The following is a 144179-nucleotide window of genomic DNA, read 5'->3' as shown; positions in this document are numbered from 1 at the left end:
TCATTTTCCTTATGTTCCTGCTTTCCCATGTTGGTTATCTGACTCCCATGTTACCCTACAGTGACTCCACCAAATTCTGCTGTGAGATTTCTGCAGTACAGGAGAGAACTAGGGAAATCTAAAAAAGCACTAGTGGCACATTCATTCCTATTATGTGAGATATTCAGGACAGGGATAAGAGGTGTTGGCCTTTTTGAGCCTCTGTTGTATTCAAATAACACCCAGACTCCAGGAGAAACTCCTGTTTGGGCCTCTGAGGAGTTCTGTAGCAGGGCAAGAAGCAAAGGTGGCACTGTGAGGACAGAAGTGCAGAGGATGTGGGGAAATCCCAGCCTTACATGTGCTTATTGGGACTGGATTTGCATTGAATTAGATGCAAACGTGTGCAAAGAAAGAACAGCCACAAGCTCGCATGGGATAAATTTAGTATTTTCCCTTTACTGACGCTGCTGCTTATATATTAGATTCAGACTGCTTTAAAATACTGTTTCTGACATTAGATTAGCTCTGGTGTTATCCAGCATTTCAGATTTATTCCTGACACTGGCCTTATTTATTTTACCACTTGGCCTGCGGCCATTTCTCACTAGGCCTTGCCTTTAGGTTTCAGCATGAATGAAATCTCGCTGCCTTGTTAGTGCTGTCTGTCAGTGCTCAGCTTCCCAGGAAGCTGCTCGGAGCAGGAGCAGCCTGTTAGCCAGTTCTGTAAGCAATGGCCTGTACTGCTGGCCCCGCTCACTGTCAGCCCCACAGCTCTGCTGGGTCCTACAGCCAGCAGTAGGGTTCTTTGCATCCATAGGTCTAAAGTTCCTCCTACTCCCAGTGAGATGCTCTGTAAAGACCTCAAAGCTTGGAGTAACCTACAGCCCTTGTCTTCCAATTGTCTCATGTGTTGTTGTGATAGCCCCTTATTAGGGAGCTGGAGTGGCCAGCCCAGCCACAGGGCAGGTGACTGGCTCGCTGTTGGCTTCCAAGTCACCTTCAGCACAGTGATGCGCTGCCTCCTGTGTTGGATCTTTAGGGGATTCTGGTATTGACAAACCATTTCAGGCTGAATACTCCTCAGAGGTCTGAAGAACAGAATGTGGAAGGGGAACTGTTATTTGAAATTTCTGAACTTCCCTCCTTTCTGTGAGCTTCTGTGGGTTTCATTTTATGTTGTGTTTTTTTTTCTTTACGCAGATTATCTCTTGTCTTGGGTCGGATTTGATTTTAATTGATGTCAGGATGAGGACTGATGTTAAGAAGTTGCCTAAAGTGCTATTGCAAAAACCTTGGTATCTGTAGGTGCATCTGGATGTCTCAGCTTGCATCTTTTGGTAATCTATTTGAGTATCAGTTAGAAATAATTTGTTATTGGATATAACTAGCTTTAAGACATGTTGCCCATAAGCATGGCCTACCTGTGTGACAGGAAGCAAAAGCATTGGATTTTTGACTTTTCCTGTCCTAAGACCCTCAACACAGCCTGCTCACATTGGAGTGCTGCTTCTCACACAAGCTGCTATGGACCCGTTTGCTGGCTGTTGTGTTATACGCAACTCAGTGAGTGAGGAGAGGTAGGGGTCACCTCTGGCCCTTCAGCAGGGAGAAACACAAACTTCCTTGCTCTGAGAACGTAGGTCTTGGATGGGGCAGAGGGGGGCACATTGCCAGAGGATGCAGCCAGCAGGAAGGGATCATGCTTTTCACCTTTCCCTTTGGCATGGAGTGCAGTTGGACTCTCTTGGGCTGGAGGCTGCAGAGTTGGGGCACAATTGCTTCTTGTTCACCTCCACAAATGTAAGGCTAAAGGTTGTAGGTGAAAGGCGTGTTTGAAGACATGCTGGGCCACAGGGCAAACAGCGGGCAACTGTTGATCTTGTGGAGGCAGAAGGGAGCAGAGCCTGGGAAGGCATATTCAGAGGAGTCAATATGGCAGGGTCAGGAGATGGCCCCTCCCAACACTACTTGCCTGTTCCCATTCAAATGGAGGTAGGTGCAGGGCAATAGGGCTGCTGCTCCAGATGGTGAGGACTACTGCTCCAGATGGCGGGAGCAGCATGTGCATTATCTGCTCCCGCAACACAGGCAGGAGCTGGGGGAGAGAGGAGCTGCTGGCCGAGGAGCAGAGAGAGCTGGTGAGCAGGGACTAGGAGATAGGCAGAGAGGATAGGAGAGGCCACCTCATTTAGTACCAGGCTGGATCCTGTTGGATGTAGGGAGCTCTTCTCCTGGTGTCATTGTCACAACGCACGTTTCTTTGATTTTCTTGGCTGGACCAACATGGGCATGTGCTACCCTGGTAGGTACGGGCCAGTGGATAAAAAAAACACGTTCTGTTCTCTCTTGGTTCTTGGGATCAGTTTATCTGATGTACAGTGACCAACATTTCTGATTTATGTCAATAGATCCTCTTTTCACAGGGGAATTGGGGGAGGATCATTTGAGGGGGACTTTTAGTGAGGTTTCCACTTGGAAACCAAACACTGATAAATGCCAGCTCTGGAAGAACACCCTTCTAAATGAGACTACTCCCAGTTATGTTGTCAAACAAGGAACATAGGAACATTCCTAAAGAAATGAATCCTTCAAAATCATTTCTGAGCATCTTTATGATACTAGCTTAGTGATTGTACTGCTGGCAGCAGAGAATTCCTGTTAATCAATTAAAATGTGCTTTTTTTTTTTTTCCACTGCACTTAATTATTTGAGGGAGGAAAAAATCTGATACAGCATCTTGGCTCAGAGAAAGATGCTAAAAGACAGTTGGGAGAGAAAATTGGGGAAGGAAAGTAGATTTTCCTCAAAGGATCTACTCAGAAATATGAAGCAGATTGCCAGAAAAATGCACTGAAAGGAATAATGTCTCTGTCCCATCATATTTCAACTATAAGACCGCAAGGAAATGAAATTCACACTCCAACGTGACAGTCTGATCCAGCCATAGGAGGAAGCTAAGCTAGGGAATGCGCGCTGTACTCATGAAAACACTAAGGAAAGTCAGCAGTGTAAGTGGTCAAGAGAAATGAGACATTCTTTGAGCCAAGTTGGCTTTATTCCTGGTCTTCATAAACCCACATAAAAGCTCTCTGGAGTTTAAAGTGACGATCATGTTAGTTCTATTGTGCTCTTAAGAACAAAATCTTTTCAAAGGTGTTCTGCTATCTTTTGTTTTCCAAAAGATAAATGTCACATCTTTCTGGAATGAATCCTTTCTTCGTTTATTCTCTACAACTGTGAAAATGTCCAAGGGTCCCAGCCTGCAAGCACTCCTCACGGACAAATTAATTACCCAGGCTTCTCCCAGAGATGTTATGCAGAGGGTTAAGTGGTCAGGAAGCTGAGCCTTTGGCCCAGAGAACCCATTCTGTCTTGGAAAGGTGCTAATAATGCAATTTAAAGTCAATAACAGAACCAATACCACAGACAGCACAGTTAAGCAGGGGGTGGACCTGTGAGATAGAAAAGCCCCACAATTTCTTCATCTCTACCCTAGCAGCTTAATACACAAAAGAGGCTGATAAATCTGGCAGCCTGTCCACATATTTTCCACTTATTGAAATGAAATGTGTGTGACTGTTTCTACAAGCTGCTTTGGGAGTACTACCTATTAAGTTTCAATGTAAGATACTTCCCTGAGATTTTCCACTCCTCAAAAAACTGTTTTCTATGCCAGCAGCTCCCACAGGAGGATCTGAGACTGCAGCTACCCCTGGTATTTGGAAAGCTTGAGAAACAGACATCCACATGCATGCTGCAGTGCAGAGGTGCGAGACAAAGGGGTGAGTGACCACATGCAGGCTGCTCACAGCACCGTGTTTTCCACATGGTCCTATCCCACTGGACAAGTGCTTTCACAGGAGGCTGAACCTGGCCTAGGGGAGTGGCTTTTGTTCTTCCTGGCCAGGAGTGCCCAAAAGCTGTGTATAGGAAAAGCAGAGGTGCAAATTGTATTAGTTCTCAGAGAAGGAGACTGCTGTGCGAAGTTGGTGGAAAACCTGCTCCCTGTGATCTTGCTCTATAAACCATGCTGCAGAGTATTCTTTGATTAAGATGGCTCAACTCCCTGAGCACTCCTGCCAGCTGGTGGCCTGCGTTCTGTGTCTACATTCCTTCTTGTTAAACAGAGTGGGAATAGAGTGAAAGGTGGTAAGAAAGAGTGTCAGAAGCTGCCAGGTAGGATAGGTTGAATGTGAAATGGGGCTTGCAGGGTGTGCTGAGAATGTTCTTTGAAAGTAGGGGGTAAAACTCTTCAATGTAAAGTCAGCAACATCAGCCAAGCTGTTGCAGATCCAGAGTTTGGAAGCTGTTAGGTTCTTTTAGCTAATGTAGACTGAACACAAGTGAAGGTAGTGCCCTCCTTGTATTACGCAACCAGCAGTATACATCAGCTTCTGAAGATGCAGAAACAAAGGCTTCAAGTCACAAATGCTGCTAAGGTTCTGTTATAGACCTCTGTTTTGGCTTTTGTTGCTGATGGTGTTTTATTTATTAAAGAGAGAGCCTGCTTTTTCCTTGAAGGTCTCCCCAGTAGTCTTCCATGGGCAGTGGGGGATGAAAAGTGGAATAGCGGACTGTTAGCTGGTCAAAACAGAGATCAAGTCCACAACGAATGACATCTGTGTTGGTTAGATTGCCTTTGAGCTCTGCGTCTTATTCTTCCACTGTCCTGTTTTTTTAATGTGTTCCCAGCACCCTCAGTTCCATTTCATGCCTATCTCTGAGAGACTTAGCATTGCTTTCACCGTGCTTTGGTGGGCCCTGTACCTCACGCATGGGAACGCAGCCTCAGTAAGTCCTGACCAGAATTCCCTGAAATGCAATTTGTGAAGATGACATTTCTCCATGGAGAACATTTAGTATAATGCTGCGGTTTCCAGTTTTCTCCCCTCTTGTAATTTTGTATCCACTATTAACTCAGAGTATCATTCTGGGCAGGTGTGTGGTTTTTGTCTGTCCATTCTGTTCAGTGGGAAATACAATACTTTTGCCTTCTTACTAAATCCTGTGTCATGAAGATAAAAGAAAGTTTGAGAAATACTTGTAAGCCCTGGCAAAAAACACAAATCATTATATGTGCCAGAAATGGAAAACAATGAAATAACCATCTGGAAATAATAGTAATAGTTTCACAGCAACATAAAAGCATAACTTATAGTATTCATAGCTTGGCTGAATCTGCTTATATTTTCCCTCTGTAAAAATACCAAGTTTTGAAACATGTGTAAAGAAGTTAGGCTGCAACTGGACAGATTGTGCTACCCCTGAAAATTTTGCCATCAAACTCATCTTGAAAAGCTGATGGATAACTCACTCATGAGGTGACATTACCTCTGTTTCTGTCTGCCAACGATGGAGAGAAGGTATCTGTGAGGGATGGTATATCAGCTTCTGAACTGTGTTGTACTCTATCTAGAATTCCTGTAGTGCAGGTCTGCGCTGTCTTTGACCTTGAGACTCCTGAGACAGCACGTTTTCATGCTACTTCTGGCAGGAGCTGATATGTTCAGACGCAGCTTTAGCCCTGGTGGCCCTTTACATCTGCCTCTGGTGGGGCTTTGGGATGAGCAGGCTATGAGGAGGACTTTCCTGGCTCACATACAAGCCTTGGATGTAGCCCTGTGACCCAAGGTGAGGATAGATTTTTCTGGGGAGAAGGCCCAAACTGTGGTGGCTGTGAGAGCACTACAGTGTGAACCCTGGTGTAGGATATGTGCTATTTCATTGTGCAGGCTGCCTTTGTACTCAATACGAACTTACAGAACCGTAACAGTAAATAAATACTATGAGCAGATCTACTCGCTGTATCACCTTCAATTACTTTTTTACATAAAACTTTTCTATATGCATATTTCTTCAGCGAGAACGCTTTCCTATCTTCCATGCCAATGGGCAGCACCATTTCTGGTCCCGCAGTGTGAACACTTGGCAGAATTCTTTGCAGCTGGGGTTCTCTTAGGTTGAGTCCTTTGAGTCTTAAAGTCATCCCTTTGAGATTGAGTGGGACAGATGAACGCCTTCCGTGTGGGAAATCTCTTCAAACTAAAACAGAAGAGAAAGGCATAATAGATTCTTTGGACATTGGCAGAACTACTTGATGACATATACCTCTAGCCTGTCATTCAAAAGATTTGAGCCTACTTTCTTGCCTCAACTTTTGTGTCTTTGTATTTTAAGAGGAAGAGATGCCCTTCCAGGTCTCCCACTAGCCAAAGGACAGTATACCCAACAGCATGACTCTTGTGACTCCCTGTCACAGGTATGAAAAAGAGGAAACCTTTACTAATGGGAATTTAATTTATATGTGACCTGGAAAGGAGCCATGATAGACATGTTATCATTATTAGGAACAAGAATAAATATAATAGAATGAAATAACAGCACTTGGAGTTTAAACAGAGATATCAGCTCCACCCAGGCATTCCTGAAAAAAATATGTAATATGCAACATATGCAATAATACTGAGTAATTCAGGGAGGAATTCCTTTTTTTTTTTTTTGTCCCCAGCCTTGAAGCCTTTGAGAAGTATGCTATCCTTTCCACTGAGGACAAAAATTCCTTTCTTTAGACAGGAAGGAGAATTTGCATCAGCCTTGAGAGTTCAAGTATGTGAGTACACAGCTCCTGCTACATTTGAGTTGACTGTTTCCTGTTTGCAGATCGTGACCCTCTTGTCCTTTGTACATTGCTAAATGGAGCAGGGTGGAGTGAGTGTCTAGCTGGGACCCAGTGCACTGACAATGGCTCACTTTTGTGGGGAGTCACGAGGAAAAGTTGAGTCACTGACCTCATTTTTATAACAGAGCAGACTAAATAGGAGGGAAGACTGTTTCCTTAAGGCTGATACTTACAAGTATGTGAATGCACTCTGAAATGAATGATAATCAGTTAATCTACCTAGAGTTTGTTTCAGGACACTTTTTAATGTTATCTGAGTTAGTGTTATTTGAGTTGGGCTGGTTGAAAGATTTGTACTGCACAGCTTGTCAGCATGTTGTTGGGAATCCATTTAAGTTTTTGTCATTTATTCTTACTGATTCACTGTTACACTACACTGCCACCATCCAAAAGCCAGAGGATGCCAACCAAAGAGACTTCCTTGGTTTTCTGACCTCCACTGAGGTCCTGAATTTCTTTGCTGTGTTCTTCCAGACAGGTCCTTAGGTGTTAGGTCTTTTTTCAGACCTCAGGTGAGCTAGCTGATCACAAATACAATGCTCATTTTGGGCACCTTGATTGCACATTGACACTGCACTGTGAAGTCTTAAATTCATGCTGTATGCTCTCAATGAAGATTTTCAACTCTGGGTTGACTTTGGGATCTGGTAATATGACTGACAGTCGTGATTGTCTTATGTGAAATGGTTTAAGTCTTACTTTCCAGGTGAAAGGTCTCTTTCTCTATTTCTCATTATAATCAGGTTTTGCTTCTTTTGGTGGGGGAGTATACAAATGCCTCACCAGCACGGTGAGAGGCTGTGTACAACCTGCTGCCACACTAAGAATGGAAAAGAGCACTAGGCAGTTTGTGGAGACTGAATGGAAATCTTTCCTGCTTTGAGAAATCTGAAAAGATCACCTTGTATACACACTTAAAATAGTTTTGAAAGAACTTTATAAATACTGAAACTATGCAGTCTTAGTGTGTTAAGAAAAAACTAAGTAACTGTATCACTTACACACTGCATGAAATGAAACTGCTTTACAAAGCAGTTTGTTCCTGACAGCGTGGGAGAAGAATTGCTGTTGTCTTGCAGTAACTATTGACATTATATTTGTCACGTCTTTATTTGTGGTGGCTGCTCCGTGGATGAACTCAAAAGATCTCTCTGCAGTGCTGCCAATCAATAATTTTCATCAACATTCATCTAATTTTCAGAGTAGAGAACAATAACCTTGCACCAAGGGATAAGAACAAGTCAATGTCTAAAACAGCTTGGCATATTTTGATATTATCCCTTATTGCTGTTCTGAGATTCTTCTTGTGCTGGCTTGGAGCTAGCTCCAGGGTTTGTACAACCATCTGCAGCAGCAGGGAGAGGTACTTGAGACTGGCACAGGTTTTCCTGCCTCCAGGAAAGCTTGTAGAGCTGAGTCTGGCCTACAGCTGCAACATTCTTTGCTCTGGCAATAATCCGGGTGCTGTTTGGAAGTATTGCACACAGCTTTGGAGAGCTGTTTATGTGGAGAGAGTCAAATGAGGCTCTGTAGTATATTCCACATCAGCTAGCAGCTGATTCCATGCATCTCAGCAGCCATGGTCAATTTGTGGTCTGACTTGTCTGAATGGCAAAGAGGAAGTGGGTGGTGCTTCTGCGTGCTCAGTTTCTCATTGCTGGCAGCCTGTTAGCCAACAAACTGTTGGATTCCAGCTTGACAGCTGAGAGGAAAATAGGACAATTATTTAGGCAAAGCAAGAAAACAAAACATAAATATGCAGTTTAGCCTTCGTGGCTACGGTAGTATGGGGCTCTCTTCCAGTTCAGACGTAATCAGATCAGAAGCAATCTGAGAGTTAAATTTAATAGTCAACTTGCTGGATTACATCAGCTGACAGAAGTGTTACAGGGACAGTGCACAAAACAGGCAAGCAGGGGTCCTACAAGTGGGTTTGAGTTACTTGATAAGTGCTCAGTGAGACTCTGTTTTTTTTTTTTGGTTTTCTGAATCTTCTTCCTAAACTGCCTTACTGCGTTGGCTGTATGCTTCTTATTTTGGGTGTGTTCTTGGTAACTGAAAATGAAAGGCCAGAACCTTGACATTTAAGTGAAGGCAGATGCCACTTGGTGCCTTTGAAATTTTCTTGAAGTAGGATAATGTTTCTGCATGGAGTTATTCAGTGTTATTTGGAGAAAGGGAGGAAAACACTTTCAAATAACACAAACAGCACTGAGTACAATAACACCTTTGAATTAGGAGCCAGACTCTTAAGTTCATTTCTCCTCACTCTTTCCTTTCAGGCTTGTTCAGACAGCCACAGGATTGCCCCTATAACTTTGTAGTTGTGTTGTTTTTTTGTTTGTTTGTTTTGCTTAGAAGATAGTTAAATCAGTGAACACCAGAGTCACACAGAAGTATTTGCAATTCAAATACAATGGGGTGGATATTCATATCAAGTGCTTACACATTTGTCTCTCTTGAGAACTAACATCATGCGGCCTATTTGAATCATCCCAAACAATCAAACTGCCTTAATCAGTAATAACTGCATAATTTTCTTCTGTGGTTCTTAATTAAAGGATAAATGTTGGAAAGAAGATCTCACAAAGGCTGTGGGGAGAAGTGCTGCAGAGGAAGGACAGTGCAATGCTGATGCAGCATCTGCTTTGGATGTAGAGTGTGGCCTCCTTGGTGCTGCTGTGCAAAGGCAGGACTGTGCCTCCAAATGTTTTATTCACTGTCACACGATAAATCCTGTTTTTTTTTAATTGCATTAAGCAATAAGTCATAAATTCGTAAGTTATCATGCTGTGAATTATGAATTAACTTCAGTTATCACTTGGATGGGATTTGTCCTGGATGGCTAAGGCAGGATGTGTATGTACAGCTCTGCTCTGTGATTTTGGAGGGAGTCTTTATTTTGAAACAAAGTGCTGGTAGGGTATGCGAGAGGTGCCAAAAGAAACATACAACTCAGATAAAAAGAAAAATAATGATGCCAAAAGCAATTGGGCTGCAGCCTTCCAACCCCAGTGGCCTGAGAGGGGCTGGGAGGAACAGGCTGTTATTGGGCTCTGCAGGAGGACAACATGCTGTGTTGCTTCCAGTAGGTCTGTCTCATCCTTCTGCCAGCTGTACTACAGCCCTGAACCCTGCTCCTGTGAACCTCATCTGTGCCTCCAGGAGAGTGATGGAGGCTGATTGCAGACACAGGTAACTGCAGGAGTTACAGTCAGTGACTACAGGAAAACAGCAAAGAGCTTTTTTTTATGTGTTTCATGGATCATATCCTGTGTGTCTGCCAACTGTGAAGTTTCCCAAGCCCCTGATGTTTTCTTCCACTTCAGTATTTGTGTTGCAGAAAGGATGAAGAGGGAGCAGTTTGGTTCTTTATGAATCCCTTAATATTTCCAGTAAGAGATTCACTGAAGAAACTTGTGCCCTGAGCTACTGGAATTGTCTGTTACCTGCTGCCCTGCCATCTCTTTGTTGGCAGTACAAACACACACACTACCCCTGCAGGGGCCGCTCTCACTCCTGGAGTTCATTGAAGCCCAAGGGCTGTTCCATCCATCTGCTCTGAGCAGCTCTCCAGAGTGGTTTCAGCTCTGCCACTACATGAATAGAAGAGTCCAAGTACAGGTGGGAGACGGGCTTCCTTTTCCACCATACGTTGTATCCTGTTCACTGAATATCTTGTTTGGACCAGCAAGGACCTGGGAGAGACTGTGGTCTGTCCCCCCAGCCACATGTGCCAGCTGGCAGTCTCACTCCACCTGCAGATGGCCCTGCCAGCCTTGTGCTCCTTGCTCCCTGTTAACAAATGAATTGGAGAAATACAGTCTGCTTGTGGCCAACCTGACCTCAAAGGGTTGTGTGTGTCTGTCAGATGATCCCTTCATTTGCCTGGCGCTAGTGAGTATGTAGCAGTGAATGGATAAATATGCTCTCTCTAGGAAAAATTTGGTTTCTTAATAGAGATGCAAGGGAAGTCATCTATCCTTCTTAATGTTTAAAGTAAAAATTGCCAGATTGTTAGCTGTGATTTATTGTTTTTGCTTGGGTCCTACAAATGGAGTAGATTCAGAAGGTTAAGCCCAGATGAGCTCATGCTGTTCAGCTGGATGATATTAGGAGTTAATCCCTTTGCATGGTTCCATGTTCTGTAATACCTCTCAAGCCTGATGATTGCAGCTGCCTTTTAAAAGCTTTTTTTAAAGATAATCTGCTGGAAATGTGAAGCTGGTAGAAATAAAGAGTAGTCTCTTCTTTGCATAAAGAAGATGCAGAATTTGATTTCACACTTAAATTTTCCTTTGAACTAGCTAGCTAAGCAAATTCAAGATTGATTGCAGCCTTCCAGTGATGACTTGTAAACTCAAATCTGTTTTAGAGATGTAATTGGTAATGTTTCCCACAACTGCTGTATGTAATTAAAAATCTCCTTCACAGTTTTAATAACTTGCTTGTTTCATGGTTACTAAGTAACTTTTTTTTGTTCCATGTACTTTTTCTTTGCTTTATGTTGCTGGCTTAAGATTGCTGGTTTCTAAGAGTCTTTGGACTGCCTTGTGTTTTGACTGTAGCTTATCATCGGCAGGGTAATTTTATAGTCTCCTGGTTATGAGATTATCAAATATGTATAGCAAATCTACCCTATAGCCTGTAACTCCAAGTGTGTACCTGGCTGAGCTAGAGGTACCAGCAGGGGTTATTTATTTGATTCCCATGCTGACAGAATGTTTTAGGGATTTGCTGCTTACATGTAAAATCCTCATAGTGGGTTTCTGAGCCATCTACCAAACAGCTGATCCACTCATCCAGGTTAACCTTTATGCTTCCATCTGTGTTACAGGACTCAGAGTATGGAAAGCAGATTGCAAATAGCAGATGAGCTCTCTTTGAAGAACTGTGGGAACACTGCACTGCCCCAAGTGTTTGCAACACGCTTCTGAGCTACGTTAAAGTTAGCTTGCTTTTGAAAGAAAACCAGTGTATTGATAATTCTGGCCTGCTTTAATTCTTTGGAGTTTCTTCCTGCAGCTTCTGTGTAAAAAGGAAAAAAAAAGTCCATATGGTTGTATGGAAACATTATGTGAATGAGTCCTAGTAACTTCAAAGTCAGAAAGCAGAGCAAAGGGCTAAGTATAGATAAGGGTGCCTGTCCTTTTAAGGTCTGAGATAATGCAGAACTGCAGAACCCAGTCTGTTAGAGCCAAGGAGAGCAAGGAAGAAGCTCTTTCTTTTTCATGCATTTGTTTAGTGCATCACTGTTACTCCAAGCTCCTGGTGGGCACATGCTCTGTGCGAATAGATGAACTCTGCAGGCATACTGCAGGGTGTTGTTTTTAAGATCCGTGTGATCTGTAAGTCAGTCAAGTAATTCTGAGGGCCTGGATTTTGATTTAGGAATGCTTAGGCTTGTCAGTGCCAGGAATGAAGCAGAAAGTAATAGAAAGGGTATTTGGAAGTGAACGAAGTGATGAAGGAGAAACAGATGGAAGAGGAAAAAGCATGATATTGTGCCATTCATACTTTTCAACTGGTATTTTTTTCATATGTTTCTTGATTCCTTTTCAACTCCTTTCCCTGCTCTCCATTTCTGCTTCGCGCCTGCTTAGGTTCAAACATGTAATGATAGAAAAAATTGGTCCTGTTTTTTTTTATCTGCAGAAATGTGTAGAAGAGATAAAAGTTTAAGGGACCTCAGTGCTCAGCTGGATTTTGACTAAAACAGCTGTGACTAAAATAGATGACCAGTATGTAGATTTGGATGAAAGTATCAAACTGTCTTTGTGGTGTCAGAAAAGTTGATCTTAAAGTTCTTTAATTTAACTCAGTGAGACCAAAAAGGTCATCTGTACGAGGCATGCAATTTTGCTGTCTTACTAATAGATTGCAGTAGTTTTCAAGGCTTAATCTTTCAGCTTCTCCTTTCTGGCATAGACAAAAAAGCCTCCTGGTTGAGACTTAACTAAGGCCTGAAAAATATTTAGTTCTCCAATGTCCCTCTGACCTTTGGCAGATCTGATCTTGGTGCATCTGTTCACCAGAAGCGCTCCTATGTATCTTCCAGAAATGGGAGAGGCAAGTCAGTTGTGCTTATGGCATCTGAGCACTTGGCAAGGTGAGGAGCATGCAGATACCTGCAGAGTCTGGAAAGCTTCTGAGGCAGTAATTTGGAGATACCCCTCTTATTTAGTATGTGCTAGCTAATGGTTTGTGAGAGGTTTTTACATGAGTGTGCCTAAAGTCTGTTTAATTTTCAAATAAAGCAATAATAAGAGCTATTGGCCTAAAGTAGGCTGTATCAAATATTTGCCAGTGCAGTTATCCATGCTAGTACTCGCCAGGTGTTGGTTGTTTTTTTTTTTTGGAGACTCTTTATGCATCACCACCCTATCAAGCCACTCACTGGCTTGTTCTTCATATACCATAACATAGCTTGCATTACTGTGAAAATCAGCACAGAGTGATAAAAAGCTAATCTGCAGAATTTAAGCCGTTGTACATGCTGACAGGAGGATGGGTAACTGGAATCTGGTTTACCAGCACTGTGTACCTAACTGGGTGGCTGTGTGAAAGCCTCTTGAAGGTAGGAAATGTGTAGCTAAAGAGTTCCTGAAGTTGTTTTCAGTTAAACTTGGAGCTCCTGGAGATTCTGCTGCCTGCTGAGTGCTCAGTGCACCAGCTCTTTGTTTCAGACTTCCATCATAGAGAGAGCTGAGGAGTTCTCCAGAGATCTGAACTTTGAGAAGTACCTTCTCATCCCTGGGCACTAGATAATGCACATAGCAATGAAACATAAGAGGTGCAAGAACAGAGAGGCACATATTGAAAACGAAGCAAGGCCTTCTGTCTGCCCCATTTAAAGGAAAGATGTGTTGTTATTTAAGTGGAGGTGATTTTCACTTAAAGATTTGTGGGGAAAAAATCTTCAGCATGTTGTGCCAGGGGAAAACACAGGTAATGAAGTTCTCTTCGCTCTCGCTGGCTGCATACATGGTTATGATCTGAGATCTGGATTCTCCACTGCAACATCCCTAGGAAGGAATAAACCCAAAGTTTTTTTTACAATACTTGAAGTTTGGATATATTCTGTGTATTTTTAAAAATGAGTAAAGTAATGGAGAGGCTGATTTGCACGAGGCTTCCTTCAACCATCAGGCATTTTGGATGCAGTAGTATTCATTCTGTAAGAATCCTTCTACAAATTTGGGTGAAAGATGGCTTCTTCAAAAGAAACCGTGTTCCTCTAATTTGCTGAACTTCAAGTACACCAGCCAAACATGGATATGTGCATACTTGGCTTGTGATCATGAAAACAAATCTGCTGGCAACATCACCCTTAAGAGTGTATTAGAGCAGTAAGATAGAGATTAAAGCAATGTTCTGGTTTACACACAGGTTAAAAAACAAAGTGATGAAAAATTTTAGTTGAGTTTCAGCACAAAACCGAGTTAATTATGACATACTTCAAGTTTGTGTGCTACGGTCCAATTACACGATAGACAAAGAACAGTGTTATTGATGTTAAATGAGGTGGAGATAGTCAGGAATTCCCAGGACTTCTCAAATTTCAGTGCTTTCTAGTGGCAGATTAATATAGAATTGATAAATACTATATTATCCTAAGAAGAGGAATCAATCTAAGCAATCTAAGAGTGCTTAAGAGTTAACTACTGACTCTACTATTGCTGCCTCAGGAAAAGGTGTGGATGTCACTGTGTTGCCTAGCAAAACTTGTGTGACAGGCCAGAAAATGTAAGGCAACCAGAACACACAGCTTTGGGCACATGGAAGAGAAGGCACCCTTACCTAATGCTGTCACCAGGCCTCAACAACCTGGGCAATGCATGAAAAGCTAGGACTGAGTGAGTTGAAAATGCACTTGCATTGAGTGTGCTATTGAAGCATGGTTTTGTTTTTTTTTTAAGAAGGTGAACAATGGTTAAGAATATATATATATTTTTTCTACCCCTTTCCTGTTTTTACTCCATTATAATCTGACTTCTTGACTGAATACCCTGGAGTATAGCACAGATGTGACCTGGAGCTGGCAATTGTCCTAGGAAGTGGCCATGTTGCTGTGAAGAAGAGATCAAGTGGCCCAGAGCAGGATGAGTGCGGCCTCTCTTTGTGAGCCTCTGCTGCATCTTGTGCAAGGTCTGGTACAGACATGACAGAAGGAAGGCCAAAATCCTGATGAAGGATCACATGAGACCTGGGAAGATAACACACCTAGCTGCCTGCGGTGAGCAGGAAGCTTTCCATAGTCTGGGGATGAAGAGTAAAAGAATAAATCTGTTTGACAAGCCTGCACCTGGCCGCTTGTCAGGGCCCTCCCTTGTGCCAGCCCAGCTCTGGGCACGCTGCTGGCTGGCAGAGTGGCTCATGGGGGCCGGCTGGTCCTGGCAAGGCGTCTCCTTTCCCAAGCGTTGCCTCAGAGCCCAGGTAGGTCACTGGCTGCTCTAGACATCAGTGACTGCCATAGTCCTGACTTTATTGTAAAATGCCTGTCCTGTGACCTGTTTACATAAGGGTTCAGAATATCAAACACAGAACAAAAGCCGCATCATTTTAGGGGATTTAAGCTAATTGTGAGGGTACAATTTAGCCCTACCATGTAGGCTTTAATTGCAGTGTGCCATCTGGCAGCAACGTGCTTCCCTGGTGTGGTTATGAGGAAGTATTAAAGCTGGTCACTTCAGTGCTCAACCTTCCTGCAGTGCTTGCTCTTCCCCTTGCTCCTGGGTCTGTACTGATAGGCAGCTTTCTTGGTGAAGTGTTTTGGCTTTCCTTCTACAGAAGATGTGCAGAAGAAAGAATAATGTGTAATAACATCTGCATAGGCAGAGCTGTTTGATATCATTACACAATGTCTGCTTTCTGCAGGGTGTTCAAATTGTGTGCCCCATGTAGCCTGGGGACAACCTGTGAACACTTGTCTTTTTTTTTTTTTTTAATACCAGGGTCCCATGGCTTTGCTGTCTTCAGAGCTTTTCCTCAAAATAGGAAAGAAAATGCACAAGGACAGTGCTCTTCACCTTACCCTTTGTGCTGGTTCTGGTACTGGCAGGAGAGCAGGACCGAGCCTGGTGCCAGAGCATGAGCTGGGCAGTGGTGAGGCTGAGCCCAGCCAGCTCTCCTGGCAGCCTGCAGGGAGAGAGCAGGCTGAGATTAGACTGAGTAACTAGCTGCAAGTAGGCTTTCTTCTGGGCTTAAGGAGGAGCAGAGAAACAAGCGCTGAGCAGAGCACAGGCTGAGAATGATTGTTCAGGTTACCTTAATCATGGTTTTGTGATGCATTGAATCCTGCTGGACTGGGGATACCTATTGGGTCTGCTCAGCTACGTGGGGGGGAGGGGGGAGGGAGGGTGACTGTTCCTGTCATGCCGTGGCCAGGCCAGGAGCAGATGTTGCTGTCAGCCAGTGCCAGGCAGGTGTCCTGGCACTGCCCATCAGCAGGCAAAAATGTGCCTCTGCCTGCAGGGCACAGAGCAGGTCAGGGTGAGAGGGTTGTGCATGGCCTCCTCCCTCTATCAGCAGCAGAAGGAAGGAGCAGGCAAGTACCCAAGGCCCTTGCTATTCTTTCCAGGTGACTAAACGCTTTCATTTTTAACAAAAACTGATGCTATGGCTATGAAAACAAGTAAGAGCTGATGATACAGCTGAGAGAGCTTATGTCACTTCCTGCATTGAGAAAACCTGCTTAGACTTGAAAGATGCACTGCGTTGCACTGTATTGATTTTTCTGCTTGGCGATGTGCTTGTTAGCTTTCTCCCCTGTGACAAATTGGGTCATCCTCGCTGAAGGTCGCTGATGGTTTTCAGCATTTTTCTCATCTCCGGCAGCTGTTGCCTTCCGTGTCTGTGCTGGCTTAGGCCACCGGAGGGTGCTCCATGCAAGGTTATCAGCGAGCAGCTTCGCTGCCAGCGCCTTTGCCAGGCTGAACTCTGAGCTGGGGATGCGGAGCTGCTCTACTGGTACCTGAGAGGCCTGCAACAAAGGGCAATTAGAAAGGCTTATATCCTCAAATTGCCCTTCTGTGTAAATGCTCCTTGTTTTATACGGTTGAGACTTGCCAATCTCGTAAATGATTACAAGTTTTTATTTGGTGTTCAGTTAGCAATATGTTGCTTCACGTCCTTGATGGCATCTTTGGTAGAAATGAACAAATGCTAATAATTAGAATTGTATTAGAAGCTAAGCCATAAAAGCCCTCATGAAGTGATTTCATTTAGAACAAATTCTTTCTTAATAAAGAAAGTAGATCTAAAGCTAGTGCTTAAAAGCATCGATGTGAAGGGTTTATCCTCAAGATTAGCCTGAAATTACCACCTATCCCTTCTATCCTGGCCGCTCTGCTTTCCCTGATGTCCCTGCCCATGTAGCCTGCCCCTCCCTGGCAGAGGCCTTCCTTGAATTAGGAGAGCTGCTGGGCCACCCCACTCCATGTCTTTCCAGGCGGGCTGTTTGCCTCAGTTCCCACAGAGATCGTGCTCCTGTTTCCTAGCTTATCACTGTTGTTATTGCTGCAAGCCCTTGACGAGGCACAGGTTAGTAACTGCTTCAACAGAGCTGCACAGGTCACTATCTGGGAGGAGACACAAATGAAATCCTGGGGTTTTATAGATATATTTCAAATATAAATCCACATCCCTCCTCTGCTCTTTCTCCTAAAACCTGGACTTTGCTTTTGTTGTGCTGTTTCTCATTTGTCTTCCTGTGATGTCTGCTAGGAGTCCTTCTCTAATGGTCAGAGATCCTACTGGGAAGAGATGTGGGAGTTTTGTTCCTTCTCTGCAGCTTGGCTGCAGGAAATCTTGTCTGCAAAGCCCCAGGTAACTGCATGTGTATGTGCAAACTTCAGCATCCTTCTCAGTCCCCTCTTATTATTCCCTTTCTTCAAAGGAAAGTCTTGGCCAGCTCCACTGGCACCGTGAAGGTGCCATATTAGAACAGCTTGTAGGTTTCCTTTCTGACTGCTGGAGGTGTCAGCACTACCATCGGTGAGGGTGATGTTCTGTTGTGACTTAGGGAGATAGCCACAGTGGAGATCATCTACAGCTCTGTATGTGTGCTCACGCCCAAAAGGGATTTATACTTTACAAAGTGACCTTGAGTGACAGTTGTATGGGCCACGGCCCTTCCTAATATCCATCCATACTGAACCTCTTGCTCAGACTGTGACTCTTTTGTGCCTGTATATGCAGTATACTCCCCTGTCCTTAGCAAACAACCTTCCTGCATCTTTGTGGCATGCTGAGGTGAGGACTGTCTTGTTTTTGTCTGTTCTGAGTTTCCCACCTTTCATTTTTCCCTTATAGCACATGATGTTATTGATCTTTCTTCTGCTTTCACAGCCTGATGCCTCTGACCCTTCCACAGTGAGATGGCAAACCTCGATGTTGACTGTTCCACTGCACCAGTCTTGACCATCCCATTGGCAGCAAAGTGATGTTTTATTCCAGTACAACAGATTTCTTAAATATCTATGAGGTTTTTATAACAAATTTAGCAAAAATTCTACTAAAGATGTCCACGTGAATTTTCATCTAAGTTTCTTCCAAACTCCATACTGTCAGAACCATATATGGCGAAGTTAAATAGTTAGGTTTTGCTGCTGGTGTGGTAAGATTACTGCCTATTGCAGTAATACTGCATTGTTGGGTTTGTACTCCTGCGCTCTTATCTTCTGTAACTTAGGTCTTGTTTTGTACTAGGCTTTAGCCACTGGTAGAGGGATAGACTATGATTTGGGTTATGCTCTATGATTTGGGTTATGCTATACCAAAGTGAAAGTCAGAAAAACCATGGGTAACAGACAAAAAGAACCCTACTACCATTTATAAAATGAGTATCTAAGCAGGAATAGAAAAGTTAAATATCAACAGAAGAGCTAAATATAAACTCTATAGCTATAAGTCTGTCTTGTTTGCAGTTTATAATTTTCCTGGGGATATTACATCAAGGTATGAATGGAGGAGATTACCTACACCACCCTGTATTGCTGCCTGGGACAGAGCAGCCCCATGTTTAAACAGTGGCTTAACAGTGTGAAAAGTAGAGATGGAATGCTTGCTTGGGAAACAGTGCTGTTTTGATTTTGACTCAGAAACCAGATGCTTAGCTTGTGAATAAGCCCACTTGCAGAACTGAGGCTTTGGAATATCTGTACAGCTGGATACCCATAATAGTATTTCTCCATTAGACTGTTCTGTATCTTCTCAAGGATTTGTTCTATTTTCTTGAAAAATTCTTGAGTTTCCTTCTTTTATATGTGCCTATCTCAGAAGCTGCTCTGGAGCTCTGTGCAACTCAAATCCTTAAGTAAAGAGCTAATTAAGGGCTTCAGTCATTTTTTTCCCCTCACAGTCTTCAGTTACTTGTGCAAAGTGTTCACCACTGTTCTTGAGGGCCCTGCATGCTGAGCAGGTCAAGTAGATTCTTCTAATTCCCAAGCTTTCAAAGCTGTACACAGCATTAAAGCCACACAATTCTCTCTAAAATGAGTAATGTGTATCTGACTCCAGTTCTGTGCAGTGCTCTGAAAGTGTGATTGTATTTTTTCTTTAATAGCACAACGATTTTTGCCTTTGATTCTTTGGAGTAGATGCAGACTGAACTAGAAGCTGAGCTAGTAGTAAGTGCTGATGGCTGCTTGTTTAGGATTAATGAGATTAGTGAAAATGACCTCTTTCCATGCGCACCAAACATGCTTGCGTGTTTGCACGTTCATGGAACAGCAATGTGAAGCTGTGCATACAGATTTGTCATGAATTTGAACAGCTGTGCCACTTCATGTGATGTGCAGCACGATATGGCTACATACAAAATAAAGATTCATTGTAAAGCACGCAGGGCTGTGCTGTATGCCTGGTATTTTGGAGTGTGTGAGCTGGGGCTCGCAGAACAAAAAGTGTTCCTGTATCAGGAGTACAGCATGAGCAGAGAGTAATGGTATCCATCTGGGGCCGTCACCCCACACAGCCATGTAATGCACACTGGCCACTCTGATCTTGTTTTGCAGTTATGGCTGGACCCTATCCCTGCCCTGCTGTCTGAGGAGCGGAGCTGAAAAATGAGGCAGTTTTGTGCTGCTCCCAGGAGGGTTGGTCAGGATGGTGGCAGTAGTTAATGTGTTTGGCCTCGCTTATGATTTTGAATCCTGAGCTACTGTGAAAAATAAAATCACATGGAGCTGTTTTGCCTGGAAAGGTCCATAATGCATCTCCTCTATGCACTGCACAACACTTCTCAGTATCTTCAGGGACATTGCACTGGTGATCGCAGCCTAGAAAGCCAACCACACTTTGGGCTGCATCAAAAGAAGCATGGCCAGCAAGTCAAGAGAGGTGATCTTGCCCCTCTACTCTGTGCTGGTGAGACCTCAGTTAGTTACAGCACTATATCCAGATGTGGAGTCCTCAGTACTGGACAGACACAGAGCTGTTGGAGCACGTCCAGAGAGGGGCCACAAACATGATCCAAGGGTTGGAATGCCTCCACTATGAGGACAGGTTGAGACCTGAGTGCAGTCTTTCAGTGTCTAAAGGGGAGGTTTATGAAAGAAGGGAACAAACTCTTTAGCAGGGTCTGTTATGGCAGGACAAGGGAAATGGTTTCAAACTAAAGGAAGGGAGATTTAGATGATGTAAGGAAGAAGTTTTTTGACAAAAAGTGTGGTGAGGTGCTGGCACAAGTTGCCCAGAGATGTGGTGGAAATCCTGTCTGTGGAGACAAACAGGGTCAGGCTCTGAGCTGTAGATGTTGCCATTGAGTGCAGGGGAGTTGGACTAGATGAATTTTAGAGGTCCCTTCCAACTCAACAAATTCTATCATTAGGGATTGTAACTGTATTGTATAAGGGATGCCTGCAAAGGTGTTGGGCTCTGCCCTGGGCCCCAGCAGTCACTGACCAACTGCAGTTTGCACAAGCTTAGTGTCTGTGAGTCTTCCTTCTGACAAAGGAAACTGGACCCCAGAGTTTCCCAATGATCTTCCTTAGTGTAATTCCTTCTTGATTTGAAGTCTAGCAACTGGTGTAAATGTTGACAACCTCTATTCAAATTTAAATGACATCAGTCCTTTGTAATTTCCTAGTAATGAGCAGAAAGGGCTTGCATGAGATATACCCTCCCCCTTTACAAACTAAGTTGTGCATTAGGGAGAAAAAGGAAGCCTTTTGGCCAGGGTAAGTGAAGTGTGGTATTTAATGCAAAATGTGTGTTAAAAGCAACAATCATCAAGTGGCAGTTACATCTCCTTCTGTTTGTAGGGCTGAAATAGGCAATTAAGTGCTCATTCATGAGTTTGTTTTGGTTGCATGTCTTCCATGTATCTCTGAGTGGTGTCACCGTTCATGTTTCTGCCTGTGATACTGCTTCAGTGCTTTGTTCCTACTATCTTTTCAGTTAACGTTGCCAGTCTCATCCTCAGTCCATAGTTCAGCTGCTCACAGCTTCAGGGGCTATCAAGGTTCTCCTCAAAGCTCGTTATGTCTCCACTGCAGACCTGACTCCAGCTGTGAGAAACTGGGATCTGGTTCTGCAGCTCGGCTTGTAAACTGTGTGCTGTATACAGATCCTTAGCCTTAAAAACAGTGTCCCAAACACTAATTAGGACCGTAGCTCATTTCTACTCTTACTGAGCTCTGGGGTGCTCGAAGCAGGTGCTGCCTCCTGCATGGTGCCTGGTTTCTGAGGAAGAGCCTGCCTCCATGGAACCCAATCTGTGAGCACGATCCCATTTGGCTGGCAGCTGGCCAGCTGCTGAGGCCTCTCAATTACTCTCATTTCCCATCTGGACTGGATTTGAACCAGTGACATAAGGGTAAAAAGCTTGCTATCCCATTTCAAATCCCCTGAAATTTCTGCTTCACCAGCTGCCCTTATTGGTAAAAGCTTTCTGCTTAACGACCACCTCTCATGTCCTATCTGGATGTCTTATGGCTCTGGCCTTACAGTTTGTGCAGTTTTACCAGTTACATTTCCAGACAATCGGTAATGTTTCTAAAAATGCCTGACTGCCCTGAGCATCCAGGCAGGGATTAGGCTTGAGGCATCCTTTGGTCTAATTGGATAATTGCCCAATCCTGTGAAGGCAGCTAAGAATGGACCCACCCCATTTTTCATATTGCTTGCCTGCATTTGGGTAACACAATTAGTGTGATGCACTAAGTAGTATTGATGCTAATTGCAAGGCTGCCTCTGGAAATTTTTGTAACTTCCATTTTTTGCTATGATTTTTCAATTTGAAAAACACAGTTGCATTTTAGAGCAACAGATGAATCATCATTTTTCAGCAATGAAAAGAGGATGTCTGAAGTATCCCTGGGACTTCCCTATTAAAAATAACTCTCCTGCCTCAAATCGCATTGCATAGCATGATGCATACTCTGAAATATCATTAATTCAGTAGATAGTGGGGAAAAATGTCCCCTCCTCACTATAATTCTTTATCTCAGAAGGGATGTTTTCTATTATTAGGGAAGCTGTGCTCCTGCACAGAGAGCACCACTCTTTCTCTCAGCAGTTCTTCAACCTGTGGTCCACAGTTCCCTGCCTAGGGATCTCACTGCTTGAAAATATCTATCAAGTACTGTGTTTAGCAAGAGTTACTGGGTTTCTGACCTGCAGAGTGATGTTTTTATGTAGTTATTTCAATGTACTCTGTCTTTGTAGGCTGCTAGCAACATAAATTGATTTTTGTGCGTGGCTTGGTAGAACAGTGCTCTCCTGTTTCAGTACAAGCAAGGATGCAGGGAGATCTAAGTACAGTGGAGCCTGCTATGTGGAGTTTAGGGTGAGCTACACTGCTGTGGAGCTGTTATGTTGGTGCTGAGGGACACTGGCACTGCTGTCCTGCTAAAGGCAGAGGTTTTAGGGGTGCAGAACTAGGGCAGACCCCTGCGGTTTGCTTCATAGTGTGTGTGTTGGACTTGGATGTACTCTTAAAAAAAAAAAAACAAAAACACAACAAATTGTAAATATGGGAAAGTCTTGGCTGCAATAGCATCATATTGAAAAATTTTTGTGGCTTAGTCTTAAGTTAATTGTTTAATTTCAGTATTTTGGACAGTGTCTGCACTGGGATAACTGTGCAGCTCAGACTCCCTTAGTCCAAGCTGGGGCAGACCACAGGGATGTGTACAGGACAAAGTTATAGCAGGTCTCCTGGAGATTTAACATGTGCACTTCCATTAGGAAACAATTGCCTTCTGCTGAAGAAACAGTATAGGACTTTTACAGGAGTTAAAGCCCATAGGCCTGTGCTTAGCTGAAAGAGAAGTGAGAAGCTTCTATTTATGCCATGCAGCTGTTGAAATGAGCACATTGCTGACTGGAGGCATCAGCACAGCTGCCTTGAGTAGCTTATTGAATCTGAAGCTTTGCTGTTTACTGCTGCCCTTTATTCCTTCTCAAAATATGAACAAAAAATTCTTGTTAGTTATTATAGAATAGATACCACTTTCCATTCTTTCTCTGGGAAAAAGACTGCTTGCTTCTGAAAAGCAATGCAGGAAGACAAATGAAGTTGACTGGTTCCAGTTTTCCCAAGCCTGGACAAAGCAGTCACCACAATTGCAGGGAGAAATCAGCCCTGTTCTCAGCCTGCAGGGCAGGGGGTCAGTGCTTGGGCACAGTATCATTCTGTGCAGTAGGACACCCTATGCCGCTTTGTATGAGTATTTCTTCCTCCAGAGCAGTGGAAGAAGCAGTCTGGGTGTGAGGATGCCCTGAACGGGTTCCCATTTGTCCTGGCTGTGCACAACCTGGATTGGCACCAGGTTTCTAGAAAGCACGAAGGTCTCATGTGACAGACTATTCCCTGCTGCCTTCTCCTGGTGGAGCCTGGAGAGCTGGGATCTGGCATGCTGTTTCCCTGCAGCCTTTGCACATCTGTAAGGTGCTGTTTTCCTGCTTAGTGCCTCATAAGCACGTAAGAAAAAGGGAACAAAAGAGATTTCAATTCTATGCGAAACATAATAGAATATCTAAATCTCATGCTGCCCAGGCAATGTATACATAACCATAGGCTGTCACGCGCATTTCACTGTTGCTTAAGAATGATTAAGTAGAGCAAATCAGCTAAGATTTGTTAACGGATTTTGTTATAGATTTCAGTACAATATGAATGTAAATCAACATAAATGGCTGCCAAGGAACTAGAAACAGTGCAGCTCCTGTGTCAGCTTGTGAGGAAAGTTATCCTTCACTTGAGTTTTAGATATGAGGCTGGAAACGTCATAAAATTTAAACTGAATAATATATAATGAATAATTTCAATTGCAGTAACTATCTAAAATTGAAGAAGTTTAAATGTCTTTCCAGAGTACTCCCATTCTTTTAAGAAAACAAGAGCAATTCTCTAATGAAAGCCATTACTGAGAATCGAAATTAATTACTCATTTGCATAAAAAGGCTGACAATGAAATTAGTACAGTAAAAAATTTGTCTTTTTTTTTCCAAAACTAAATTGAAGATGGAGGAAACTTCAAAGGCAATATTCCAATGAGAATCTTCTGCTGACTTCAGTGGGTATGGATAAGGGCTTATCATTATTAAAGAACTGTTAAGAAATGCCTTAAAAAAATAAAGGATGATTAGTAAAGGAATAAAAGCACGGGGGTTAGTAGGTGGGATGGGTTGGCAGTTGGAATATATGATCTTAGAGGTCTTTTCCAACCTTAGTGATTCCATGACTCTATGAAAGCAGTATGTAAATCTCAATAGGTACTAATGGGAGAATAAGCTCTAGATGTTTCTCTGTGTGTGTGAGGGCTGCACTGTTACCTTGATAAGCTTCCCAGCAGTGTACGACTGGAGTTTAGAGAGTTACAGTGAGCCCTATAAGGAGCTTGCTGACTTCTGGCACAAGAAAGTGCTGAAACTGTGATCACCCAGGATGAAAAGCGGATCTACTGGAGGTCTGTGGGCCAGCCAGGATTAGCAAGCAGGCAGAACTCCTGCAAGTTAGTTCTTAATAATGTCAGGGTTGTGTCAGATTAAGCAGGGGCCCGGGCAATGCTAAGCTGCTGGAGACCACCTTGGCCTGACCCTGGGCTTCCCTGGCTCTCGTGGGGCAGAACTGAGCAGTGAGCCTCTTGAGCCCGTGGTGTATGGTGTCTGTGAGTTGGATCCCAGAGTCTGCCCTGATGTCACTACTATGTTCTGCCTCCTAGGATATGCAGTTTTTAGGACCACTCTGGCACTGTAATGTCATCCATGTGCCTTCTGCAGATGAAGCCCATGACAGTATCATGTTATTGATGCAATTTTTCTTTTGTTGTCACTTGAGGCAAAAATCGTTAGTGCTGAGGTGCTTGCAACTGGCATAGGATGGAAATGACTCATTCAGATATCTTTAAAACCTGGTATGTCTCATCAGTATCACAGAAAACACAGCAGAAAACTTCAGCAGCTCTGCAGTATTCTTCCTGTGAAGAAGTCCATAAAAACCCCTATACAGGCTTCTGCCATTTGAGATCCAGATGGCCATTTAATACTGTGGGGAAAAAAAAACTACCTGGAAGTAATGGGAAGGATTCTGGATGTAGTGGGAAGTCTTAATCTCATCTCCAGGCCCTGCTATGAATCAGCTTTTATATGAACTAAGCACGGAGCAGAGCAGGGTTGTGTAGATACGCATACCAACAGGAGTCTGTGGTATGGAGACCTTTTAAAATAAAACTTTTTTACTCACATAACTAAAAATGGCTCTGCTGCTTGTTCTGAACAGAAGGGGTGATGTGTGTGTGTGTGTGTGTGTGTGTGTGCAGCTCAGCTGGCTGGGCTCCAAAGGGTGGCTGTACCTCTGAGTGCTGATGGATGGGGCCAGGGAGACTTTAGATCCTGCAGGATGCAGACTTTAAAGAAACGACTGCTACAATCACCATCCTAATTTTTCTTCTTGCTGCCATAACTAGAATGAGCTGAACAATAACTTATTAGTGAAAGCTGAATTAGCTTCTGGAATTATCAAGCTATTTATACGCAACAGGCAAAAGTCAGAGTGAAAAGGAGAGGCAGGTTTATCAACCTGCTCAGGCAGGAGTAGAGATGTGTGCATTCCTGCCTGCAGCCAGCTTGGCTGTCAGAGGCTGAAGGAGAAAACAGGTTTATTTAATTTTTCAGTCCTGTAATGTCTCTTGTTAAACATAAGGAAAATTCTGCAGAGCTTACCAGTTAAACTTTTGTATCACTTGTGCTGAAAGCATCTTGTTTATTGCCACAGAATTTGCAGGATGCCCTCACAAGTGAGGGAATTTTCCGCTTTGAGATGCATTTCAGTCTCAGGAGAATATTAAAATGCAGTTTATACAACTACCTATGGTGCTTGGAGCCCAGGAAGACTCCTCGTAGATCCGTTGGGTTCTGTGTCCCTCATTCTGCCCTGTCATCCTGCAGTGCATGCTGTTGCAGTTCTGCTGACAAATCAATTCTCTGGCCATCAGCTGACTCCCATGGGCCTGATACCCAGCTCTTCCGTGTATGGAGTTTTCCCCTCTCAGGAAAAAGCAAGTTGTTTTCTACTAGGGAAAAGTCATAATGGTGGCAGGCAATGCACAAGCAGTACTGCAGATCTGGGTGGGACCTTGCATGTGGGATTTATCTTTCCACTATCACAGAGGTCTATGCTGTTGTTTTATCAGGGTGAATAAAGCTGCATTGCCTATGCTGACGCCTTGTAACTCCACTGCCCGTAGACTAATGTGTGCTACGGGTATGCTAAGTAGCAGTGCAGATGTTTCCAGCTCCACTCTGAGAGAGAAACACTCTTTATTCTGCTGTATATCTGTATTGTGCGTATGGACTGGTGGGGGTGGTAGGATTTAAATGAGCCTAGATATGCCCAGGAATTTTCATTGTGCCTTATAAATTCAATCACAGGAACTGACATTAAGAACACTCTAAAAGCACTCTTCATTGTAATTTCCTGGACAACTCTCTCTATTTCTTTGTTCTGCCCTCATATGACACAAGCTTTAGTGCTGCTTTTGCCTTCTGATGTCATGTGGATGAAGGTGTTACAGCCTGGATCACGGCTTCCTACCTCCCTTGCACTCCTCCCTAATAACTCCCAAGGAGCATGCCAAACAGAGAAAGTGCAGTATTCAGCCCTTCACTTGGAAATGGAGGTTGCAAATCCACTTGCTTTACTCCAAATCCATATGAGGGTAAGAGCAGATCCTGCCGTTGGTAATCCCTTGGTGATCTATTTGTGCAAATTTTCCGTTGTTTCTCATCTTTTCACCTACAATTCCCTGCCTCTCAGTGAGACAGCACTTCAGAACTCAACTTTTCTGCAGTGAAAGGCTTTGTCATCGGGGGTTTGCTAACATGGGAGCTTTTGGATAGGACCATAGAACTGTTTGAGTTGGAAGGGTCCTTTAAAGTTCATCTAGTCCGGTTCCCCTGCATTGAACAGGGACATCTACAGCTTGCGCAGGGTGCTTAGAGTCCCATCCAGCCTGACCTTGAATGTCCAAGGACAGGACTTCCACCATCTCTCTGGGCGATGTGTACTAGCACCTCACCACCCCTACTGTAAAAAACTTCTTCCTTATACCCAATCTAAATCTCCTCTCCTGTAGTTTGAAATAATTTCCCCTTGTCCTATCACAACACACCCTGCTAAAGAGTCTATCCCCTTCTTTTTTAATCCTCCTTTTTAGATATGGAAAGGCCGTTCTCAGGCCTCCCCAGAGCCTTCTGTTCTCTGGACTGCAAAGCCCCAGCTCTCTTAGCCTGTCCTTGTAGGAACATCATGTGGACATACCTTGAAAGCTTTGGCAGCTTAAAATAGTATACAAGAAAATCCCTACCTCAATACAGAATTGTAATCAGCCTCTTCAGTCACTGGAGCTACAGTATCTATGTTGCATCAAATTTACTCCACGGCATTGCAGTCAAGCATCCTGTTGACTGAGAAGTGCTTAGAGATTTTAAGCTCAAAGTTAGTAAGGGAATGCAAATAATTAAATTAAATTGGTACATCTCCAGGTCTGTGAAGACAAAGTAGAAATATAACGTAAGTGCATTACTGTTGATAAGCAAGACAAAGTAATAAGTGTAATAAATATCATAACAAACTACAAAAATTAAGTTAAAATACCTCAGCGTTTATCAAACTAAAATCTAGAAGAGAAACTTCACATTGCTGTAAGCACTTATTCTAATTTTAAAAATGAAATACTTTATGTATTTTGCACTAAGGAAAAATTAAAAGTAAGGAGAAAATAGGAGAAAAACTTGAAATCCTAGAAAAATAGTTTGCTTAATTACCTTCCATTTCTTTTTATGCGTTTCTGAAGTTATTCTTTGTATCCCAGCAAGCTTCATACCATCTGTATTTCTACAAAAGAAATACAGTTCATCTGTAGCTGAACTTTCATATCAGTTGGGTTTTTTTAAGTGAAACTGACCTATTTTTCTCTTCTAATTATTGTACTACTGCAGTGAACTCAATCATTGCAGATTTGTCAAGAAAGCTATTTCCTCCACTCAGGTCTTTCATTAGGTAGATCAAGTCCTGTAAATGCACACCTATTAAACACAGTTTCCTGGCAGGAACAGTTACAGTTGATTATTGCTAACTGGCCTCCTGCAGCAGAGGATGGCCATGCAATGCAACACCAGTGGGCTTTGCCTTTGGTAAAGCAGAAAGTGGAGGTCATAAGCTGAAGGTCACGAGGCAGCGGCCACTACTATCCAGGAGCTCCATGTTCAGCTGCTGTGTGCCTGATCCCACTTCCACAGACCCAGCTGTTTCCAGAAGTGCTTCAAATAGCAATTTTTAAGGGTTAGTGAGATATGCTAAGAGACCTCCAGAATTCCTTGTGAAGCTATCATCTGTGCTTTGGTTGCTTACTGAAGGCTGTTTACACTGTCTCTGCATAAAATCTCCATTCTTATGTTTCCTGCATGAAATAATGAAATAGATGCGTTAACGGACTTTCTCATGTAATCCTTTCTTTGATCAATGAAAATCTTAGTAGCAGAGCATGGTATTCCAGACTGCTTACCAGTGAGTGATATGGGGCCACAAGGCTGTGGTTGGGCCATTTTGTCTACTTCTTTGGTACTGCAGGCAACCATGGCATGTCATCCTTCTCCTAAACCAACACAGCTCTGCAGATACAAAGTACACACCCTTGATTTGCTGATCAAGGTGGCTGTTGTCTCCTGCTTTGTACTAGTTCCAAACTAAGCAACTTCTACACAGAATCTAAGTGGCTATTCTTCTAAAGAAAGGTTTATACAGATCTCTTAGAAAACAACGTGTTTTTTTGGTTGTTAATACTGAGTGAACTGGCTGTCTAGTTACGTGACTAATCTAATGCTGAGACTCAAGAACCATTCAGCTTCTGATAAGCAGTTTTCCCCAGATAGACCTACCAAAGATGGCTCTGAAATGCCATGTTGTGACCATCCAGCACTAAGGGCCACCTGACTCCAAAGTGAATTAGCTGCTGCAGTAATTTGTATTCTTAGAAGCTACAACTTCAAGCTGTTTCATTTTGGGATTTAGGCATCCATTCCCAGTGCTGGAAACTGCATCCAGCTCTCAGAGCTGCACAAGTAGCAGTGCTTGGCTCAGCCTGGAGTCCTTCCATAAGCTGAATGTAAAAGCAGTTTTTCCCCCTGCATTAATGAAAAGCTGGAGAGAAAAAAGAACAGCAATTAGTAGCAGTAGCAAGCTAATTGATAGAACTGTTAAAAACCACTTTGATAATCCTGTAACAAATATCAGAAGCTGACTGTGACAATGACAACTTTGGACTATGCACTCATCTGGAAAAGCGGCTCTAGCATTGACTAAATGGCCAATCTATTTTAACATGATGTTGCATTTCTCATCCATTTTCAGCAATGATTATATTACAGAGGCCTGTACTGTATGGTTTTTGACTCTGCAGTTTTAAAAATCTGCTTGAGGTACCCATTAAGGCAATTACAACTTTACTTTTTGCTCTGGTAAATTGCTCTGGGGCCTCACGGGAAGCTTTACTGGAGTTCTGTTCTCCCTGCTGCACAGCCAGAGCCAGCAGGGCTCCTCCGAGCCTCAGAAACACCCCAGGGCAGCCAGAGGTGAGGGATGGGGGATTTGTGTGAGCGTGATGAGAGAGGGGCTGTGCCTGGGCAGAACGGGCTGCACACTGTCACCGATGAGATGCTTTGTTACAGCTGCAGCCATTCGGTTTAAGGGACCCAGCAGCCATCTCCCTTCCTGCAGAACACAGATCTAAGTTCATACCTATGGCAGCTCACCTCTCAGCAGGCCTTAGGTGAGAACTTGGTATAGGTTCTGTCATTACAGGTCCCAATTGTTCTGCATCACCTCTCATTCTGACAAAGTCCCAGGGGCTCATTGCTGCGGCTGAACTTTATTGGCAGATTTCTGGCAGAGGAGGCAGCCAGAAACAGCCTTTCGTTCTTCGTGCTTCAGAAGCAAATATCTGAATCTGGAAATGAAATTGGAGTTTCTTGCCAGAATGTAGCAATAAAAATTTGATGGAAAGATGTCTCATATATTAAGCCAAATTTTACTAAGCCTTCCCTTTGGGAAAGGATAGAGATATCTAGGGTGAATCATGCTGGATATGAAAAGCTAGGAACATCTCCTTTCAATTCTAAGCTACATGAGAAGAAAGCTCAAATGTGTTTTAGCCAAAAGGCTGTTACAAGTTAATCCTCCCTGTCAGCCACTGGGATAATTGCAGGCCAACTTGCAGGCATTAGAGATCAGATCTTTATGCCAGCATAACCGTGCTGTACTGGGATGAACAAGAGTCCTCCCACAGAGGTCCCACGGGGCTGATCAGAGCAGATTTTCTCTGCCACTGGTGAAATGCACAGCTAAGCAACTTCTGTAAAGCTCTGCTGCTCCCTTGTACTTCATCCAAACACCTGGAATCTGTCATCAGTTAATGGGTAGGAGCTAATAATTACCAGCCCTAATTTTCCCAATCTGTGAATCCTTTCCCTTGCTTAGGCAAGTAAATGCAGGGGCAGTGGCTTGGATGGGATAAACACGGTGGTGGTGCCCATGTTCCCTAAAATCTCTGTGTCCCTCCATGTTCCCTAAAACCCCATCATTTCTGGCTGCTGATAATCCTCTAGTTCGGAGTAGTGGGGACAAGCAGACCTTCTCTGCAAAAAGATTCTGACCTCCCAGGTGAATTCAGCCTTTTGCAGTTCAGTTTGAGTATTAAATAAAATTGCTTCTAGAAATGTATCAATTCTGTTAGTTGCTGTAGCTTTTTCCGCACAACTTACTGAGGTAACAGTCAGCAGAGGCATGTAACCAGGAGGAAAAGCATGAAAAGAATAGTCTGAGGCAGTGAAGAATTTTGAATGAGCATAATTACAGGGGGAGAAAGGATAAAAAATTCTATTCTTTTCCGAACTGTAGACGTGTGAAACCTGATATGCTGTTGGTAATCTCACTGCTGTTGTCCTTTCTCCCACAAAACATTCCTGTGCATGGCAGAATGTACGAGAATCAGTCATTAAATCCCCTTCGAATAAGCAGTGGTTTCTATATTGTTTCTGAGGGCAGCGTGTGGTGCATGGGCTGTCCCCAGCCCTCCAGTCCAGAAGGCATCTTTGAGAGAATGAATCAAGCTATGCACTCCAGGACATCAGAGCTGAGAGGGTTCACCATGCAGCTTTGTAGTAGCTGCCAGGATCCCATCTGGTACCTGTTGGGGTGATGATCAAATGCCTCCGATCTAAACCAGGTGTCAAATACTGCACAATTCAATCCATAATGCATGAACTCCTACACGAGGTTAAAAGGTGTGTTTAGACAGAATGCATCTGCATGGTGACCTTTATCTCTGTCCTTCACAAGAGAATATCAGTTCTCAGCTGATGCACTGTGCCCTTGTTTTTGTGTTTAGTGTTTGTCTCCGCAGGGTATCAGGCATTCTCACGGGAATGACCTTACAAACTCTTCAGTGATACAACTATGCAGAAAATCACAGCACAACTCACAGTAGCTGCTCAGTTTACATTGCAGTGCGTGGAGAAGGGCTGCAGTAATGTGCTCCTGGTTCCCACCTTGTGTGCCATAGTGACTTGTTTTGAGTGTGAGCGGTGAAATGGCAGAGTTTATGCACAGCGGTGCAGATGGAACTGATTCATTAGAGTTCAGTAGGTTATCATTACTGTAGAAATAGATAATGACGGATCTTCTAATTAGGAAAAATACTCAGTGGTTAGGGTGAATTAAAGGCTAGAGCTGATTTGACCCCAATCAGTACAAATGAGGATATAGTGCTTCATCATGCAGACAGCGCTGATAGCATCAGGGTCCAAAAGCCATCTGCTCTTTCCAGCCTTTAAAATAAATGTGCTTAAGGGTATTTCTAGGACTGTTCTGATTCAGACTATGATTTTTTATGCAAATGGGCCGATTTGGGTTTCTTGAGTGCAATCACTTTAACTCTGATTTAAGTCTCTGTGTTCCATGGATTCCATGTCTAATTAGACTTCACAAGTTAGTAAAACAGTATCATACTTAAATTTGTTAAAAATGGAACACTTCTAATTTTTGCTTTTTTGTTGTTTAGAAACCTATCAGAAATACAAATAAGTAAAAGTACAACCCATACTCTGTTCAACAGGCTACAATGTCCAAAATGTGAATTGAACAATATTTGCTTATTCTATGCAGAAGAAACCTCTCACTGATACAACATTTTAGTGGCTTTGTGTCCAAAAATAGGAAAATAACCTTGGAATAAGTTCCCCATATTAAGGCAGCTTTCTTTAGCTGATAAACACTGGCAAGAAAGTCTTATGAAAATAAATGTTTTAAAAATCAATAATGCATAAGAATGCATAATGTATCCATCTGCAAAGTACTTTGTAAACACATTTTGGAAAGACGGATAATTATCTTTTCTTGTTTTTCATACGTAGTTCTACACTGTGCAACAATTTACTCCTAAAAGGATTAGCTGAAACTGAGTTTGGTCTTCCACTACTTAGTTTAGCTCTTTAAAATGTTGGACTGTTGGTGTTAACCTCTTTTCGGTGGAGAGCAGTTTCTCTTCCACTTTTATTTCATTTCCTTGCACTCTACCCTGCTTAGGCAGCTGCACAGAAACTCTTAAGAACCTAAAAACATTTGCTAAATTTGGATCTGGAACCCTTCAAGTGAGAAAAAAATTACAGAATCACAGAATTGTAGGTTCACATGTAGAATTGAACCACTTCTGTTTACTACAGCTGTACCCAAGGTCAAAATGCCAAGACAAGGGATGTTTTGATTACAGTTTGAAAAAGAAGAAAATAATTAATACAATTTGTTTGGTAATTGTTTAAATTCCATTGGCTTTACAATTACATGGGGGATTAAAAATTTGATGGGCAAGTGGTAGGTTTCCCCTTGTTTTTTTTTACGTTGCATCTCCTCTGTCTGCTACTAAAATGTTTTAATGAAATAAAAGTCACTATGTGCCATAGGCTGTATCTGCAATCTAATCGGTTTGTATATCCAAAAGATGCTTCAGTGCTACGTGCTTCCATTACAGGCAACCAGCACGGTAGAGCTTGGCCTAAGGCTCCTTCCCAAAAGGGATGTTCCTGCCTCTTCCAGGACTGCTAGGGATGGGCTGAGTGCTTCTGCAAAACAAATGTGGTGTCTGAAGTCAGTTATCCAGGGAATGTAGAATGATTTTGAAACTCTGGTTTTATGGCTACTCAATTGCATGCAGCAATTTCATGGCGGAACTAGGTTGCAAAATTGTGGACCCCAACTTTGCAGCCTTAACTTCAACTCGCCATGGAAGAGTGGGCCATTAATTTTCATTTGAAAAGAATTTTTGTCCAGAGTTAGCAGAAAAAAGTGCAACTTATCAGCAGGATTCTGCATGCTGCCTGAGTGCATCTTGTTAATAGTGTTATGTTGATATGTCTCTTATCTGGGATTGTAATTACCCTAACACATGCCTAGCATTATCAAATGAGCAAAACAGTGCTTTTAATTCCAGTTTTTCTGCCTTTCAGCTGAACAAAGAGACTTTCAGCCCTGCCTTACCAGCTCAGATCAGGCCCTTGGCAGGAGCCTGCTGGCCTCTTCTGCTCCTCTCTTAGGATCATTGGGCTTGTGCATAAATGGAGGGCAATCTGAAGCACTGTTCCACTGGACCTCCTTACAGGCTGTTGTGGGAGCAAAGAAGAGTTCACACAGGGCCTTTCATCACGGTTTCTTTTCAACCATAAATTCCTACTTGGTGTTCCACTTTTGGATTTGAACACATTGGGAACTGCATTTTTGGCAATTCAACACGTTGTGTTCATGCACAGTCCTGAACTTCCGTGTACCCAAGTTGGGAGGGCAGGAACAAGGCAGAGAGAAAATTTCTTTGTAATTAGAAAATAAGAGTGATTTAACAGTTTGTTGGATAGCTAGAGCAGCAGAAGAGCTCAGTCTAGGACGTTTTCCAGTCAGATTAAGGGTTTCCATTGTGGTAGAGAATATTGCAAATAGAACTGAATTCCAGAAACTCTGTGGAAGAAGTGTTCACTTAGAGGAAATAGCTGTTAAATTACAACGAATTAAACAGGTCTTCAACAGCAGATGTCACTGAAGCCCTAACATATAAGAGGATTTCAGAAGGCTGAGGAACTAGAATAGGCAAGCCGTGGTGTTACTTCAGCTGTAAACATAGTGAGTATGCATATTACTTTCTTTACTCTGAGAATCTCATTTCTAGGAGATAACTAGTAATAGAACAAGAGGGAATGGCCTAAAGTTGTGCCAGGTTGGGGATTAGGATTAATTTCTTCTCAGAAAGAGTGGTCAGGCATTGGAACAGGTTGCCCAGGAGGTGGCAGAGTCATCGTCCCTGGAGGTGTTTAAGGATAGGGTAGATGTGGCACTTAGGGACATAGTTTAGTGGACAACGTTGCTGGTAGGTGAACAGTTGGACTACGTGATCTTTTCCAATCTTAATGATTCTGTGATTCAATGATTCTAAGATGCGACAAATTGATATTCCTAATCGCACGCATTGTTATTTTTACTGTCATATTTGGCTTGAGCTTCACTAAATTCTGCTTATGGTGTGATTTTTCCTTAAGATTGACCTTCTTATTATTAGCTCAACTTTATCAGCAGCAATAGGAGGTGTTAGGATAAAGATGACTCATATTAGTGTTCCATCTCCAGCTTCTAATTAGACTTGTCAGTCCCATGCAATGCTCAGAAAAGAATCTGCTGCTGTAGCATTTTGATGCATTCGGTTAGCTACTAGTAGCAGTGTTTTTCTGATGAGTTCCTCATGGTGGGTGGTGATGCCTCCTGATCTCAGAGACCAAGCGTGAATGAGAGATGTGGTTCATTTAGGGGCCTTGGGGCTTGTTTGGGGCCCTTGTTTGTCTGACTGAGCTGCGAGTGTGTCTGGGACACCTCTTCACCTCTGGATCCTGACAGGGTCAGCCAGTGGCTGTGATTTTATCAGCTATAGCAAGCTCACATTCCTGTGCTTTGCTGCCTTGAATTTGTGTCCCTGGGCCTGGCTGCCCCACTGACCTCATTCGCTCGCGACTCGGATCTCTCTGCCCTGAGACAGGGCAGAGGGAAAAGGTATTGGCAGGGAACCCAGAAAAGGAGTGTTCAGGATAAAGATATTAGAGATTAGTCTCCATGCTGTGTTAGAGAGATATTAAGCCTCTAAGTTGTCCCACTTTCCAAATCTTTTTTAATAACGCCTCTTAAAATGGAAGCAAGCTTAGTACTTGTATCTGAATCAGCCCTTCTTGGTACAGTTCGAGACAACAAAACAGTGCAAAAGCAGTCTCAGATTGATTTGTCTGTGCCAGATTTTAACCTTTCCTTCTTCTCAGCTTTTTCTTCACCCTAAATTAACATAATGCAAATGCAATTCAATTTTCTAATGAGAAATTGACCCCATCTTTCTACTGTAAAATGAAGTGAGAGGACAGTCACAATCAATTAGCTCAGCATGGCTAAGCCAGAAACATCCATATGGATGTAACTGTAAAATATCTATGCCTGGTTATGTATTTCATGATGGGGTGTCAGACACAGGGTAGGCTTATCCACACCGAAACTTGTATGGTGGAAGATTAGCAGAATGAATCTATGAGCTTTCATTCACACCTTGTTGAGATTATTTTCTTAAGAGAATTCAGATGATGGTACAAATGTTATATGTTTTATTGCTGAAGTGTGTAATGTGAAAAAAACTCATCTTTTTTTCCATCGTTTTCATATTTGTATTAAGCTGCTGAAAAGAAATCAGTAAAGTTTCCCAAGCTCTTCTATATAGCTTGCTAATCCAAAATGTCTGAAAGCAATATTATTCATAACAGTAGTTCATGGAGGATGTATAAAAATATCCAGGAGCAATGTCAGACAGATACCTTGCACTGAACTCCTAACACTAAAGTGTAAGAGTCGTAGACTGTCCCATGCAATTCAAGTCTGACTCAAGAAGTACATCCTGCATGCAGGTGGTGTGACGAGAAACCTGGGAGCCTTCACTCCCCTCCTGCCCTGTGATTGTGTTGGACGTGACTCAAAACTCCCACATGCAGTGGGGTGTTCACCATTACGCCTTTCCAGGCAATGTGCACAGGGCTGAGCTATGCTTGGCTAACATGAGATGACAATGATTGCTGTGCTGATGATGCTCAGGCTCAATCCCTAAAACCTTTTAAAATCGTTGAAAGAGTTGCTAATGATCCTGCTTTATAACTAACATTTACAAAACGGCACTCTTTATGATTCATTTTAGAAATTGTAGAGTTGCTCTCCTTTGAGAGAGAAAATCTCACTGCATTGACCTACTAAGATTTTCTGGCACGCACACGGGCTGTATTTCATACCTTTGGCTTTGGTTAAGTGTTTCCAAATAATGACAACTGCAGCTACGATTGCCTGCTGCTTGTAAACAGCCACAGGTCCAGGAGACTTCTAATTCTGAGCCATGCTCTCCAGGGCCCACTGAGAATGCTCCTAGACAGAGTGCACACAAACAAACAAAAGATGTTTAGGATTATACTGTAATATTAAGTCACAGGTCCTATAGGATCTGGAAGATTCTGACCATCTCAATTTGCTTGTTTGCTTCAACTCTAAACTGCCCTAACAGAATGAAGTACTCTCGGGCACAAAAATAAATGGCATGGTATATGATGTTGGAAAACTATTTACATGTATCTTCGGAGTAAAATACAACTTATAAAAGGAGTCAATAAAGTGAGAATGTGACAATAAAATTACTAAGCAGAATGAAGACACACCACAAGCTATGCTGTAGTCATTGTATAGGACAGGAATAAAAATCTCTGATGCTATTTGGATACGGTACATTATGATGTAACTAGAAAATGGAGAGCAATGTGTATACCCAAAGAAAGGAGCGTGCAATCATATGTTTGGATTTTCCCAGATAACAAGTACACAGCCATTTCACCACAGAATTTCTCAAAACTGGTTTCATATGTAGTGTGTATTAACCACTGATAACCGTGGCAGTTATTGAGGAAGGAGCATGTGAATATTCTCTTACCTTGCTGCTGTTACTCAGCATCTCTCTCAGGAAAAAGGCAATTTCAAGAAATTGCTGATGCTTTTAAAATAGAACAAAGTACCAAATAAAACATATCAAGATATATATTGATTACTGGCAGTGCATTTCAGAACTGATCTGGATGTTGTTTTGTCCAGCTGTGACTGTGCTATAAAGAAGGATTGTACCAAATTGCTATCTGGCCAAGAGCAGAAATTGCAGCAGCCAGGACAGCCAACAGTGTCCTCTGTGTTTGTATGAGACTCGCCACAGTTCCCAGCTCTGCAGAATACTGCTCCAAAGCAAGACTGCTTTGCCTGTCTTAAATTTAATCCATTGGAAGAAATCTTTTATATTATTTCACTGTCCTTTACTGACTCTCAGCTCTTACCAGTAGGTCTTGGTGCCAATATCTTAATTTTTCATTTTATGCCGGTTGCTTTAACAATGTGCTCTTTGGCAGTCAGCCATGTCTACAGCACTCTACTATTAAAATGCCCGCTCTCTACTGCAGCTGTCCATTTGCTTTATGGTCTGATCAGCCAGTAGAGTGTAATTTAAGAGAACAGGAATAAGTCATAGTTGAGGGCACAAAGAATAAGCTGATTTGCTGTGTGTAGGTCTGTCCTTTGGAGATTCTGAACCTAACTTGTCATACTACCTGTTTATTTTTTAATTAGTGCATAATGTGAAGACGAGGAATGACTTGCTATGCTGCACACAGTGGATAAATAAAATCAGTGCTGCCCTTATGGAAATACTCTCGGTACCAAGAGCACTCAGGAGTGATGCAGCTTTCAAAGCGAATGCAGCACTTATCGCTTTTCTTACTTAAATGTTAGTACAGGTCTACAAGGCAGGATAATTTGAATTAGTAATGGCAGTAACTTTACAATTTGAATAGAGGAAGAAGGAGACTCTCACATTCCAGAATTTATCTTCAGATGTTAATGAGCCAAACCAAACTGTAAACTGTACTTTCAAGTGAGACACATTTTACAAGCTGTCCTATATGCCTGTAAAGTGCATGTTAAGAGAGACAATGAGGAGAGTGGCTTACTGCAGCAATGAAAACAAAACCATATACTGATATAAGCCAAGGACTGGGTTGATATCCTGTCTGGTAAACAAGGGAAGAATGGAACCAGAAATTAATGGATCCTAATTGATGTGTCAGGAATTAGAACCAACTAGCAGACGGGATGGTGGGGGATGATTGCTCCAGATCTTTTCTGAAGCCATTAAAAAGTGTGGGAAGTGGCAGTGGAGAAAAGCGAGGAGGATGGAAAGAATTTTTCTGTCATGTTTGCCATCCTTAGTATCCCTGGGATTTAGAAAAGTCCACCTGCTTCCTCCCCACACCCTTCTCAAAAGTACATAATTGCTAGGCTCGATCAACAGTACACATCAAGTAGAAAAGCCAGAGACAATCTCATCCAGGCCAGCAAACAAAAGCTGGAAAGAACCCTTTTTCCTCCTCTGTTTTTTTTTTCCTCCTCTCATTTTTTACTTAAAAAAATATTGGCATTAGCAAGACATGGCTTGCTCAGTCTCAATATCCCCATAAGCTGTTGGCCTGTAAAGCAGTTAAAAGCAGTGACTCAGATGGCTTAGTGATGGTGTAAATTTGCCAAGTCTCAGAGCAGCCAATGTGAATGAGTGCCTGAATTTATCCCTCCTAGAGCAAGCTGGCAAGGTATATGAATTAATACATATGATATATATTTATATATAGAAATAGATGTAAAAAAAAAGCAAGAAAGGAGAATGAATGATAAAAATAAGCAAAACTACCCCCAAAAGGGATCTAGGTTATCTTCTTAAAGTTTAGTACAAACAAGAATGCATCAGACCTGAGATAATTTTTTCTTTTCTGCAATAAGAATTATCTTTGTAGACAGAAGACCCTCAGTATATTCACATTCTCACTCTTCCCCGAGTTTATTTGTAAGCTGTCAAATACACAATTTACTACGGTAATACAAATATAGCCTCCTGCTGCTGACTGCATTTTGATATGGAAATGTATTCTGACTCGTAAGTATTATTTTACAGAACTCAGTCCTTGCAGAGCAAATATAAAAACCACTCTTACTAATCTGTTTCTGCTCTTTCTGTTTACAGTGCACATTGATGAACTTTTGGTGTTCACTCACTGTTGGCAGTGACAAAAGACCATCTAATACAGCGCTTGAAACATATTACTAGCTTTTGACTGAGTAATTTTTAAAAGAAATTACACGCTCCAAAAAATGATAATGGATAATAGGATCTTTATCTCGAAGGAGTAGTAGAGGGAATATAGTGAGATTCAATTCGCAGCCACCAACCAGGTCACATCTCAGTGAAGAAGATGTATTATTTCTGACAGCCATTATGGGCTGATGGCTGTGAAAAGAGCAACAGAGTAAATTTCATGGTCCTAGTCTAGACCTCAGTGGTCAAACTTCCAGTGAAAGTAGTGTTCTCCATGGGTATTAATATTCCATCTTGCAACCATGTGGTCTTCATTCTATAAAGCCAGATGTCAGTAGTTGTGGTAAAATGACCATGGACTAATTACACATGGATCTTGAACTGACTTTTATTTTAAAGATTTCTTAGAGAAGATGTGTTGGCAGGGCAATATGTTCCTTGCAGTTTGTTTTTTTTTCAAAACTGTGCATAAAGAAAGGATTTTTCTTTCAAACTTCTTAATGTGATACCTTTATCACCACAGAATTCTAAATTTATAAGAGACCCAAATCATCTGCCACTGAGTTATTAGTCATGGAAAAATCTGAAAGAGTCTATCCTCGCATTTGTGTTGTGCTGTTTTTTTTTTTCTTTTATTGTTAGAGTTCATGTTTGCCATCAGCTCTGCACAACTAGTAAGTTCTGGTGCATGTAAACTATTCTTAACATGATTTTGTGAAACTGGGGAAGAAAGCAAGCAGCAGAGTGATTTTTTATGATCTTTAGAGCAGTGAGAGATTAACTACTTTTTTTTTTCAATAAGGACCAATTCTGTGCCACAAATGAAAGCAAATTATTAATTATTTATATATTTAAAAGGTAACACACTATCCCTGAAGCTAAGTGCTTTGTGAATGAAATGGAGAAATGTAGCAAATGATCTTTCTGCAGGATACTGTGCAAGGATGCAAGCCTTCATAGAATCATATAATCATAGAATGGGTTAGGTTGGAATGGACTTCAAAACTTATTCAGTTTCAACCTCCTGCCATGGGCAGGGTGTCCACCCACCAGTTCAAGCTGCCCAGGCCCCCCTCCCCAACCTGGCCTCGAACACCTCCAGGGATGGGGCACTCACAGCAACCTGTGCCTCTGCCTCACCATCCTCTGGTTAAAGAAGCCTTCTTTGATGAAACACCCTGTTTGCAGCTACAAGGACTGCTCTAACAGCAATGTCTTCTATTTTATCATGTTGGCCTGCAGTGCCAGAGGAGGCTGTTGGTGGTATGACAATAGAGGTTGAACCTTCTCACCAACATTCCATTCCATGTTGCTGCCATGTGACAGATGGCAGCAGAGGGGCAGTCTGACAAAATGGTGTCTGACATGGAAGTGTGTATGAAGCAAAGGGCTGGAAATGAATTCCTCCTGTGAAAAAAATGACGCTCATAGATATTTGCTATACATCTGTGTGGATGTGAGCTCAGAGAGGCAGTGGGTGGTGTGTTTCAGCAGTGGTGACAGCAACAGTGCTTCACCTTCACTGGTGCAGATTTTTCTGAGAGCACCATGCTCTCATCGCTTGTTCATTGCTGGATAAAAAGCAAAGCTAATTAAAAAGAGGAACATATTTGCAAAGGAAAACACAGTATTTTAAGTGCCAGAGCACACGTAATGCTACGTTAGAGCTATGTAAGTTATATTGTGGATTATTCCTAGAAAATCAGCTAATTGTATTATAAACACACAGGGCTAAGTAAGTGTGCATCTGTGTTGGAATATTTCTCCCTTCTGTCCTAAAGCAGAAAAAAAAAATCATATAAAACATGTAGGAAAATACCTGTACTATTAAGACCAAAAAACCCAGATCCCACAAGACCAGCTCTATGACTAAAGCTGCATATAAAGATGCATATCCATGGAACACTTAAATAATATTGCTACAGGTATGTAGACATCAGATCAGCCCAGGTGAAGCTCCGATGGTGTCAGTGGCATCTGCTCTGTGGCTTTTCTTTGCACAACCGTGGCACGGTTCAGCAGCTCTTAAGAATTCATTACAAAACCAACATGACATCTAAAGAATGCACTCTGGTTCTGTTACCAATCACATTGGATAAAGGATATGAATTCCCACAAAATATTTTTCAGGGTGAAGTGAGTTAATTTCTAAATGGTGTTGAGTATATTGCACTGTCTTGCAGGAGCAACCATACAAAAAAATTCAAAAGATGATTCAAAAAAACCATACCAGTTGCATCATGTGCCAGTCCCTCATCTTGCTCATCCAGCCAAGAAAGCAATACTACTGACTTTGTTAGCCCTTATTTCTTTAATCTGAACTAACAGTAGGTAAAAGAAACAACAGACATTAAATGCTTGTAAAGGTATTTCGCTTTTGCAAAGCAATAAGGCACTGATAAGAGAAAAATGACCTAACTTGTGATTAATTTTCTATACGTGTATTACTATTAAATGCGTAGTATGTCTTGGCAATACACATTGTTGGGGCGCAGGCAAAACGATAATGTCTTCCTCTATGCCTTTAATCAAAATACTAATTTTAGAATATGTTTCTGGGCTACGTTCATTTAAGCAATAATCCTGCAGATTCTCTGTGCTTAAGCCAAAAGCTTCTGAGGATGGCAAGTGTCTGTCTATCCATCTTGAACTTGCAGAAGATACGTGCACAGAATGTGTTCATTTAAACTGAATTCCAAATAAAAAATTCCCCAAGCTGATACTGAATCTACAAGGTGCACCTGGGTGCTGGGAGTATCACAGGACTGCAAATCCTAGCCTCAGCTTTTTCTAGAAAACCAGTAACCTTGGACACTAATGTATTAAAATTGCCAGGTAAATTCTGCTTTTAAAATGACAGTAGATTTCCATGACTCGTGAAATGGCACAGTAAGCTGTAACCAACACCTTCCTGTTCAGTGACTAACAAACTAGGAGGTTCTCATGCAACCATAAGCACTGATGTAGAAAACAGATTTAAGGGTTATTATGCTTCTATCTGATACATACATTTTAATTCATTCGCTGAATATGCAAACTATATGTTTAACCAAGTGCTTATAATTGGCCCCAGGTGTAAGATTCTAAAGATCATTATCATGTCTCCCTACTGATACTCTTGTGTATCCACCTAGAAAGAGGATACCCCATATTAACATAAAGAATTAAAGGCAATATGAAGAGTGCATGCTAGGGACATCCACCACTTCAGGGGAAAATGCTGGGCCTGTTTCTTTTACTCCTCACTTCAATATTTCATAAGATCAGATATTCTCTTACCAGCAGGATTCCCTTTTTCCTTCTCATTTGAAAAACCTTCATCTCGTATTTTAAATATGTATATTTGTTTCTCTTCTTTCTAGCGTCTGATTCCCCTCTATTTTATCCCACCTTTGCACCACTCCAGGTCATCTACAACCAGATAAATAGTGCTTAATATTCTTATCTGCAGCTCTTTCTGTGCTCTTTGTACTTCCCACAAAATCAAAAGACTCCCAGGACACCTGGACTATAACAGAAGTACAGCCCCAGGGAGAAAATGACGTTCATTTCTCCTAGCTAGTGTCTGCACTACTACTCATGATTTAGATGCATCAGCAGCACATGCTGCTGTTTTCTTAGCATCAAGTTCAGCCTTCTAAACACAAACTACCACACTGCTTCTGCCAGGATGAAAGGCGCAGTTATTTATTTAGGTGATTAGAACAGTAAAGAGTTCTATTCTAAATAAAATAAGCATTAAACAATCTTTTTCCATCTACTCACTGTCTTGCTAAGTATTTTGGAATCAGCAAGACAATTTCAGCTGTTGAATTTTCACCTTAATAAGGGTTGTTATCTTTGAAGATTTTCTTAAGAGTTAATAATGAGGTATCTCTTTTAAAATGAAGTGAATTAAAATGAAAATGCCTCCAAATCCTTTTTCCCTCTGGGTACCTAAGTATGTCTTGAACTAATTATTGTCAGAAATTTTATCTCTGAAATGATAACTTCTTTATCTTAAGTGCTTTCTGAGGAACATGAAGAAAATAATGTTTCATGCAGTAGTTTGTACCTCTGTATGTAACTGATGCAGCAGCTGAATCTGGAGTCGTAGGAGGGATTAAATGCTATGAACATAGAGCAGAGTGCCTATCACTGCCTGCGATGGAAGAACAAAGTCCAGGTGATACTGTTCTTACTTTAGTAAGTGAACAATACATCGAGGACAGTAGTCACCTTTCACCACTCTCCTTCTTTTCACATAAAAACTAAATCCCCCTCAGCACCTCTCCTTATGTTACTGATTTAACTGTGTGCAATATTTGGCCTCACTTTTTTCAATACATACAGCTACATTGCCAGAGTATCATTTTGTTCTTGAAAATGCATTGCATTGTATTTTATAAATGTAACATAAAAACAAAATCAGAAATCTAAAAAATGCTTATAATACACAGTTTGAAGTGATATTGAAAAATGGATGAAAGCCAGGCACTCCTTAAAAGCTTATCCACCTCCCTCTGCATTCAATGTAGGTTTACTATTTTATCAGTGCTTATCTGCTATTACTTTCACTATGTGCATCTCTGTGGCTTGAGTTAGTTCTGCAGTTGACCTGCATTCTCAGTAGAGGTTTCCTTTAGCTTGTCTGTGTTGTCCTCTTTTCTGCATCTCTGAGAATTACACGCACCTCAGTCATGCCTGTTCTTAACCACCAGCATCTAGGTGAATATCTCCCTTTATTTCTTATTTTACTCACAGTTACTATTACATCTTTCTTACATTCAGAGTATTGGATTTTGTGTTCTTCCTCGATGCCATTTTGGTAGGGTATCGTCCTGGGTGTTGGTTGAGTCATATACACACAGATTTGAGGTGAGGATCTGCTGATTCCAGATCTTTGCCACCGGCTTTCCAGTTTGACCCTGGCACCTCGTGTACCCCACTTTATGTGAAATGAATTAGAAATAGCCTTACCTCTGCTAAACTGTATTCCAGGGATGCACTCATGCTTGCAGAACTCTAGGAGTTCCCTGATTTCAAATGATTTAGAGGAGAAAGTATTTTTCATAGCTATTTTTATAGTAAGGCAGGAAGGGCAGCAGTTTTATTCACTATTTTGCACAAAACTTTTGGTCTGTAAGAGTTTTCTAATCGATTTTTCACAATGTGGACCAAAGACATATTTTTAGTCATTAAAATGCCAGTCATGCTGTTTAGAATTTGTCCTTGAGCCTTGTGACAGCCATCTGAAGCACAGCCACTATTATTTATTGCATGCATTTCTAAAATAGTTCAGTCTCTTTCCAGCTTGCTGCTATCTACAGTTAATAATTATTAACTCAGAGAAAAACACCTTCAGCATCTCCAGGCTTAGAAGTACAGCAGAACCTTGCTAAATGTCTTACTAGATAAATCAGCTATTGAACCTCTGGCGCCAGTGTTTCTGGCAAAATCTCTTGGGAGATGGCTTCAGAAGTCCATGAATCAAGGGAAGGCACCTGCTTACAAGAATAACATTTCTTCTGTTTTGCATTTGTGAGAATCCAGCTTTCTTACTTGACAGGAAAGCAAGTGGCTAACACTCACTGCAACCAAAATGTTTGACTTTCACAGCAGATTTCAGAAAGATTCAGTGGTAAGGAAGGACCCTGGAGACAGTGAGAGCGTGTCCTTCAGCTGGTGATGAGGTGAACCAACCAATTCCTTCTGAAGGAACAGTCGAGCAACCTTATAAATTGTATCTCCAACAGGCCGAGGTTGCTAGTTAAGAATCATCTAATTGGCCACTTACATTCTCCAGGTGATTCCCAATGCCTAAAGAAAAAGGAAACAAGCACCGAAGGAAAAAAAAAAAACAAAAAAACCCTTATAAGACAAAACATTTCTGATGTGACATTTCATGATTTTTCCAAATGATTCTGAGTATACAGTGTTACTGAACTTAATGTTCCTGCTGAGTGCTGAGACATTCAGTTAATTATTGAGCTGTAATGGGTAAGTCACATAAATTTAGATAAGGTCAGCTCTTTTCTCAGAGCACGTGTTACTGCCACGTGCACAAAAAAAAGGAAAAGCAATTGCATTTTTTAATCTGCATCTTTGAGGTCTTTATTTTCATTGCCATTTAATACTAAAAATGTAATCTAGTCACTGAAAAAATGGAATTTCAGCTTTCATTTTTTATCTTTGGATGCTTTCACATGTTCTGACGAGAAAGATTAGGGTCAAATATATACAGGGAATAAAATTCTTTCTGAAATCCTGAACTGTATTTTGAAACTGCTGTTTGCTATTGGAAATGTCTGCTTGTTTTTTGTTTTTGTTTGCTTTTTTAATGCCTCAAAGTTAATTGAAACTAATGACTTTCATATGAAAATTTAATATAACTGAGGAAATATTCATGGAAACAATAACACTGTATTTTATTCCTTTCTGCAGTCTGCTTCAGCTGTAAATCTGGACTCACAAACTGGATTGCTCTTAGAAGGATCCTCTCTGAGATGAGATAAATGAGAATTAATACTTTCCATCATTACGTACCTTTCCATAGCGTTGCCCAGTCGGTAGGAATTTTCCTTAAGAAAGAAAGGGAGATCATTCTGCAGATCTGTCGCTGCACCATCAGCTATCTTTTGTCATTTCTAAGCATTTTCTGAATGTGGCTCACAAGGCTCATCTTTGTTTTCATCTGCTGAGTGATGCTGATGATCTCTCCCTGTGGATGAATGTTAAGATGAATGCTGTCAAATGGAAACAGACAGATACATTTGATGCTCTTATATATGTATTCTTTTGCTGTTTGCTTTCTTGCCTGTTACATTTCATTTCTTAATATGTGTAACTCTATTGCTATCTTATTCACTCCAGAATTTTCCAAGATTATAATTTATCAATATTGATCAGCTTAGGAAATGCATACATATAAAACAGAGGGAGCCTACAAACAGGAGGGGAATCAACTCTTTGAAAGAGTAGATAACAGCAGGACAAGGGGAAATGCTTTTAAGTTGACAGAAGGAAGATTTAGGTTGGATGTCAGGGGGAAGTTCTTTACAGAGAGAGTGGTGAGGTGCTGGCACAGGCTGCCCAGAGAGGTCGTGGATGCCCTGTCTGTGGAGGTGTTCAAGGCCAGGTTGGATGGGGCCCTGGGCAGCCTGGTCTGGTATAAATGTGGAGGTTGGTGGCCCTGCATGTGGCAGGGGGGTTGGAGATTCATGATCCTTGAGGTCCCTTCCAACCCTGGCCATTCTGTCTGATTCTGTGATTCTGTAAGATTTCATTGAATTCCAGCCCGTTATTCTGCTACATTTGCATGGAGTTATTAGAAACAGTCTGAGTTATTTTTTCTATTTTGCCACTAACTTATGTTTCCATAGGTTGGGTTAAAAGAAATCCCAAACACACTAGATAAATTTCCATAATAATGTCAGTAGTGGAAAGATATTTTTGAATTCTGAGATTATTAGTCAACATTTCAGTAACAAACTGTGGTGAAAATGTTTCTCCAGCCTGATTTAGAATAATTTTTATTTATACAAAATGATATAACTTCCATACCTATAAATCAAGCTGAAAGAACATTTTTTTACTTATGTTTCAGGAGCCTCAAAATTCCTACTGACTCAGAGGAAATGTTAGACATTTGTATTCCTTGGGGCATTCAGGCTATGTGCATACCAACTAAGCTGGAAATAAAAATAAGCTATATCAGACTTAAATGAAATATATGCTAATTTGTTTTAACAGCTAGATACTGAAGGAAACATATTTTAAAAGAAATGAAATACTGCATCGTTGAATTTTAGGCATGTACAGTATGATTTTAATTGCTATCTAGAAATGCTTTTGCATACTGTAGAAACACGGCTACTGAGGACGTGCAGAGAAAAAGGCAGTATTTTACAAAGTAGTTTTAATTAGAACTGATGAAGTAGTTCAACTAGTCTGTTACACCTAAGCAGGTCTAAATCACTTAGATGTGGTGTTTTGAAGCATTATGGGTGGACAGCTCTTAGAAGAAAGGGCAACAGCAGTGGCACGGTGTAAGGATTGCCCTGGACAGGTTTTAACTCAGTTCTCACTAAGCTGGTCCAGGCAAATTCTACCACAGCACTGCCCCAGTAAAGAAATGATAACATCAAGCACATGATAAAAACATAAATATAGGAACATTGTCGTAGGAAGTCAAAGGCAATCCTCTGAGCCAAGTACCTAAATAACAATGCAGCTGCGTGACTGATAATGGACACTTCTTTATTTAAATGTTATCCTGTTGCATGGATTTAGAAAGCAGTAGGTAGCACTAATGTCTGAAAGCATGTCAAATGCTCAGCACTTCATTTCAATAAAGCTGGATTCTCTTTCAACCAAGTAGGAAAAATACAGGACTGAAGTGCAGCTAGGCTATCACATATCTCAGCAGAACGAGTTTCTGCTCATTTCTGTTTTCCCACACATGTACGCAAAAGAAGATGCAGTGATGGTGAACTGGTGAAGACCTCAGCTTGCAACCAGCAGAATTTCCTACTGAAATTATTAAATTATATATATATATATAGAGACGTTATTAAGTTTATTTAATATTAAATTAAATATATAATTATTGAATTTATCATATAATTATTTATTATACAAAATTGTGTTTTTTGTGGACCTAATGCACAGAAATAGTAAATACACACGTATACGAGCAGTTATGCAGATACTTCTGTATATGACATTTCCCCATTGTTTTCTGTCTTCATTATCTCAGAAAACAAGTTAATCAACTTTTCAAACTTGTTCTAATTCATATTTCTAAGGTACTATGAAAATTAAGTTATTTACATGGTTTACAAAAGTTGAAAAGAGATCCCCTCCAACCTATGCCTCTATCACTTTATGATTCTATGTTTCTATGACTCAGAGAACCGTGCCAGCCTCAGCTGTGCTGTGACTCTGTGAAAACAATGTAAATGGCTTTATTTTAGCAAGGACAAATTGAGGGCTGTTACAAAAATATAGCATTATTACTTAGTAATGGGCTTAGTGTATCAGCAAATAAGCTGAAGTTGGAGAAACCAGGAAGATTACGGCTGGATACTCTCAAAATACTTGATTATTACAGGGAAAACTAGGCCTTCCTAATGCTCCCTGCATTGAAATTGCTGATACCTGAGCAAGCCAATGGGAACATCCATCTTTGGATAACAAGTCCCTGGTCTGCAAACTGATGGAGGGTGGCACAGTAACTGCGCCAATAGCACAATCTACTCATCCAGCTCTCACACTCTTTTCTGTGTGTTCTTCACATCTACTGCTGTGTCTCTTGTTTCTGGAAGTAGTAGTACAGTTCTGCACCACGTGAAGCAGATGAAATGAGCTTCTAGTCCATCTCCCAGGACAATAACACCCATTTAAATCAATTTAGTATAAAATCAATTGAAGAGAAAGTCCTCAAGATGAAGACACATCAAATATTAAACTGATACGGAAAGATTGTGCACTTGATCATGGCTAGATCTTAGTCTGTAGTCTGACAGTAGGACTCTCAAGACTATCCTTTTACTTCAGTAGTCAGAAGCACAAGCTGTACAAGTAATGTGTCCCTTTCTGAAGTTATTCAAAACAGCTGTAAATTTTGCATCTTAAATATGAGGCTATAAAAGCACAGTGGCAATTTGTTAGATGTCGGAACACATAGTAGAGGTTCTCAACTTTACCTTGAATTATCTCTAGGCTGCTTTCATTTTCTTATATATATATATATATAGATATTAATTTAGAGTTTGCCTTCATAATAATTTTCAAATAGTTAATAAGGTGATTCTACCACCACTTCCAGGTCAGCAGACAGTGTATGTGCCCCCCCTGAGCTGGTACAAGTGTTCCTGGTTCCTCTGATCTGCCAGAAAAGTGTGATGATAGGGAACAATTTGTTCCTTGATCAGTTTCACCTAAGAGCTGCACCACTGAAGCTCCACGATTGTTTTCTGAGTGGGTATTCATAGTGCTGAGGATGAAGACATTACTTGCCAGGGCCTGAGAAAGGCAGTGGAATGTAAGAATACCCTGGTCAGTCTATGATACAATTTATCTTAATTTTGGGAAGGAAATTGAGAAGCTGAAGGAAATTTCAGTGGGAACGGTAAAGTCATTCTGTATGAAGTAGGAACAAGTCAAATCTGTGCTAATGCTGTTGATGTTTACATCAGTGCTCAGAAGCTGAGAATGACTGAAAGAGGATGACTGTGCGGTTAAAGCCAGGCCGCCTGACTCAGGAAATCTGAGCTCATTTCCTGGCTTTGCTATCTCTTCAGCTTTGCGCAAGAGATTTAATCTCTCCACTTAGGATTTTTTTTTTTCTTCCTGTACCATAGGGGAACAGTTATGCTCCAAATTGTTCTAAGAATAAATCCATTAATGTGATGGGTACATTCAAGTTCAGGCAAAAAGGCATACAAAAGCTTTGGCTGGTGTTCGTTATTTAAAGAAGGCCTTTACGCTGCCTATGGGGCAGATGTATCAGAGTTCTCAGCCCATGTGTGCAAAGGTGCTGGTGGAACTGGGCTGACACTGCCAGGAAGGCTCACCCAGGGCAGCATGCCTAACTGCTAAGGAGGAGGCTGTACCAAGTGATGCTTATCAGCAACAGGGCTTTTTTTCTTCCACGCGAGTGCAGCTTGAAGTTACCCTATGGCCCTCCTCTTCTGGGAGGGCTGCAAAGCAGGCGTACAAGGGCTAAGAAATTATGCTAAATTTCAGTCAAAACAGAAAAATGAAACTTTGAAAATCTGAAGCTCAAGCACAGAAACGCAGATACTGAAACAAAAATCCCCAAACAGGAGAGAAGCAGAAACATACGCCCCAAATAAAGGCACGGGTACAAAGGCTGTGGGTTGTAAACACTGAGCCGCTGCAGTCACCTGAGCAAGCTTAAGGAGTCCCAGGGAAAGAACCGTGCAGAAGCTTTGAGACTGTCTGCTGGTTGGAGATCAGGCCAGGAAACAAAACCAGCAGTGCAACAAGAAGAAAGGCCTGGCCCCACTTGGCTGGCAGCACTGCTTTGGGCTCCTCATGCAGCGGGCACACATCTGAGTACTCTGCGTGCCTCCCTCAGAGCTGGGATACCTGCAGGCCTATCTCCCTACGCTGTAACACACAGCCCGTTATTCCGCCCGGCTAACGGCCTCCTTAGGGCAGACCTGCAGTCCCCTAGGAGAGAGAGCGAAGGTCAGCCCGCTCACACCATCGCCTGACTGCCGCGCGGAGAGCAGGGCGCGCTCCGCCCGCCGTGACGTCGGGGTGGGGCGGGGGACGCGGAAGGGAGGCGGCGGGCATGCGCGGCGGGGCTGAGCGCTCCGCCACTGCCTCCGCGGACCAGCCGGGCGGGGCGGCGCGGGGCGGGGCGCTCGGCGGCCGCTACCTGAGCGCGCGGCGCGGCGCGGCACGGTTCGAGGAGGGGGGCGGCGGCTCCGGCCTGCGCCCGGCACGGCGGTGAGTGCCGCGGCCGGCGCTGTGCAGCGCTGCTGAGCGTCCCTCAGCGGGGGGCGGCAGGAGGTGGCTGCGGCATCGCCGGCCCCGCAGGCCGTGCGGCCGGAGGGAGGGGAGGGGAGGGGAGGGGAGGGGTGGTGAGGGCTCTGCCTGCGGGCTCAGCCCCCGTGGGCACGGCCGCACCCTTGGGCACGCTGCGTGCCGGCGGGGCTCCGCTAGCCGCCAGCCCTGCCCCAGGTGTGTGCGGGGCCGTGTGGGCGGCGGGCAGGAGGGCAGGCCGGCCCCGCTCGGCCCGCGGTGTCGGCTTCAGTCGGGCGTACCTGCAGGCTGCGAGGAAAGCGCTGAGATGTTATTTTCCGTGATGTATTTCAGCTATACTGCGGCTCAGATTTTCCTTGCACCGTCCGGAGCGCATTAGGCGCGTGGGGGCGATTTCTGCGCGGTGACACAGCTTTGCTTTGCATCGCGCACGGCACGGCTCTGCCGCCCGCACTTTGACACGCCGTGAGCCGCTGGCAGCCGCAGCGCTCGGCTCGCAGCGCTCCGGCCTGCGCGGCAGCTCCGTGCTGTAGCGCCGCGGGGGGAGCCGGGCAGCGGTTTGAGGTAAGAACGGGAGCTGCGGTACGATGGCTTGGGGATAATCGGCACGGTTGGTGCGTAGGGGTGGCGATTCCGGCTCTTAGCGGGTTTGTTTCTGTTGTACGTGGGCATCGAGGCTTGGTTTGGTGCAGAACAGGAAGTTCTGTCGTTATCACGGTGTTAGAAACAGAATGAGGTGGTGTCCGACGTCCCTTTTGTCGTGCTTTTGTGATGGGGTGCGCTTGAGGGATTTCTTGGAAGTTGGAAAATATGTTTTCTGAAGGGGTTAAGAAGTGCTTCATCATGTTAGTGTGACGCAGTGAGTATTTAGTCTTGTACAGTCATACTGAATGAAACCGACAGCTTCTCAAGTGTCTGATGGCTCACATAGCCCTAAATCATATGGGCCCATTTAGGATTCAATACTTCCAAGCTGAAGAGGTGTCACCAAGCAGTTGTTAACCTAGGATCCGTGTCAACATATAGTTTGCAGCAGCTAAAATGTAAGTTTGATCTTTGCCCACAGCCAGCACCTTTCAGAATAGTGATTTCTGTGTTTGGGCCCCAGAAACGGCCGAGTAGTGTCTTTAATCACAAGACTGCTTTGAAGAGTAGAAATATTTGGGGTTTTGGAGGTTTCTACATTAGTTCTTGTGCATTATGACACCTTGTGTTTCTGAATTTAATTATTAATATGTATGACTATATGAAACGTGAATAGTAACGAGCACAACCAACATGATGATCTCAATTAACATAGTCTTATACTAATAAGTAATCCTATTTAATGGAACTGTTCGTGTAAAAGCTTGCTGGAGTAAAACCTATTAGTTTTGGACCTGATCATCCTTTAAGATGGATTGATTATTTGGAATAAACCATTTGCAAAGAAGAATTGGCACAGGCTTTTCTCAGCAGAAAGCCATGGCACTTTCAGTCTTCAAATGAACATTGCTTGTGTGCAGCTCTTGAAAGAATGCAGGTCTGTGGAAATGGAGGAGACAAAAGGGAGTGAAAGGTTACAGTTACAGCTGTGGTTGTGGTGTTTTCTTTTTGCCACTGTTGCGAATTGTAAACAGCAGTGCCATTGCCTTAATTAGAAGCTTTCAAGCAGGATTAAATTCTTTGCCAACAAGGATACTAACAAGATGAAAATACTAATGGTGGTTTTGATAATTAGGTTTAAAATCCTGTATTGTGATTCAATTGAAGCGATACAAAGGCTTATGTAAATCTCTGTATAACTAAATGCGTGTATGTTAAAGTAAAATCAGAACAGTGTTAAACTAATTATTCCAAAGGTGAAGCTGAGCTAGTCAGTGTGGGTCTCTGTATTTCTTCCTACCTCTGGGACACGCATTGGAGCTCACTTCTGAACTTCTGTCAAGTTAGATGCAGTTTTGAGGATGTTCTGAGCATACCGTACCATTCTTAGTCTAAAGCAGCTTGATTCCTAGAGCCTTAGAGATCTGGATTTTACTTTCTAGCTACTTTCCCTCTGTTCTAAAGGGGAGGATTTAGCTGGAACACTTCTGTTGGCTGTATTGTGTGGTGAGACAAGACTCCTGGGGCTGTGGGGTGTTTTTCTCTGATTATGTGGGGAACTGGTGGCACAAGTTCTCAGTGAAATGCCTTTTCCACAGTACAGTTTGTTGGGATTTTCATGAGCTCTTAGTCCATGATGATTTGAGGCAGTGTTCTGCAGAGTGCATTTTAATGGCTTTGATTGAAGAGGAAATATGGTTAACGTTGGCAGTGCTTGCTCTGCTTGGAGTGCCTTAGCTTTTTAGCCAGAGGAAAACAACTGTTTTACTTTTATGTGGTGGTTGAACAAGTTTGGGGTCTGGAAGAACCCTTAAATTGCAAACAATTTCTGAATTGCAGAAGAACTCCTATGTTTTAAGCTTCATTGGCCCAGATGGCTTGTGACACGCTCAGCATAAGTTAAGCTTAACATCATGGGAGAATGTCCTGAATGTCCTGGGTTCTCTTGGCTCAGAAATACCGTGTGTGGTTTGGGTTCTGTATAGATACAAAGATTCTCAATAGACTATGAATTTGTGTGATACTTAGTTTCAGTTTGTGAATCATATTAATGATAGGAATACACATAAGAAAAACTTGATTTTATATAGTAATACTATTACTATAATCAATGTTTTTGATGAGTTGAGCTCTTGCTTCCAGCTAACACGCATCTCACCAAGGCAAAGCTTGGGAGGCCAAAGGTGCTGTTGTTAGAAGCAGGAGATGTGAGGAAAAGAGCAAAATCTTTCATTCTGCATAGCTTTGTCAATCGGGAAACAGACGATAATTAAAAACACAAAACAGAATGCCTCAATGTCCGTGTAAATCTTGCAGTTGTGAATGTGCTCTGAGATAGTTTGTATAAAAATAGCACTTTACCGCAGATGAATTGAGATGTTGAGTAAACAAAACTAATCATATGTCCCCACGCCCTATAAATTCAAGTAAAATGTGAGTGCAGGTGACCATCTCTGTGTAAATTAGTAAGCTGATATGGGAGAAATAGCTACTGTGGTCAAGCTGTCAGTAGTCATGTTCAATTATTTATGTTCCACGTCTACTTCTTTCAGTTTGTTAGAGAAACAGTTTTACTTTTCAGTTCTGATTGGATGAAAGTATAACAAGTATCTGCAGCTTCTACTGCAGTGTTTAAAAGCTGACCTTTATGGGTACATTCAAATCTGTGTATTGTAAAATCATTAAGAAAATGTCAAAATACTTACAAAAGGCTGTTAGCCTGTGGTTAAAAATATGTAATTTTTTAATTCTTTAGCAGACTTGCTAAGTTTGTTCTGGAATATTTTTCAGAGGGTTTTTTTTTTTTTGAGGTGGGGACCTGATTTGGAGCTTCTGTCTATGATGTGATTACTACAACTGCTCAGCACTAATGAGATGAAATTCCAGTGGCACTTTGAAAATCATTTTGGTTTAGAAATTAGCAAGTTTCAACTGAAAGCTATGATATGCTAATGTGGCTGCAGTATTTTTGATTAAGCATGGATTTTGAAGAGAAGTCAAATAAATATGATAACAGAGAATGCAAGCAGTCTACTATCATCTTGGGAGTATATACAAAACAAATGGATCCTCTTAACTAGTTTGGTAATAATGAGGGCAGAAATCAGTGGCCAGTTCTTGCAATGTAGGGTATTTACAGTAGTGTTGAACTAGAGTATGTATGAGGACTCAAGTAACCTGGGTAATAGCATAGTCATAGTCCCCACTGCACAAGCTGTGTGTCGACTTATTAAATATCTTAAAGGATATCTTCAGGGAAAATATTTTGGTAGGAGAAGTGTAAAAGGGTGGTTAGAGGAGGTTTGATGACCTTTCAGGACTTCCAGCCTTGGAAGAGAGACCACTTCTTGTAAAGACACAAAAATCAAATCTCTTAAAGGAAAGACAAATATGACCCTCCCTGCCTGTTTGCAGTATCCTCCTATATGAGAAGTAAGCTCTGTCAAATTAATCTTTCTAAGAGTTAGCAGCAGTGCTCAGGAACTTTTAAGACAGTCATGGACAGAATAAGGTTGGAGGCTCAAGGACAGGTTGGACAGGATTGTGGAGGAGATATCTGCGGAGAGTTCTAAAACTAAATATATCAAATTCAACGAATCCTGTGAACTGGAAATAGTTGAAGTCATATTATATGCTTGCCCCGTTCTTCTTTTTCCTGGTGCGTTGTTTTAAGACTAACATGGGAGACAGTATTTTCTTATTCATGGTCTTTAAAATAAGTTTAACTGCTGGAACTGGATGGATGAGCTACAGAATTGAAACCAGACCTCTGAGTTGCTGGGATCCAAACCCAGAGAAATACAGGGATTTGTTTACTATTTCAAGCTCTTGCGGTTTGTTTTCTTTCATGAGAGAAGTTTTAAAGATTTCCTCTGTTGTTCCCTCATCTAGTGTATGTGGTTTGTTTTTTTTTTAATCCAGTAGTGGCTGATGTAAGAATATATATCTATTTCTAAAAATCTGTAGCCACAGTTTGATACTTTGTTTTGTTGAGGCCATGATCTTTTGATAAAAATTAGATTAGTTTAAAATAGCATTGGCAGTTAGAAGAAAAGGAATTAATAGAATTTTTATCTATCTGCCTGCTATTTTACCTTATGTAGTCTTGTTTGCTTTTCATCCCTGAACCTCAGGCTTATCTCAGTACCAGTGAGTCAATAAACTGCAGTAGTCTCAAGTATCTGTACGTGTTATTCAGCTTAACCTCTAACAAGCGGGCTTATATACCAGTAAGAGGAAGGACATGCGTTAGTTGGGAGAAGGGAAAGACTTATGTATTGATGGTAAGTAGAGCTTAGTTTGGAGGTTGAAACTGATGGGAATTGTTGACTTAAGATAGGTACATGGACGAAGTGTTCAGGTATGGTTGATGCTGGTAGCAGTGCCTCCATCGTTATTGTATAATCCAAAATATATTAAACATTATCAGTTTGTACAGTCAAATAGGGCTTCTGCTTAAGACAGTTCAGGGTCCTTATTTGGTGTAGTTGCATCACATAAATGAGTGAACTAGAGGAGGAGAATGGGCAAGGTGAGAGTCTGACTGTGGCTATTTCTATCTGTAATCAGTTACAGTCACAGTTTTTACCGGCTTGCCTGTTATCAGCAGCAAGAAAGCTTTCTTCTAGGTAGCATTACTAAACAAGTAGCAGAGAAGTTCAACTTGAAGCAGATTATTCAGTTTGATACTGAAGCAGTGGTGGGGAAAAAAATCTCTCGTAACGGAGTTGGAGGAAGGAGTGGCTGTGTTTGATTCATTGGGTGATGGGATAGTTCTGAGGCAGAAGCGATGCTCTTCTTCATGAGTGTAACATTTTGCTCAATTCAATATGCTTATTCATTAATATACGTGTTTAGGACATCGATTATTTCATATTGGAAAAAATCACCAAGTCTTTGAGAGGAGACATTTTGCTTCTAGAAGCCTTGTATTCTAGACAGTGGGCTTTGTTTGGGATTGCTCAGTCAATCTTAACTATTGAATAAAACTTAATTAGCCTTTATGACATAATCAATGGTAATAGCTTAAGTCTTTTCTGAAATGCAGTTATGTCATTTATTCCCACCCCTCATCTTACAATTACCTTCCAGGATAGAGGTCTTGCCACATACAAAGAAGTGTTAAGACAGCATAGAAGAGTGACTTAGAGATGTGTCTTATGGTTGTGGTGCTTGTGGGAGTGGTGCTTACATAATGGATGGCCTAACTTTTTGTAGCAGTAGGACTTTTCTCTTTAGGTTCCAGGGTATTCTATCTGTATGGCAGACAGATGGTGCATGTCTCTTCCTAGCTTGCTTTTCTCCCTTGTGTTTATTGTCCTTACACATTCGGTAACAGTTTCAACTGAATAATGTCATTAATTAATTGAAACATATAAAGACCCTTTATATATGTACTTCAACAAGGATTTTGAAAACAATACATGTTTTGGAAATGTAAGCTGCCCTGCTTAAGAAGCGTGGCCTACATGACTCACTTACCAGGGCTGAGCCTGTTGTGGAGGTTCTGTTCACGAAGTCTATTTCTTGGGATGTGACAAAGTAATCAGTGTATTTTAATTCCTTCTAGCATGAGTGTTTTTCCATTGGAGTTAGGTACATCAGTCACGAGTATGATGAATGTTTGGAAGAATACATCAACTCATTGACCCTTATGTCTGTCTGTGTCTAAGCCATCTGTAGTTCTTACTGAAGGAGTTGCTAAGAATTTTGGCAAAACAAGTTAGCTTACAGTGATGTTTCACCTCTGCTGTGAGCGGGAGAGTAGAACTTACAAAGCAGGGGAACTGATTGCTCCGTGTTGATGCATCAGGTAGCTGGCAGCTTCAGAGCAGCGTTGTGCCTCTGCAGTGCTTGGTTCTGGTTGCTCACTGACCCCTGCCCCTGAGAGCAGGCTGCCAGCCACCAGTGTAGAAAAAGGCTAATCTCATTGGATTTCACTTCTCAGTTATGAATGAACTGTAGTAATTTGTATTCTCCCATTTAAAAAGAACATTGAAGTGGAATTGGAGTGAAATGCGTTAATTTTGGATCTATTTCTTCTATTCTTTCTCAGACCCTGAAGTGTTTTTGGGAGTAAAGCATTCTCCTTTCTCCTCAGTTTCACCTTTAGTTCTCTTGTCCTGAAGCTGCTCCTGAGCTTCTAGACCTTCCCTGCCCTTAACCTCAATAGTCATTTGTGTAAGACTGCTGAAAATCAGCACAGAATTACCCCAGCAAAGTTCTTCCTTTAATTGAAACTTGATTTTTTTTTTTCTATTCAAGTTCTAAAGGTTATATGATAATGCAAATCTTGGTGTGGACTTTTTTTATTGGTCTTTTTAATTAATTAATGCTTAATTTCTATTTTCCTATTATGCAAAGCACAGGTGGGCAGAATAATACAAAGCAAACATTTCTGGGCAGATACCAATTAGCATCCCTCTTCTTCCCCTTCCCTTGAGGTGTCTGATGTTCAAGGTCAATAGCATTAGTGACAGAGTGAACTGTGTGTGTGGCTCTGAGGGATGTGAATGGAGTTCTTTGATTCTGTAAGTATTCTAGTAGCTTTCTCCTACAAAAGCAGAGGAGCATTTTTGTTTCCTTTACTCTGGTAAGATCTTATGACCTCTAACCATACTAAATGTTAAGAAACAGTATTCTAAATAACAGTAATGCTTATTTCTAAGGACTGCAAGGGATGCAGTCTTTAGAAATATCTTTTTGCTATATTGATTGGCGATATTGTTCAATGTTAGAAAGAAAAGTAACAGTCTCTTGTTCTCTTTTCATCTTTTATGTTATTATCCTCTATTTATATTCCTTGACTTAGTGTGTTCTGACCAATTGGAATTGAAATTCAGCTCAACAGCAGCTTGAGTAACTAATTTGGTGTTTCCCAGAATGAACTTTCCATATGGTTGGAACATCAGCGTACCTTAGGGTGGTGGAGGAAGAATAGAAAAGAACTTAGTTCAGAGCTCCTTAAAGTCTGGGAAAGGAATCATAGAACCTTAAACACATAAAAAAAAAAAAAAAAAAAAAAAAAAGGCAGAACACCATTAAATGTCTTGTAATTTCTTACCATGCTTTAGTGACAGAACTCTCAAAGAACCAGCTGTCAGGAATGCTGGTATGAATCGCCATGCAGCTTGGGCATTGCAAAGGGAGATGCCAAAAATTCATGGATGCCTTCGTGAAGCATTGGTATTTGATTCAAGAGCAGAGGTGCTTTAGGCTAAAGACGGGGAGGAAAGAAAGCTTGGAGGATATTCCTAGTGGATAAATCTTATTGTAGAAACCTTGAAGTTTACAGAAAATGCCTTTTTCAGCAAAACTGAAGCTAATCTTCGGGTAAATAACACTAAAGAACATGCAATGCCTTTAAATACTCAGAAGTTCAGTCTTTCTACCATCAATACTTTTAATTGTATTCTCTTCTAGTTTAGTCCATGTGGCTTGAATGATTTTCTTAGGATTCATAGTTTTTTCATTCCTCAGACAATCCAGGCTTTATCCCGCTCAGTGCAGGTGTTTGCTGGCCAGATCTTCTGCTAGTTTCTATCACTCTGTTTGGCTCTCATGAGTTCCCTCAAACCTGGAAACTGACTACACTACCCATCCTGCAATATTCCAAAGTAGTTCCTAAGGAAGCTTCATTCTTTCTACTGTGAGAGCCTCCCTGTTGTTTTTTTTTTTTCCTGACATGTCGTTCAGCACCTGCCTACTTTAATAAAAGCAATTCATACATAGTATGTATTTTTAATGTTACTTTTAAGTAAAACAGTCCTTAAGCTATACGTTTAGCATTGCTAAACGTGGTCAGAAGATCTGTATTCTTTGTGTATCCTGAATATGTGTCGATATAGAAGTTGATGTATTAAAACAAGTACACAGAGGTTGTTCCTGTAAGCCGTGCACAATGTATGCAGTTGAAATATTCACAAAGAAAAATTCACAAAGAAAACTATGTGATGTATCTAGACCCAGGGAATAATTAAAGTGCAATACAATCTTTTTCAGACAATTATTTTTTGGTTCAGAGGGCATCGTAGTTGTAGTGGAAAGCCCTGAGATGTTAGGAGCAGGTATCTTGAAAGCATATCTTGAACGCGTTTCACAGCATTTTGAATATCTGGTCTTGTGTGCCTGTTTTCAACTGGACTCTGCTTTTATAAGCGTGGTGCAGAAAACAGGATGTAACTGTTATTTAAGGTGATAGATTCTGCCTGCCTCAAGACATCCATTTGCTGCTTTCTATTTGCCTTTCAGTTGAGAACTGAAAGGGTCTATTTCATTCATTTTCCATGCAGCCTGTGCACTGGTTAACAGTTCTGGTTTTTGTTTTTCCTCAGCTCTAGTGTAGTGGTGTGGCTGAGGAGGCTTTTCACTAGAAGAGATATTTCATCCATGGAAACCTTAATTACTTTCATCTTTCTATCTGTATTGTTTTCATGGGTAGAAATCTGCTTTTATTTTCTAGGAAAAAAAGAATGAAGGCCCCTGGAAGTTATCTTGCCGCATTCTTGGTGCTTGAGATACATAGATGGATTTGGATAAACTGTTGTTTCAGGTCAGCTGTCACTGAGCCAAGCAAGTGAATTAAGCAGTCTCTTAATTTTTAGGCTTTCTGGAGAAGTAATAGGAGTGTAAGGTCGGGCTTGGCATATGTAGTTACTAAACTTTTGACTTCGGCAACATCCATATTATGGTGGTAGAAATGCAATTAATGCTGCTGAGCTTGGCTGTAGTTGTTCTGTCAGACTGCCCAAACCAAGTATCAAACAGAACTGACTGATCTGTAATTGGTGTTTGCCATATGTGAACACTACTGAACATAATGTTTCAGGGTGAGTAAGGAAGCTTGTGTACTGTAGCAGCTGCCAGCTTCTTGTAGGCTGCAGAAAGGTGCTGCTTCTGTTATCTGAGAGTAATGAGGAGATGTTGAGAAGGGTTTCTAACACCATCCTTCCCTTCGAGCTTGTTTGTCTCTAGCATCATGGAAGAACTTGTTCGTGCTGGAATGGAAGTTGCTCAAATAAAAGCATTTTAGGTTAGACACTTGATGATCTCTTTATTTTAGTCTACTTAAAATTTGCAGGATGAGCAAAAGCTACATTGAAAACTGTTGGCATAGTGGTAGTTCTGTGGGATTGTTTGTCTGTCACCAGCCTGCTGGCTGCATTTCATCCTGCAGCTCCTTATTCCACGCTGTTATGACAGTGGAGGTTTGGTCCCACAAGTAACTGTTTGGAACTTCAGACTGCTATTAGCTTTCTGGCATGGGCTATAGGGACAGCAATATTCTTAAGTTGTCAAAGATGAAAATGTACGTAGATTGCTCTGAAAGTAATGCCTTCTAATTATATATGTGAAAACTACATCAGATACAAAGAACACAATAGCACTATTTGATAGAACAAATTCTCAGTCACAGAACTCTATTTTTCTACGTGTTCCCTGTCATTCTCTGTGAATTTTTGCTAGTGATGAACAAGAGCCTGCATGCCTCACTCATAAGGATCTCCACCAGCGGAGGTGACCCACTATTGCCACTGGTGAAATGCACCGTCTGCTGCCTCACTGCTCACATTCACTGCTTGGTCTCCATAAATGTTCAGCCAGTGTCAATGAATGTCACTGAATGCTGTTTCTACTGCATTTTTTGCAGTTCAGTGACACACCTGTGCTTTGTTCTCACTTCCATGTCAGACCCTATTTTGTCAGACTGCCTCTCTGCTGCCATCTGTCACACAACAACAACATGGAGTGGAATGTTGGTGGGAAGGTTCAACCTCTACTCCCATACCACCAACATCTGTCTCTGATGTCGTGAGCCAACATAATGAAGTAGTAGATATTACTTTCAGAGTAGCCCTTATATAAACTTTGTTTGCCACTTGCGTGTGAGATTCATTCTACAATGCGTAGGGTGGAGTCTCAGATGGAAAACCAAACTTTGCAGAGACGATTATATATAGGAAACTCTTCTTGAGGCTCTTGAAACAGAGATGTAGGTGTTGTGTTTGCTAGTTGAAGCTCATGTCAGAGGATCTTGCCTTGAGAAAGATAATCTTATATGGAAAGTGCTAAGGAAAGTAAAAATGAATATCCTTTCTTATTGCCAGAATCTTAAATATCCTTGAAAATAGGGATGTAGCACCTTTTCAATTGGTTCAAAGGGTTTGTAGATCTTAATTCCTTTTCCCTGGATTATTATGTATGCCTAGGCTCTTCATTATTAGTTTAACTCCCAATTAGACTTGTGGGAACTAGATAAAGCATTTCCCAGGGCAAAATGTGTAAGACTTGTTTGTTCAAATGTTAATTTAAGAAAAAATCCATAGATTGCTCAAATCTAAAAGTATGTTGAGTTTTTTAAGATACATAGGAACACAGTGCAGATTATAATGAACCTGAGTTTCGTGGAATGCAGGAAAAAAAAACTTGCAGGTACCGTGCTGCTTGTGAATGGAATCTTTAGTAGTAATGTATGTTGAAATTGAGGAAATTTGGGAGGGAACTTGGAAAAAAACTTCTAGATTTTTGGGAGAAAGTAACATCTGCCAGAGTGTGCTGTTAAGTTTTATTTTGGTGGCATTTGTACTTCAACCAAACAAATGAGATCAATAGTAGAAAATGTGACAGTAGTTACAGCTATGTAGATAATAAAACATAGGCATGTATTTGTTGTAGGCAGTACTTAATTTAATTATCTGAGGTGTTTGAAGCAATCAGTACACTTTTCTTGAAGATATTTTCTCTTTTCCCAATTAAGGATAAATGAGCAACACCCTTCTGAGAGAACTGAACAGTGTTTGAGTTTAATTTGCTGCAGTTGTTGGAGGATTAAAGTAATCTCATTAACTGGCCTCATTTAAATTTTATGGTCACCTGAGAGATGGTAGACAGACGTCAAAAGGGATTTATCGATACAGCATGAAAGCAGCTTTCTAGTTTAACTTTCTTGATTTTTGAAGACTCCTTTACAAGAATTGAGCTTTTTTTTTTTTTGTACAGTTGGGGTATCTTTTGATGGCTCTGTGTTATGTTGCTTGCTGTAAGTCAGCGCTTCATAATGTTAAGGATAATGTTGCGCATGGTGTTATTTTAAGTAACTATAATGTACTTTATTGGCATATATGTGGCATTAAGTGTCTTGGAGGTTGATGTTTGATTTTGATATTTCATTTTGATAAGGTACGCAGGTACACTGTAGGCAGGTTTCTTTTTTATAGGTACGGACACATGAGATGCTTTAAGTGCCTTTTCTTACCATGAAATGGTGATCATTGTGTCACCTCAGGAGCGGTGATGTACTTTGTGAATGACTCCGTATATTTTCTTTAAGTGTATAGAAAACAGATTGAAGTTGGCTAGGTCATTCTAAGGTACAGTCTGCAGAGTGTCTCTCAGACCAGCTTCCACAGTTGCACAGAACAGCAGAATTTTATCATGTGCTACATGCTGTGTTGAGCACATATAGAAATATATGGTGTTTTACTAGCTCATAGATTTGTTATGGGATGCTTAAATTCAGTATAAAATTAAACTGTTGCTAAGAATGAGACTTGTATGTTTGTGTACAACTCAGCGTGGGTTATGTCTTCAGTGTGTGAGAATTCACTTAATGTTTGAAGACTGGGGATTTGTGTTTCTATCATAGAATATCAGAGAATGGCCTGGGTTGCAAAGGACCACAGTGACCATCTAGTTTCAACCCCTCTTGCTATGTGCAGGGTCGCCAGCCACCGGACCAGGCTGCCCAGAGCCACATCCAGCCTGGCCTTGAATGCCTCCAGGGATGGGGCATCCACAGCCTCCTTGGGCAACTTGTTACAGTGTGTCACCATCCTCTGTGTGAAAAACTTCCTCCTAATATCTAAACCTCCCCTGTCTTAGTTTAAAACCATCCCCCTTGTCCTATCACTATTCACTCCAATGCGTATATGAGTGTCTTCTAAATGGCTGTATGCTACCTGTTGCAGGATGCGGATCCTGATGTTTTCATTGCATTAGGAGCCCTGAAGAAGCTGTGGTTTCTGAGTATGTTTCTTTTAATATCTTTTTAGTTAGACCTACTTTCAGAAGCACAGCTCTGGGGCATCCTATTCATTTACAGTATCCTGGGGGTGCTTCACTTTGCTTGATTTTAATGCCACTTTGATTTTATCTGATGTGTTTCTTAGTGAGGTCTTGCAGCTTGGGGAGTGAGTCCCTTTGAGCTCATGCTTTCTGTGGTTACATAGGGTATTTCCTGTCCCTCAAATATAGTGGTACTTGCTGTGTGTTGTTTATCAGCGTGTTTGCTGTGGTTTAAGAACTTTGGTGTTTTTCAGTCCTGCCAGTGGTTTGTGAAAAGTCAAACACAGATAATAGTTTCAGGGAATAGGGTAAGAACTAACAAAATTCTGTGTTGGTAACCTTGTAAGACCAGTGGGTGGAACTGACTGATAAATAAAATCAGGATAGCAAAAGCAACATATTCTTTCATAGCTGTCTTCTACAATAGAAACCTCATTTTGCTAATACAATGTTTAATGCAAGAGTGAACTACGTGTTAATATACAGCATCAAAACTTGGAGACTTTACCTGTCCTCACTGTCTAAGTAGGCTTTAATAATAATATTTAGGCAAATTCTTTGTATTGTATTGCTGTGCAGAAGGTTGATACAGATAGAGTAACCTGCACAAATAGTAGAATGAATGTGTTTAAGTGTGGAAGTATTAAAACAAGATGGAACTCTCAAGGCAAGAATTGTTGAGGCAAAGATACTAGGCTTTTATTTTATGAAGCTGTATTGAGTAGACCAAAATGACATTGTCCTAATCCTCATTTTTGGTGAAGATGGTAGTGGAATATTTCCAAGGGGCTAGGGGGCAAAAGTCACAGATATAAGGAAAAGAATAAATGCTATAAATATCTTTATCTCAGGACATGGGGGTAGGTTTAAGTGTTCATGCATCTCTGCACAGAAGTCAAGTTCATTTGTGCCGAGAAATATTTAATCATTTTTAAGAAACGTGTTAACTTGAATACTGCATGCAGTTGCTATCCTGTAAGTCAGATTTTGTATGGGAACAAAAAGGCAACCAAAATCGGTGATGGTTTCCATATGAAGATGAAAAATGCGTATGGATCTTTATCCTGAATGGGAATATGGAAAAAGAAAATGCTGGGAGGAAGATGGATGATCAGTGATCATTTTTTCTTATCTTGTAACATAGAAGTTGGGGAATCAAAATGATCAGACACTTGATTATCATCAAATAAAAGCAAAGATTTGTATCAGAGTGAATTTCTGGAATTCATGGAGCTCTGAGACTCTATAGAACCAGAAATCCAATTGTATCTGAAGTATTTTGACAAAATCGGTGGAGAGAGAAGTCACTGTTAAATGGAGGGCTATAAATGCAGCTTCATGCTTGGGAAATTCTGGCATAAACAGAATTCAGAAGAATATACTGGGGACGGGTCCCAGTGGGAATGAGGAGAAACATACAGAGAACATTTGCTAGAATGCAGCTTTTGCCTCCCTGTCATGCCCAGGTGACAAAGATAATGTTTTTTTCTGGTTTTTGCTGATGGTTCGGGGTGCAAATATCTTTTTTCAGTAGAAACATTTTTCTTCAGAAGATCATCTTCAGAGCTCTGTTCTTGGGGTCACATTGAGCGTGTGGATGTAGTAAACACAGATGCAAATGCATGTGAAATTATATTGTTTTGTGTTATTGCTGATGGTCTAATACATTCTTTCTTTTTCTTAGATTCACGCACCCTCTGAGGACCAATGTACCCAAAAGCTCATGGAAGAAAAAAGTCAAATCAGGACATCCTTGGTTTCCAGGCTACCAAAATATGGAACGAAAACTTTAGGAAGCGTCTTACAACCGACGTCAAATGGGACAGCTGTTAATTTAGCAGGGAATAATGGTGGCAAAAATTTCAGCAAGCACAATGGCACTGTTAACATGTCTTCCTTCTCTTTCAATTGGAGAAAATCAAATAAATATCAGCTTCATGATCAAAATGAGAGAGAGACTAACTCTAAACATAATTGTAATGACAAATTAATTGATTCTGAGAAGTATTCTCAGTCTCAAGGAGCATTGAGTAATGATATGCTCAGGGTGGGTTTGAATAATACTGCTTCAATTGGGTCAAAAACAGCAAAGCAAAACAATATGTTTGTATCGTCTACTGAGGAATCAAACCCAAAGTCTTTGCCTGGACTGTCTAGTTCAGCAAAATTCGCCAAAGGTGCCCTGTCAGGAAGGACCTCATATTCTGGACTCAGTGCTCCAAAATCACACTTAAATGGATTTTATGGTAATCGGGCAATGGTAGGTTTGCAGAGACCTAGGGCAAATTCTAATGCCTCAAGGACAAGTTCAGGAGAAAGCCTTGTACACTCTACAGACAATAGCAAGTCTTCTTCCTGTGAAAAAATGGTAAGATCACAAAGTTTTTCACATTCCATTCAGAATGCTTTCCTTCCCGCTGCATCGTTAACCAGGTCACATTCCTTTAATAAAGCTGTGGATCTTACAAGGCCTTATCATAGTCAAAATCTAGCTGCTAGGACATCTCAGAGGTCAACTCTGTGGTCAAGAAATGCAAGACAGTTGGATGTACCCAATGGAAATGAATCTGTGAAGTATGGATTTACAAGGCCATACTCTAGTATATCATCTCCTTGCACAAAGAAGTCCTCGCTGTCGAATGGATCTGGGTCAGCTCCTTCTTTTGGATACAGATTAAGTCGGCCTTCTCTGTTGAAGCCTACTGGCCAGCGGTTTGCTGGAAATATTATTGTGGATGGTGGCAAAAGTACAACTTCTGACACGTATATATTGGAGAACTCTGAAATATCAACAAATATAAATAGAACAATTGAGAAAAATAGCATTGTAGAGAGTAATGCTCAAAGAACAGAATCTGTTGAAGGCCTTCGTGAAAGCATGGGAAAACATGGATCAAATGTCATGTGCATGAGCGATGATGGAGATGAAATATCTATATCTTCTTTGTCGTCCTCTGAAAAAAACGACTTGAGTGAAGACTTCAGTGATGATTTCATAGATTTAGAAGATCCAAATAAAACAATACAAGCACAGCAGAAGGAGAGCTGCATTCAAGAGTTAGAGCACGGGAGCATAACATCAGTAGAGCCGTTTGCTTCTCTCAAGGAAAGTGGAGGATCTTGCTGTAATGCTGATGACTGGCTTGATATAAATGTGTCTGGTAAATACTTCGTTGCACTTGATTTTAAATTTTTGGTACTAAAATGAAGATTCTGTAATTGTTATTGTTACTTTATATGTTTAACCATTCTGTTTTTTTTTTTTTATAACAAAACTATACTAGTCTATCTATTTTCTCACAGTGCATTTTCTGCATAATAGTCATCTTCTTAAAGCATGATTTTTTTTTTAAGAGCTCTTTTTCTTTGGAATAAATTTTTAGTAGTAACGTAATTTTAAGTAGTAACGGTAGTTAGTAATTAGTACTCTCATGGTAAGGTAGTGGAATTCCTCTTAGCCTTATTTTGACATATATTTATTTTGGATTTGTGGTCTCTGCATTTTTCTCCTCTCTATAGGGAGAAACTGTAGAAGCTGTAACTGTTTTAAGTAGTGGGAGTAAGTGCAGGGTGTGTTATTAATTAATTTTTAAAATTGGAGTGTTACTGGTTTTCATTTAGTGGCATGCTGTATTAACTCCTAAAGGCAATAAAAAAAGAGAAGGTGCTTTAAAGTCTGTGTTTTCACATCCCTGATGGACTTTTGTGGTATAAACCTATGTTGAAAGACTTCATAGTTGAAAGTTTAGACTTATCTTTTGAACCCACTTTATTAAAATCTTTGTTAAAAAGATACAGAATTCTAAAAGATAAATTTTCTTGAGGGATAGATTACTGCATTGTAAAACGTTAGCAAAGATGTAGGTTGAAAGGGTTCTTAGTTGTAACTCCCAGTCCAGCCTGAATTTTTTACTTCCTAGGGTGAGTGGTGTTAATACTATAGAATGCTTTTGTTTAGAATTTGTTAGAATATGATTTGGAAACATTAAAACATGAATAATGCATGCATTTATTTATTTATCTTGGAATATTTGATTGTTTTTTGATTTTTTTTTTTTGTTGTTGTTGGCTGTTTTTGTTTTCTTTAAGCAATGGATGACAACAGTGAAAGCACAAAGCACACTGCCGAGAGCGCGATTTCTCCAGATATGAATTACAGAGCTGGGTCCTCTTTTGAGCTTTCTCCATCTGATAGCTCTGATGGCACATATATGTGGGATGAAGAGGGACTGGAACCTATTGGAAGTGTCCATCCATGTGGAAGTTACGAGTCATCTGAAATGAACAGCATAGTATGTATTTGTGTATAGCCTGAATATTTGTAGTTTTCTATTAAGTCTCTTGCTGAACTATATTTAAAAAATAGAATTAATGTTATTTCTTCTTACTTGATAACTGTTTCTTCTTTCCCCCGTAGTTGACAGATTTCTGAAACTGTTCTGTTAAGGAATTCCTGATTCTAGACAGATGGCCTTGAAACAGACTGTTTACATACATGTCTTCCTCATTCCCAAGTTGTAACAAAATAGATCAATCCTCATGCATTTTCGTGGTAGCACTCACCATTTACAGAAGGAATTTCTTTATTCTTGTAATGCTAAATATCCTTTACCAGTCTTGAAATGTAAGAGTGAAAAAGCAAGATAATAGCAAATATCTGTCTTCCGTTGCCTTGTTTCTAGGCTGTATCTGAACATGATCCTTTTGAACACAAATTTATTTTCATTTGTCAGTTTGTTCTTACATAGTATCTTTGAAGTAGGTACCTGGCTGTATTTCGTCAGGTGGGCTGGACTATTTGTATGTCTGGAATACATAAGAGGAACAACTGTTTTTTTTTTTTTTTTCCTAAACATTGCTGATCTGAATCAAACATCCATCCATCTAGAGTGGATGGAGAATAGTAGCACTCCTCCAGCTGAAGTAAGCTAGCCAACCTCTGGATCCTGGCAGCTTTGATGAAAATATTGTTTGTTCTTCATCCCTTTTTCACAGAAACAATATTCATATTTACTTATCTGAGTTGTTTAATTAAGACTGTTCAGATTTTATTAACATTACACTAATATTTTGAAACTTCTAACAATATCCATGTATAATTGATTGGTTTTTCATGCTTCTGAAGTTTTAGGAGTGTTAGGTATTATGTCACCTGTGCCAGTATCAGCACTGTGGAAGCACTGTGGTACTAATTCAGGCTTTGATTTCTTATTTTACTGGGGTTGGCTATGCTAGCCCTCAAGTCTGAACAGCATAGAATTGGCCTGTAACTAGGGCGTGCTATCTAATTATATTGTTAGGTAGAACTACATACAAATTTCTGGTGTATTTTCAGCCCCTTATGGTAGGGTTTATTTTCTGTCTTAAATTATGGTCCTGGGATGTGGTGCATAAAGAAAGTTTAGAAATAGTTACTAACTTCTCTTGGTAATTACGACTGGCTTGAAAAAGCACTGAGATTTTCCTAGCGTGAACTTTGTAGCTTATGGACATTTACAGGAAAAAGTTTAGTGTAAAAACAAATGCCCATCTCCCTGACACACACATGAATGCACCTGGAGAAGTTCTTGAACTTTCTTCTTGGTGAATTTTAAATACAGATATTTGTGATACACGCAGTGGAATTTATATAACAATTAAGTTATAATTCCCACTTGCTTTTGGATTATGGAATTTGTTTGGTGGTCTGCATATATTAATTCAGGCAAACGTATGAACTGATGGTCAGTCATAGATGGTCTGTTGGGTTAATAGAAGCTGTTGTAAGTCTCGTACAGCTGAGATACATTAGATGCTTTTGATATTTTTTCAATATTTTATTGAAGGATAATCTTATTTGATTTAAAATGGATTATGAAACAGTAATTGAAATCTGGCTTGAAAGAGACAGATGGATTTTAACTGCTTTGCTTAAAATTTATTTGCTCTTGGTGTGAAATCCACATCTCAGTAGAATGAATCTGTTTTGTCACTTACTGATGTGACTAGAGTTTCAGCCACAGAGTCTAAGATGGTTGTTTTTTTCTTTTTTTAAATATCTCATGTTTGTGGGAGTTTTTTGTTTTGCTTTCCCTTTGTGATTGAATCTTTGTTATAGAATGTTCCTTTCCTGGGTTTCAGAATTAGTTTGAGAGTGTGCAGAATGGTTTATGACCCTAGGGGCATGGCTAGTCTGGGAAATATGCTTTTTAAACTTGCATATTTCTTACAGAAAATAAGCTTGCAGGAATAACACTGTGTAATATTCAACCTGTGGTACTCACTGTTTTCTTACAGTTATCTTAGTTGCAAGTAATTGAGCATTGCTTTATGTTTTTTAATAATTCACTTCTCTACATGACGTGGATAATCTTTTAAATTGACTTTTCTTTTTCTGTTGTACATTCTCTCCAGTGGGTTAATGCCAAATCCGTAGTTCTTGTTCTGTGGGAAGGTGGACTTGTAACAAAGTAATCCAAAATTTCCAGCTCTAATAGAAATACAACTGCAAGTAAGATTAAGATAATGTACAGCTATGGAATAAAAAGATTTTTTGGATAAATGTAAGGATTCCTTATAAAGTAGTATTTTGTTGTCTTTGATAAGGTGTCACCCCTTAAACTTTACCATGTGAGATAAACATCACTTACCCAGTGTTTGTTTCTTTTTTTTTTTAATTGAGCTCTATGATACTATTATAAAGTGCTAAATATATTTTGTAAACAGTACAAATTTTCAGTGCTCATTCCAAATGTGTAAAAATTGAGTCTTCATACTGCGCTGGCAGCACTGTGTAACATCCATTGCAAATGTTTTCAACACAAAGTCTTTCTGAACTAAAAGAAGTGTTTGTAGATTTGAACACAATTTAAGTAGTGTAATGAAAATGAGACGTGGTTACATCAGGGAACTTTTCATCAGAAACAATTGCTGATTTAATGAGGTGTTCAGTACAGAGTATTCAGAAGGTCCCGTGCTTCATTTTTCTTCTTCAAGAGGTTTTAGTGAAATGAAGTTTCCTCCATGTAGACACTACTTTTTACCAACAACTTCTTCAAAAAGAAGAGATGTGAAATGAGAGTCCTTCAGGTGCAAGCTACTTACGAGAATCACACTTAAAAAGCAGGTTCTGTCTAATGAGCTAATTTAAACTGGATTTCTTTCTGCATTTCATGCTGCAAGTGAAGTGTCTAAGACTTTTAGAAGCTGAAGGTAAAATTAAAGAAATGTATATTTGAATATAAGGTCTACACTTCCATATGAAAGAATATATATAATTTTATTACTGAAACAAGAACTGTTAAATGTATTTAGATTTTGATGGTATCTTTATGTAAGCCATTACTGAAATCCCCGGATTTCCAAAATCTGAGGCTTCTCCCCCTCCCCCCGTTCCTCTATTTGCTTTTCTCTTTGCAGTTTAGTGTTAAAATGCCCCGTTACTAGGGGTGTTGCAGTCAGGAGCTAACTTGCATGCCACTTGGCTTTTGCCACCCTTCCACCCCTATGAGGGATAGAATCAGCTGAATGTTTCTGTCTGCTGATGGGTTGTCTACTTGCAGTTAGTATATAAAATATCTCTATCTGCAAGTGGAGAAATTCCAGCTGCTGATCTACCAAGCTTTGTGACCTTGAGTGAGTCTCGCGGAGCTCTGGGTCTCACTTGTCTATCTTTAGAATGATGAGTAAATTAAGAATGAGTAATGGCACTTTGTGTAGTAATCAGTATATTTAATGTTATTGATGTATTTGTACCTCATGCTCAAAGTTAGGTTAATCAAGGGGAGGGATTTGTTATGATTTATTCCCAGTGCATCACAGCTGAAGGTGAAGTGCTTATATTCCAGTTCCACATTGGCATCTCATACTGTATTCCAGGCTCTTATAGAAATGAAACCGAGGACTCTTTTGAATTGTACTTTCTAACTCGGTATTCTAACTTCATATTCTTGATAGAATTGCTTTCAGTTTTCCCATATTACAAATACAGAAATCTCTGGCGTTTGTTTTTCGTATCCTCAACCTCAACAATTCTGACTCCCCTCTCCCTCCCCCTAAAAATTCCCCCTTTCAGGTATGCTTAAAAATCTATATTTGGAGAAGAACTCAACCCTGTAAAATTGTCAGTAATATTAATTTTCTTACAGAACTAAGTGTGTGCAGTTGTTTCAGCACGTTCTGCTAGCAGTGCTGTTAGACCATTTATTCTTTCAGGAGACTTTGGTGGCTGTCAGTTTTTCTGATCGTGGCATAGATGAATGTCATGGAAGCAGAGGCTGTGACTTCAGAGGTTCTGCATCAGAGTGAAAAATAGCCACTGTCTGCACTCCCACCACCGTGTGGCCTCCAGATTTAGAGCTTAATGATTACAGCAATGGGAGGCTGTAAGAAACCGCATTACTTAATGAGATGGCATTTCTGTCTGTGTCTTGTGTGATGTAGGTGTCCCTGCTGCCAAATATTATTAAGAGGCTATATGAATATGTTACAGCACACAAACATCTTGTGTTGCTTTGAGAGGCATAACATTTTATGAACAAGCTTTTATGGTAAATTGCTGTTTTTTCCTTTGGGATAGCTGAGCATATATGCCTTTGAGAGCTGTATGATTCAGAACTGACATGGTAAATATTCTCCCACTGTTTTGGTTGGTAAAAATGAAGGCAGGCAACCTCGCTTGAGCTTCCATATTTCATTTGTGGTGGCTGCTAATTTCTGTGATGGAGAGTGTGAGCAGCAGATGTATTGAGTGCAATATGATAAATACTGGTAGAAATTAACACTTGCTTTATTTCACGAGCTTAAAGTGAGGTTTCCAATATGACTTTGTAACTGTGTGTACAATGTTGTATTTAATGTGAGTTTAGAGTGATTCCTTTCATTGGTCTTCTTTATTCTACCAAGTAGCTTCACTTTTTTTTTTTTTTTTTTTTCAGTAACAGAAGAACTTCAGATTTATTCTAGTGTGCTTCAAACTAATTGTATTGCTGTGTTTTTTCTTAAGGTATTACAGTGTTTTATTTATTCTTAGCAAATCTTGAAACAAGTAAGGAAGTGAACATGTGCACAGAGAGACCAGTAGACTCTTAAAGTTGGGATAGTTTTGTGCTGTTGGTGTAAGCAAGAAAAATATATCTATAAGCATATAAGATGAATTGCTATACACCTAACTCATCTAACTGAATTTCTGAACACTTCTCAGATAGCTTAATTAAAAGCATGTAAATTGGCACGAGGTTTCTTTTCCTTTTTCTCTGAAACTTTTATAATTATATAAAAAAGTATACAATTGTATATAATTATTAGCTCTATTGAGTTATAGGAACACTGCTATTGAAAATAATTTGTATAAGGTTCAGTTGGAGAGCATCAGAAATGTAGGGAAGGGCAGGACTTAAATATATGCTGGGATCAACTTTTTGGTAGTACGCATGGTTTTGGTGCCTCTGGGTGAGATGTGTGTGCCCAGTGCTGTCCCCTCAGTTGTAAGGATTGGATGCACTTTTTTCCTCTTAGCATAGCATTTAGGCCATGTTAATATAAACTGCAAAGCACCTTATTGTGCTAACTGTCACAGCCCTTGAGACTGTAAGTTTGAGTGTCATTTTTCCCTGTAAGGGGTGTTTCTGAGTACACAGCATTTTGGTGTTGCGGTGGTTTTTGTTCCCTCTGAAATACATCAGAATAATGCAGTGAAAATGTAATTTTGCAGCAGTGCAAGTCAGAGGATTAAAATAGAGTAAAAACCTTAAACAATTCCTAGCTTTTTTTTGTCCTTTAATTAGAAACAACAGTATTCATATGCCTGAATAAGAATAGAGCACGTTGATACTATGTAATATGTTGTATTCAAGTTACAGTAAAAAAAAAAACTAGCAAGGATGCAATTGCAAATTTGGTTTCCAGGTAACAGTGCTAGAATCACAGAGTGGCCTGGGTTGAAAAGGACTACAATGCTCATTCAGTTCCAACTCCCTGCTATGTGCAGGGTCGCCAGCCACCAGAGCAGGCTGCCCAGAGCCACATCCAGCTTGGCCTTGAATGCCTCCAGGGATGGGGCATCCACAACCTCCTTGGGCAACCTGTTCCAGTGTGTCACTACTCTCTGTATGGAGAAACTTCTTCCTAATGTTTAACCTAAACCTCCCCTGTCTCAGTTTAAAACCATTCCCCCTTGTCCTATCGCTGTCCTATCACTGTACATCCTTGTAAACAGCTGTTTACAGGTAGCTATCTTGCTATCTGTGGTGTTCCTATGAATTCTGAGGTTGTTCTGATTCTGTTCACAACTGGGAGTTGTTTGAAGCCTGAAGTCATTGATATAGGTCTTCTGTTATGATTGGATTTCAAAACTAAAGTGGCTTATTCTTGATATTTCTTGTATTGTGTATTTTTCAATTCACTGGTCACTCTTGTACCTGAGGGTACCTTTGCAACTGAACTTAAATGCATTTGGGGAACTGAAGGAGGAGACTGACCACGTTTTGTCTTTTCTGATAGCTAGAAATGCATGCCAGTCCTATCATCCATGTCTGGAAGTTGTGAGGAAACAAACTACTTCTCTTGTAGTTTGTCCTCTTTTTCAAGACCTCCCTTCTGCTGTATACCTGCAAGCTGAACGTCACACTTCTAATATTAAGTGCAAATCAGTGGGGAGAACAGCATTCATAATGATTTCGAGTTATGAGTGTCAGTAGAAATCACATATCGCTTTATAATGTAAATTTTTCCATTATTTATAGGTTAACTGCACATGTTATGCTGAACTTCTGACACTGGCCGACATTTCAGAGTACAGAAGCAGTCATTAGAAAGCACTTGGTGCTTCCTGTGTTACTCTTTATGCCTAATGTTGGTGGCTTTCTGCTCTTGTGCCCTACAGGAAATCAAAAACTTTTTTCTTAGAAGTATCTGCCTATTAAAAAAAAAAAAAAACAAAACATAGAAATAAGCACTGGAAGCACAAAATGTTTTTAAGTCTTGGTGAAATTTACAGAAAGATGGTCAGAATTACTTTTTTTTTTTGTAGTTTGATTACTGGTGGCTAGATGGCAGTAAAGGAATGTGACTGGGACTTCACTTGAGCTACATGTTTGGAAAGTACTATTGTTTGTGAATTGATGGAGTCTGCAAAATTATTAATATTTCAGGTGTTCTTCCCCTTGATGCTCTTGATTTTCAGATTCTTTTTTTTTTTTTACATGTTCTCTCATATTATGAGATACAGAAGTAAAGCACTGTGCTTAGTTGCCTCTTGAGAGATGATAACATCTAAGAATTTGTTCTTACCTATGTTCTGTAAACCTAAATTAAACATAGTGTGCCTCTGTAAAAATGTTTTCATGGAAGAATAAATCTTTCAGTCTAATATCCAGTAGTTAAAATATCATGGCTTTTCAGATCAAAGACCTGTTATACTTGTTGTCATGGCAATCTTCCTTTGTGGAGTGTGAACAAAATGATGACTGACTTGTTTGGATGTTGTGCTTAATTATCTTTAATATAACTTGTTACATACAGCATTTAAACTAGCTCCTTTCTTATCCTATTTTTAGTATTCTACAGAATTCTATTCTTGCTCTCCTCCCTGTGAGCCTTCCTCTGTTATTATGACTGTTTAGTTTTTCTCTTCAGTTGCTTCTTTGTCCAATTGCCCACTGAAAGTGAAATAAGTGATTACCTTCATTTGTTTTCTCCCTCCAGGTAACCATTCTGTATAGTTTTTCTTTAATGTCACCTTCTGGGAGACTTGTGTTGCGCTTCTATTTCTTTAATCATCTTTTTTTTGTCTCTGTTTGTGGTGGTGTTCCCTGGACACCCTGGTGGTGTCCCCAGACCCTGGAAGACTTTCTTCTCTGTACTGTTGGCCTGGAGTTGTATTTGACTGACTTCTGTAGTTCAGATGTCTGATTTACCCCCATCTGTTTATCCTTTGTTTTCAGATCTATTTCTGTTTCTCTTCAGGTGATTCCAATGATATTTTGTTAATGTTTGTACTCCCCTCATATTTTTCATTGAGGGTGTTTTTTTGAGGGGGGAGAATTTCCCTTTTCTTGTGCTAACCTTTTGCAAGTTGAAAATTGTTCTGATCTCTCTGTAATTTTTTCCCCTCTGTCTTTTTCTTTTTTTAATGGAAATAACATTCATCATTTTTTTTACCATCTTGCCCAAGAGATGCAGCAAATCTACCTGTGTAGAAAATAGCACGAACATGTCTAGAATTTGTGCATCTAATACTGTGAGTCTTTGTTGAGCACATGTAGATCTTAGTTGCAAAAGAATGTTTGAAATACTAAAAGAGTAGCACTTAATTATGACATACGCTTGTCATACTTTGACAGCACAAACATGAATTGCTTTCAGCTGGAAAATAGTGTAATTTTTATTTCAAATGTTAAAGAGTGTAATAAATGCAGTATATTTTTTTGTTCACCTTGCAAAATTATACCAGTTTGCTGGCACAATCCTTACTTTCAGTCATGAAGTCGTATAGACAACACAAGGCATTCTATTTTGAAAGTATAACCATGCACTGGCTGAGGGCTTAAATGTCCGGAGAGAAGCATCCAGATTGGTGGTCTTAACTGCACAAACACGGCTATTGATGAGAAAGTAGTGGTTCATTTCTTTTGGGATATTCTGCCTTAATATTTTTTTTTCATGTTTGCTGTAGATCATACAAAGAGTAGCAATATGATAATATAAAGGCTAAAAATAACGTCCTTTATCTTAATATTTCTTTACAGAATTTTCTGCTCTAGTGGCAGGATGATTCCAGTATTTTTAAAGTAAAAAATATTTGGATGCAGTATTGCATGTAACGAAAAGGTCGTCATGCAACAGAAGAGCAGTGATGTTATACCTACAAGAAGCCATGTGCTGTCTGTTTTTATGTCTGAGGAAAGTACTCTTTTTGTATCAAGTGCTGTTTGTTGGACAGTCTCTGCACAAAGGGATTGTTTTGGTGCTGCTGCTGAGAAGACTCTCATTGCTAAGTGGATTAAATGAGTAACTGACTTAAGCTGTCATATCATAGAGCCTTACCCTTTAGACTGGAATTTGAGCTTCCTATCTCAGTCTCAACTCCCTCCATCATCTGTTTCAAGAGTTTTTTGTTTTTTTTTAATGAGAACTTTGCTTACTGTTTTCTCCTATGTGATTTGAATCAAAATCAGTATTTGCTGAATGTGTAGTAATGTGTCTGTTGCTCTAGCATTAGCCTCATGTACAAAACTGTACTGTGACTTGTGCTGATAGATGTACAAGTTTTTGTAAATGAGGGGTCTTTAGTAGTAGGAAAAGAAAGCTGACATCTGACCAGGATGTTTAACTTTTTTTTTTGTGGAATGTCTCAAGAGCAGCTGTCTGCTGCTCTTTAGGGACTTTAACAGCTGCTTTCCAAGTGTGGTGTAATTGTTTCCAAGCCTGTATGCTTTGCCTGTCTCTTTAGTCTTTTTCCCATCTCCCTCCTAAGTAGGAGCATTCACTGCTATTAGGGCTCTCAGCTCATTCAGTTATACCAATTAGTCATGGATCATCTGTTTCTCCTCTAGTGCTTTTATTGTTACGTAGACAATGATGCTTTCTTCACTTACTGAAGTTTTCAGTTGAAAACCTGTCTAGAGGAACAGCTAGGCAACACCATTGTAGTTGGACGAGATTTAACACTTCCAACCATGTATCTCTTTCTAAGTTGTACCATCTTGGAAAATCTAATGCAAAACAACCTTGCAAACTTACTATAAAGTAGGATAGCTCATTTGTAAAGGACTTAAAAACATCAACTTCAGTGCTAACTGTAAGTTAAATGAATGAAAGCATTTTCCTAAGGTCTCTGATCACTGACAGACTTGAAGCATCTAGCATCTCTCTAGGAAGCCTGTTTCAGTATTTGACCACCCTCACAGTAAAGAAATATTTCTCGATGCCCAGTCTGCATCTCCCCTAGTGTAGCTCTGTGCCTTTTGTGTCCTGCTGTCAGTTCCCAGGAGCAGAGCCTCTGTTTCCCTTGCTCTGGGAGCTGCTGAGAGCAATGAGATCACCTCTCAGCCTTCTCATCTCCACTTTGGACAGCCCAGGTGTCCTCAGCCTCTCTCCACAGGATGACTTGCAGCTCTGCTATCAGTTCCATTGCCCTCTTCTGGGTGCTTTCAAGGACCTTACTATTCTTTTTATGCTTTGGAGGCCACAACTGCACACAGTGCTCAAGGTGAGGCTGCACCAACGCTAGCTATGGCAGGGGAGCCACTTCTTGCCTGGCTGACTATCAGCTTTTAATAGTTACTGTTCTTTTCAACTGCACGAATAAAATGGAATTCATCTCTTACAGTAATTCCTCATAAGTGCTAAAACATGTAATATTCAGTAGGGTTGACGCTGATGCATTTTGAAATGTTTCTTTACTTTCTGTTTTGAGATTGTTGCACAGAATAACCTGATGATAATAGCTGCTAAGTGCTCATATTAGCAGTGTTTCTGCTGTGTAGTTAAGTTCATCATGCACAAGTAAAGAATAACAACTGGAGACTGTAAATGCAGGTTTTGATAAGTAGTAATGAGCTCATAAAGCCTGCAGTTTTTCTCAGCTATTTCAAGATGGCAGTGCTAACACTTCATTTACAAAACATGTCTGCATTTATCTGCATCTAAGTAGATAGCAGTAGAAAATACTTAAAGTATTCACATGTGGTGCAGCTCTTGCAAAAATTTTGTATTCAGAGCTTTGTTTTCTAGCATGGAGTTGCCTCAGTGTAATTCAGTAATGTATAATTAAAGAAACATGATGAAATGTGCTGTTGACAGAGAAGTATTTTTGGCATCTCAAGTGCTGACCTTGTTTGACATCGTTGGACTTCTGAAGCTCTGATGCAGAGAGCAAAGTGGCCTATGTAGGTTTATTAGTTAAAACTGGCATGCTCCATTTTGGTATTGTACTTTTAAAATGCTTTTGCACAGTAACATCTATGGTTCTTTAACTAAATGGTTTTTGGCCACTAATGAACTAATGTGTCATGTTCACTGAGGTTCCCATAGTAGAGGAAAACAATGCTTGTTCCTGCTAATTTTGATGATCCGAATGTGGCATAGAAACAACAACTAACAAACTGAACTTGCCCCTCAAACACCTATGTTTTGCTGCCTTTAAAAAAAAATAATAAAAATGTTGGTTAAAAATCCTTGAGTTCCTGGAAATGTGTAAATTAGTGGATAGAAAAATAACTATGTATCTGTAGTCTGAATGTTAAATTCACGTTTTCTTTAAATTGCTTCCATTTCTCTGGAAGTTTTTCTGTGTACATTTAGTATTCTCAATGTTCTGATGCTGTATTCCTTGCCTGTGAATGCTTAAAATACCTCATGTAAGCAATGTTATTCACACGGGACTTTGAAATACAGAAGTGGTTCTGTCTCAAGTATTTCATCTTTCTTTTGTATAGCTCATGTTTTACCCAATGGATGTTAACTGTTTTCATTGTATGTCACAAACCCTTTCTCCTAAGTCAAGAAGTACATTCTGTTGCAGGAATGGAGGATGTTTGCTGTTCTGTGTCATGGAAAAAAAGTCTTAAAATATGCCTTGCTCTTTGCACCTTTGTAATCAAAGGAGAGTACTGTAAGAATGCTACAGAATGACTGCAGAAGAACAGTTGGACCAACAGTGCAGAGATGCCTATCAGTGTTCTTCCTGTTCTATCAGTACATCTGAAAAATAGCCAGCAGAGGGATAGCTTTCCAAGTGAACAGTGTTTTGCACTGTATTGATGATCTGTATGTGAGTATACAGTGAAATATTTACAGAACAGCTCATTATCCAGAAAGTAATTAGCAGTACAGTATTTAAACTTAATGATTTTCAGTATTGCTCCTATGAATTGCCTTTAGATGTAGCTGATAAGGCTAAGAAAAATCTGCAATTCCATTCTTAGAAAAGAAACGGATGTGAAATAAGTGTGTATAATCCTAGACCTTAAAGCCAGGGCTTTTATTTGTGGGATACTAGAAAACAGAGATCAAGAGCTTTATTGCTGTGTGACTGTTAACAATTTCCTTAGACCTGCTTTGTGTAGTCACTTAGTAGCAATAAGTTTCTTTCTTTGAGCAATCATGTTAAACAGAGGCTGTGTTCTCTGATCAAGTACTGCAGTTTTTGGTGTTGATGTTGCTTTCCAGCCACACAGTGCTAGCGGCATCCAGCATCTGCCTGCTCAGTTAACAGTATTCTACAGCCTCAACCTCTTGATATTTTTTTTCTACTGCTGGTATTTTTAGAGGAGGAGAGATTAGCCTTTTTTGTTTGCTTGACAGACTTGGCTTTGCTGACATTACAGCTGTTTTTCTTTGGAACACCTGACTGGCCGCATTTCTAAATGGAGCATGATTCCATTTGGTACTAACATCTGCTGGCCTTTTTTTGTACTATTAACATAACCTCTTATATGAAGCATAGTGTTAAAGACAAAGGGCAACACTGAAAGCACTAAGCTGTAAACTGCATGTTTTAAGTTTTGCTGGCTGAAAAAGGTGCTGGAACGTGATGTTCTCATCAACACCATAGAAGTGTGTTTGGTCAGTGAGAGACTGACATGTTAAGGTATTTAGGTATTGCTGCTGTTCCACACCAAAGCTTGCTTAAAAGTCAGAAACATGTTCAAGTACTCTTGCTTTTCTTCTGGATCCAAAGATGCTTTTGGTAGCATTTAAAGGATTATAGGGACCTCTCCATTCTTTATTTTAGGGAAATGATATTTGACTTAACTTTAGTTTAGGTTATTATTTATGCTGAAATACAGCAGCTAAATAAATCTTAATCTGAAAATACTATTTCTAGACGTTTAGATTGAGCCAGAAGGTGTCACAGGTATGACACCTGAAAGATGCAGTAGAAGTTAATGTGTTAATGGAGTTAATCAATTTTACTTTGCAATTGTGTTTTGTCTCTTGCTGTAAGATAAGTGTGCCACTGCCTGAGAAAATCTGTGACTGCTGAAAATTGTGGAATGTTGTTATTAGATTTAATGGAGGTATTCTCTTCTAACAGGATTCAAGAAAAGACAGTGTGTATCTCTGTCAAGAATAGGTGTTCAAAACACAAATATCTGGTATTGGCATTATGTTTAGCTTTGAAAATAGGAAGTTTCAGTTCTGCTCCATATTTGTTTAGAAAACTTTCTTCTCCATTCTTTTTTTCTTCCTTTTCTGAATAAATTGGTCTTTAATCATTCAGTCAAGCCTACATTTAGAAGAGTGGAGTTCTTAACTTCCTGATGTTTAAATCAAGATACTAAAGGTTCCCTACTCCTTTCCTTTGTGATTAACTTTTGATTAATATGACATGAGTGCTGAAACAAGATAGTTTAATAGTTTAACATCATCTTCCCACAAAGTTGCCTTTGAATTCCAACTGAGCAAAATCAGTTTTAAAATGCAGGCAGAATACTAATGAATAGAAAATTACTTGGAGTTTTGCATAGGCCCAAGGTAGAAAATTGCTTTAATCTTTTTATCTAGTGCTGTTACCAGTATCGCTGACCTGAGATGAGTAAGAGATGATTAGTTGCTGTAGTCTCAAGTAAGGCTGGTCTTGGCCTTAAGGAAAGTGGCTGCTCACTGCATCAGATGTTGAATCTAATACACATGTAGCAAAGCTTTGAAGTAAGCCTCTGTGGCAGTGGAAAAAAGTATCATGACAACACCTCAATTTGTGGTTTTCTTGTAGGATATCTTGAACAATCTTGATTCCTGTGATCTTGAAGATGATGATCTCATGCTTGATGTAGACCTGCCTGAAGACCCACCTCATGATAAAGGTTAGTTGAGAATCCATGCATTCTTACTGTGAAATTGCATTTGTTGAAGCTTACTTTTCTGACTTCTTCCGTAAGATGACGCTTGCTTCAAATTGTTTTTTATTTAGTTAAATTTTTTCTTTGCTGAAATGCAGGGTTTAATACAACAAACTTCAGATCTGAAGCTACGAAACTTAGTGCCTTTTATAAAACAAGAAATAAACAAAAGTAAGCCAACCAAACTTTGTTGCAGACTGCCTTTAAGCTGTTGGAGGTTTGAAGTTTATTCTGTGGTAACTTAGTCCTTCAATCCCATGCATCAGCTATATTTGAAAATGTTGCTGCAAATTTTTCTTTTCAGCTTTGGTGAATGCCAATGTAATTTTTTTTAGTATGTTTTTTTATTATACGAAATAACTATCTTCTAATATATTTTATATAACTCTGTAACAGTGGCCTTAGGTTTTAAAGTGCAATATGTTGAAGAATCTTCTATTATGCTTCTGTTGTTAGTGGAAGTTCTGGTAACGTTTTAATGGAGACGGTAGATGCCACTAAAATAGTACAAATTTAAACCAGAATGAACTGGTTCAGGTAAATAATGCCATAATTCTTTATCAGATCCTATCTGGAAAGTTGCAGGCATTTGGTTTTGGTCATTCCTGACCTGCTCTTAAGAATTGTTGCTGGCTGTTGACCGAAGGTCTGACCTACGCTTTCCGTTTCAGTGGAGGCTAACGTGTCTTAAGCTGAACAGAAACATTGGATGTGGACCACAGTAGTGCCCTACCCTGTAAAAATGACACTGAAAATTTTGGGAGCTTTATAAACTTTTTTTAGCTACCTACTTAAATGTCTTTGTGTGCTTTTCTAACTTTTTAAAGACATGAAGATCTTGTTTGTGAGAAAATGCAGAATATGTTACTTCAGATTATTGTTTGTTTTTTTTTTTTTCCTTTCCCAGAACCATACCTTCTCCAAATGATTTCTTAGACCTGAAATATTACAAAGGCTGACCTAATTTCTTCTGCAGATAGCTTTTAATGTGTGCTTGTTACCAAACTTATTGATACTTAGTGATGATTGTTTGGTACAATTCAGCTTTTCAGCCCAAATGCTTAAGATTTTTATTTGTAATTGTCCGGAACGAATAATAAACCAAGCACAGGGGATTGCTCACAGTGCCAGTGGTTATGCACTAACTATTCTTTCAATAAAGGTAATTGTTATCTTGTTGCAAAAACTCAGAAGCAATTATAAGGGGAAGATCAAGTTTTTGGTAAGATTCCTTGTTTATGAAACATGCAATGCATCTGCATCAGTAATTCCATTTAAAATTCTTTTAAAAACTGTTTAAAATGCATGCATTTTGAAGGTGAATGTCTGCCACAAACATAAATTAATTTGCCATTCAATCTAGGGAGAGATGATGTACTGTTTTTATTTCACCGCTTTCTTAATTGCATCACTATAATAAATCTATACTCACACTGCTATTCAAGTGTCAGTGGTGTTCATGTAGCTGGAATATATCGTGTAACTACAGCAATCTGGGCTGACTAAGTCAGTGGTTCAGGCGAAGAAAGTAGTGTTTGGGATCAATATTAGTTAATTACCACTTTTTTGCATTTTTTGAAGTGAAATTAATGTGGAATAAGTTGGATATCTGTGCCATAATTGCTTCTCCACTAAAGATTCGGTGATTTCAAAATAGCCTGAAAAGGATTTGTCATGCTTTCCCTTCAGTAAATAGGACTACTGAAAAAGTGAACTTTATTCTGTTAACGTTCTTATGTTTTTCTTTATTCTCAATTTGTTCTCCAAAGCAGAAGAGTTGTAAGAGCATCATAACTTACTGGAGGATTGTTTTGCTTTGAGCCATTTGGACTTTCCTGTAGGATTCCTCTGAAGGAAAACAAATATTCTGTTATTTTAAGTGTACAAGTTACTTTATTACCTAAATTTTGGTTATTGAACTAGTCGATGAAAAACAACCAAAAATAAAACAGACAAACAACAGCAACAAAAAAAAAAAGAGACTGAATTGTACGATATGAGCACTTGTTTTGTTTGGCAGCACTTCTTGCCGACCCTTTTCCATACTTGTGTGCAGCTACAGTGACGTCAGCCTATTAGACTTCCCAGGTCAACAGAAACTCCCCTTGTTTCATTTTGGAGTCCAGGATGCTGCTCGGACACTATTTATAGCAGCCGTTCTAGTTCAACAAGTATGCAGTGTGTGAGGATGGCAGCCTTAAATCACAGGGTAAAACTGGGCTCCCTTCCCACCAAGGCGCAGGCTGGGAGCGCAGCAGGAAGGAAGGCCTGTTTATGAGCGTCTCACGCGGCTGTGGCTGAGTAGGCAGCCGAGCAAAACAATGTCCTCTTGTGTAGATTGATTCTTCCAGCAAAGGACTGACGATGTGAGGAAAAGCTCGTTGGGTAAGTGAGAGAGACAGTGTGATGGCAGGAGAGAGGTTCAGGGCTCTTCGCTGTGCCTGACGGCACGGGCAGCGTTTGTTTTGGCTTTGTTTCTAGTGGCTTATGAGCTGTTGCCAAATACAGCATTTGTTCACTTCAGAAGTTTGTGGAATTTCCTTTGCTCTGCAGAAGTTAGTGTTTTAAAGAGATGATTTGGTTTGCTTGTTTTAAATTGTGTTTATTGTCCTGGTAACAGAAATTTAAAATTCTCTCAAGTTGAAACAGAGGAGTGTCTAGAATGAGATACGTAAGCATATTAAGTAATTGTTTTGCTCTGTAACAAAGTACTGACCTTTTTCTAAAATAACTGTATTTCTGTTTGTCAGTTTTTAGCACTTCTTAAAAACCTGAAGATACTGTCTGTAAGAGAGGAATATGTTCCCTCAGATTATTTGAAATTTTTTTTCCCATTCCTATAGACCTATTTCCTTCAAATGATTTTCTTAGGCCTGAAATACTTTAAAGGCTGACCTCTAATTCTGCCACAGGTTACTCTTCTTCTTTTTAAAAGTTTTGTATGCTAGTAAAATCCTGACCTCATTAGAGATCTGCTTGACTGTTCTTGGGAGGGTAAAAAAAAAAAAAAAAGCACTGCATCTGCTGTCAGCAGAAGGTAGTAAACATTTTGAGATGTGGAGAATATATATATATATATATATATATATATATATAATTTCTTGTATATATTTATAAATATATATATATATTTAATTTCTTGTCCCTGTAGATGAATGTGAAAATATGAGCCGTTATGATAGACAAGACAGAAATGCTAGGCAACATCAGGAAGGATTCTGGAAAAGAGCACCACAGCAGCGGTGGAATGCACAAGATCATTATCATCTTGGTCATACTGAGCACTATATTCATGGTAAAAATGACTTGAACAGGTAAAGGACTTTTCTGTTCTCCTCCCGTTTTGAGAAATCTCTTTTGTCACTGAAGAATATCAAGTGATACTGGGTAGTGTCTATGAATAGTATGCTGAAGTGGGAGCACCATTGAGATTTGTAATGATTTCTTTGTGAAACTCAGATGATTGAAATAAGAATGTTTTAACTTGAGCTGGAACCTTCTTGGAAGTGTGGTTTGTTATTTGTCTTCATAGGGTACTGTAAATGCTTGCTTAAGTTACCATATCTATTCTGTGGGAAAACTAATTAGTGTCTTGTTAATTTCATGTTTTAAGTGTGGACAGTTTTTTACTTGAGTTTTAAAATAAATTTAGTCCTGTAGGTCTTATAGGCTAGCTTGCATGAATGAACTTATAGAAACAGTGATGAGCGAGTGGTTTTAGGGTCCTGTAGTTGTTAGCCTGTGACAGATCTATGCGAGTGGGAAGGAAAGTGAAAAGCACTGGCAATTTCTGATTCTTTTTTTCATCTGTATACCACAGCACATAAATATAGCCCCTGTTACATAAGTTTGTGTTACTAAATGCTCCCTAGCTCTAGTTTGTCAGCCCTCTCTGTGTGTGTTTACATCTATATATAAATAATGTGTAAATAGATATATATGTTTATTTTTATCAGGGAATCAAACTACCTAGAGTCTTCTGTTGGTCACTTTGAAAGCTATGGCACACCAAATTTTTACCAGGCTCCTAGACAGCTGGTGAGCTTACCGGAGAATACTGTGATGCTTGATGAGATGACACTTCGGCACATGGTCCAAGACTGCACAGCTGTGAAAACTCAGTTATTGAAACTGAAGAGATTACTGCACCAGGTGAGCTGCTTAAATGGAATGAAAGCCAATATGTACGTTGGAAAATGGTCCTATTAGACTGCCATTTTCTGCACACATTGATTTTACAGTGTTCAAGAAAGCATACACTTTTTATTGCTATTTTCAAGTAGCACTTTTCTGCCATTTCAGCACTTTACTCAAGACAAAAATATTACATATTGGTATTCTGCTTCTTTGTGGAAATAATGGGAAATTAATCAGTAGATATGAAGACAGTCTTTTATTTAATAAGATCCTAAAAAGCTAGGAATAAAAAAACAAAAATCAATCATATTGACTTCTGAATGCAGATTTGTTCAATGGTAGTAGCTTTTTCTTTTAATAATAATCATAAAAAAAGCTTTGTGTTCTTCACTCTTTTAATCAGTACTGTTTCAGCAGGAAGCTCTGCAAGTCCTGCTAGGTCAGCTCTACTGGAAGTACTGAAACTTAACCTTCCCTATGTGTTGTCATAAATTTTTAGAGCTTTTTCATTTCTCCTCTGCTTGACAAACTGGGAATCTTTTGGACCCATTTACCTGTTAGCACTGAAGAATGTGTGATATTTTCTTTGTTTATTGCAGTTTTTCTCTTTAACAGCATAATATAACGAAAACAAATCTGTGCCTCAAAAATAAAACACAACAAAACAAAAAGCAACTCAGCCCTGAGGCTAATGGGAGGTTATGACTCTGCCTTTGAGAAATGTGAGCACTTGCTTCCCATGGTAACCAGGAATGCTAGAGATGTTTTTCCAGCGACGAAATCAGGGATAGAATTGTACAAAAAATAACAGTGTTAGGGAGGATGTGTTCTTAGAGCCTTGTGTCTGAGCAGCAGGTGGCATAAGCTGTTCTTTCCAACAGCCTCAAGCGTGTGATGAGTATGAGATAACAGAGGACTTCTTAGCCAGAACTCTTAATGCCTTTAACACAAGGATAATGAAACAACGAGGCAAATGATGTGTGCTTGAAGTTCACTGTATAAAGGTGTGCAAGTTAGAGCCAAATAGCGTGGGACCTTGCAGAGTACTGTATTTGAAGTCTTGGTCTAATTTATAATAGGCTTCTCAGTAAAGTGACAAGTCATCTTGTTTAAAAATAAAAACAAACTTAGGAATTAGTTATTCCTAATTTTTACATTCTTAACAATCTGCTGCTTCTATTGCTAAAAGTTTGATTTCTACCACTGTTGCTATAAAAGTTAGCTTTGTAATAACAACACTAGAAGTTTTACGTATTTTTTCCCCCTTGATTATGAATAAAGTTTGTGTAATTGTTCTCAAACTGAGCACTGAACAAGGGCTAGAACTCAGTTTGGGTCAAGTGGCAATCTTACGGTGTGTGAAAAAGCAAGATGAAGTTAGAGCTCCTCTCAAGTGCAAGCTTTAGTAAAGGAAACCAAAGTTCTTAGATGTGCCATCTATGCTATGAAATGTGCAAATGTTACTTTTCTAGACTTATGATTTTAGGAATGTTTCTAATTCGGGTGAGAGTAGAGCTGTGTTCAGATCTCAGGTGTGAGAAATCTTTTTCCTTAAAGTTATATTTTAAGTTGCACAAGTGATAAACTGTGGCATGCCATACTTAGTGCATAGTTAGAGCTTAGTGCATAACAAAGGTGTACCTAGGAGGCTCCTGGAGAGACTCGATGTGCTGTTCTGGATTCATTGCTGTGACTGTAGTTCATATTGCCATATTTAGAGTATCTTTAAATAACAGAGCTGCATCAACATAGTTTCATGTTGTGTTCAGCATTCTGCCTGCAAGAATAAGGAGTTAGAGCAGTCAAGCCTTGTCTGAAGTCTTTGTTACCAGGATAGCAATGCCAGCAGTTCACATGCTGTCTGCTTGCTTCTCACATGCTGCTATCATTCTATCTTAAAACACTGAAGTACCAATTAGGGAGTTTATCTTATGCAGATTTTTTGGAAATCTTTACTGTGCTAATTGTGAACTTCTTTGATTTTGCAGAAATGTTATATCAACTTATTTGGAGGGTACAATGTACCTTCTTGTACTAAATGCAGTTTAATTATTTGCAGGAAGATGCTGAGCTACTGGCACGTGTTCCTACGTAAAACTTAACTGAATCATTAATTTTCTATTGTAAGCAGTCAGTGACTAGTAGTAAGTGGCATCTAGAATTTAAAGCCTCTTAAATAATGGCTAAGGCACTCAATTTGTGTGCCTAATAGTAAATATACTTTGATTTTAAAAGTTGCTTGCTTCTTCCTCAATTTCTTAAACTTGTTGCTCTAGATTGAGGCTACAGAAGTAATATGCCAGAGCTTCCTTAACTGTCTCACTCCAGGTGCACTGGAGCCTTCGGTAGGCAAGGGCTGACCATCCTCTGTAGTAATTCCTCTCAGAAACAGCAGCAGTGATGCCCCCCACTGTCTTATCTCAAATAAGCACTTATATTTTAAGGAAGACAAAAACATGAAGTGTGAAGGCTTATGAAAATGTTTCTTTTCAACATAGCTTTCGTTAATGGGAAAGTAATTCTGTTTTTCAGACACAAATACTTGTTGTAATATGTCAGTTTTGAATGTTTCAACTTATGAGCAAGTGTGAATGGAGAAAGGAAGTCTGGTGTAAAATTTCCAAGAGTGCCAATAGATTTTTTGCTGAGGGATTAAACCCATAAGTCACTTGAGTTCCTCTAAAGTATATAATTGTTGTGTTCTTCTCTTTGATTCTGGTGAGGTCTGTCAGATATTTTCCTTTGTCACAGTAGTCCCGAAGACAAGACAGTTTCAGATTTAACTGATAAAATAAATAAAAACACTTCTCTTTGTTGTGTATAACTTGTAACTGTGGTGGTGGTTTTATTTTTTTTCTTAATCATGAGATAGTTTGCCTCACTGATTAACTTAGGCTGGATTTGATAGTTGTGTATTTAAGTCAGCAACCAAGTGCACTCTTTCTGGATGCACTTAGTTTTTTTTTAATTGGAAGTTGCACTTCTTAGGAATATTATGACCTCTGAACTGCACGTGTGATTGCTCAGTGGTTGTTGTGAGATGTTGAATTTTAATCATGATTTCAGTAACTTTTACTAGCATGGACACTTTTGAATGTCAACTTTAAATGCAGTCGTACATTGTGTAATTTAAAAAGCTATGAAATAAATCCTTCCTCTGATCAAATGCTGTGTAGTAACTCACCTTATATTACACACTGGATCCTCCACAGCAGTTTAAAACCATCTTCAGATGGAGTTAAGAATTGCAATGGATTTTGCTTCATCTAGAGGAGGAAACCAGTAGTTGATCAATATTTTGCTATGCGTTGGCTGTTTTCTGAAGTAAATTCCTAGCTGAAAGATGCTATTGTCATAGGAACGTGATTATTATTTCCCTGTTACTACCCAGCAGGGGAACTGCAGAATGTTCTGAAGCCTGTCATTGTTTCTCTTCTGGTTTTGTTTGTTTTGAAACTGTAAGCTAAGTGATAGCAGGGGGGAAAAAAAAGCAAACCAACTATGTGGGACACTGGTAATATCTGCTGTGTATTGCTGTAGGGTTGTGCTGTACATTAGGAATGCGTGGTGATTAGCTGTTACACACTCCTGCAACCTCTTGTCCCTGATAAAGGGAACTTAATCATGTCTGGTCATTAGTAATAACAGTGGAACAGAAATGTACAATTACTTGAGAATATCTTGTTACGTACGCAGAAACCTTTCACACAAATTAGTTTCAGAGTGCTCCATTTATATTACGTAGCAGCTTTTTCCAGCTGGCAAGTGAATCTTATAGGATCTATCCAAATGCTCATCTGCTAACTCTCCTCTGAAATCATTACTTTTTGCTTCAGTGGAAAATGGAGGACTAATAGCATTTACAGAATAAGGTCTTAGTTTATACTGGCAAAAGTTAGTTTGAAGTTAGTGCTCTGTAGGAAAACAAGTACCAATAGCAATCTGCTATATTTTGAATACAACACAAAATGCAGCATTACTAATTTAGTTTTCCTTGCTCTTTCTGAGACGTGATGGAAGCACAGACTGAAGAAATAGTCAGGACCTTCCACTTAATCACAGCAGGAACTGAATTAAAACAAAGAAAATGAATATGGGGAGCTGAGGCTTGAGAAATTAAGGGAAGGTGAGCTTCAGAGCCTGAATTAACTTGAAGTATTCAATGATTCTGCAGTATGATTAGGTGCAGTAAAAAAATGATCGATAAGCTAACTAATACTGGATGGTTAGACTGTCAGTACTTTTAATGAAACACAGTGACTTGAGCTCAGTGATTTGAAGGAATCAAGTGACATTTAAAGAGGAAACTACCAAAAGAGAATGATGAGTCAGAAATGAAATAAATTAGAGTAAATTAGATGCCTGGGAGAATCAGTAGCCAACAAGAGAGTAAATAAGATAGGGCAGAATTTGTGTTATTGTAAAATAAATACAAATAATTGTTTTACTGTGCAGCCAACATCAGAAGAAAATTTTGACAGTGGAAACAAAGTGGAAATTGTTGCACTGAAGAAGATAAAATGTGTGTCCCTACGTTGACAAGGTCTGAAGAAACTACAGAATAATGTGGCTCAGGCTTATAAATCACCTTAAATTCAGGGCTGTGCCTTACTCAGTGATTAGGAGTCTGTCTGGAAGTAAGTGCTGGTGCAGTTTTGGGTGTTACAGGATATTTCACATTAGCTGGATAGGGAGTTTGTTGATGTGGTTTAGATGCAGCATACTCTAACTCTGCACAACTACTGATGGGAATTCACAAGCCCAGTTCTGTAAATAATCCTTTGTAATCTTTTTGAATTTGGCCAGTAAAACACTAGATGAAGGCGAGTGAATTATTTGCTTAGACTACTAGGAAACTTCAGGAGCAGTGTACTTCTCTAACCACAGTTTCTGGTTGCTGATGTGCCTGCCACCATCTCCTGCATGTATGGAATTCTCTGTGGACAAAACACAGCTTAGGGCAGGTGCTTGCTGGTACCAGAAAGGGGATGGTGGGTGGATCTGTCTACAACTAACCAGGTGGCTGTTCCTGTGTGCTGTCTGAGCTAAATGCTACCTTCCTCACTGACCCACTTTGTTAAATAACTGGTGCTAAATTGTGGAGTTTGAAATAAGGGTTCAGGCTACTGATGATTTGTGCAGTAGGAATGCATTTAAGAGAAAGGGGAAGCGTGGTGCTATTGAGATGTGTTTGGTTGGGTAGTTTTTTTTGTCCTTCTTTAGTCCTGATTTTTACTAAAACTCTTAGAAACAAGGAGAACTAAAGAAACTAAAGGCAACACAGAAAAAAAAAAAGGCATATCGTAGCTTCAGACTGTTGGTTGCTATCTGTTGGGCTGTTGTTTGGTGATAAACAATTGAAACTGTGATGTTCATGGTAATATTTCAATGAAACCCAAGTCAAATGCCCACTAAAATGTCAAGTGGTAAGCAGGCGAATAGCACCCTCTACTTGATGAGCAGTTTTCTGTTGGCTTCTTTACAATAATGCTGAACTAGCAAATGAAGCTACTCAAGTGATCATTTTGTAGTGCAGAAAACTTGGAATTTTCCTGTAATCTGCTTGAGAATCAACGACCTTAAAAACTTTGTTATTTTTCAGCTTCTTCATGAGCTGTAGTTGTTACAGTGCTCACAAATTCTCCATTTGAAATTGTTACTGGCAAAATCCTTTTTTAAAATCCTGCATGTTGAAAACGCAGCTTACTTTGTAAGGAACCACAAGACAATTACTGAAAATTAACTTGCTTCTAATGAATAGAGTTACTTCTTAACAGAAGAATCCAAAATATGTCAGTGCAATGAAAACAACTATGGCCTTCAAGGTTTGAGCTTATTTTTCTGTGAGTCAATGTAGGAGTTGTCTTCTGAAAGAATACCCTTCTCTCTTCTGTTCTAGGAGTTCTACGTGTGGTCTTACATGTACGTATAGCTGAAAAAAACCTGCAAGGAAGATAGTGAAGAGAAATACTAATATGTTACAGATCTTGTAGGAATGCTGTAACATCTGTTGACATCAGTTTTCAAAAAATCAGGGGTAATTTTTTTTTTCAGGACCAACTTTATTTTGGATACTCAGTGATTAAAGGGAATTTGTTTGGGTGTTTTTTCCTACTCCCTCAACCTGTTTTCTTTAAGTAGTTCTAGTAAGTTTGAGATGATTTTCTAAATCTTGCTGTTGTATTTTGTAAGTTTTCAGCCTCAGACTTGCTCTAATTCTGTAAGCCACTTTCAGACACTCCTCAAAGCTTGTGATTACCCCCAGTTTGTTGCACAGGGACCACCCAAAACTGGGCATGTGCTGCAGTGGATGCTGTTGACTGAAATAGAGTGAGAAATTCCTGGTAAACGTGATTGAATTGAAAATCACTGTAGATTTAAATAGATTGCTGATGGAACATCAGGCAAAAGAAGTAATCTGACACTGCATTGATTGTCAATTGCTTGATTGCTACTTGAGAACCAGCTTGATTAAATATATAGATACGTATTTCAGGTTATAAAAGCTAAAGACTCTCCATACACAGCTGAATGTATGTCAACGTCTACAGCATTAATCTCTAAGCCTCGTGCCTGCAGTGGAAGTAATGTTTAATTACATCTGTAACAAGAAAGTTAGAATGTATTGTTTGATGTTTTAATTGGTATTGCAGCCTTAAATCTGGGAAATAGTAACAAACATTGCTATTTCTTTTCTCCCTAGTGCTGCTGTTTCACAAAAGCAGTCTTGTGCTAAGGAAATTAAAATGTTTTATCCTTGCTTGTTTTCAGTTGTAGCTTATTTGTCAGTGTGCCTTGTAAGCATTTGATTTTGATATGCTTAAGCCATCTTGAGTTGCTGTTTTGCTGTTTTTGCATTCATTGTCCATACTTGGCACAAATGAGATTAGTTCAACTGTTCTCAATGCAAATTCATGGTATACTGAATTATGTATTCTACTATTGTTAAAAAAAAAACAACAAAAAACAACCAAAACACAAAACAATACCAAACAAACACAAACAAAACGCAACACAAAGTCGAACAAAAAGCATCAAGTTGGGTTAGGAGCATGAGCTTGGAAGTTTTTATAGGTAACTGCAAGGTGTAAGGTTTTTAAGTTTATCACAAACCTGGGGTTTGAAGTGATATGTTCTGTCCAAGTTTCCCAAAGTTGATGTCTTAGTGTATGATTTCTAGGCAAACAAAAATAACGTGCATGAAACCAGTTGCACTGTTTTGCAAATTCTTCTTTGTTCTAATTCCTGCCTTTTTTCATGGTACATGGATAGCCTTCTTATTTGTACTGTTTCCTTTCTCCTTTCTTGTTTTTGCAATACAATAGAGGGGAAAAAAAAAAAAAAGCAAAACAGAGAGATCTGCACAGATTAGTCCAATATATGTTCACGATGGGGTACACAGTGATGGTGTTAGATTTGTGTTCTTTCCCATCTGCATTGAGATTATGCTATGTAATAAAATGGTTAGATTAGTGGTAAGAGAATTGGTGCAGATGGACTTGGCTCTTGCTTTGCTTGTGATTATCAGGTGCAGTGTAGGGTGTGAGTGCTTGAACTGCCAGAAAATGTGTGACTTATGCTCTTTGCACTGGGGTCATATTCTGCTGCTGTAGAACATTCTATTTGTCCAGTTTTGTGCATTGTATTGGTATTCTACAAATACCAGCTGTAGAGCTTTAAATGCTGTGCAGGCTACTTTGTACATTTATTTTGCTTTTATATTTTCCCCTTCCCATAATTAATCCTTCACAGTTACAACTGTGACACCGATATATTTTTTTGTGTGTAGTAGTTTTAGTTATTTAAAATTAACAAATTTTATCAACATTTTTTTTATTGTTGCTCCCTTACTTCAGCATTTTAGAGAAGTTTGGGATGAAGTAAGGTTCTTTAAGATATTACTGTCGAAAAAATTCAAAATATCTTGAAATGCTGTAGAATATATTGCAAATTACTGCTTCATCAGTCTGTCACCTGCTGGTGGTCTGCCCAGGGGCATGCAGCTGCTTATGGATTGAATTAAACTGCATGTTGGATGCCTGAAACATATGCCATAAAGGGCATAAATAGGACTATCTTTTTTTCCTCGCAGTTGATCTTTAGTATTTGAGCTGCAGTTTTATTTTGGTGGTTTTTGAGGGTGGACTTCCTGGTTCAGACTTGCAGTGGTTTCAGACAGGTTTTGAGATGTGATCATCTGTGTGTTTTGTATTTCCTGTGGATGTGCTCTTAGTGTAAGTACTTCACAATATATCCAAGTAAAATTATCCTTTAATATCACTGCTGGTTTTCGCATTTTTCCTTATTGTGGTTAGTTTCAGAACTAGAAGAGGAAAGAGTGCTTTTTCATACTTCTAGTTTTTTCTAATTGTTGTTTAGTTCTTATGACTGTGAAATAATTTGGTGTTTGCTTGCACAGTAGGAAATGTTACTTTAATGAAGAACATTTAGCTGAAATGTTTTGCTGCATATTTTGATGCTACTTAGACATATTTGAAAGGATACCAAAGGAAACGAAGCTTTTAAAATGGCATAGTATCACTATTCCATCCTGATGTAAAGCATTTAAATACAATGGCCAATTTTTGCACAGAATGAATGTTTTGACATAGCTCCAGGTATGGTTGTTCATGGCTCTTATTTGGCAGTGTACATGTACTGCTGCAAGACAGGCTTTTATATCAGAGAAAGGAAAACAGGAGAATTAATAGGGAGGGACTTCAGGTGCTGTAACAGGCTTTTTCAGAGAGATAATGTATTTATATCTTTGAAAAGGGGTTATTTAAGCAAATATTTGACAGTTTGTTCTTGTTCTCTCTGTCAGAACGATGAGAATGTGTCGCTCCAGGACATCTCGCTTTCGGTACCATCAAGTCCAGAACCACAAGAACCTGAGTCAACGTATTTTAAGGTAAATGGCACCGATTCCCTCTTCAGAATAAGGGATGCAAACTTGTTTGTATTTGTCTTGTGAGGTAGTGCTTCTTGTATCTATTAAAATCTACCAGATATGTGTGTATCATAAAATCATAGAATGGCCTGGGTTGAAAAGGACCACAATGACCATCTAGTTTCAACCCCCCTGCCATGTGCAGGATCACCAACCACCAGACCAGGCTGCCCAGAGGCACATCCAGTCTGGCCTTGAATGCCTCCAGGGATGGGGCATCCACAGCCTCCTTGAGTATATGTGTAGATGATCTGAGTTTTCTTTAAAAGGTCGAATAAACCTTAAAATACCTACTGATGGCAGTACAGTTAGGTAGTTAAAATAACTTTGTTTTTCTATGTTAATAGCAGTCATGGGAATTATCAGCTTTAGAGTAACATCTGAAAGATTTTTCTCACTATTTGTTAGCTGTTAAAGTTTGAAAAGGCCAAGTTTCCTTTGAAGTATAATAATACTATAATTATTTATGTACTTTGATTTTCTGTTGGCTTGTATTCCAGGTACCTTAGATGATCTAATACTACTAATGCAAGTACCACTAGAGGTAGTATTTGATGCTTAGGGCTTTTTTTCTTTGTGATCCTACCTTTTCGTACAACAGATGAGTTTGCATCAAAACATCAAAACTGCAGATGACTTACTTACACAGGCTGCAAATTTAGTGAGTTGGCTAAACTTTTTTTTGTAAAAGAGACTTCAAGCTTTTGTTCATGAGGTGTACTCCTTATCACATCTCACCATGCAAATAAGATGAAGAAAGATGGTGCTAATGTTACTGCTAGGGCTCCGTGAACCTCTGCTGTAGTATATCCTATAGAGCTGTTGATTTAGATTATGTGGCCCTTAGGGAAAAACTCATATTGCCAAATGTTTTTTGTAGACAGAAGACTTATTGAATGAGATAAGGCAGCTTAAAGATGAACTGAAGAAAAAGGATGAAAAAATCAACCAATTAGAACATCAACTTGTAAGTATAATTTTTAATGCTTAACAAAATCCCAAGCAAGCACTACAGAGTGCAAAGTGAATAGATATTTCTTATGAAGACTTTAAAAGGAATAATCTTGTAGTTTTTACCCTTTTCTGGGGGACTTTCATTCAGGAGGCCAGTCATGATATGTATTTTTTTTTTTATTATTGAGCAAATAAATACAAGGTGTTGCTCTGAAACGAGGGGAAACTTAGAGATCAGATTCAGACGAGCAAACATTCTTAAGCAAGAGTATTATATGGCTATTCACTTTTTACTCCTGTTCTAGACTAGTTTTGGATTTTGCCCTGTGTATTTCTGCACTGGCTTCTGTCAAACTAGTCCACTGCAAAATAGTTGTATATTTTCAAGCCACTTACTAAGGTTACTTAAGATAAATTGCTTTTTAAATTCACTTCAAACTGATTGTCTGAACTCAGCCTCAATCAAAAACACAGGGGAGTAGCATGGAGGAGGAAGGGTATGAACCCACTTAAGTGTATTTTGGCCTTTCTAAGAACATGGCACGAACTTCTGTGGGAATAATTTTTTCCTCCAATTTCCTGCACAGTCCATGCATTTTCCACAACAAATGATATTGTATTCTTATAACTGCTTTCAAATACCAATAACTTTTTCAGTTATTGGTAGTGAAACAGACTCGCACCATAGAATGTGCAAGACTGACATGGGATATGAGTTGTTCATTCTATAACAAATTTTGTAATAGTTGCCATGTAACTTCCTTTGTTTAATAGTAAAAACCTCTACAATGTTGTTCCAATTTCATCTCTTTTCATATGCTGAGTAAAGATTTTGAAGGTGCTGTTACATAGCCTTTCATCTTGATTGCAGATATGTGAGTTACTGTTTTTAGGTGCATATGCATGTATATGACAAATCTTTCAAGTACTTTCCTCAGAAAGAGAAACAATCCAGGGGAGCGAATTGTTTGATAAGGAAATTAACACAACACAAGGGCTAGTACTTCATTTTATCAGTGCATAATAGATACAGTAACCAAATACTGCCAGAAGGTATTAGGTGCTGGGTCTGAATGGTGCTTTCCAACAATCTTAATTAGCTATTTTCTAATAAATTCTCCATTTTCTTTCTTGGGGGGTGTTTAAGGCCAGTAGATGTAACTGCCAGAAGGACAGCCAAAAACCCACAGTGGCAAAGTGCGTGTATGCTGATAAATTCACACAAACTTCCTGGAGGAGGAGTTCTGTGAGTAAAACTTGTTGTGACTTTTTTGAGTTTTCATTCCTCAATTTTATAATTAGTGCATATGCACAAGTTTGCCATACTTAAGAGATTATGTACACTGTTTATTAGTGTTTTTATTTGTATGTCCTTACTGCTGTGCTTAGCTTAAACATTCTCTTGCAGACCTAATCATGTTTGAAAAAATTACAAACATTTATTTTAATATATGTAATTAAACTTCAGCTTCAGAATTCTCTCCTTAATCATCTTTTGAACATTTATTTCATATTCAACCCAAGCTGTATATCTAACCATACATTAAGACATTTTCTTATTTTGGTTTTGAAGTTGGTTTTGTTTGTTGTAGTTTAATTATTTCTGTGTGCATCTGAGGAAAAGTAACAGCATATTCTAACCTTAAGTCTCTAAATGTAAACAGTGAAAGTTACTTGATTTCTTCACAATCACATATTTGGGGAAATGGTCGAATTAAAAAAAAAAAAAAAAAAATTGGGTGAATGTCAGTTTGACAGAGGATGTCTTTGTTCTCCTATGTTGTTGCATGGAAATGCTGCTGCCACGTACAAAATTATTGCTTTCTCAGTAGAACTGTAAGAGAATACTTAAGATGGAATGTTAGTGGGGGGAAACAACATTTTTGTTATAATAACATGAAGTATTTTCTGAATGATGAACAGGGCTTTTATCAATTGCCAGCAAGTATTCTTCAGATTATGATCTTTCAGGTACTACTTTAGCTAGAGAATTCTGAAAATCATCTTTAGAAGATTAAAAATAGGTTAGACACTTTAGTTTCCTCTTATCCTGCCCCAAGTTTTTTGATACCAAATTGTAGTTAAGATGAATCAACCTTGCCACCCCTCTAAAACTACTTTTCTAAATATGTAGTGCTAGGATAGAAATGCCACCATATGGCATGCTCACCACTTCCTAATGAATCTTTTTTCCACCATGCTTTCCAACCTTCTGTTGTGTGATTAGAACCCAGAGTAAAGGGAACGTAACCTTAAGTGGCTCTTTTTTTCCTGTGGCACCTCTGTTTTTCCACTGAGCACTTGGAATGTCCTTGATGCTCATCCCATTCGTTTCTGTTCTCCTGTACCTTTGGAGCTCTTGAAATTGTGTTCTTTTTTTCCCAAGATTTAGTTTCATGTATGTGACATGCATGTGATGTTTTTCCATACTGATACTGTTGCTGAGTTAGTGGCTGTTCTTGTTTCCTTGGTCTTTTTTTCCATATCTCATTTTCAGTATAAATTCAGAATTTGATTAGTAACTATTAGAAGTTAATTGCTAACTGCAGAAGCTTTAATTTGAGCAATCTGTTGTATTAATTGTTGAGACAAAGATATCAGGAGATGGAGAATGGAAGAGGTAGGGTAGTATTTCAGCTAAGAGTATTCATTAGGCTCAATTATCTCTTTGGTCAGATAGAAGTATGTGTCAGGTTATGAGGGAGAATATCTTTTATAAATTAAAAGAAAAGCAATATAACCCATGCCGTGTTCATGGTTGGGGGTGTGTGTATGTATGTACACATGTATGCACAAACTTAAGCAATATAAACTGCTTTTCAGGAACTGTTACTTGTAAATCATAGCTCAAAGTTTGGGGCACAATGTTTTCTTTATCTTCTGGCTAAATATACAGTATAAATATAGCAAGCCTTGGCACGAAGTCATTGTTGATCTGGAACTCAATGACAGTGTCACTTGCAGTAAAAAAGAAGGGATGAATACAGTAAAAGCAAATAGCAGGAGACAGGTGACAAAAATGTATTCTCACTAGAAGAAAGAGTCTTAATTTTTTTTTTGCTCTATTACCATTTTGTTCATTTTAAAATAATAGGCTTGAACTGAGGGTGCAGGCTGGTTAAAAAAAAAAACAAAAACAAAAAAACAACAACAAACACAGCAAAACAGGTTCATGGCATCTAAACATGATTTAAATCACAAGTGTACTTAACGTTTATGGAAACTATGAAGGTTTTGTATAGGCTATGGTTTTAAAAATGAAATTAAAATTGAATTTTTTGCAATAGATGTAGAAGTCAGAGGCATAAGCTTTTTGTATCTTTAAGTGTATTAATAATTATCAAAGTTGATGAATATCCAACTGTTTTGTTTCTTTCTAAGCTCTGACCTGCCAGTTACTGTAAATGATGTCAAATATCAGAAGTTGCTTCAGTTACGTTGGCATAAATTTATTCTAACACTTCAGAAATTCTAGCAGAACTGATACTGTAAGTTAATTCATGAAGCATAAGTCCTTGTACATACCATAATTTGCTGTTCCAGAAAGTGCTTCATATTTGTACTTAATGTAGTATTTCATAAAGAATGGACACCAGAATGAACTAGGTAATACTGAGAATGGAAATCAGCTATTAAGAGATCTCAGAAATATAAAAACTGTATGCAAGTTATTGCAAGTTTAGTCTGTTTAAAATAGCTAATAATCTTGCTAGAATTATGGTTTCCCTAATTAATAGACTTGTAAGTATCACTAATTATATTCTTTCACAGATCCTATTGATTTGTGTCTTTCTACGTTTCTTGAAAATGGCCCATCCTGATGTAGTAATGAATTTATCTGCAACCACAGTTTTCTGAAAGTAGCTTTAGGGATTTTTTTTACCTATTCAAAGATTAAAAAAATGCAAATGTAAGCATGTAAATTTAGGTTCATTCTTCAAACTCATTTTGGAAGCTGAGCAATTGAGATTTGATAGTTAGCTATCTATTGCCCAGCCACCCTCTGTTACATACATGTTTTCCGTGTAGTGTCCTGCTCAAAACTACATTCTGTAGTTTTATTGTCTGTACAGTCAGTGATAACTTAAGGGGAACCGTTATTTTTGGTTAGCTATCCTCAAGAGTAAAGCCTTCTGCAATTATTGACTGACAGAGCTAAATGGTGACATTTCTGGAAGGACTTTGTACGGATCTCATTTAATTAATTCACTTCCAGTCAGTATGTGCCTATTCTTTAGTTGTGATGAAAAATAGAAGTAAATAAAGCCTTGAAGAACATACTGAATATAAATTTGCCTGAAGAATTTAATGTTGGTGGAGAAAGCTTACAATGTGGCATCCGTTGCTGCAACCATCTGGCAGGTTTGCAGCACTGTTTCAGTAATAATAAATACTTTTCCAAAATCAAGTTTACGTGTCAAGCTTTCAGTTTATATTGACAAATTATTTGGCTTCTTGGACTGGGAAGTTTGTTTGCAGATGCTGAAAATCTGAGCAAATAATGATAAAACCTTGAATTTAGATGAAGATGCCTGTGAAGGATTCTCACCCCTGAGATCAGTTCCTTAGCATCTTCTTAACTTGAACATTTTCCCATGCCCTGGAATAGTAAATATTGTGCGGTAAGAATTGATTTCTTCCTTTGTCTCAGAGAAGTAGTGATAAGATCATGTTTTGGTTTCTAAATTTTTATATAGGTTCACTCACATCTCTTTTAAAACGAGTGTGTGTGGGAGCACGTGTATTCTTGTCCTTTGCTATATTTCTTCTGCACTTTGCCTTTCATTAGAGTATTGTTCCAGCTTACTTTTCCAAAGCCTCTCTCACACTTCTGGTAAACCTTCATAATCATTTGGCTGCCACTGTGTTCTGTTGTGATCTTTGAGTTTCATCTTCCACCTTGGCCTTAGATTTTTTTTTTGTATGCTTTGACTCTGCAACTATTAATTCAAACCCCCAGATGCTGAAGCCTAGTCAGTGTGTGTTTATCTTCATATTTAGCATACGTTTCTGTCACTGTCAAGCACTTCTCTACTGTTCACTTGCTCTTCTGTTACACAAAGGTTGCTCTGAAAGTAATGCTTCCTTTTTATTTTCATGGAAACTACAACAGCTACAAAGAGCACAGTAACACTTTTTGATAGAGCAAGTTCTCGGTTACAAAACACCTTTTTTTTTTTTTTTTTTTCCTTTTCAACATAGTTACTGCCATTAGCTGTACACTTTTTTCAAAACAAACAAAAGCCTGCGTGCCATGCTCATATCTGCATCAGCAGAAGTGGTGCACTGTCTCACAGCTGCTATTATAGCTTTGTAGCTAAGAAAATGTTGGCTATGCAGTCCATCATTCATTGGTCTGATTAGATAAAAGTCAGGAGGCCCCAGATCCAGACTATATGTTGAGTATGATGGGACAACGCAGCCAAGGATTGCAATGTTCTCCATGGTCTTCAAACTGGTATGGGACCTGACTTTATCATGTTGCAAGAGAAAGGTTGTCACCTTCTCTGGCCTGACTCTGGAAATTTGAGCATTCAGCTTAGTGTCACAGTGTAGTAGTCAGAATTGATGGTTTGTCTCTGTTTCAGGAAAATCCGAAAGGATTGCCCCTTCCCTTTTGCAAAATATAGTGCACATCCCTTTACTTGCTGAGGGCTGAGCCTGGAATATTTTCTTTGATGGGGACTTTACATGTCATCACTCCATGAACTGCTGTTTTGACTCCAGCTTCTAATGGTGGCACTGCATCTTGTCACCAGTAATCGTGATCCAGGAAACTCATCTTTAGCCTCATATTTGTTCAGTAGGTTCTGACCAGCTTGCATATGCTGTTCTTTCTGTTCCTGCTGAAATGTACCATCCTCATTGTGCTCACATCCACTCAATATTAAGTAAGCATCAGTGAATGTGTGCCACTTGTTCCACATGAAGGAACTGAGTTCCATACCTTTGCTTCATTTGCACTTCTATGTCAGACTGCCCTTCTGCTGCCATCATTGCAAAACAACAACATGTAACAGAATATTATCAGGAAAGTTCAACCTCTACTGCCATGCCACCAACATCTGCTGGTGACATCATGGTCACCATAATGAAATAGGAGATGATACTTTCAGAGCAGCCCTTATAGTATCACTAATAGGTACACTTTGTTGGTAGCACAAAGTAACTGGACTAGATAGTTGTGTTGTACATCTGCTTCTTGGTTTGTTAAAGTAACACTGTTACACTCAGCACTTGCCCAGAAGTGGACTGTGAAAAACTACCATGTGGAACTTACTTTATACTTTCAAAATTACCATTGCATGCCAGGGTTAATTATTTACATCTTCCTGCTGCTGAGCTAGCAAAAGGCAACTGATGCAAAAGCATTTGGTTTACACTGATGCTTAAAGTATGTTGTATGTTTCTTTTTGATGTGTTCTCTTAACAACTGAGGCAACTGGTAAAGATAGGCGAGGCGGCAAAGATCATCTTATTAATGCTCAAAACCTCCAGACGTATGGATCTTTCCTGCATTTTTTTTTTTTGTGCAGCAGGAAAAATTTTTCTTTAGTAGTTGTAGCTTTGAATATTGGTGTACACTTGGAAAAAGAGTTGCACTATTTGGCTGATAGCCTAAGACTACTAACATAGCAGTAGCTTAGAAATTTTTTCTCTTCTCCTGCTATGGCAGAAGCATGTTATAGAATCATGAAACCTGGAAAAGATTGTTAAGGTCATCTTGTCCAACCGTTAACCCATGTCCACTAGCCGTATCTTTCAGTGTCATATCTGACTCCACCTCCCTGGGCAACCTGTGCCAATTCATCACCATTTTTTTCTGAGCATAAAATGTCCTTAATATCCATCTTGAACTTCCCCCTGTTGCAACTTAAGGCCATTACCTCTCATCCTATTTCTAGTTACCTGGTAAAGGAGGCTGACGCCCTTTTGTACTTGTCTAGAGTGGTGAGATCTCCCCTGAGCCTCCTCTTCTCCAGACTAAAACAATCCCAGTTTCCTCAATCGCTCTTCATAAGGCCTGTGCTCCAAACCCTTCTCTGGAACACTCCAGGGTCTCAATGTCTGTCTTGTAGTGAGGGGCCCAAAACTGAACATGAACCAAAGCTCAGTACAGGGGAACAATCCCTGCTTGTGCTGGCTGCACTATTTCTGATAGAAACCATGATGTTGTTGACCTTTGTGGCCCCCTGGGCACACTGCTGGCTCATGTTCAGTTGGCTGTCAGCTAACACCCCCAGATCCTTGCCCTCTCTGCAACTTGTCAGCCACTCTGCCTCACGCCACGTAGCAATGTGTGAGGTTATTGTGAGCAAAGCGTGGGACCCAGCACTTGATTCTGTTAAAGCTCGTACAGTTGGCCTCTGCCCAGCTATCCAGCTTATTCAGATCACTCTGTAGGGCCTTCCTACCCCCAGGCAGATCAATATTTCCTCCCAACTTGGTGTCATCTGCAAACTTCCTAAGGGTGCACTCAATGCCCTCATCCAGGTCATCAATAAAGATATTGGACAGACCCCAATACTGACCCCTGGGGGACACCACTCACAACCAGTCACTAGCTGCATTTAACTCCATCCGCCATCACTCTTTGGGCCTGGCTCTCCAACCAGCTCTCTACCCAGCAAGGAGTGTATCTGCCTAAGCTATGGGCTGTCAGGTTCCCTAGGAGAATACTGTGGGAGACAGTGCCAGAGGCTTCGCTGAAATCTAGTTACACTACATGAACAGCCTTTCTCTCATCCACCAGGCAGGCTACCTGGTCGTAGGAGATGAGGCTGGTCAAGCAGGACCTGCTTTCATGAATCTGTGCTGCCTAGACTTGATTTCCTGGTTATGCTGCATTTCCTTTTATTCACCTGATGGGTTATTCCAAGGTTCAAGTCTCTTCATAGCACTGGAAAAGTCTGGTGGTGATATTTTTGTATTTTTATAAGGGTTTTTTTTTCTTTTTCTTATTTTTTACTAAAAATTAAGAACAACAACAAACAGGTTCCCAGTGCAGTTTGGTTTAAAACTTCATAAAGCTTTTAGCAACAATGGTACAATTTGTCAGGATCTATGGAAGCTATTCATTTTGTTCTGGTTTGAGTCAGTCTTATACTTTCACCCTTTTGTGCAGTTTCTTTTTTTTGTGGATAGTTAATGTTCTGAGTCGCTTCTCTTATAGGATGCTTTTGCTATTGTTTTTTTTTGTTGTTGTTTGTGGTGGTTTGTTTTTTTGTTTTTGTTTTGCTGTTTCACTGTTTCAATATCTGGGAAATGAGAGGAATGGGATTCAAGTTCAGTGCCTCGATGCACATAATAGCTGAGGGGGGAGGATCTGTTGAGGCTCCTGCCTAGCATTGAGGTACAGGTGGGAAGACTTGTATCACAGCTGCAGAACCTTGAAAAATCCAAACATCTTTAAGTTTATTTTTTTTAAATAAAAACTTAGGTAAGTAACGTTCTCATCTTTTAATTCTACTATTGCTTGTTATGGGTTTTAGAGACTTTCTGATAACTAAGCTATCTTCCCTCCACTTATTAAGAAACTGCAGCTTTCTGTGTACTTGAAATATGTTCTATAATCTGAGGAGATAAACTTATTAGTGTGTGTATGCTTATTTTTCTTAGGCATCCAAATGTGTATTTGGCTAATAGAGGGAGACGATTATGAGGCTTTTTCTTTTTTAAAGGAAAAGCTTTGTAAATTTCTTTGCTGGAGTTTTGTACGCTATTAAAAGAAAAGCCATCTTTTCATAAGTCAGACTTACTGTCAGATAACTATCTCTTAATGTAATTTATGTAGAGGATCAGTATAATATTTACCACTTGTAAAATCAACCCAAGTTATAATACATTAATAAATCTCCAGCACTGTATTTCCTGTTCCTTATTTGATTCCATTGATGTTGATTTTTAATTACTTTCTTTTGATGTGCAATTAGGCAATGCTTTTGATTTTTACAAAGGAGAAATTCAGCTTTTGTTTGAGACTTGTCCATATGGAGCAATGTAAACTTTGAAGTCTGCTGCCAGAGTAATAACTAGGTCTGCTTCTCAACTTATAAGATGTTCCTTGGCATTTTTGAGAGGGGAACTGAGCCGTGCCTGGAGAGCAGTTCAGTCTAGCAGGCAGGACACTGAAACGAGTTAATTGCCCTTTCTCCATTTACTTCTTCAGTCAACCAATAATGAGTTACTGAGCAGACTGTATTTAGGGCTGTTCTTTGAAGTGTTAATATGGATGCCTAAAAGGTACTGGAATGTATCAAGACATCTAAATATTTCTTCACTTTTACAATAGTATCATAGCTATTAAGTAGTTCAGCTGGCTTGTTCTTAATCTCTCATTTTAGAGAGAAGAAGGAAGAGGATATAAAACTTTAGTCACTCTTCCTAATTTAATGCATTAAAATATCAAAGAAGGGAGAAAAAAAAAAACCAACAAAACAAAAACCAACCAACAATAAAAACCCAAAACAACCAAACAACCAAACCAACAACGACAAAAAAACACGTTACCAAGCTGAACAGTTCTCTACAAGATGAAACTGGTGAAACTGGCCTTTTTACTGTCTGGAGCCTGGACTATATTTAGAGAATGAAAGTCATTTTCTATTGTTCCTGCATGCTGACATAATGTAGGATGAAATGTGAGCAAACCGTATACAAATGGCCTGAGAAATGTAGTGCTGTTTTGTATGGTGCTGCGGGTATTCAGAGCTTTTGTTCATGTCTCATCAGTCAGGGATCAACTTGTCTTGTGCCTAGGAATATTTGTTTTTTAATATTAGTCTCGATGCAATATATTATATTGTTTTGTCATACTGCTAGACTAAAGCTAGTAATGTTCTCTCATGCAGTAGTCTAAAAATTGTGTGAACCCTAATGGCTACTAAGAGCAGACTGTGAGAACATGTGAAGTAATCAGTATCTCCATCTAGAGTTTATCAGATGACAATGAACTTTTGCCTGGTGATTTCTCTTAAGTAATTGTTCTAACTCCTCTTCTGAAGAAGAATGAAGGGGTCTTCTCTATTTTTTTTCTTTGTTTTCTGTTCTAGTTTAAGAGTATTCTGCTGGGCAAGTTCCATGACTTGATTTAGATGGATATGTGAAGTTACATCTTAACAGTAATGAAACTTGGAATAACGATGTATGAAATCTAATTAGATGTAGAAAAGTGGTGGGTTGGGGAAATGTTTAAATTTGCATAGCATTAAAAAAAAAATAAAATCAGACTGTTTATTTGTAGAAATCATATAGTACTTAATAAACTTTGAAAAGAATCATGGAAATAAAATACTATTTTTCAACCTTGGCAGTGTGATGTGCAACAGGCCAGCAGACAAACTAGAGGGGAGGGGCAAACCATTTTCCTGGTTCTTTTGATAGACATGTTTGTTTAGATATGAAATTGTCACTATCTGAAGAAATACCTGCAAATGGTTGCTGTTGCTATCTGCTGGTTACTGGTAGCTGGAGGCAATGAAAGAACTTACTCTTGGAAGCAGTGTTCCAGAACCCTTGGTAACAGATTTTCCACTGGTAAACAGTAGAAGGGCTATAAAGACTTAAAGCTGACTTGCTGAAGTGGAACATCAAGAGTGTCCAATTTGAGAGGGCAGTTCCAACTTGGGTAGGCATCTTTTAAAGGCATGGGTAGAGAGAAAAATATACATGTAAAGTTACTTTTTCCTCTTGTCAATTCTGTGATTATCTGAAACATCTGGTAGGCAAACCTGCAAGTAATCAACATACACAGTCACAGTTTTCTGATCCTGTAGTAGGGGCTCAAGCTCCTAAAGCAAAGTGCAAGGCAAGCAGGTCAGTGTCATGCTTTCTCTTTCACAATCAGTAATGCTATCATAAGATGGACTCAAAAGGACTGAGATTTATTGGGAATTTTTTTCAGATAAAGTCTTTTTACTATAAATTAAAGCTGTTTGATTTTCCAGAGGATCAGTGTTGTTAACCAGTGTATTAATTGGTAAGGCATTTAAAAAGCCTATAAAAATACAAATTTTAGCATACATTTTCAACGTGAAAAGTTCAACTACTGTATTTCTTCCTGGGGAAAAAAAAAAAAAACAACAACCAACTTTAACAGATTTGTGTGCGTATATAATGAAAAAAAATGGAGGTGTATTATAAGATTTCTGGCTAGTTAGGATATCACAATGCCATCACTTCCTGTGGACTTCAGTAGAATCTCACATTAACCTCAGCAAAGTAGAAAAACTCGTAAATATATTGATGCCTTTCTGGGGGAAAACAGAAAAGAATGGTGTGGCTTTTTGGTGTCTTGTTTTTCCCTGTTCTCTTTTTTTATTATACTTCTCCCCCTCTCTCTTTCTGCACAGGGTGGGTATTCTGCTCCCTCCTTCTCTCCCTGGCAGGGCTCATTCCAGGGCATCCCTCGGACTGTTCCACCGCACCGCAGACAGAGTGAGTCTGTACTTCTCACTCATCTCCCTCACCGTGTTCCAGTAGAAGCTTCCCTTTGCACGCACTGTTCATCTTGTAGTATCCTCCTTTCTCAGGCAGATTTACAGGCATACACAACAGTCTGTGGCTAACCAAAATGCTTCCTTCAGCCAGCGTAAAAGCAGCTACAACTTAGAGCTTTGTAACGGTTACTGAATGCTGATCCACTTCAGCAGATCTTCAGGCAAAACCGGAGTAGTCCCATGTTTCCAGTCTTGTCTTAACATAAATCTTGCTTGCTGCATTTTCCCTTTGTTTTTCATGGCCGTAATACACTATCCCATTTGCATTTGTTCTGTTTGCTCATAAGTCTGCATGTATGCGTATGTGGATGTATTCACATGAATATGTTGTGGATGTACGTAAAAAGATATTGGTGACAATGTAGTTGTCGTTGCCTCTCACAAGAATTTTTCTTAACTTTTCGGAATGGCTTTCCTCAAATTAGTTTATTTTTCTCCTGGTATTTATTGTTTAAAAAAAAAAAAAAAAAAAAAACACAACTAAAAACTTCTAATACATCGAAGTGGCTGTTGCAAGACTTGCATGATTTGCTAACGTTGCTTTTGTGCTAGCTAAAGTGTGGGCTGATATAAGATGCTTTTGTTCTCTTGGCTTGGATCTGCAAAACAAAGACAATTGCTGATTTTAAAAATGTGTACTTACATAGATGTAGAGAAATGGTAAGTCTTATTTTGTGCTTTGGATTGCATTGTATACAGATAATTGTTCAAAGAAATATAACTAGTTAATAAAGCAAAGTTATATTTTTTAAATTTACTGTAATTTGAAAATTACAGTGTTTGTTTAGCAATGTCCAAGAGTGTATTTGGATGGGAAATGCAGTATAATTGTGGAAAGAGTAAGATTTCCAGGGCTGGTGGAGATCTGAAGAGTAAGCTGCACCTTGGAAAAAACTAAGCTTACATTTATTTCAGTTTGAAATAATCCTGACAGTTATTTCAACTGCAGGAAAAGAAAATCTTGTAAGATATCTCAAATTGTATTTCAAATACTCTCTTGACGTTTGTGACAATATTCATTTAATCAACTCACCAGGAATGCACTCCCGGTTCCATAGGCTGTTCTCTTTGCAGTAGAAGGATATGCTTTGTTTGTGTGTTTGCCTGTGTGTAAATGTAGTGAATGTAGAGCTCCCAGCGCTGATCATCATGTGTCTGTTTCTGGCTAGAGGGCAACAGTAGCACAGCGTGGCTGGTGTGCTGGCCTAGCAGCAGGGAATTGGAGTTTGAAAAGATTGGTCTTAAATCTGAGGAGCATATAAATACTACAGCTCTGGAATTCAGCAGTCATAGAGCCAGAACTGACAGCAGTACCTGAACTCCCAGATTTGCACCTCTGTGTCATGTCATTTTTCTACTTTCTTAGTGGTTCTGAGCTCCCACTTTTTTTCCACCCACTGCAGCAGCCTCTTATTCAAGGATTTCGCAGTGAACTTCCATTACTGAAGCTGATTGGATTTTAAGTACACATCTTATGCATTGGATTCTATAAATGAATAGTTACTGGAGTTATCACTAGCATCTTTGCTAGTGATGGATCCTCCATACTAGGTTTTCTTTTGGTTCAGGCAGATTTTAGGTCTTCTGTCTTTAGTAAGGAATGCCAAAGGGAGGGAATTGAGGCAAAAGGTAAGGTGGGTATTGCCACTGAGGGGGGAGGGGAGGGGGAAAGCAGTTCTTTTGCAGTAATATTGAGTTGGATGGGAACACAAAGGAGTGTTTTGGCAGTGTTTTCCATCCAGAGATAATTGGAATTAGGCACTTGCATAGATTATGCACAAACTTGAACACTGGAATGTGGGAGGTTCTGTCCAAAGATCAGGAAGCACTTCCTTATTGTACAGGTATTGGAGCACTGGCACAGGCTCCTCCTTGGTGATCTTTGGAAGCCTCCTGGATGTGTCCTTGGGCACTTTGCTCTGGAGATCCCTGCTGGAGCAAGAGTTGGGCCAGTACCCAGAGGGTCCTGCCAACCTCAGCCATTGTGAGATTACGGATCCCAAACCTAAGACAGCATCTGCTCTTGTGAATGATGCAAGTATTTGCTGTTACTAATAGATGATAGCTACTTAGAAACAGTGTAGATCAAGAATGTAAATCTGTAAACCGGTCATATGTAGTTGTTTACTATAATTCTATGGCTGCTGGACTGCTAATTATAGAATCATAGAATGGCCTGCGTTGAAAAGGACCACAATGATCATCTAGTTTGTGCAGGGTTGCCAGCCACCAGACCAGGCTGCCCAGAGCCACATCCAGCCAGGCCTTGAATGCTTCCAGGGATGGGGCATCCACAGCCTCCTTGGGCAACCTGTTCCAGTGCGTCACCACCCTCTGTGTGGAAAAACTTCTTCCTAATATCTAACCTAAACCTCTCCTGTCTCAGTTTAAAACCATTCTCTCTTGTCCTATCCCTATCCACCATTCTAAACAACCATTTAACCTTCTGTTTATACACTCCCTTCAAGTATTGGAAGGCCACAATGAGGTCTCCCCAGAGCCTTCTCCTCTTCAAGCTAAACAAGCCTCTTCTCATAGAAGAGGTGCTCCAGCCCTCTGATCATTTTAGTGCCCTCCTCTGGACCCGCTCCAAGAGCTCCATGTCCTTCCTGTGCTGGGGGCCCCAGGCCTGGACTCAGCACTGCAGATGGGGCCTCACAAGAGCCAAGTAGAGGGGGACAATCACCTCCCTCTCTGTGCTGGCCACCCCTTTTTTCATGCAGCCCAGAACACAGTTGGCTTTCCGGGCTACAAGTGCACACTGCTGCCTCATGCCCAGCTTCTCATTCACCAGGACCCCCCAAGTCCTTTTCCAGAGGGCTGCTCTCAAGGAGATCTTCCCCACTTTGTATAAATACCTGGGATTGCCCTGACTCAAGTGCAGCATCCTGCACTTGGCTTTCTTGAACCTCATTAGGTTTTCATGGCTCCACTTCTCCAGCCGGTCCAGTTCTCTCTGGCTGGCTTCCCTTCCTTCCATCCAGTGCATCGGCTGCACCGCTCAGCTTGGTGTCATCTGCAAACTTGCTGAGGGTGCACTCGATGCCATTGTCTGTGTCATTGATGAAGATATTGAGAAGCACGAGTCCCAAGGCTGTGGGACACCACTTGTGACTGTTCTCCACTGATCACATGTGCCCCTGCTGTCAAATATTGTAATACTTTTGTGCATATGCTTCTTCTGTAAGCACTGATTTCAAGGTTGGTGTGCTTACAGCCTGATTTGCCCTAAGGCCCATCCATTCGAGAGTTTGTTGTGTTTTTTTTTTTTTTTTTTGCCATGCTTTGGAGTCATGTGCATATTTTGTACTTCAAAGGAGAATAGTTTTTATAATATTTTGTTGCTTCAGCAGCCTTGGAGACAATTCAGCATTCCATATTTCATAAACATTTTCCCAATAGTGTGTGGATTTCTTTTTAAGAATGAAACTGTTTGGTTTTGTTGTTCCAGTATCTCAGGTGTGCTGAACTTGATTTGTCTATTATGTTGCTTTATTTTTCTATTGATAATAGGATATAATTTGATGATATAGCAAACCTTCTCCAATGCCATTCAAAACTTTTCTATTTGTATCCTGGAGTTTTAACAATGCATCTCTAGAAACACTACGTTTTCAATAAGCCAATTATAAATTGTTGTAACAATAGAAGAATATACTACCAGTGTATCTCAGCACCTAGCCCTACCTACTTTTTCCATATAGAAATAGAGATGAAAGCCATTCTTTTGCTCACCTGAAGCTCTGCAGTTGTCTACATTTGTTTACTAAGCACTTTGTGGGAAAAGTATTCAGAGCTTTTGTATATAAGAATTACAAATAAAGGTAATGAAAGTAGTTCTAGCAGAATTTCCACAATAAATATATAAATTTCCTGATCAATTTAGGTTCTTGGTAGGGTGTGCGATGTCTTGATATTAACAGAACAAATTTGCTTCAGAAAATTAACTTGGAAATTCTATGAGTCTCACATTAAGAGTGATAAATTATTACAAATGTCCTGAAAAGACTGTATTATTGTCCTTTATTCTCTCACAACACAAATAAATACGTACAGTGTGCAGTTACATGAAGAAATGTCCTTTAAGAAAACACCCTTCTCCCTAGTTGGGTAGTTGGATGTTTGGACTACAGTGGAAATGTTTCTTGTGTGTAATCACTTACGTTTGCAATCAAAGCTTAATTATGTATGGCCATACTTTTCTCTTAGTTGCCCATAAATCTGAGTTTGTGGACGAAAAACCTGCCTTGATGTATTATATTATTTTCAGCAATTTTTTTTTTAGAAAGTTCTGTTTATACACACACTATGCAGAAAAATCCGTGCTATGCCATATTATTATTTTATTACCTCACACAGTGATGAATGATAGTTTGAAGAAAGGGGAGAGATTCAGTCTGTTATATCTCATAGTTTGATGTCTTACTCCATCCTACCAAATGCTATGTTATGATGCTGGAACACAGGTTTAATACAGCTAACTGGAAAAAAAAGAAAGGGGAAAAAAATCAAAATATTGACAAATGCTACAGATTTAAGGTGTGAAATGTTGTTCGTAGAAAATGACAGCTTTTCCATGTAGACTTCCAGCAAGGCTGCATTTTCAAAGGAAGGTCTGTGAAATAACAGCTTATCCTGTGCAACGGCAGTGAGGTGTGATGTCAGAAAATGAAGCATGTATGTGATGGAGTTTGTGTTCCTCCTCACTCCTTTTCCAAAAAGAAGACACATTAGTTTGGAGTCTCTTCAGACTCATGAGTGAGTTGCCAGGAAGATGGATGCAGTCAACAAGGTTGGAATATGTAATGCAGTTTAACTTATGACATTGTTGTTCATTGTTAGGTATTTAGCATATATGTGTTTGGATGCAGGTATTTTTGATGTTTGCGCTTATAATCATGCACAAATGCTGGTTAATATTCTGAAGGGTATTTGAAGTATAAGAGATTAAATGTGTTAAAAGAATTGAAGTTAAAAGAGCAGAGGTATTCCGTGCCGATTTTGCTGTAAACATGGTTTGTGCTGCATTACTTAAACACTTAAATTGCTGTCTTTGTTTCTGGAAGATGGATGAAAAACAAATGTGGGATGTGCTAATTGCAATTTAAACGATGAAAAGTTGCAGTTCTGTCATGGCAATTGCTCAATGTTTTGTCTTGGTCCTCTGACATCATTGTCCTTGTCTCTTTCTTGTCTCTGCTTTCCCATTATGCCATTGGCAAGGAGTTGAGAAGTTAGTCCATTACTTCTGTGATAAAGCGTGGTACAGTACAACTTCAGATTTCTTCCCATCTCCTCCTCACGCATTTTACTGTTGTTCTTTTGCCCTATGCATGATGCATGTCTATTGGAGATGTGCATGCTGTTTTTATTTCTCATTCCTTCATTTCCTTTGTTTCTCAAAATACTGCAGGGGGAAAATGTCTGTATTTAGTTCTGCAGAGATACTGTACGGGGAGTTGAGATGGGTATTCAGATTGGAGAAACAGAGTAACCAAAGCAAAAATGAAGGGAATTTTAGAGATAGTGCAGTGCCTGTAACTGTTATGTCTACATTGACATAACTGCTTATCAGTATAACGTACTTATTTACGTCTTTATTAGTTTTGCATTGGAAAACTATCTCAGTGGTTCAGTACCTTTATACTAATTATAAATCTCTTCATGGATATTGGCATTTTTCAATAGATAATCAGAGAAACAAGGAAAAATCCCTGAGGCTGATGTGATAGGAACTCCGATTGAATAGTCTTGATTGGTGCATCAATATGTCCAAGTACTTGAAGCTCTTGCCACTACAGAAAATTCTGTTTCTTCGTCTTGCAATGTGTTCACAAAGCATTTTGTCTGCTCTACTTTCTGAGGAGAACTAATTGTCCTCAGTTACATGGTACTAGAAATAAGTTTGAGCATCAAACTTCACATTTCAGGAACATCAGGAAGGAATGTAGGTGTTTTTGTCTCCCTGGATTTTTTTTCTTTGGACAAAAGAAGAAATCTTAGCATGACGGTCTCCACCAAGTCATGGTCCATCTCTCTTTGAAGTACTGTCTAATGTGCATTTGAAGCAAGACAGACAACAAATTTTTAGGAATTCTATGAACTAAAGTATTATTTATAGGAGGGGAAATGCTTTGTTATCTTTCTATTCTTCCTCCCTGTGGCAGATTTCACAAGCAGTAGTCCTTCTACTGGCTTTTAGACCAATAGCTTAGACATAATTTGCTAAAACCCCATGAACAGGAACTTGCATGTTTTTGAAGTATTTTTCTGCTTTCACTGTCACTTAGATGTGTAGCAACTTGAGATAATCTGTATTTCTGGTAACTGACCAGACTTTGAATAAGTGGAAATGCGAAGTTAGGAAATAGTACAGTATTTAAAAAAAAACTTGGCAAAAGATGATACCATATCTTTAGAGCCCTCTTTATAATTTTGGGCACGTACCTGTCTTCTGTTTGAATTATGAATTTCATGGATCTTAACTTGCTTATACCCTTTCAGATTATGATAGGTAACAAGAGAAGTATGGATTTGGCTATTTTTCTACATAAAGCATTAATGCAAAATGGTCCAAATTGAAAAGTCTAAGTATTACCTATTCTACTGTCAGAAGCCTTGTAATAACAGCATTATCAAAAGCTTGTTTCTCTGTTGTTCGTGTTTCTATTAACTTTCTTTTTCAGCAAGTTAATTTTTCTGATTAGTATAACTAGCATAATTAGTTTCTAAGTTAAGATTTGTAGTGTCAGGAAAAATTTGCATTTTTTTAAGACTGGCATTTAGAGGCCCTTTCTAGGAGAAAGGAAAGGTTTTGGTGTTGTGTACATATTTGAACTCGACATAATATTACTTGCTATAAGCATAATTTTTTTTGCATCATTAGATGAGAAAATCAGTTATTTAAGTATTTGTACAGTAATAATATGTGCCTTGCTTTGATTTCTGTGCACGTTTTTAGCAGTTTTGTTTTTGTAGGTGTGCTCTCAAAATAATAAACCAGTTTGGCTAGCATCTTATAAACTGGAAGGATACTAATTTCTGTAACCCGCTACAGAAACTCTGAAAAACAGCATTCATATCTGTGGGATTTCTTAAACAAAGCTGTAACTTATAAAATTTTGAATTACTTCTTGTTTTTAGTACTTCCTGTAAGATTGCTTGCTTAAGAAGGATGGTTTTGCATTTGACAGCACTCAGAAAAAATAGGTTGTTATGGAAAAGTACATTCATTCTAGAGGAAGGTTTTTTACTCATCTGATGCCAATTTTAAATCCTCCTTCCCCTCCAAAACCGATTGTATTCAGACTGTTCAACATGTTTCTCACTTCACGTATTGATGTCACTGGTCCAACTTAGATGTTGCCTTTTCTTACAACTAGGACTGGTATATTTTAAGTGGAAAAAGGTGGCTAGCAAATTGGAATTTGAAAAAGAGCCTCAGTATTTCTCCCATTACCATTAATTTTTCTCATTATGATGACTGAGGATTCTGTTTGTAGCAGTAATATTACAAGATGAAAGATGAAAATCTGAATCAGAATCCTAGGATGTGCTCTTGTTTTAGAAACATTATAGAATTTTAGCGTGCACAGATATCATTGTAGTCTCTCTGCTAAATCTGAGAAGAGCAAAAAGGCTGAACAAATAATGTTTCACATTTTGAAGCTGAGAATAATAATTCAAGAGAGTGCCTGAAGTGATAGTTGTACTCAAGTCCCTTAAGACAAATATTGCTTGTTTTACTCTAACTTATTTTACTTGTAAACAAATGCTTTAAGCGTGTTGACTATGCGCGTACAAACTATAATTTGGGCAGGATTCAAGTAGTTTCAGCAAATTTCATGGATAGGACTAGCTTGTTGCAGTTGAGTTCCTTTATAAAGAAAATGAGAGAATCATCCAAACTTGAAGCTTATTAAAAGTATAGTTTAAGTTCTAATTGGTTTTGGGGTTTGCAGTGGTAGGGTTAATGCAGTGTGTGGAGGCTGCGGTGTGCAGCGGTGGAGGATTGTAGCTAAAGCCAATTGATGTACAAGGGAAAAGGCCCTGCCAGCAACATGAGCGAGCTTCTCTCATTTACAGGCACTACTGGTGAACGTTAGCATGGTTATTTACTATGGATAAATTATTTACTATAGAGGGATACTGAAGATCCCCAGAGCTTACCCTGTGCATAACATTTTGTCTGTATAGTCAGATGGGAGTCTGAGGTAGACAGAGGAAGAAGGATATGCAACAAAACTGTGAAGGAATAGGAGAGCTGTGACGTATCTATTTGGTGTAGACAAAACCTGCTTATTCATACATTTCAGAGCCTGATGAAGAAACTCAGAATTCTCACAGTAATTTGCCCTCCACAGGTATTTTCTTGACAGTTGGTAGTTAGAAGCAAGATTAAACTTTACACCTTACACCTTAATTTAAATTGAAGCACTGCTGTTATCCATAAAAATGACCTGTCCTTTTTGGACTTTACTTTGTGATCCAGAAGAATTACTGGCAGTAATTTTTTGTCCAGTACTAACATGTCTCTTCTGGCAAAATATAATGTCTTTGTTGTGTTACTTTTCTCTCTTTGGTTATTAGTGTAGCAGTATGGTGATCGCTAGCTTCACATGTACTTTGTTATACTATTTTGTTGAAGATCATTTCTTTACCAGCCCATTTGAACTCACTTCAAGATAAGCAGTTTGCTACATCTATTCTGTAACCTAATTATAGCATACCTGTATCCAATTTTCCGGCATCAGTTATGCAAAGAAAATGTGCTGTAAATTCATTTACTTCCCCTCCTTTGTGCTTGCTCAGTCCCCAGTGATGGTATTTTGTGAACTTCTGCTGCCTTTGGGCCATCCTCTCCCTATCCCGGATTTCCCCCAGCAAAGGGGCTTATCTCTATTCATGATGAAAGAAAGATGCAGTGTCAGAAAACTGGGTGAGAACTGTAAAGGGACACCTTCCTCATGTTTATAGCTATGTAGTATAACTCCCTGGACTTCACTGGGATTGTTTCTGCTTACTGTTCTGCACGTGAAGGAAATCAGAAGTAAACCACTCTCCAATACAGGGAAACCTTCATGAAAATGAATATATTTTATATAAACTTCATTCCTGTGTGTACAGTATGTAGCAATGATGGAAGCTTTGGGGTAGCTAACTTGAGTACACAGCATATACAAACTAAAAGATGGATAGTCTGATAGCTGTTGCATTTGTTTAAGGATTCAAATCAGAATTTGAACAATATTCTTGTGTTACTGTTAGGATGTCCTGCAGACTTAAGGCAAAACCATCAACCAAGTTTTTTTGTTTCTTACTTTACACTGATTTTTTTATTTTATTTTTTTTTTGTCCTTATTATTGTGTATTTCAGTACTGGTTTAACTTTTTCCACCTAAGTTACAAATCACATTTGTACATGTCCCATAAACCATCCTATTTTACCAAAGTAAAATGTTTTACTTTTATAAAAGATATACAGCTGTTACCAAGCATCCAGTCAGCATACTTGGGGTTCAGAATGTTATCTGGTGCTTTCTTTGCCTAACATATTACTGCATTCTTTTCTCTTTACAGCCTCAAGTACTACAGCCTTCCAGCAGCCTTCCCAGTTCCACAGACCTCGTCCAGGGAAAACTAATAAAAATGCCACATATCGAGGCCCCCAGTGAATATTCTAAACATGGTGTGCATGAAAATGGCAATCATCAGAATCAAAATGCTGCAAATATATCTCTGAGAAATAGCCTGAATGATGTAACCACTTCAGTGAACACACAATTAAGCATAAAAGATGAGAATACATTGTATTTGGAAAATGTGAAAAATAAATATACTGAAGATCCTGGGGAGGTGGCTAGTGATAAAAAAGGTATGTTACTGTCTTGTTCTCGTCTTCAGACCTCTACCCGAATTGATGCTAGAGAGGTGTGGACTGAGGTAGCTGTGAAAGGTCAATCCTCACTCATATACCAGGCTTCTCGGCCAAAGACTTCAAGAATTGCAAAGCCCCCAACTGCTTTAGTGCCTCCTACAATGGCCGTACTCGCAAGGTCTGCAAATCATTCCGCTGCTTCCAAGGAACCTGAGCTTCTACCGTCAAGTAGTTCGACTCAACTACAGCCAACGTCTGGTCCGGATGACCTGAAGGGTAAACAGAGTCAGAAAGCATCCAAACTTCGCCCACCAACTATATCCTTTGTTAAATCTAAGCAAGTGAGCAGTCAGAAATCCACGTCGGTGTCTCAAGAGCCTCAAAGCACCAGTTTGAAAACTAACATCCCAAAGCCACAAGTACAGAGAAAGGAAAATGTGCAAACGCAGAACACCGCTTTGCATTCTGGGGACAGTTTGCCCTCTAATCGGCATTCCCGCCTCCCTAAGCCAAAGACACACTGAGGACATACCTATGTCTCATTGGGTGATGTCATATGTTAAATTGCTTCCTCCGTATTGACGGCCATTGAGGCTGTTTCATCTGCAGCCTGAGTGAATAGCAAAAAGAGCGTTTTCCTTTAGTGTTTGCATATTCTGTTTTTTTGTTCTGAAGCTCACGTTACGAGCTGTGCAGCAGTTCTTGAGAGTGTTAAATTATATTGTAATTCTGTATTAATGATTGTATTGCACAGTGATCTTAGTACTGAAGCCTGGTGGCCGTGAATATCAGAATGCTGCACTATGTATTCCAGGAGGGCAGAAATGATATCTTACCTCTGTTAACTTGAGTAATTAGACAATGAAATTACTTTTCAGTTTAACTTCTTGGTTCTGAGGACTCGTTAGGTTAGAGTGGTAGAAAGTTAGAATTATTAGCAGATGTTTTGTTGGCCATAATTCTGACTCTGCATTTCAGAGGCCTATGCAAAAATCCTCGTATTTATCATTATCTGAAGACTGACATATTTAATGTTATTTAATCGGATGGGTTGAGTGGTTTGTGTTGTTTTTGCTGTAATCTGAAGTTGCTCTGTTCTTTATTTATCTAGTTTTCACTCTTCACAGACAACAGATTTCACATGGTGAAATGAATCTTCTCTCTTAAACAGCATCATTTGTTAAGATATTGTGGTATGTTTTTATTGTGTAATAGACACATTACTGGGTAGATTCTCAAAACGTAGTGCTAAGGATATTTGTGCAAAACCTTGCAATGCAGGCTCTTATGAGTTGGTAAGTAAGGAGCCCGGGGGAATTAGGGGTCCATAACACCTATGTTGAGGTTGCACAACATGCATTTTAATGGATATATTTTAACTTTTATTGTACTGTTTGTATTTATTGATTTCTGTTTAATATTGAAAGACTCTGAAGTACCTGACTTGAAACGTTTGCACAAATTTTGCCATATGTGTAAGGATTTGAAACTATTTTACGTAATAAAACTTGTATTAAAAAAGCAACTATTTTTAAATAATAATAAATTAACCCAATTTATTTGTCCTTATCCAGAGCTGGTACTCTAAGAGTTTTTCAGAGATGTGCATTTTCTTTTGGGAGTTTTTCTGTAATTTTTTTTTTTTTTTTTTTTTTTGGTAATTATTCAAGAAGTGCATGATAACTGGTAAGGAGCATTTTGGGGAAAATAAAACAAAAAAAAATAAAAAAAATCAACGTTCTTCAGCTTCATAGGGTAAGTTTTTTTGTTTTATTTTTAAAGTGGTGTGGAAATGTGCCCATCATGGTGCAACTATGGGACCATAACACATGAGCTGTGAGTTGAATATATGCTTATCCAGTCACGTGTTCTGGAAACTTAATGTGATGTCCCATCTGCTGTTCTCCTCTTTCCCTTCACTGAATAGTAGATGTTAATGTTTTGGGGTTTTTTTTTTCTATTCTTGAATTGCTTTTAAGATAATCAGCAGAAGGCTGTTACAATTCACTTAAAATCTGTTTGTGTACAGCATATAATGACAGAAAAATGAAATACAGTAAAAGTTTGTTCTAGGCTTTGGCCTTAGGACATTGGCATATTGCAGTATTTTCTTTGAGAAAATGAAGTGAATGGGCATAGACATTTCATAAATATTTTCCACAATTATGTTGTGTAATATCAGCCCTTTAACTCAGGATATCCTTATGGATACCTTGGTTGGATGGGTAAATGGAGAAAATGCATGCAATTTGAATTTCTCAGTACATAATGAGTGTCCCCCAAAGGTTTGGATTCATCATGCTGTAAATTCTTCTAACTGTCAAAGTAGTAGAAAAATGAGAGGTTTGGAGGAGGAAGGAGTTAGGGGTAGCTTACATTCCAGAGCTGCTTCTAAGAATCTGAAGTAAGAGGCCTACAGGACTTCCTGGTAATTGAAGGGGCTATGTTGAATAGAATGTAACCTAGAAGTTATAAGATGAAAATAGATGCAACTCAAGATTGCTGTTACAAATACTCTCCAGGAAAAAGAAAAAAGAGTTTTTCTTGCAGAGCATTGAATTAGATGGCCTTCAGCGTAAACGTGTACTCTTGATAATGATTTTTTGAATATTTCCCAAATGAGCTCCTGGCAGCTAACTTTGTTACTCAAGAATTGAAAAACTGCCAAGGGAATGATCAGGTTCCCAGTTTGTTTTCTGGTCCGTATAGATTTCTGCGGAAGGTTTTTATGTTCACTTTCCTTGAAGAGAGGCTGATTTTATTTTTGGTTGTATATGTTTTTATGTAAAAAATAATAATTCTTTTCACTTAATGCAACTGATGGATATTTCACCATGAATTTTGTTGCTTCTTATCCTGGAATTGTCACCAGTCTGGTTTAATGATGTTAAAGTTTTTATGTTTACATTTAAAAGAACAGATATCCATCTGGCTGCACCTTTACTGAAAACTTGGGAACGAAGCAGAGAGATTACTAGGATTTTCATAATACAGAAGGTGGCTCTTCGTTTTATTTTTAGAAGAACAAAAATACATTATTCGGTGGTTTTTCTTCCCTGTTAAAGGAGCATAAATTGATTATAGTTTTTGATGTTAATAAATAGCACTTCTCCATTTTGTTCTGGAAGATTAGAGAGACATTGAGCTGGAAAAACTGGGATTTGCTCACGGATGAGACAGATGCTAGTCTGAATTGTTTGTATTCAGCTGCTAACCTCGCATCCCTGTAAAGTATTCTAGCTCTTCTGACTCTCCCAGGGAAGGCTCTGTTGCATGTATAGTAAGTCCAGAGTACGAGCAAAGCCTGTCAGCAGACGGGCGAGGGGGAAGAGTAGCAGTGAAGTGAAGTTTGAAGGCTCACTTCGGTGAAGGATAGGAGTTGGGGGGGAGACAGGTAAGAGGGTGTTGTGTACAGCTTGTAGAATGGGATTAAGTAAGTATTTTCAGGTAACTTATCTACCTTATGGAAGGTGCAGATATATAATCAGTACTTGTGCAGATTGTTCTAAATGCATAAATTATTTTATATCTTTAAATTTTTGGGTTTTTAGATTATTGCATTTTTTAATGTCTTATTCTTTTGTGCAGTATTCACAGAAGTATTAAACTACTGTTCAGTATGTGTGTACAGAGGCAATTACATGTTTTAACAAGTGAATAAACACAAAAGAAAAAACAGAATTGCACTTTAAATGAGCTTTATTGCTTGGAGTTGTGCCTAAAGTAATCTAGATGCCTCCTGCTGTGTATGGCTTTTGTTTGAAACTAATTTCCCTGCTAGCGTTACTGTTTCCAAGATATCTTCACATCACTTTCACAAAATTGATATGCACTCTAGCATGTTTGAAAATAGTCATGTAGTGTACTGAGTTTTTGTTGTGCAATGGCTTTAAATTTTCTGTGGAGTTTTAACACTGCTGAAGCAGCCAGTTACCTTCCGCTTCCCTGAAGCCAACACTTCATTTTACCAATCAAGGCCAAAGGCAACATTTGCTTAGGACTAGTGTAGCCCTTCAAAAATATCCCAGCATATCTTTTTGTTGGGGGGAAAAAAAAAAAAAAAAAAAAAAAAAGTGCAATACTGACTGTTAGAATTCCTGCAAGTGATCACAAAAGCCCTGAAAATCCAAAATTGCACTGAATTTTTCATGTAGTTCTGAGAAAGGTGGGTTCTTTAGACTCACTGCTGTGAGAGTCGAAGTTAGATGTAGCAACTAGACTGCACCATAGCTCAGTAAAATTTACTTCATCCTCGATCTAAATGCCCATTTGTTGTAATGATGCTGGAAAACTGGTTACCATTTGCGTGATTTACTTTGTTTGCATGTCACAACCATATGCACATCCTATTCTAAAATGTCATATTGGGTAGCTTGCATGTTACGGGGGGGAGAAGTATTTGTTTTTGCACAGCACATAATCCTCTTATTGTGGACATTTTCTTGCCGTTCATAATGGCATTCTGTTCTTGAATTGGGCTTCCGTAACTATTCCTTATCTTGTTATAGTGGCTTTTTCTGAGCAGAGTGGATTTAATACATGATTCTGGTGGTAGGCCTCAGTATAGTAATCTTAACAACGCTATTGAGGAAATTCAGTCACTGCTGTGGGAAAGCTTCTAGCTGCCTACTCAACTATAAAAGCATCATAATAAAAAACAGTATAATTCCAGTGTCAATGAAATCTTAAATTCAGTACTAGCTAAAACAAGAGGTACCCTTACTATATCTGCTTTGTTGGTTTTGTTGGTTTTCTTTTTTTTTTTTTTTTTTACCCAGGCCAGAGTAAATATTGTATATTGGGATTTGCTTGTAAAGTTGATTTAAAACCCTGTATGTAAAAATTCCTTCCTCAATGTTGCTCTAGTGAATAAAAATAAAAGTCATAATTCTAATCAGTTGCTATTTCTCCTGACTGTTCTCTTCATATATATATATACATATATATATATTTTTTTTTTTAAACTCTGTCGTTGAGTGTGCAGAATTATGAGATGGAAAGGGAGGTTTGGGAGTGGTGGCAGTGGTGGGAGATTCTTTAAGCTTACAATTGTTTTCTCACGAACTTGTCTTTCTTCAACAGACTTGCAGCTTTTTTCCTCTGACTTAAAGCGTGAGAGCATTTAAAAACAGACAAAAGGCATAGAAAAGCTATGAACAAGGACTGATGTGGTTAGTTTTTGAAGGTATGTTATTTCAATTCTAATGCACAGTTGAGGAGAGCAAATGGTCACGTCGTAGTTTTATTGCGTAAACTAAATTGATCTCTTACGATAATAACTTTGAGTAAGTTGCATATGGCTTCCAAGTTCGAACATAAAATACGAAGCTTCCTCATCTGAGGCCCATAAAGCTAGTGATGTGGATCCTCCTCCCTTGTAGAAACAAGGCTGGGTTAGCCTGCTTGTCATTGCTTGATGAACAACACTGTATTTCAGTGGTGTCTAATCCTATCTGTGTGATCACCAGAAGATAAATAGCTGATGCAGTGACTGTGTTGTTAGCGTACTTAAAAGCTGGAGTTCACATGGCCCTCCCATTCTTTCTCCCCTGCCATTTCCCATCCAGAGGCATAGGGCTTAAAGCAGTGATGTGCTTGGCCTTAAAACAGTGTTCTACTCACACTGGAACAGATCTGGGGTACTGTCATTGGGCATAATGCTGTGTGTGAGAAGAAAGTGTTAGGTGATGACACTTCCCTCCTTTTGAAACTCAGAATCAACATCTTTGTCACCTTTGCTGGTACAGAAATGACATTTTCATGAGTACACTTGAATATTGCTGAACCACAAGACAAATTATTATTGAACCATGTAATTTTAACCAGATTCACGTGGTTGCTGCTTTCCATGGGTTACAGGTATCAGCTGTTCTTTCAAATGAGAACTGACTTTTTGCAGAGGACATTGAATGTAAGTACTGCAGCTCTGAAAATATGAGTCCCTCAAGTATGTAATGATAATTTGACAGTCTGAAAAATTAGAGGAAGATTTTGTTACTAGTTGCAGTTGTTTTCTGTGAAACCATAGCCATGTGGAGTCCTTGGGTCCCATACAATAGGTGGAGTACTTCAATATGCTTAATTCTGATTATAGTTAGGGATTTTAGTATGCGGCTAAAAACAGGAGTAATTGGTCATATACAGAGCAGAAACTAATTTAGAAGGATTCCAGTATTTGGTTATTCCAAAGCAGAGCAAAAGCTGATAACATAAAAGCTATCAAAGTAAAATTCTTCCCTTCATCGCAGCCTCATTTCAAGTTGTTGGAGGCATTTCCTCAGAAATCCCTGAACCAATCAGGTATTTAAAAACAAGTGTGGAGACGGGATGCTCCGACAGTTGCTTACATTATTTTCCAAAATATTTTATAGAAATGTAGCAATTTCAGAGAAATGTTTAGATTTCAGTAGAACCTCTCACTCTGATGGAGAGGTACTAAGGAAAGTACATTCCAATCAAAGGAATTGTTCAGATTTTACTCTGAAGAGACTTAACATCATTATGGGTGTTACAGTTAGAGAGATCCTTGAAAATTAACGTGGGCAAATTTCTGTAATTTCCTTATGATCATCAGTCTAAATATCTTTTGTGCACGAAGAGTGATTAAGTGTTCATGTAGTAATAAACAACTTAGAGATATCCTAAATGTTTGCATATAAAATGTATAAGCATCTGAAGACTTGGGTAACAGTCAGATAAATTTCAGTGTGTTGTAATGTTGAAATTCAGCAATTCCTACCGTACTTTGCTCCATTTTAATTGCTGTTCGCTTTGGCCAACTAGACAAATCATTCCATGCTACCTTTAGTCTCAGTACCTTAGTTTTCTTACATAAAAATTGAATACTGGTATTGCAGTTCTTGACTTTATCAAGATTCTGTGCTGATGGCATGACAAAAATTCCCTGAGAAAATGAATCTTCCCTTGCTTTCTTGAATATTACATTAATTTCCTGCATTTACCTGGTACAAATCTTCGAAAGCATGAGCTATTCCAAAAGGTGGGATCACTGTTTGCTGGCTTTTGAAGATGAGGGCAAATTTCATAGACTTCACTGGAGCTATCACCACCAGATCCAGAAAATGTCCATCTTAGTAGGGTTTCAAAGCAGTTATTTGCAACAATTCTTAAATGTTGATGAGAGACAGTAGTTGTGACAGTGTGACAGTGCGAGTACCACGCTGGGCAAATTATGCTGACAGTATCACAGGGCAACAGGAACCTGCCTCCCTAGCTTCCTAGAGGGTCCCAAAGACTTAAATTAAGCTTACACCCAGAAAAAGTTGCAACTTTATGTTTTTTTTTTTTTCTTTTATATTATGGTTGCTACTCACCTTTTGCAAAGCAGCTTCTGTGTTGTTCAGGCTAACGTAGGTAACTACAAGTTCAGCCCTGCCCCTTGTAAATTCTGTTCTGTTAACTGATTTGGGTTGTTGCATTGCAACCCAGCAGACTGTAGTCATAAGGGAGAGCCCTTTCTGAGAGATGTTGTATCAAAATACGGAGCAGAAAAGCAGGTATTGCTACAAGACTCATAGCAGAAGGTTGTCAGGCTGAGTTGATCCTGCCAGGATCTGAACTTATGTTTCTGGGAAATCTGATGTTCAAACCATATGCTTATAAGCTGTTGCAGATTTGGTAATTCTGTGCAGGGAAGCTTAATGATACACAGACTCTTTGCTAATAACACTCTTGTGCATTTTGTGTTGGCATTCAGCTCCTAACTTCAAAAGAGTCAGTTAAGGGCTGTGCATGCATGTTGCATCAACTGCTGAATGCTGTGTGTGGCACTCATGGGATGTGCACAGTACTGAAAAAATACTGCATTTTTGTTTTTATACATGAAAACAATGTGTTTCCTTTAAAGTGTACTTGTTTGTTAGCTCCTTTGAGGATGTTAATTTCTGAATGGCTTATCCTTGACAGTTATTGTTCTGCTGTGTAATATTATCTGATTTACGTATTTCTTTTAATGGAGAAATAGGGATAACAGGTTATTTTCACACTGCAGTATGATGTCTCTTGCACTGCTGACAGCCAGACCACTGAGTCACATGTGTGTTGTATGTTTTCCAGTCTTGTCCTGGAGGTCAAACTAAACAAGAAACTAAGTTGAGGAGGGGTGTCAGAAATGTAGCTGAGGATAAACGTTACATGAGGGCCTTTCAAATATTACTGGAAGCAACAGCAAGTGTCACTACACTGCTAACTGCATCAGGTGCCAGTTGCACATGTCTTAGCAAACGTTTTTAGTTTAGTCTACAAGGCAACCAAGTCTGAATAGCATGTACTTTCCTGGTAAAGAACTTGCAGTTTTACTGATAAAAAGGACAAGAATTGTGTCATTTTAATTGTAAATGTATAGGTAACGGGTGGATAACAAGCGAAACTATACACTTGCTGGGAAGTCTCATGGAAAAAATACTCCTATTTGCCTCCTTTGCCTACTCTTTTCAGCTCAAACGTGAACCTCTCTTGATAGCAAAAACTTGTTCTTGCCTTTCCTCCTTGTGTGCAGATAGCAAGCTGCCTTTTGCTCCTGTCAACAGCAGAGGGCAGTGCAATGCAAGCAGCTGAAAGATGCACATGTACAAACACGTTCCCGGGCATAGGTGGGGCTATCTCTTTAACTAACATAGTGAAGTTCATCGCTCTGTCCTGTTTGCTTAGATAGAAAGGCCCCGAAGAAAGCAATACTGATTCGGGGTTTTTTTTTGTTTTTTTTTGTTTTTTCCTTTTTTTCTTCAGTGAGCAGAAGCAACATTGCTTAGTCAAAAGAAGCAATCATCTGCTTGGAGGTGGGGAGTACAGCAGACATTGATAACCTTAACTGAAGCATCTGCGTCATTTGAACTGGAATAACTGAGTTGGTTTTCCCTGCTTGGTCTCTGTGACAGGCTGGCCTAGCTTCAGCCAGCTGTATTTATCACACAGTTCACTGACTGCTTAGGCTGGAAATCCACAAAGAATATGGGAGATAAAGACTAAATGTGCAAATGTGTTCACAGCTCCAAGCCTTTGCAGAATCCTTAACTGCTCACTTAGTGCACAAGGCCTCTCTTCTGGAGAGAAAGACCTGCCTGGGAAGAGTCGTTCCATTCACTCCGACAGTTTGCTGTGCTGGTCATTGCTTTTGGAAAATCATTTAGGGAGATTGTATTCTTTCTTGTCTAATCAGACATAAACATTACCTACTGCATATAGTGCAGATTAAATAATCAGAAATTACTATTGCTTTTGGGTCCTCAGTTTTCAGTGCTCTTAGAATGACTCTGATTTCTTGAGCACACCTTTGTGAAATTTGTTTTTGTTAAAAATAGAAATAAGCTACTCCAAAAGTTTATTGAATTTGTTACCTAGTGGGTAACACTTCCTCATCAGACCTTGTCTCTGAAAAACAGCTTTTTTTTCCTTTTTTTTTTTTTTTTTTGACTGAGAGCAAGCAAATTGCCCTTAAGTATTAACATACATTAATTTTACAGTAAACAATCAGAGTTTTATGCCTGGGGTGCAAGTTCTGTAGAAATACAGCATACTATTCAGCAAATGTAGTTTTTACCATTCTATCTATGTGATCTCAGGGCCATAATGCTCTGCACCACTACTGAACAATAATAGATTTTTTCAGGCTGAATCCAGTAGAGGGAGTTTTGGGGTCGTTTTTAAAGTAGTGATGGACTTTTCTCTTATGTGTTTCCAATGTGCTTTAGTATGGTGCATACCTCCTACCAAATAAGCATTAAAAAAAACAAAAAAACAAAAACCAAGAAACTTTGCCAAATTAAGCCATTAAGGCCATTAAAAGAAATGTGAAAATAGCTGCTGCATGCAGGAAATAAGCTGCCTTACTGAAGCTGCATAAGAAAGCTTTAATGCTGAATTTTGTGAAAAAGTCTCTTGAAGGAAAGACTGGGCTTGCAATCAGCATGTATTTTGTGCAGCAGAATACAGTGCAGGCTAACCTGAGACTGTAGTAACTCCAAGAGCAGAGGTAGAAATCTTAATAGCTGTACCTGTCCCATCTACAGAACAATGCGTGTTAGAGTGTAGGCACTTGCTGACAGCACTGCGTTCCTAGGCATATACCTGCCTCTTGGCAACAGACATTTGTGTCTCCCCTTTCTACCCTTACAAAATTTGCCACAGACAACAAGATTGAGCATGCAGGAATTTGTATGCTTATTCATTCTAAAGGAAGTATACATGCAGAATGTATCTAGCGAAGCTGGAGCAAAGCTGTGGTATGTTTTTGCTATATATTTGCTAACAACAAAAATTAAAATGATGGGGATTTTTTATTTTTTTTTTTTTTCAGTCCTTCAAGCTGTATTCTGCCTACAGAAGTATTTTGGCCACACTTTCAGATCACCATCACTTCTCCTTTCACATCTCCAGTTTGATTACATGCCCCGTCTCCCTGAGTTGGAAGAATGGAGGAGAGACGTAGCTGAGATGCTGCAGCTCTGTGGATGTGACTGTACTAGGTTAATCCCTTGTCTTTTTTTCCCTTTAAAATACTTTCTTACACATACACAGACTATCACCTGCCACACATCTCCACAATTCCCCTGGCTGTTAGCAAAATGAATTTTGTAATTTATTGGTATATACAGGTATCAGTCCAATTACTTTAAAAAGTCCTGAATCTTTTCCCATCCTCAAAAAAAAAAAAAAAAAAAAAAAAAGCTTTTTCCAAACAAGTTCCTTAGCCTTTGATTACATGTGGTCTTGACACCTGTTGATTATTGTTAATAACTTCCTTGATCCTCTTTTCTATAGTTACCCAAGGACAGTAGTGGGTTTCTTTTCATCATGTGACTACAGCTGACAGAAGGAAGTGTTTTGATAGTAGGAAGTGTTTTGATAGTATAGAGTGACAATGAAGTGACTTGCTCCTGGAACCAAGAAAGTCACTTTTCAGTCCTGTGTCTGCTCCTCAGAGGTGGTTCCTTAGAGTCATAGAACACTCAGAGTTGGAGGGGACCTTTAAAGATCATCTACTCCAGCTCCACTGCAGTGAACAGGGACATGCACAGCTCTATCAGGTTGCTCAGAGCCCTGTCCATCCAGGCCTTGAATGTCTGCAGGGATGAGGCATCCACCACATCTCTGGGCAACCTGTTCCAGTGCCTCACTACCTTTCCTGTTAAGGACTTCTTTTATATCCAACTTAAATCTCCCCTCTTTAGGTTTGAAACAATTTTCTCTTAACCTATCAGCACAGACCCTGCTGAAGAGTCTGTCCCCTTCTCCCCTGTAGCTTCCCTTTGTACTGCAATCCTTGCTGACTAAAGTCACGTTGTCAACTTCTGTCCTGTTGAAGGAATGGGGTGTGGGCTGTTTCATGGAGACCTGTCCAGCGCTGAGTGCCCTGCACATGGAATGTGCTTGTTCAGCAGTTATGGACTGTTCATGGTGGCAGCGTCCGCCTGGCACAACTGACTGGAGAGCTTTGTCACCAGCAGCGCTGGGGCCAGTGAATACTGGAAACTGGAAGGGTCTCTGCACTTTGTTTCACTTCATAAAAATCTTTTTGCAGCAGGCTTGCGCCTCACAGAGCCTGTGGCTTTGCTGGAGGCAATCCTGGAACTTCTGTGATCCCTGGGAGTACATTAGGCACTCTGAGGGCAGCTAAGGCACTGCTCATCACAGCGAGGCCACGGCAGCACAACTCCGGTTCAAGTTCCACATCTCTGCAGGCACAGCGAGCTGTCATCCATAGGCGTTACTGCTAACCTGTATATAAGGTAACAAGCTATGAGTAACTTTGTAACGGGCACTTCCCCAAACGGCTGCACCCGCTGCATTATGTTGCCCCGCAGCTGCCCCGCCAGCCACGTGTGCCCTCCACACCTCGCTCTGGAGCCGCGTGCGTGCAGCTGATGCCCGCTAAACGAGACCGGGCGCGCGGCGGTTAGCGCTTCAGCAGCGCCTCGCGCAGCCGGTGGACCGTTGCCGCCTAACGGTCGGAGCGGCCCGCCGCCATTTTGAGTGCGCTCCGACGGCCGCATGGAGCTGTGTGCTGCGCTGGGAGGGGCGCGGGGAGCGGGCAGAAAGCGCAAGTCCTGTCAAGAGGAAAAAGCATGCATAGATATAGGGAAAGGGTTGTGCAACAACGTCTGAAATTTGGCCTGGTGATGTTCTTGGGGATTCCTGGAGAAAGGATGATGGACTGATGTTGAGGGGTGCAGCACTTGGGAGAGTTTTTCAACCTCAACCCAACGAGGCAGAGCTGAGATGTTGCATAGGGCTGGTGGAGCTGGATCCATGGAAAAGATTAGCAGTGTGCATTCCTGGGTGTCGGTGTGATTCGTGTGCTATTGGAAGGACTAAAAGCCTGTTGGCACTTTTAAGTTGTTGCTTCTTTCTGTGCTCAGTTCTGAGGAAGAAAACACGTTTCATTTTCTTCTCCTGATGCTTGGGATGCTCGGTGGATGCCAGTTCATTTTCCTTTCACTTTCAACAGCATCAGTCAGCCAGAGTATGTTGGTGTTTATTTCATCGCAGGTTAAACGGGACCTTATGGACTCTAAGGGAGGCTTTGGGGGAGCACAGCCCTTCCTCTGGCCTGAGCCTGGGCGAAAAAAATTGCAAACACAAACACCCAGATCAAAAGGCGATGCTTTTCCTTGCTTGGGCCTGCGTGCAGTTGGATCCAAGTGCACTGCTGAGTGCCGGGCTCGCTGGCAGGCATGGAGTTTTTGCTGGTGGATCTCTGGGGATGGAGCTGGTGATAAAATTCTGACCCAGCATCAGCTGCCTGTGTTTGGTGTGTTTAATTCTGCAAACAGGCAATCCGAGGTATGTAACATGCTGCGTGTCCTGAACCAGAAGGCAGAACAGTTCTTGCCTCACTTGAGTGTTCAGTTGTCTGTGTGCACTCTACATTTGTGATGAAAGGTTTTGCATTATGCTATTTGCTTATGTAGTGGCCTCATTTTCCCTTCTCCTTTTCTCAGATTCTGCTACAGAAAACAAGAGTTTTGTTTCTCAGATACAGTGAACTGTTTCTCACTAGCCTATGATAGCTTAGAAATAGCTATGGCAGTTCAACTTACAGATAAAATTATTTTGAGGTAGTTTTATGGTAGTAAATGCTTTGCCAAAACCCAGAAAAGTACCTGTTTGTTTTGTTTTCTGTGTTTTTTGTTTGTTTATTTGTTTTTGTTTTTTGGACAATATTGGTAATAAAATAGACAAATATCAAAGAACATGAATGCATCTGTTTTAAAAGCTCTCTCTTGCTAATCTCTTGGTGGTTCTTCTTTGGGCTGAATAGAAGTTGCGCACTGAGATTCATACATCAGCTAGTGCTCCTTGGAGGTCTTATAAGTGTGAGGCTCCTGAGCTAGAGCTCATTATTATTAATTAAGAAACAGCTCTCTTCTTGACAACCCGAGGCACAGCTGCATGAATCAAATGCTAACTGTGCTGAGATGATCAATGAGGAGGGGGTTCTGTTGCTTTGTGAAACTACACCTATCGGTTTAGAGTGTAGTGAAGATTTTGGGTTATTTGTGAAATAATTGCTATAAGATCAGCATTAAAGGATCTGGGAAAATCCATTTTCTCCTCACAACTTTTTGCCGTATGATTGTTCTTTATATTTGAATGATTGGAGATAAGTGCATGGTTTTTAATTTGTTTTTAATTCTCCCTAGCTCTGGGGGGTGATGACTGAACACATCTCCAAATGTGTTTATTGATCTCTCTTCACAGCTCCAAATTATTCTCTTAGCAGCCTTTATTACAGGTTCTTCTCCTCTTCTATGTAGGTGATGAACGTTGTTTTTTGTTTTTGTTTTTAAACGGAGAACTAGTGGGAAACAGTAAAACAGCAGATGAGAGTTTTGAGTTGTTGCTGAGCTGTGTTCTGCGCTCTTTTTTTTTTTTCCAAATACCATACTCATGTATGAACACAGCTGATATGAAGAAGCCAAGAACCAATGACTTTTCTGGAGCAGAGAACTGAAGGGTCAGATTGTAAATTCAGGCTAAGTGTTTGCTGAAGGTCCCCTACCAGGAAGTCTTAATATTTTTTCTAATAGACTGTAGTGGCTTCTGATTGTGCTGCTTATTGTACTGCAGTCTGAGATCCATAAAGCTGCTACTCGAAGCTCATTTTGAATGTTTAGAGAGCAGTATTTTCTCAGTAGGATTCCACTTAGCCTGGATACGCTGTTCAGAGGTGATGGGGTAACATTGGCTCACTTTTCTATCTGTTATTAGCTGGCTTTTGTCTGGGCTATGTTACTGCTTGGTGGTCTTGTAATATAAGAGCATACTATGAAGAGGAAGAAATCATTTGCACTGTTTCTGGCTTCTAAATGCATTGCTATGTTTGATGTGGACAGAGCTGGTCTGTCTCCTGCCCTGGTTAGTTGTTTTGCAGGCTGAGTGTTGAGTCAGACAGGGCAGCTGGACCTTCATTGCAGGACTGCCAGAAAAAGTTTGCCTGCAAGACAGTTGGGTTAAGCCACTTCTGATCTAATGCAGGTGATAGACCCAAATTTTCTTGAGTAATTCAGTCCAAACTCTTCTTTTGAGGTCTAGTTAGAGATAACAAAAAGTTTTCATCTTGAATTTAGCAGAACATGCACATCTAGTTCTTTCTCATGGACTTGATGACCTCTAGCAAATACTGCTGCTGGCCTGGAAGTGGCTGTAGCACAGGTCTGTGTTGTCACCCTGCTGAGTGTAACTGGTCAGGGGATGCTTGGCCATCAGCAGTGACTCTCTGTGTCCTCTCCATTGCCAGCACCAGTCGTGGGTATAGTTCAGGATGGAAAACACATGCCATCGCAAGTCTGATAGGTTTGTATGTGAGCCACTGAAAAGTCTTTTAAATATTCTATCCCACTGTAACTGGGAGTTGCAAGGAGAGAACCTGAGAAATGGAAGAGAGAACCAGTATGGATTTTTCTCATCCAGAAGGCTGCAAAGGTGCTTGTTGCTATCAATACACCCCAGTTGTGTGGGTGGTGACCAGCTATTCTTAGGTGGGAAGAGGAAAAGACAGAGGCTCTTCTGCCCAGTTCTACCAGTAATTGCTTTTCCTGTGCTTTTCTGAGTACAGTCAGAAGATGGTGCTGTAATGAAGATGGCTTGTGTCAATGAACAGCATCTTGTGAGAGGTAGTGGCTCTCACTACACTGGGCCAAGCTGGGTCTCTGTTGGAGTGTGCTTGGTAATTAAATCTTCGAAGAGCAGCTAAGTTGTTTGACCCCTTGTGTGCATGTAGTAATTAAAAGAGCTTTAATTAATGGAAACCAGGGAGGGAAGTCAACTGGAACCTGTCAATTTCAGATGTGTTTTGATGGTGAAGATTTATGCAAGGAAGCAGCTGGAGTTGCCTTTTACTGCTTCTGTAGGTCGAAGCTTTACATGACCCTACAAATGCCAGCAAGGCTTTGCAGTTCTATTAGATGTACTTGCCCTCCCTAGCCAGCAGGAAATAAACAGAACTCATTAACTATATTGAACAAATCTAGATTTTTCATTTTACCTGTAAATGTTTGAGGTTGCCTCTTCAGTGGCACAAGTAGCTATGAATTTGTGGAGGGGAGGAAAATCTTGATTTAGATACATATACATTTCTTTGGCAGTGAGAAAAGCCTACTATAATAATTAAACCCAATAAATTCCTCCCTTCATTTTTAAGACTGCATTGCAGAACACTCATTATTAACCAGGTGCTGTAGTTAGTCTAGTTAGTCACCTGTGTAGTCTGTCAGGTGATGACAGTCTTTTTTTTGCCCCCCTCTGCTGTGGAGATATTGGAAGGATCATTCTCAGTCAGCAAAATTCTGTACTACTTTAAATACTGAGAGCCCAGACTCCCCTTCTTCACATTCCTCAAACCCTGTGCATGGTGTGGAGTTCTTGGCTGCCTCCCAGGCTTTCTGTGGAGCTCCCTGCCACCATCTCATCTTGGAACATAATTAGGAAGCTTCAGAATCGAGTATAAGGAGGAGAACATCATTGTGCATAGAGGAGAGGTTTGGTTTAGGTGCTGGAGGCAGAGGGTAGAGAAATCAGTGCAGCAGTTATTTTTCAACAATCTAGCTAGTTCCAGTGGTGGTTTTGTGTTTTATACTTTGTCTTCTATCAATAGTGTCAAGTGTACATTACACTCTTTAAGACAGGGACTTCTGCAGCAAAACCAAGGTCAATTTCTTCTGCTTTTATGTTATGGTGAACAAATTGGAATGAGTCCAGGAAATGGAAACAAAACTGAGCTGGCCTTGAAGGACAGAGCCATAGGAGAGAATCCAGGCCAGAATCCTACAAGCACTTCTGGGAGCTACTGTACGTCTGCACAAAGACATACAGATAAAAGAGATTTGAGGGACAGGAGTCTGAAATGTGAACAAGTGTATACATATGCACACTCTCAGAGGATGTATGTCTAAGACACTGAAAGGAACCAAGGATGAACTCGTACAGGTATCTGAAAGGTGCTATAATCAGACAAAGAAAAAGTGATGTTTTTTTTTGTGTGAGATGGCGTAAGGATGCTGAAATGGAGAAAACCAAACTGGAACGTCAAATAAGATACTGATTTGTATGTGAATTGAAATTGTATACAAAGTGAAATTTTGTTAGGAATACTTAACTGCTAGATGGCAACTGCAACATGAGATACAAGCCATGTTTCTAAGGCCATGCATAGCTGTCACACTACAAAATGAAGAATATCTCAGTCAGCTAGTCTGTGCAAATTGGCAGAATATAAACAGGGGACTGTGTGTGGAGCTGAATATTGGCTTCATTGAGTTGGCAACAATGGTGGCAACATTGGAATATCACAAATGTTGTGCCAGGTAAGTCCCACAAATGCTCATACAGAAACAGAAAGAACAGCATGTGCAAGTTTGTCAGGACCTATTGAATCAATACAAGGTTAAAGGTGACAGTTTCCTGGATCATATCATTACTGCTGATGAGATGTGGTGTCACCATTATGAGCTGGAGTCAAAACTGCAGTCCATAGAGTGGTGACTTGTGAATTCACTGAAGAAAAGTTCAGGACTCAGCCTTCAGCAGGTAAAGTGATGTGCACTGTTTAGGGATAGGAAAGAGGCAATGTGTCTAGATGTCCTGGAACCCAGATAAGCCGTTTACTCTGAATGCTTGCATAGGAATTGACCACATTGGCCTGAACCAATGGTTGAGCAGCAGGTGAGAAGGTGTGGCTAACCCAGGGAGCTCAGGTGCAAACAGTACACCTGACTGACCTGAGTCCATCCCTCTTCACCCTCATTTAAGGGTTAGCAGCTGTCAACTGGCTACAGGCTGGTTCGGCCCAGTTCCGTGACTAATTGGGCAGCGGGGATCCGTGGGCCCCCTGAGTGAGTGTCCAAAAACCTGAAGGCCTTACTCTAATGCTGAAGGCTGGGATGAGCAGAAAGAGGAAAGGGAAAATGTTTTGTGATCTGCGAACAGTTTTATCTTTCACTCTGAATGGAAAACGGAAACAGAACAACGCAAAGTCTCCTGGGGTATGTAGGATTCTTTTCTTCTGAGAAACAGGTAACCAGAAATATCGTCAGTCCGTGGAACTAGAGCATGAACTCTTTAACTCCCAGTGCACTACATGATGTTATGATGTGGAATAATGCTAACAGAAATCACAAAGCCATGATATAGTGTTACTGCACTCTTTTTTTGTACTATGCTATTTATTTCCATGAAATAAATATAATTTCCATGAAATTATATATATATTATATTATTATATATTATTAATATATATTATTATTAATATATATATATTAATAATATTATATATTATTAATATATATTATATATATTATATATAATTTCCATGAAATTATTGTCCAGAATTGCGTAGTCTTGTCCATATCTGAGATAACAGCCTCGTTAAAGTGAAATGTCTCCTCTAGAATTTAAGTGTTACCTTGGAAGATACTTCTCCCTGCTCTTTGTGGACCCTGTGTAGTGAGAACCCAGATAGCCAAGGTAGGAATTGCAGGATTTCCATGTGATGATTTGCAACCAGACAGCCTGCAAGGTACATCTTGCCTTGGGAGTCTCACAGAGAGAACAAGTGTAAGAATGAATGACGTAGTGGGCAACAAGCTGGAAAAATAAAAATATCAATCTGTTTTTGAAGATCAGAATAAACTGCATCTTTGGAAGTTTTAGTACCTTTACCCCCATCTGGGAAGCTTAGAATGGTTACAGAAGAATGGAGCTCCATATAATGAAGTGTGAAATGAAGCTGCCAATTTTTTTTCTCGTATTCTACCCATCCCCTTTCATGTTCTAACTGTTCTGTCATTCCTCAGCCTTCTCCTCCTTTCCCTTTTTGCTTAGTTGTTGAGTTATGGAGGAAAGCTCAGGCAGTTTTCAAAGGGTTTATAAGGACTTTAATTGCTCAATTCTTGCTTTTCCTTATGGAGCCAAGTAGACAAGTCTTGAACTCAGAAATCTGAAAGGGCCAGGTGAAGTTAAACTCCAGGTATATGGTGTTGCAGGACTGTCCCTCTGCACAGCAGGAGAAACGATGACCATACGTTTAGTACCCAAGCAATCTGTCCACTGAACCATTGTATTATTGCCTCTGCAATACTGTTGTATCAGTGTGGCAGTCGTCCATCCTGCTGCTGAAAGCAGCACACTTGCTCATAAGATGCTGAGGATCTGCTCTCTGAATGCTAGAATGTCCTATTGTATGGGAACTGTTGAGTCACGGTCTGAAGCACCTGGGGAAAGGACCAGCTCAGCCCTGGAAGCGCATGTGAAAGCAATTTAGCTGTGTGACTGGAATGAGTGGAGACTGGCTGGACTTCTTAGACCCCATTTAAGGGCTGACTGCCAGCGGGGAAGAATCTTTGGCTGGAGATCTCTCTCTTTTGGAGTTTTTCCCTGAGAGCCTAGATCTTTGGATATGAGTGAGCATTCTTTTCCTGTTTGTTCCTTCTGCCATTCCACCATGCTAAACTTTCCAACTGTAACACCTATGAAAAGCTTTTTTGCTGAAAAGGCTGTGAGATATACTCAGTAAAGAGCAAGACTTTCCTAGGACAGATCCCCCCTCTGTTAATGGACTCAGTATTCTTGACAGGTAAGTTGTATTATCCGCCCATAGTTTTTATGAAGCAGGTTAGGGGCTGGAGCAAGAAAGGCTGAGGGAACTGAGTTTCTTCAGCCTTGGAAGATCTATGAGGAAGAGATTGTATTGCCATTGCCACTTAAAAACAGAGGGAGTCTGGATTTATCCCAGACTAATTGTTTTCTACTTTTTCTTTTTCTTCTAGCATTCCCATGAGTATGGTGTACAACCTGAATGCATACTGACAATTCCTGTTCCTTTTGGCTAACCTGTATGAAAAGTCCAGTTACCAAAACAACCTGATGTATTGAATGAAGCCTGCTTCTGCCGTATGAACAGTCCTGAGACAACAGCTATTGCAGAGCAGGAGGTGTGCTGCTGGGTCTACTATGAGCAGATTCCAACTGTTCGTCTTGTAAGTAAGTGGTAGCACAGTGGTTAATGATATAAATCAAAGAACTTTGTGAAACACAGACAATAACAAGTTGCACCGTAGTTTTAGCCTGTATTAACAAGAGTGAATCCTCCCATTGGGTTAAATGCATCCAAGTAGTTAAACTTAACTCTGTAGCAGCCCCCACAGCATTAAATACTGTGCTTCTTATGCCTTCATTTTGTTTCATATTATAAGTCCAAAAGGAAAATGGTTTCTCTGACATTTGCAGATACTCAGTAAAATAAGTCAAGACCTTCATGGAAACCATATGAAAAGGAATTTACAGCATGGAAATGAAGTCTCTCATTAAGTCTGTGTATGCTGAAACTAAATTAGGTGGGCTGGAACAGCAGAGTGACATAGGTTAGTTCACATTGTTTTTGCCATAGTGTTTCCTGAGGCAGGGTAGAGGTGTGCTGTCTTTGGGTTCCTGTTTGCAAATTATTCACGTAACTATTTAATTTGCTTCTGTAGATAAGGTACCATGTGTGTTGTCCATCTGAACAAAGTTCCTCAGTAGCAGGTAGTACTGATGCCCATGGGACTAGAAGGGAGCTGTGCTGGGTCTGAATCAGAAAGCAGTAAGAGATGTTAAGGTGGTAATATCAAATCTGACAGGAAAATGTGAAAATAAAACAAGCAGGAAAACAATACAAAAAGAAAACTGGCAACTCCGAACTGTAGCCTGAATGATGGAAAACAAAGGGCCGTATTGGTTATGGATGAGTTCTGGTCTGATGGGATTTCATGTTAGGCATTCTGGTATGGGTGGGATAAAGGATTTTAGAGGTGGAAACCATGATGTTGTTTCTTTTGCTAATTCCCAATTTAACTCATACAGCACTTACCACTGCCAGCTTTGGAGGACTGCTGGTTTCCAGTCCATTAACAAATAGACATCATGTCCCAAAGCTGAAATAAAATATTCACTGGAGCTTGTTAGGTTGGGTTAACAGCTAAGGTTGGAGACTAATGAAAGCTCTCTGAAGTTGTGCAGCAGCTGAGACTGGGCCCAAGATCCTTGGCTTTTAAGTCAACAGTGCTACAATGGAGGTGGAGAAATGGCCCTGTCAGGTGTGTGTCTGGCAGAGATTGTATGGCACTGCCTGCCTCTCCTTCCACGGAAAACTGACAGCAGGATCAAGGCAGCCTAAAGCAGAGTTCTGTGGGCAGTCACTCTTACTTTCAAGAAAGTACAAACTAGTCATAACAAGTCTTTTCCTAAATACTGCCCTTCCAATGTTTCTCAAGATGTTTGTTTACTGATATTGGCCAATTCATTAAAAAAATGTTGTCTTTGAGAAGCAAATGCATATTGGAAGACTCCACTGGCTGGTAGATGAGAAAGCTTCCATATTTGGACCATGCTCTCTAAGCATTTCTTGTCCAAATATGTGGATGACAATTTGTATTTTTAGATTTTATCGAACTACAAATTTTTATTTGTGTTGGAGCAGGACAGAGATCTAGATATAATTTTAAACTTTACTTGATACATTGAAACCCCACTTATAGTTTAATATCACGCAGTGACAAAGTTGTCTTTGGGCAGCGGGGTGTGGGTACATTTGCTTCAGGGAATGATGGAGAATTCTTGTTTCTTGAGAGGATTTATTTTTTGCTAGTTTTATTGCTTGCCATAAGAATAATACGTAGCTAGAGACAGCATACGTGAAACAGTTTTTCTCTGAATGAAGAACTATCTAGCAGAAGTATGTGGGCTGTGCCCTTACAAAGCACGTTTGAATTTCAGATCAGGATAGGAGCAAGTTCCAAAGGGTTTTGGCAGTATAGGAATTTGTCTCTCTGTCAGCAAAATTCCTGTGTCTTACTTTGGTCCTTCCTCTGTTGTGTCTCCACAAATTTTCCTTTATTGGGAACAAGAGAAACCTTGAATTTGTTTACATTAAAGGTTGTTTTGCATTTGCAAGTCTTTCTGTATGGAATTCTTCCCTCTCTCTGCTTTAAAACGCCAGCATTTTCCTTTCCTTATGGTTATCTCTTGTGAAGAGCTTTTTCCTATGCTATATATAAAAATGCTGCATAAATTGTCCCATACTATTGTTGTCTTGCAGCTCAAACTAGCCTGTACTCTTGCTAGGAACAAGGCAATTTCATGAGAATCTAGTGCTGACTGTTCAGTGTTATTTATTATTGCAGGCAGAAAAATAGGCTCAGCCTTCTGCCAAATGCCCTTTCTTACCACACCCTTCTTACCTTCTTCTGTTTGAATAAGATTAGTGAAGTATAGAGAATGTTTAATTAAGTTTAATTGCATGACAGCTTAAAAGTGGGAAGGTAATTACTCATTTAATTATTCTGCTGCTTCGTGCTTAAAGTGTGTATATAATTGCTCTTTTTATAAGGACACTCAACTTTGCAAGCTTGCATGAAATTGTAACAGCCTCATACTTTTTGTTATTGTTTTAAGTGAAACTAAACAAGTACCATCTATATAACAAGAGAAATGTGTTCTGTACCTCAACCATTCTCCCCTTTCTCTGCTCAGTTTTGATGGTGTCATCTTCCCCTCATCACATCTCTATGGTGGAAAAGACCATAACATTAATCATATTTAAACACACAACCCACTGTCACTTATGTATTTTTCATTAACAGTTGTATAACATGTTGAGAACTTGGGATTGAAGACATGCAAGTGTAATTTATTATTCCTTACACTGTCTTCATTATTTCTACAGTGGCAACCTGATAAATCACTGAATGCAATTGCTTGAAACAGTCAGAGGTTAAGAGACACCTCGTTATGAGTGCTGATAGAAAACAAGGAGTTTCTCAGTGTGCATAAGTGTTCTCAAAGAAATCTAAGCAAGTGCCCTTCTTTGCAACAAGCCATTTCTCTTCTCTCTTCAGTTGTACTGGCAGTAAGTTTGAGTTGTGGAGTTCTGATAATCCAGTAACTCCCAGAGCAGCTAACAGAAAGTTGCTTTTTCTGTAGGAGTCACTAGAGTGGAGAGAAGCAGAGCTCAGTGGAAGGAGATCTAGTTATTCAAAGAGTGATTTGTAATAGCAAGGGGGCTCAAAGTCTGAGGTAGCTACAGGCTCTATAAGATTATTATTTTTTGTTTAAATAGCAAGCAGATTACCTGAAAATACAGTGCACAAAGTCCCTTCAGTCATTAGGCAAGCAAAAGAATTTCCCCAGCTCTCTCAAGGTTACTGTCAATTTCTGTATGGATGAACTCTATTTCCTTGCTTTCCCCCCAGTGTGCACATGTAAAGGGATCATTATGACAAGTTAGTACTTTGGTAATTCTGAATGTGACACATCTAAATAAAGTCAAGGCCAGTACTCTGTGACCTTCCTGCCAGAAAGTTAAAGCAGCTGCACAAACCCAGAAGACTGCATGTGTCTGGATTTGTCCCCCCACTCTGTTGTTGTCTGCAGCTATCCTGTTTGCTGTCTGTGTGTCTCCTTTTGTGTTTGAGGATATCTAGAGTAATTCAGGATATCCTTCTTCTCCTGTATAGGAGAGACTATTCCTTGTCACTGTGAACTGCTTTCAGCCTTCTCTGCCTCTTGGTACCTACATCCATGTTACCTTTCCACATGTTGTCCCAGCCTTGGGTACTCCTAGAACTCTTCTACTGTTTCAACATTCCTACTGTTTCACTGTTTGAAGGAGATGATTTGACCTTTCAGTAAACCTTTAGGTACCATTGGTATTCAGGCTGTATACTTCTCGTACTGGATTCTGTGGCTGTTAAGGAAACTTTTCTCAGCATGGTAAGGTTTAGTGGTATGGCTGCCTTGTGTAAATGATGCAAGTATCCTGATTTCCATAAGGCCGTAGTGTCAGCCAGCAGAGCGTGAATGTGAAGGAGGGGCCTAGCAAAGCATGTTTACAGCCTAGTACTGCTGTTTAATCAGTATTGCACTTAAGAGAAACTGCAAAGTGGAGTAGATAGAAGCAGGCTGGAGAGTCTCAGCTGTGGGAAAAGGAATCTTTGACTTGATTTTTAATTACCTGCAAAAAAGCATAGCCACAGGGTGCATGGAAGTGGAGACAAAAAAGTTGTGCATAGCTGATGTTGAGGTAATTATATATATCAAGCAGAATTGGCTGAAATTAGTAAAATATGACTATTGACATTAATGCTGAATTAAGCTTATAAAGAGGACTGATTTGAGAATAACAGTGTCTTCATTTGGTGAGCTCCAGATGAGCTTGATTATCTTTTATTATATGTCAACTGCTGATTTCCTGTGCTTATTTGGTAGTTGGTTTGGAAAAGCAGATAATGAAGTGCTGATTTCACTAGGTATGTGTCATGGAGATTCATAGACTATGGAAAGTTCTCTTGACCAGCCAGAGGCTGTAGTTCTGCACCTGATATGAGCTATACAGCATCACTGTAAAAGCAACTAAAGGTAAAGAGCAGTTGCTGGGAACGAATGTGAATGTTTTGCTGAATAAGTGCCTGACTCCTCTACTCAACTAGTTTGAACAAATTAATTTTACCTTTTACAGGGGGAAATAATTATAATTTTTTTTGGTTAGCGTTTTGTAGCTAATAAATTCACAATATCAATAAAGACAAAAATGTTAGACTCCTGAGATGCTTTTTCATCAAAAATTCTGTTGTTAGCTTTTCACACAGAGGGTGGTGAGGCACTGGAACAGGTTGCCCAAGGAGGTTGTGGATGCCCCATCCCTGGAGGCATTCAAGGCCAGGCTGGATGTGGCTCTGGGCAGCCTGCTCTGGTGGTTGGTGACCCTGCACGTAGCAGGAGGTTGGAACCAGATGATCATTGTGGTCCTTTGCAACCCAGACCATTCTAGACCCAGACCATGCTAGGATATAATAGTAATTTTGACCATTATTATGTGCGGCTTCTTTAAACTTTTATAAACAATGCTGGAAAAGGAAAAGTCAAGAGAAAATGATTCAGTGCAGCTTCAGTCTTAGAAAGTATGAAGCATAACTGAAACTTCCAGCATTCTTCTGGAAGGAAATTGTTATCCGTGGGTCTGAAAGAGCATAGAACATGGGATGTGTGTTGAGAGGCATGGTTTCCCACTGAAAAGAGGTTAATCTAGCACAATTAGCCGAGACTTATTTGTAAGAAGTAAATTAGATTTACCATGTCTGTTGTTACTTCACTTCTTATTCGGAAAGGCTTCAGGGACATCTGATGCTCTAAAATATTCTCTGAACAGCTATCTCATGGTTATGTGGTTACATATGGATTCTACCATATATAAGCTGATAAAATTGGTTTACATCAAAACTTACTGGACACAGCAGCTTGGCACAATTGCAGGTGAAGAAGTATTAGCTGCTTTAGATGTTATTAGCAACTGGTAGCTAAGGGTGTCTGAGTGGAAAGCTCACTTTCTCAAGAGTCTTTCTTCTTCCCCTTTGTCTTGGAAGCTCAATAAGAAAAATGATTAGCTGGATGCTGGGTGTGCAAGTCCCTGCCAAAAACCAGCACTGGCAGTGGTGCTCATTGAGGCACACTATGCCCTGGGAAGCACCATACTGATATAGCTATTGAACTGGCAGTTCCCTTGCCAGCATGGATCGGAATTAAGAAGCTTGTAGCCACATTCTTCCAAAGTCTGTAGAGTTCTTACCTGACTTCTGCACCCAACAAAGAAAAAATGGAAATGAAACTGAGGAAAAGATGTTTTGGAATAAGTGCTTTTAAGATATTTTACTGTAACTTGGAAATTTTTCTGCTGAATGTCTCTTCTTTGGATTGATTTTGGGTAGAGGCCATATACTATGACAAAGTTACTGAAGCTTTTAGTTTGGAAATGCAGTTAAATTGTAGTGTATTGCTGTAAAATGGGTGTGCTGACATCATGCTCAGTAGGTCAGAGTCCAGTTGTGTAGTGATGCTGTAGTAGTCTAGCTGCTACAGACCTTAGTTGCACAGTCACACAGAGTTGCATCTATGCATTCTAGGCATTCTTGCTCCAGTCACAGAGTGAGTAGAAGATCTGGAAGTCTTGCAGGTGATACAAATCTGCTGGGAGCAGGTGTGGGAGGCTTGTGAAAGCTCAGCCTGGTCTTTCTTTCCTGTTCAGAATCTGAGATTTTTTTTTTTTTTTGAAAGAAGTGGTTAGTGAACTATGGGATTTCTCTTGTTCGTTTGTTTGTCTTGGTGCTTTGAGCTTTCCTACACTTGAAAAGCCTTTATTACGTGCTGTGTAATAAAGCCTCTTGAGCAATGCACTCTAAGGGATGCTCACCCACCATCAGAGCTTGTGTCTTGAACTCAGAAGGTGATGCTTCCCTTTCCCTGCAGAGCAATAGCATGTTCCAGCATGCCCCTACATTGGCCTATGATGGTTCTATTGAAACAAATCCTCTCTTCTCAGAAAAGTAGAACATATAATATGTGATCATTCACAGATGCATCATCTCTGCACTGTTCGTTTCTAGAGGTACAAGCATGCCTCTTCTAGCACAGAGTCCATAACACATGCCATTTGTACAACTGTCCTTTCTTCAGGTCAGTCCATTAGGCATACTTTTTTCCTTCAAAGGGTAAAGGAGGGCTTTGACTCTTCATATGGAGTCTGTCTATTGCAGAGAATATCCTGCTCTAATGTAAATTCTTCCTCTTGAAAAGGATTTGGCATACTGCTTTAGAATGTTCCCCCTCAACTGATAGTGATTGTCAGTGTATAGGTATGCACCATGCTTGTGATCTGAGTGCTGTCTTCCCTGAGACTTAAGCTTTTCATAGCTGAGAGTTATTTGACAGATGAATTTATGAAACATTTTGTAAAGGTGATAATTTTTTTCTTTTTTTTTTTTTTTACGTTTAACATGTTAAACATGTTAAACTACAAGCCAGGCTTAAATGCATCTTTATTCAGACTAGAAAGATAAACCAGTAAGTAAGCCTTGTGTATTCTTTTTATCTGGGGGCACCGAAAATGCTTTCCAGAGGAAGGTGTACATAGTGAGACAGTTGGGTAATATGGGTGGTCCATTGTGACAGAAGGCACTGGAAGCAGAAAAAAAGCTAAGAGCTCTCTTTCTGACACCATTTTTAGTATATGTTACTTATTGGATGTAGGTGGAGATGTTTCAGATTGAGCAGTGGTTATTTAAGTGAATCATAAATAAATATATATATATATATATTTTTTTTTTTTAATGAAAAATAGAAATAAAACCCCAAAACTTCCTTAGACAAGATCATAAGAGATTTTTCTTTTGTGTAGAAAATGGAATTGCAGTGAGCTGCAGTCCCAGTTTGGGTTAGCAGCAGATTTTATTTTATTTTATTTTATTTATTTATTTTGTAACAAAGAGATCAAGAACGTTTTCCAGTACTTTTTATTCATTTTATTCAGTGTTACAAACATTTTGATGTTCCAGCAGAATTCTAGATGATGAAGAGCTATGACTGAGATGTATACTAACGGTGCTACAAAAATATGCAACTATTGGTATGTTTTTGCAAACTACAGGGTTTCTCTTCCTGAAAGTTTTTGTTGTGACCGTGTGGCTGCTAACTGTAGCAGCACTCAAGATACATGTGAGGGGTGTCAGAGATGCTTTTCACTCACATCGTGACTGAGAATGTGCTGCAGGAAGAGCCATTTTGCCTTTATTAGGGACATGATGGGTCCTATTTTGGCTTGTGTGCTATAAGTAGTTAGCATTGATCACGGAATGCAGCAGGCAGAGCGCAGTGATGGGAATATTTCTGGTGAGATGATAAGAACATCCAATGCCAACAGTAATACCAATCTGCTGTGATGAACTGGTAGGAAAAAAACACTCTATGCAATTTGACTGTCAGGTATCACCTATGGCTGATCCCTCTTCTTCTAGCACAGATACTGAGGGAAAGACAAACATGTACTGATATCTCTGGAGACAGGAGAATGGACAGGTATG

At 39.7% G+C, this 144179-nt stretch overlaps 1 protein-coding gene and 1 long non-coding RNA gene across 4 annotated transcripts; one reads left to right on the top strand and one right to left on the bottom strand.

The window, feature by feature from the left end:
• Window positions 1-41298: 41298 nt before the first annotated feature.
• On the bottom strand, window positions 41299-51310 carry LOC146543848 (uncharacterized). Its single transcript, XR_014884608.1, has 3 exons — window positions 51174-51310; window positions 45922-46096; window positions 41299-45195 (listed from the first exon to the last, which is right to left on the bottom strand). It is a non-coding gene; the product is annotated as an uncharacterized LOC146543848 (long non-coding RNA).
• Window positions 50681-121675, top strand: CCSER2 (coiled-coil serine rich protein 2). Of its 3 annotated transcripts, XM_085229033.1 has the most exons (11): window positions 50681-50856; window positions 65225-66701; window positions 67630-67832; window positions 81236-81326; window positions 84514-84676; window positions 85319-85514; window positions 94324-94410; window positions 95330-95416; window positions 96551-96649; window positions 106755-106839; window positions 116481-116722. In XM_085229033.1, exons 2-11 carry the CDS (start codon window positions 65264-65266, stop codon window positions 116573-116575), a joined length of 2544 nt encoding a protein of 847 aa, XP_085085159.1. In that variant the 5' UTR covers window positions 50681-50856; window positions 65225-65263; the 3' UTR covers window positions 116576-116722. The 3 variants fall into 3 exon arrangements, with proteins under 3 accessions (XP_085085159.1, XP_085085157.1, XP_085085158.1); XM_085229031.1 differs by lacking the exon at window positions 106755-106839 and having other exon boundaries at window positions 50685-50856; window positions 116481-121675; XM_085229032.1 differs by lacking the exons at window positions 50681-50856; window positions 106755-106839 and adding an exon at window positions 51315-51456 and having other exon boundaries at window positions 116481-121675.
• Window positions 121676-144179: the final 22504 nt, after the last annotated feature.

Source organism: Meleagris gallopavo, chromosome 8 (assembly GCF_905368555.1).
Source record: "Meleagris gallopavo chromosome 8, MGAL_WU_HG_1.1, whole genome shotgun sequence".
NCBI classification, from domain to species: Eukaryota; Metazoa; Chordata; class Aves; order Galliformes; family Phasianidae; genus Meleagris; species Meleagris gallopavo.
Note: the sequence above shows the minus strand (reverse complement) of the source record. Positions and strands in the feature narration are given on the sequence as shown.

Coding starts and splice junctions, on each gene's coding strand:
- CCSER2 (XM_085229031.1), top strand. CDS start 65,264: ATGGAAGAAAAAAGTCAAATCAGGACATCCTTGGTTTCCAGGCTACCA. Junction 84,677..85,318: donor GGTAAAAATGACTTGAACAG/GTAAAGGACTTT, acceptor TATTTTTATCAG/GGAATCAAACTACCTAGAGT. Junction 96,650..116,480: donor CTTCCTGGAGGAGGAGTTCT/GTGAGTAAAACT, acceptor TTCTCTTTACAG/CCTCAAGTACTACAGCCTTC.